A 144,179-nucleotide genomic window follows, 5' to 3' on the forward strand; every position below is an offset into this window, starting at 1 on the left:
AACTTGCAAATAGAGTGTATCTTAAATGTTCTTACCTTAAGAAAAAGGTAATGATGGGTAACTAACCTGACTCTGGTAGTCATTTTTGCAGTATATCAAATCATCATATTTTGTACTTTAACCTTAACACAATATTATGCGTTGATTATATTTCAATAAAGCTGGGGGCAAGGAGGAAGTGGAGATTCACAAATTTAAAAGGAAGTGAGCAAAACAGGAAACTCAGACCTGGAATAATAGGATTAGCAAATTAAGGTTGACACTGACACTTTGTACTAGAAATTTATTCTGTAGAATCCATAATCCTTGGGATTGTTGGAGCTCAGATGACACATAGTTCCAGGTTTAAGGATTATAGATTCAGCTGTCTTTAAAAGACTTCCTGTGCACTGCCTGACTTCAGTCCCAGCCTAATGTCATTCAATTTACAGGACTTTGGGTATTGGAACTTGAAGTGTCTGTGTTGTATAATCGTGACTATAATTAGAGGAATGGGTCAAAGTCTGGAATTAATGACCCAAGTGACTGGGACCCATTTGACCCACATTCTTTGAAATGGCCTAAGTACTGGTTCTACTTGACTAGAGTCCCCATTGAGAGCTCAGTGAGAAATCTGAGTTACAGAAGCAGTATTCATTTTTGAAATGCAAGTCTGATGACAGTACGTGATGAAAACTACATGGAAAACATCACTCAAACATGGAATCAAGGTTTACCATCTGGTTGTTAAAATATTGAAGTACTTCTTTATCCATTGGTGACAGCAGCTTTGTAAGGTCCCCAAGTGTCCCCACCATGGCCTTTAGATGCCGCAGCCCTCCCTAAGTCTCCTGGACTGCTACATGATCCCCCTAGGTGTTAATACCTGGCACCTGGCACAACAGGAGGCTTCTGGACACATTTCTATTCTGGCTGGGCAGCCATTCCCAAGGTGCAGATCTTTTAATATCACCCCTGCAAAAATGATGGTGAATTCTCTCTCTTTGGGATTCTAATCACTGTAATTCAAATAAGACTCAATGGAACTAGAATCAGGCAACAGGGAGGTTGACATGTGAAGACAGAATACAACAACTGAGAATTTTTATTGAGAAATAAAAGTCATGAAGTGGAGATTAAAGATGGCAGCATGAGAAGTGAGACAGAGGCTTCCTCCTAAAACCGCATATAATATGAAAATGTAATTAATACAACTAATCCTGAAAGAGCAATAGGAAAGATGACTGCACCAGACTGCATACACCTGGAGAAAAGAGAAGACCTCATGGAACATGGTAATGTACCAAAGCTGTGGCCCGGCGGGACCCAAGCCCTTCCCCAACCCCAGCTCACCAGCAGGAGAAAGAGAAATGGAGTGGGGAGGGAGTGGAGGCCTGGGACTGTTGAATACCTAGCTCCAGAGATCTGCTTTGGGACCAAAAACCTGCATTTCATGGTGCTTTCATGATACTCTAGTGATTAGGGGATTGGAGAGCTAAGATAGGCAGAATTCCTGGAGAGACTGAGATTCCAGCTGCTTGTGGAAAGCAGGGATCCATATCTTGCTGCTCTTGGGCAAAAGAAAGGCGGGCAGTCTGAGAGACTTCCTAACAGCAAGAGGGCTGCTAAAGGGGCAAGGACTGCACAGAGCTTACTGCTCAGAAGTAAGGACAGTACACAAAATTGTCCAGGTACACCCTGCCCAGCAGGTTGGGAGCTTTCATGATTTCTGGGTGCTCCAGCTCCCTGACTGGCTACACAGCTCCAAGGACCCCCTCCGTGATATGCAGCCTTCTGCGCCTTTCTCCCAGACATCCCCACCTGTCATAATCTGGCAAACTCTACTCTGGCGTTAGGCCAGCCAGAGGGAAGATCTGTCAACAGCAACTACAAACGCAAAGCATAGAAGCTTATACCTGTGTGCCCAGCCCACTGGTTCAGGCAGTGGAGACAGGCATAGCAGCCAGGAAGCAGGAAACAGCTCTTTCCTCCCCCCAGGCACCAGTACCGCTCCCCTGCGACCCCCGACATTACTTCAGGGGCTGAGCAGTTAAAGAGAATAGAGCTTCTGGACACTAGAGGGCGCCATATACAAACATGAAATGTCAAAGGAACCTGGTTCAAAGTAAAATTAGTATAACTCCTGAGAAAGATGACATGGACCTCAGGTATCTTCCTGAAAGGGAGTTCAAAATAAAAATCATTAACATGCTAATGGAGGTATGGAAAGATATTCAAGAACTCAGGAATAAATTGCAGTAGGAGATTCAACCATTGAAAAGCACAATGGAGGGTATTAAAGGTAAGTTTGATACAGTGGAGGAGACGATACGTGAAATAAAAACTAGAGAAGAGGAATACAAAGAAGCTGAGGCACAGAAAGAAAAAAGATTTCTAAGAATGAAAGAATATTGAGAGAACTGTGTGACCAATCCAAACAGAGCAATATTCACATTATAGGGGTACCAGAAGAAGAAAAGAGAGAAAAAGGGATAGAAAGTGTCTTTGAGGAGGTAATTGCTGAAAACTTCCCCCAATCTTGGGAAGGATATAGTCTCTCAGGCCATGGAGGTGCACAGATCTCTCAACATAAGGGACCCAAGGAAGACAACACCAAGACACATAGCAATTAAAATGGAAAAGATCAAGGATAAGGACAGACTACTAAAAGCAGGCAGAGAAAGAAATAAGATCACATAAAAAAGAAAGCCCATCAGGCTATCATCAGACTTCTCAGCAGAAACCATACAGGCTAGAAGGGAGTGGCATGATGTATTTAATGCCATGAAGCAGAAGGGCCTGGAACTAAGATTACTTTATCCAGTAAGATTATCATTTAAATTTGAAGGAGTGATTAAACAATTTCCAGATAAGGAAAAATTGAGACAATTTACCTTCCACAAACCATCTCTACAGTGTATTTTGGAGGGACTGCTATAGATGGAAGTGTTCCTAAGGTTTAATAGCTGTCACCAGAGGTAATAAAACCACAGTAAAGAAAGTAGAACAGCTAAGTACTAAGCAAATGCAAAATTAAATTAACACTCCCCAAAGTCAATCAAGGGATAGACAAAGAGTACAGAATATGATACCTAATATATAACCAATGGAAGAGGAAGAAAAAGGAGGAGAAAAAGAAAAGAACCTTTAGATTGTGCTTGTAATAGCATATTAAGTGAATTAACTTAGACTCTTAGATAATAAGGAAGTTAACACTGAACCTTTGGTGGTAACCACAAATATAAAGCCTGCAATGGCAGTGAGTACATACCTATTGATAATCGCCGTAAATGTAAATGGACTGAATGCAGCAATCAAAAGACATAGAGTCACTGAATGGATTAAAAAACAAGACCCATCTATATGCCGCCTACAAGAGACTCACTTTAAACCCAAAGACATACACAGACTAAAAGTGAAGGGATGGAAAAAGATATTTCATGCAACTAATATGGAGAAAAAAGCAGGAGTTGCAGTACTTGTATCAGACAAAATAGAATTCAAAACAAAGAAAGTCACAAAAGACAAAGAAGAAAATTACTTAATGATAAAGGGGTCAATCCAACCAGAAGACATAACCATTATAAATATCTATGCTCCCAACACAGGAGCACCTACATATCTGAAACAAATACTAACTGAAATAAAAGGGCAAATGGCATGCAATGCATTCATTCTAGGAGACTTCAACACTCCACTCAATCTGAAGGACAGATCAACCAGACAGAAAATAAGGACACAGAGGCACTGAACAACACATTAGAACAGATGGACCTAACAGACATCTACAGAACTCTACACCCAAAAGCAGCAGAATACACATTCTTCTCAAGTGCACATGGAACATTTTCAAAAACAGATCATACACTAGGCCTCAAAAAGAGCCTTGGTAAATTAGAAAAGATTGAAATTGTACCAACCAGTTTCTCAGACCACAAAGATATGAAACTAGAAATAAATTACGCAAAGAAAATTAAAAATCCCACAAACACATGGAGGCTTCCCAAGATGCTCCTAAATAACCAATGGATCAATGAACAAATAAAAACACAGATCAAGCAATATATGGAGACAAATGACAACAATAATTCAACACTGCAAAATCTGTGTGACTCAGCAAAGGCCATGCTAAGAGGAAAGTATATTGCAATACAGGCCTACCTCAGGAAAGAAGAACAATCCCATATGAGCAGTCTAAACTCACAATAAATGAAACTAGAAAAAAAAGAACAAATGAGGCCCAAAGTCAGTAAAAGGAGGGACATAAGAAAGATTAGAGCAGAAATAAATAAAATCAAAAAGAATGAAACAATAGAAAGAATCAATGAAAGCAAGAGCTGGTTCTTTGAGAAAATAAACAAAATAGATAAACCCCTAGCCAGACTTATCAAAAAAAAGGAGTCTACACACATAAACAGAATCAGAAATGAGAAAAGAAAAATCACTGTGGACACCACAGAAATACAAAGAATTATTAGAGAATACAATGAAAAATTATATGCTAAAAAACTGGATAACCTAGAAGAAATGGACACCTTTCTAGAAAAATACAACCTTCCAAGGCTGACCAAGGAAGAAACAGAAAATCTGAACAGACCAATTACCAGCAACAAAATTGAACTGGTAATCAAAAACCTACCTAAGAGCAAAATCCCTGGACCAGATGGCTTCACCCTCTGAATTTTATTAGACATTTAGTGAAGACCTAATACCCATCCCCCTTAAAGTTTTCCAAAGAGTAGGAGAAGAGGGAATACTGCCAAACTCATTCTATGAGGCCAGCATCACTCTAAATAAACCTTGCAAAGACACCACAAAAAAGGAAAATTACAGACCAATATCCATGATGAACATAGATGCAAAAATACTCACTTAGCAAACCGAATTCAAAAATACATCAAAAAGATCATCCATCATGATCAAGTAGGATTTATTCCAGGGATGCAAGGATGGTACAACAGTTGAAAATCCACCACATCAACAAAAAGAAGGAAAAACACCATGTGATCATCTCCAGAGATGCTGAAAAAGCATTAGACAAAATTCAACATCCATTCATGATAAAAACTCTCAACAAAGTGGGTATAGAGGGCAAGTACCTCAACATAATAAAGGCCATATATGACAAACCCACAGCCAATATTATACTTAACAGTGAGAAGCTGAAAGCTTCTCTCCCCACTTTTGGTACCATCTCCCCACTTTCGGCACCATCTCCCCACTTTTGGCACCATCAACAGAACAAAAAGACATCCTACAGTATGGGAGAATATATTTGTAAATGACATATCCGACAAGGGGTTAACATCCAAAATATATAAAGAACTTACAAGCCTCAACACCCATAAAGCAAATAACCCAATTAACATATGGGCGAGGATATGAAGAGACAGTTCTCCAAAGAAGAAATTCAGACAGCCAACAGACACATGAAAAGATGCTCCACATCAGTAATCAGGGAAATGCAAATTAAAACCACAATGAGATATCACCTCATACCAGTAAGGATGGCCAGCATCGAAAAAACTAAGAACAACAACAAATGCTGGCGAGGATGCAGAGAAATGGGAACCCTCCTACACTGCTGTTGGGAATGTAAGCTAGTTCAACCATTGTGGAAAGCAATTTGGAGGTTCCTCAAAAAACTAAAAATAGAAATATCACTTGACCTGGGAATACCATTCTTTGGAATTTACCCAAACAATACAACTTCTCAGATTCAAAAAGACATATGCACCCCTATGTTTATCGCAGCACTTTTTACAATAGCCAAGATATTGAAGCAACCTAAGTGTCCATTAGTAGATGAATGGATAAAGAAGATGTGATACATATACACAATGGAATACTATTCAGCCATAAGAAAGAAACAAATCCTACCATTTGCAAAACATGGATGGAGCTGGAGGACATTATGCTCAGTGAAATAAGCCAGTTGGAGAAAGACAAGTGCCAATTGTTTTCTCGCATTTGTGGAGTATAACAATGAAGCAAAACTGAAGGAAAAAAAATAGCAGCAGACTCAGAGACTCTAAGAATGAACTAGTGATTACCAAAGGGGAGGGGTGTGGGAGGGAGAAGGGGACTGAGGGATATGTTTAGTACACCTAGTGTGGGGGGTCACGGGGAGAACCGTGTAGCACAGAGAAGGCACACAGTGGATCTGTGTCATCTTGCTGCACTGATGGACAGTGACTGCATTAGGGTGTGGGTGGGGACTTGATAACATGGGTAAATGTAGTAACCACATTGTTTTTTCACGTGAAACCTGAAAAAGAGTGTATATCGATAATACCTTAATAAAAAATTAAAAAGTAAAATAAAATAAAAGCCATGAGAAGATAATGGTTGACAACTGATACATTCCAGGTGAATAAGGACTAAAGTTGGAAACCTGAAGAGCTCTGCCTGCCTAAAGTGTGAAATAAGTGAAGCCAGGACAAACCAAAATATCCTGCTTCGTACAGCCAGTCATAAGCAGGAAAGCAGCAGAGTGCCGAGGGATGCTGGAAGCTGAAGATGTAAACAGCTTAATACAAAATGCATGCTGAATTTGTTAAAGTGAGCATTTGGTAGCTTGAATGTGGATCATAAAAGGAGAACTGGAAGCTCAGCACTCTGTGGTTGTCAGAGGCTGATGTCAGGAAGGATGGCTGTGCCCCCAATGATTATCGTGGTACTTCTACTGAAAGGAATTTTGAATGGGGAATGACATGTCCACTCAGACGGCAGACTTTTCTGAGCACCACCCTGTTTTCCACTATGGGAGTCCTAGAAATTTCTAACAGAGCACCCCTTGCCTCCCGCCATTCTAACCTCTGCCAACCAGAACCCAGGGTTTGGGACTGAGGATGAAGGTGAGGCAGTGGGAAGACTGGGCAGAGAAGCCGCGAAGTGGAGTTTGAGTTCTGGTTCAGCCATTGAATGTCTATGAGAAGTTATCATTTCATTGAAAATAACTTTCCTTTTTTCTGATGAAAAATATTATTATAAAAAATAATAATCCAGAAAAATATAAAGCATAAAATAAAAGCTACCCAGTTATCTGCCACTCACAGACAGCCCACTGGGTCTAATGTTAGTATTCTCCTTGAACCTGTTTATCTCCACAGTCCATGGATAAACACATAGCAAACAGTATGCTATTGTACATCAATGGAATCTTGCTTTACATGCTATTTTATGGTTTTTTTACTTAACATATGTTGCTGATACTTAGTCTCTCTATATATATAAATAGCTCCATTTTATCTTAAGGATTGAGTTGCATTGAAATTGTTACATTGCTTTGATATGCAGGACTTCAAGTAAAATTCTGTACGTGAGTTTTGAGTTGTTCCCAATTTTTCTGCTCTATTTTCAGTCTATGATGAAAATCCTTGCACCTATATCTTTTCACAAGTATCTTCTTGGAACGGAGTCTAGAATTGGAATTTCTACATCAAATGGCATGCTCACTTTAAATTTTAACAAGCCTTGTTAAGCTGATCTCCAGAATTTGACCTAATCACACTCCCACCAACAGTGAACAGAAGTTGCCATTCGATTCTGGCACCTCAACATTGGGTAAAGCCAACATTTCATATTCACCAGCCTCATAGAATAAATGATCTCATTTTTGTTTTTATTTGCATTTCTTTCATTTTGACTCAGGTTGGACACATTTTAATAAGGTCATTGGCCCTTCTGTTGTTGCTTGTCAAATACCTGGCTCTATGTACTTGAACTACTCTTCTATTGAATTGTTTATGTTTGTTATGTTAATGTATGCAAACTATTTTAGGGATGATAATACTTTGTCATATGCACTGTAATCTTTCCTCCAGTTTGTATTTTCCCTTTAACCTTTCCATATGGGAGTTTCTGCCATTTAATGTGACCTGCTTCAATGTTTTCTTTCATGGTTTTAATTTTTCGTGTCTTCTCTTATCTCACTATTGGATCGCCTTCGGCATCTGACAACTAGTTGGATATCCAGCTTCCAAACTGAGAAATTCTATGCATGTCACAGTTTCTATTCCCATTCCTAAATTCTCCTCATGGTGCTAAGGGGATCAAAATCAACCTACCCCTCTCAGCATCCTTACAGAGGGCCCCTTCTCCACACAGACCCCTGAGATCCGTGCCAGGGCTGGGTCCACGGCGGGGGGCCTGGAGCAATTCCGACATGGTCACAGGAAGCGAACATCAGCTGTCACAGCAGCCACACTTGTGGCTGTCCTTCCAAGAAGTCCTTCTCACGTGGGTCCCCGTGTCTTGGATTGTGCCCGTGTATAAGGGCTGCCAGAGGAACCAGCCTTGTGCTTAGAGGGTTGGAGCTTTCTGCCCCACCCCAAATCTCTGGGGTGGAGAGAAGCTGGTTGGAGACTGACTTAACCACCAAAGACCAATGATTTAATCAATCTCATCTAACGAAGCCTCCGTAACATCCAAAGCACAGGATTTGGGGAGCTTCCAGGCTGGTGCGCACATGGTGGGGTTGGGAGGTGGTGTGCCTGGGGAGGGTTTAGGAGCCCTGGGGCCCTAGGTCTGCCTTCCATCTGGCTGTTCCTGAGTTGTGTCCTTTATAATAAATGGATAGACGTAAGTTAAATGTTTCCTTGAGTTCTGTGAGCCTTTCTGGCAAATTCTAGAACCCAAGGGAGGGGTCATGGGAGCCTCTGATTTATAGCCTGTTGGTCTGAAGTCAGAAGGGGGACCTAGACTTGTGACTGGCATCTGAAGTGGGGCAGTCTAGGGGGACTGACCTGTGGAATCTGAGGCTCACTACAGGGACACAGTGTCAGAACAGAACTGAATTGTGGGACACTGCATTGGTGTCCACAGAGAACTGAGAATTGTTTAATGTGCAGAAAAGCCCACACACACATTTGGCATCAGAAGTGAGGCGTGTGAGGGTATAGAGGAAAAGCAGTTTTGTTCCCTTCAGTTAGTCACCAGAGGACACACACTGTGATTCCACTTACACAGGTAGTCATGGCAGAGAGACAGAGAGAATGGTGGCTGCCAGGGCTGGGGAAGGAGTGGGCAGGCTGCTGCTTAACAGGTGCCGGGTTTGAGCCTTGAGGGAGGGAGGGTTCTGGGGATAAGTGGGTGATCGTTGCCCACAGTGTGAGGGTATTTAATGCCACTGAGCTGTCCACTCAAAATGGGTAAAACGGTAAATTTCATGTATACTTTACCACAATAAAAAAAAGTTGAGATTAAAAGAATGTGTTTACCTTGTGGTTTTTCTCCTGAACCTGTATCCTAAGTCTGGGATTTTAGGACATCTTAAAATAACTTTTGAAGAACAGTATGTGTCCTAAGGCTGTGCTTTGAGTGACTCATAAAATAATCTTGCTTTACAGTCGGTTGCACACCCTGTGCTTTTGAAATACGGCGACACTACGCTGGGTCCTGAGGAGGCCGCCTGCACCCCTTAGTGCAGACGGGGAGGGCCGCAGAAGGGGGTGAGTCAGGGGAGTGAGACTGCCTCCCACTCTTGGGCGGTCGGAGCAGAGTCAGTAAACACTTCAGTCATCTGAGGGGAATGAGGAACGCAGCTCATGTGACCAAGGAGGAAATAAGGAGCAATGATTATTTTCTTCTTTATCTGTGCCCCTGGGTCTCCACTCCCATGGCTCTGAGAGTAAGCAGACTGCAGCACACCTGCCGGTGGTGGGAGAGGGGGTGGGCTGGGGCTCCGCTGTCTTCCCCAGCTTTTCCAGCGTTCCCTTAATCCAGCTTTTCAGCGCAGCAGCCTCCGGAGGGCAGCCGCAGGCACTCAGGGCAGCAGCAAGTTTCCAGCAGCGTGGGGGGAGTTCCCCTGAACTGGGGTGCGTCCTGCTGTTGGAAGCTGCCCTCTGGCTCTCAAACGCCCGGAGCTTACAGGTCTCCTCGCTTCCACTTCTGTAGGAAGAAGACTAAACAGAATAACTGTAGGAGTAACACTGAGCAATTACCTTATGCTTCCCAAAGATTGTTTTACCATAAAAATCGTTGTGTGCTCTAGATATCCACTGAGACAAAGGGACAGACAACAGGGCATTTAGAAGCAGCTTGCAGTTAGATGTGGGTTTCAAGGCCTGCTCACCACGTGCTAGCTGTCTGCACTCTGACAGTGCCTCGTAGGTCTTAAGAGCTCAATAAATGCAGGTGTTGTTACTAAAGTATATGTGTATCTCTGTCTAGAAACACAGATATGCAAGAAACATTGCTTTATTTCCCCTAAAGCAACTTAATTAGGACTCTAGGCACCCACTCCACCAGCACAGCAGGAAATTTCCCCCTTGACATTCCTGGATCCTTCCCAACTTTCACCTTATATCTGAAGGTTTATGTGGCCCCACACAGTGGGTGCCAACTAGTCATGTCATCTAAAACAATCTCCTGGCCACTGCTCTAGCAGCAGCTCAGAGGTCCCCATCCCACTCACAACCTAAGGGCTCAGGGCTCAGGGCAGGCACAGGACTGATTCTGCTCTCTGACTGCTGCACACTCAGTCTTTCCCCTCGGCATCAGTCAGGGTGCAGACAGGAAAGAGGTGCCACACCCAGCCTAGGTAACTGGGAGTTTTAGCAAAGGACTATTTACAAAGGTGTGGGCAGCATTTAGCTGCCCAGTAAGGGGCAGTTAGGACCTTGGAGCTGGTGGCTCTGGGAAGTCACTCAGCCTGCGGTCAAGGAGAAGCACCTGTTACCGGAGACAGAGACAGGCACCAGCAGGAGCCATGGCCTTCCCCAGATGGATGCGCCGATGTACAAGGGGTGCGACCGAGTGAACAAGCGGCATCTCTGCCTCCATCCTGTGTCTGTCTCCTTCACGGCTTCATCTTTGGGTCCAAAGCTTCTGCTCAGCCCTGCAGCCCTGAGCATAGGCTTGTTAACCATCAGAAGGAATCTTGCTCAGGATTTAAGACTGATGCAACCCGCTCTTTATCCGAAACTCACCTCCCCGGAGGTGATAAAGAAGTATGTACAAAAATGATGACTGGATTGTCAAGGACTTTCAGGAACATCACAGCCAGGCCCCTGTCGACAAAATGACTGGAGCCAACTAACCATGGACAGGGCGTTTGACCACCCTTCTCCGACCCTCGCTGACATCTGGATGTATGAGGTCAGTTGTCCCCTCCTGACCCCAGCCCCCTCCTGTTCCACCACTTCCCTAATATGAAAGAAGCTTGAAATCAACCCTTAGTTAAGATGGTTCTTTAGACATGACTCCCCCACCTTCTTGGTCTGCTGGCTCTTCAAACAAAGTTCCTTTTCTTGCTCCAACACCTTGTCTCTTTACTTATTAGCATGTTGTGTGGCAAGTGGCACAAGCTTGGCCTCAGTTACAGGAGGATCTGGACCCCTAGGGGCCTCGCCTCACTCTCCTGTCTTCTGATCTCCTGCTGGTTCCTTTCACTGGCTAAACTCAACCAAAATCCAGAGAAAAAAAGAGCCTTCTGACACTTGTTCACCTGGGCACAGAGCAAGTCTGGGGTTGCAGTAGATACAGGCTTCTCCAATGCTCCTACCACGTGGGAATTGTAAATGGTTCTAGAATCATAGACTTCATGACCTCATGATAGCCATTATTACAGCAATAGATGGGGCACATCTGGGACTGGCTTCATATATAAACTAGAAGGCTAGGAAAGCATTCAGTCCCACCAAATTGTCTCTCAGATTCGAATCAAGGCTTGACATGTCACTGATTAAAATTTCACCCCCTTTATTGTGAATTTGATGCCAACTGGGGGCCAAATAACCAGGCAGAGAATCACCACACTTTTATCAGAGATGGGAATGGGTGAGGATGAAGATTCTAAGAGCAGATTTGATAGGGACTTAAGGGAGGAGAAATCAGAGTACACAGTGCCTGAGTGTGGGGAGTGATGCCAACCTGCTGGCATACTGTTGTGTGGCAGTTCTCGTGTGTTTTTGGCCTGGGACTGGAAGTACAATGATGCATTGGCTCAAGGGACCTTAACTGGGGAAAGCTTCGGCCAGTTCTCAGCACTCACATGCTTTCTTCTTACAACTGTGACAGCTAACAGGACCCTGAGATTCCTGGCATTATTGAGTTAGCTTCCTGATGCAGAAACTTGGTTTATTTCAACACCCAAATGAGCTCAGCATAAGCCAAGTTCAAAACCTGCAGTGCCTGGATCCCATCACACCAACTAATGGAGATGCTATTTTTCAGGTTAAGACTTTCCTGAGCTGTACGTAGATGTATTTATGCTATTTGACATTTATGCAGCCATCCTTGCCTGTTTATTCTGGGAAGTGCAGAAGGAATGTTTATGTAGAGATTTCAGTAACAGCAGATGGAGTATTTAGACCATAGAAGGTACTCCGCTGAAAACAAGGACACAGCTGAAAATGCTGGGCTCGTTCTCCCAGCTTCTGTGGATACATGCTGGGCAATATGTTTCATAAACCACTCACCCTGCACACTACTGGCATGCACTGTTCTTCTGAAGAGCAAGGCCCTTCTTCATTCTCCCCCTTCTTGGCCTGTAAAGGTGGACGCTGTTCCATGCCTCTTCTCCCTGAAATTCAGTTCTCCCAGGCTGCTGGCCTCAGCACCAAATGCTCCCCTCTTGTTCTCCGCTTGTCCTTCTCTGGCTCCCTGACTAGCTCCTCTTCCTCTGTCATGAAGTTTACTAATACAACAAGGGAAAACCTGTCTGGATGGCTGCCTGCAGACTCGGGGCAGGTGCATAGACCCTCTGTGCCTTTCCACCTCAGGGAGGTGAGGTGGGCATTGCTGGCCCTGGGGACATATGAGAGGCATGGACTCTGCTCCAAGATCACCAGCAGCACCCAGTGCTGTGCACAGGCAGCCAGAGGAGGCAGTACATCCCACTTAGAAAACTCAGCTGTGGTAGGCCTTTTTTTCACAGAAAGAGTAAGGTTTCCAAACCCAAGAGCAAGGAGTAATGGTGACAATGAATGCACAAAGATGATTGTGATGGCAGCCACAGGAAATGGCAACTCCAGTGACCAGGAAAGGAAGATGCTCATATTCAAGGTGAGAGACTCAGGCTCACAAGACACACAACTACAGCCACAGCAGATGGTAAGCTCCTTGGGTGAGGTTCTATTGTGTTCAGGGCTGAGGCTCCAGGATTTCACACACAGAAGCAGCTCAGTGAATATTTATTTAAAAAAGAAAGAATGAATGGTACTGATGAATGAACAAGGAGATTTTGTGAACCCATGGGCAAAAGGCCTGTAAGCATGGGCCTGGGATTCTGAGAGGCTGGCAGTGGTGGGGTTCCTCACCCAGGCTGGTGGCCAAGGATAAACTCCGGGAGCTTGCAGGCCATCTGGAGGGTCTCCATCATCTTTCTACCCTTGTGCCTACCAGCTTCTAGTTTATAGTGGAGGCTCAATATGCATTTGCTGACTTGCATCAAAATGTTTGTTCCAGGCTTACATGTCCTTTGAGTTTGGTCTGTGAGTTTTTGAAAACAGGACCAAGAAATACCTACCAGTCTTCCCTTTGTGCTACTGTGGAGGAGAGTCAAATGCGTGTCCCTGGCACACCCAGTCCCAACCACCATCCACAATCCCAGGCCACAGCCCCAAACAAGAGCTATTCCTCCCCACACACATCCGTTCCAGGGTGAATGTCAACAGAAACAGGACATCACATCCCACCTACCCCCAAGAGTGTGTGCATGCCCTGTGGGGGGTAGGATGAGTTGGCATGGAGTAAGGGAGGATGTTACTCCAGGATGCTTCCATGGACTGTTCCTGGAGTTTGAGGAACAGCCCCACAGGCTGACAAGTCCTTACACCAGCTCTGGCAGAGGCCTTGCTTCCTCCTACAGGAGCCCCCTTTCAACACTTCCCTGAACCTATCCCTCCCCCTGTTTGAGGAAACTCCACCTCTACTCACAGGTGCTGACGGGAGGCTGGAGGCACGCCTTCCCAACGACACCTGCAAGGCACATGGGCAGGTGTGAGCTGGGTGAAGTCAGGTAGGGGATTAGGGCTAACACTGGAGGGCCTTTGGGAGGACCATCCAAGAAGGGCTTTGGCACCAGAAGTTCCAAATAACGGCCCAGAGGGTTGCTCAGCCTCAGCCTCCAGGTTCTGCCCCTGATATAAAGCCCCTCTCCTGGAATAACAACTCAATACAAAAGCTTTGAAACTACCCCCATTCCATGCCTTCCACTGGATCCCATCAGAGAGGAGGCAGCCCCAGGCTCATTTCTGCTCACAGAAGAGGGGCCATTAGAGGACTTAGGGCCCTTCAGTACCAGCAGCCCTGGGAGCCCGGTGGGAGGGGACCCCTATGCCAATCACACATTCGATGAAATATGCTATCCACTACCCAGTCAGATTTGAAGGTCATTATTTAAGTCAAAAACAAAAAAAAAGGAAGTCATCTTCAGTGCACACATATCCTTTAAATAAAAGGCACATAAGTGCCTTTACTCTATGTCCCAGTCAGGGCATAAACTGGAATGTGTTAGGTCAGATTAAAGTGTCTGGTGTATATTTTCTAATCCCTCTATTACATAAACTTTCATATTTTCTACGACCTCTTCCTCTTAGTGCTGTTTTTTTTTTCCTCTCCGTCTGTTCTTGACGTACCTTGGCCTTGACAGGAGACCTGGGGCTCTGCATTGGCATTGTTAGGGCATATTGTTCGAATCGTTGACCCTACTTCGGTCCTTCCAAAGACTGGGAGGTCCCTGGGGATTCTGGGATCCTAAAATAAATGTGGGTTCTTACATGCAGAAACACAGACACCCTTCTGATTTTCAGAGACTTAGATTTTAAATGAAATGAATGTTCTTATTATAAAAGTTATGCAAGGTCACTCTAAACAATTTAGAAATTACATGTAAGCCAAGGAAGAAAATAAAATAATTCCATTATCTGGCCATAAGCACACTGCATATTTGGGGCATATCCTTTCAGGGTGTATGTGCGGGGTAATAACTGTGTGTAGGAGCTTATCGCACATACACCACTTTTCCCTTAAAGTGACCTGCTTTCTTATTACCACTGTATCATAACATCATTTCTGTTATTAAATATTCTTCTGTGACATTTCTAAAGGTTGCAATATCTTGTTCACGGCTACCCTATTTCTCACCTTACAGTCTCTGCTATTAGCCTTTTAGGTTGTTTCCAACTCTTCCCAATTATTAAAATTGCTGCAGGAGGTGCCCCTGTAGCGACATCTCTACCTACAGCTGCAGTTCTTCCCCTGGGATGCATTCCAGACCTGGAATTGCTGTGGCATGGAGACAGCTCTTGCTGAACAGCTGGCCTTGATTACCCATCCTCCACCTACCCCAGCCATGGTTGAAATGCCTTTCAGAAAAAAGAAATTTAATAAATAAAAAAGTTAAGGTTGAATCAGGAACTGTCATTCCCCCAAATAAGTCTTATTGCTCTTCTTTCAGTGTATTGTTTTAAAAGACTCTCAGATTTCTCTGTTTAAATTCTATAGAGAAAATGATCTGTGGCTCAAGAAAGCCTCATAGTTATGCATGAGCAGGGCAGATGGGGAAAGAACTTTCCGTAGAGGCATTCCACTCCTAGCTTTGCATATGCTCAGCATTTACTCCGATTCCTGCATTTTCCCTAGAATCTCTTTCACCCAAGCACATAAATGCCCCTGAAGCCAGAGAAGAGGGTCAGTGTGCTCTTTCCAGGAGGCAGCCCTGAAAATCCACACCTCGCCATGGAGGTGAAGTGTGGCCTGGGGGAAGTTTCCTCCAGCGTTTGAGCCTTAATCCCAGCCGCCTAACCTGAGGGGATTGCGGCAGGGGTGCCTCGGGCAGCCCCCTGGAGGCCCTGCCTCTCCTCCAACAAAGCGAGGTTGCTTCCTGGCTCTGGCTTTCCCCCTTGCCTGCTCTTTGGGTTGCTGGAACACATGCGAAGCCTGGGATGTCCTTGAGGCAGGCAGGACACATGGGGAGCTGATAGCCCCTACCCATCTGGGGGCTGAGGCTCCTCTATTTGGATACCTTAAAAGGCTGCAGGAGCCAGGGGATGGGTTCTTATCTCCTGCGCTCTGGACCTGCCTTATTTATAGCTCTGCTGGCAAGAGCAGGCAGTGGCCAGCAGCTACACATGGGATGGGACAATCCGACAGGCTGGTTGGCCCCACACTGCAGCTATCCTCTCTGGTCCAGCTGGAGGGCAGAAGACAGGCCAGGTAAGGGCCCCAGTTTCCTCCTCTCCCTTTCCTGCCCCTTGCCATCCTTTCTTCCCTGTCTGCAGGGGCTTAGACACCAGCTGTGCAGGCTGCATGCCCTGGCAGGGAGCTCTCTGGCCCTGTGGCCTTGCAGACCCTGAGTGGGGACCCAGGTGGCTGCTGGAAAGACCAGAACCTGCCCTCCCCAACAGGTGCCTGCAGGAGACCTTGTTCATCTCACCCTCTCTGAGCGGGAATCAGGGATTTACACTGTGTTTTGAACACCAGGAAGCTGCTTTTAAAAGAGGAAAGAAAAAGAAAAAAATTATAAAATAAACACTGGAAGGGGGGAAAGCCACAGTGCTCTTGAGTGTTTGCTCCCTGAAAGAATTTCTGGATGGCCTGGGGTGAAAAGGTAAATTACTGATGAGCCTGATTATGCTGGGAAAGTATGTTTATACATGATGACTCCTTACGGCTGATGGTTTGCAGATACAGATATCTGTTGTGCACTTTAAAAAGGAAATGCATTAATATTTGATTAATATCTAGAGCTATATATGCAAAGTTGCACAGTACTGAGAAATGCTCAGACCAGTTGCATAAGAATGTTAATACTGATAGAATGACATCTCTATGATAAGAGGTACCAAACATATAAACATCTCTAGCCAGACTCCAAGCAAGGAATCTAAATTACCAAGCTCCATCTAAAAAGAAAAATAAATTATCAGACCCATTAAAAAAAAAATGATCTTGAAGTCAAAATAATATTAACACCTGTGTTGCAGGCTAATGTTATCAAGCTTTTGGTCTGTTTAGGTTTGTTATTGTTTTCTTTGTTTCTTGAGGAATGTTATTTGCACTTTGTTTTATTGATAGGTTTAGAACCACAACAGGTGCTGTCATCAAGTCTTGGATGTTTTGAGGCTCATCCTACCTCACAAAAATGTTTGTCTTAATGGAATGGCCAACTAATCAGCTCAAATGATTACATTTTGAAGGCTTTTTCTAATATTGAGAAAATATTTTACTGTTTAACTTCTAGGAAAAGTTGCATATTTTCCCATCAAGTACTCCTTTTCTGCCAGCCCACCACCCCGCCTGTCCGCCCACACATTTTGCCCTTTGAGATTTCATCATCCTGTTTAGTGCCTCCAGAGTTCTCCAGGATTTCAGACCCCTGAGGCCAAGCATGGCAGACTTCCCTGTGCAGGCCCTAGCTCACACCGGGGCTTGCACACTTTCTCCTGATTTCTAAGTTATTTCCTATTTAAAACAGGTGACCAAGAAACACTGAGTTTAAAGCACCCTCTCTTCACAGTTAAAAGCAAAGTTCAACTGAGTAAATTTTAAAACTCTGTCTTTATTCAACAGTTTCATGAATCAGGCAAAATCCCCTCTGGCAGACAGAAACGAGCTCGTGGTGCTGTACAAAACAAAAGCCGTTTTTAGGCAGAAGGGAGCAAGAATAAGGAAGGCGGTATAGCAACAAAGCAGACAGGTTTTGCAAAGTTATTTTTCTTTAGGGGATGGCAGGGGTCTGTCAGACAGATTACCTAGCCAGCACTGATAGCGCAGTTCCTGACTGACCAGCTTAAGATGCTCTTTCTGGGAGACCCCAAACTATAATTAAGTCTCAGTTGAGTGACATGGGACTCAGCATCAGCAACTTCACATAGGGCCTGTTGTCTAATTTTTAACACTGCCAAAGGGAGAGCTGAAATTATTTTCATAGTCTTTATATTTTCTTTTGGTTTTTCTTACTATACAAATACATGTTCACCATAGAAAATACAGACCAACAGGGAGAAGAAAATGAATAATTGCATGGGTCTTACTACTCAAAGATAACTTTTAGCATTTTACTGTTTATCTTAACTATTTCTTGATTGTAAGGCCAACCATTAATTTAATAGTTTCTAGCTTTGCAAGAGAGGAAAAATATTCCAACTATATTGTTAAGATAGATGTATTTTAAGGTAAACCCAAAAATAATAAATTATGGGGGGAAGGAAATACATATATATAAAATCAGTATTTGGTTATCTACTTTTTGTCCAATGTATAGGCAATGTACCTTTACTGTACTTTCACAAACTCTAATTCTTTGAAAATTGGTTATCTCTATATGACATTATGACTTCTTTAATTTAGCCAGAATATTAAAATATCCATCATCATTGGATAAATTACAAATAAAAAAACACAAACTGAGATTTAGATAGGTAATGTACATATTATGCTGCTTCCTGATTGGTGAAAAACCTCACCCATCTTGTGCCTTACTGTGTATGCCCCTCTGAAACTTGTTTTACTAATGTGCATTATTGTTGATTATCAGCCCTTCAGCACTTAGTCTCCAATATACTAAAATAAGGATGAAAAACAGAAAGGAATTAACATAAGTGCTGAGCAAGTTCATATTTAACAGATGTATTTCACAAATATCATTAATGTTTTCAAGTGTAGGCTTATGAAAATAAAATCAATTTTAACTTGAAGGACATTTTTACAATTAGGGGCTTTGTTTTCCTTTAAAAGATACATTTTAGACAGAGAGAAGAGGAATACATATTCATTTTAACAGAATGCTCTTATTACAGTTAAAATGTCATACCGAAAATTGAGCTGAAATGAAACCATATCCAGTCAATGACACATCAAATACCCTCCATGTGTTTTTACTAAGAAGGTGTATATCATTAGATTTTAAGAAGGTGTATATCATAAGATTAGAAAACACAAGACTTTCATTTTGGTTTTTAAGAAGGGAGACTTCTGCTTTCTGGGACCTGTTTAATCAGCATGAAGGCAGTAGGGGGCATCCGAAGCAGCAGGGCGACCTGACCTCACGTCAAACAGAGGCCACTGGGACACTTTCTGCCCAGGCTGATAAATCTCGACTAATTTCAAAATGTCAGTTTTTGGTTTAGCTTGGACACAAGATAGAAAAATACATGATATTGGTTATTCTCCTGTTAATTCATATCCTTTGTAGGAAGATGAAATAGTTAACATGAAGACAAAAAGGGTTATATGATAACACATTATATGTAACAACTAAAATGATAAATAGCACCATTGCTCAAAAGTAGAGTGTGACTAAATAAATTGTAATATAGCCACAGTATGGAATATATACAACCATTAAAAATAAAGTTTGCACAGAATTTTTAATTTTTAAAAAACAGAATATAAAGCCATATTCATAATATATTATCTCAAATGTGTAACATATATAAATATGTATATGTATATATAAACACTGAAAAAATACCAAAATACATAAAATTATTGTTTCTGAGGGAGAAGATTAATGGTAATTTTGAATTTTCTCTCTATTTTAAGTAGCTCACTGAACCATCTACTCTAAAACTAATCACAAAGTTTTTATTGCGAAGTTTCATGTAAATATAAGCATTTTAATTATTGCCACCAATTATAAAAACTGTAAATACCCAACCAACATGGTCAGCCTCTTAAAAATAACAGCTAAAATTTATTGAATGATTACTATGTCAAGGGACTAGGTTTTAGCTCATTTAATACAACTACACTACAGGTAGATTTTATTAATTATTATTATTATCCCTATTTTCAGTTAAGGAAACATGCTTAGAACAGTGTTATCCATTGCAGAAGGGGCTACCAAGTTAAACATATGGTCTGATTTAAAGGACTTTCTAGTCTAACAGAAGAGCAATCTTAAGGCCATATGCAAAGAACAGTGTGATTTGAAAGGCAGACATGAATGTTGTAAGAATGGTGGGTGATATTCCTGCAGGAACAGTACTTGGAAAAGGAAGGGAGGAAGGTAAACTTTACATGGAATGAGGTATGGAACCTAAAGGAAGTAAGGAATTATAAAAAGCCAGGACAGGTGGGGAAAGATCTGAACAATATGGAGATGGAAATAAATAGATCTGTCCTGCCAAGTGCAGGCTGTGTCCTAGGGCTAAGAAGCTACTCTATGGGGACGGGTGGAGGAAGCCTGAACCACACAGGGGCAATAGCTGTTTTGCTTCTCTTCGTTCTCTTTGAGACATTTCTGAATATCAACAGGAATACTGCTTCTGGCTTCCTCGTTTATCTATGAGGACACCAAGGCTCTGAGAATGAAAGGGGCTCAGAGCACGCAGGCAGAGAAGCAGAATTTGAACCCAGGCAGTGCAGTGCTGGGGTTGACAGGAATCCCTCCAGAGACTGCTAGAAAATCTCTACCCTGGAGAAAGGACCTCACTTTAAAAATGAGTGATGCCTTTGAACCTTTATTCTTCTCTTTAAATCCTCCCTTCATTTCCAGCACCTTCTCAAGAGCATGGGAAAGGTGTTAATGCTCTTGGGCACACCCCGATAGCTAGCGCAGTGCCTTACAAAGGGCAGCTGTCTAATAAATATTTCCTGAACTAAACTGTTGTGATTAGTTCAGGCTCAGAAGTATTAACATCCAAAGGAAGGAGCCAGAAGTTTTCTTTGTAGCCTAGGATGCTTCTCTTCTGCAATACTAGCGTGGAAATAGGTTTGGTATTCACTCCCTACCCTCTGATACACCACACACAAGGACATAATTAATGATCATAACATTTTTTAATGGAATTTTTATTGGGCAATAAGCACTAATACTTGATGATAATGTATCCCTGAGGAGTAAATTCTCTGACTTGACCTCTGACTTGAAAGTTTTTATTCACCAGTCAATGTGGCGTTGGGCTTGGGGTGGTGGGGGTTAGGAGGAAGAGAGAGAGGAGGAAGGTGCTGAATAAATTCTAAATGCTGGAAATAAATAGATCTGTCCTGCCAAGTGCAGGCTGTGTCCTAGGGCGAAGAAGCTACCCTATGGGGGCAGGTGGAGGAAGCCTGAACCACCCAGGAGCAATGGCTGTTCTGCTTCTATTCGTTGAAAAGCTTAATTTTCAAAAGTTCTCCAATTTTGTGCAGAATCTCTTCATTAATCTGTTAAGAAACAACATTTTGCTCTCTTTAAATAAAATTTAGTAAACAAGATCTCAGCTTCCCAGAACATCATCTTTAAAATGGAGTAAAAACAACAACCTCATAAGGCACTTGTAAGGATTCAACAAGCCAATAATAGTAATAGTACCATTCATTAAGCAGATACATGCTCTGGAAAGTACACTGTGCTTTTAACTTGTGTCATGTTGTCCCGTCTTCACAATGAACACATGGTGTAGGTTCCATTATCATTCCCAGCTTACAGATGAGGAAACCAACTGAAATCCAGAGAAGTATCTTAAGTAAGGAGATTGAATTGCTCTATTAGTTTTGTGTTTTGATGTAACAAATTCCCATACATGTGTTGTCGGAAAGCAGCATAAACGTATTAGCTTCTCGCTCAGATGTCTGATAGGGATCCCACAGGGCTAAAATCGAGGTGTTGGCTGGGCTGTGCTCTTTCTGGGGGCTCCAGGGAAGAACCTGTTCTTCGTCTTTTCCAGCTTCTAAAAGCTGCCTGCATTCTCTGCTTGCGGCCCCTTCCTATACCATCAGTGCAGGCTTGTAACACCCTCAAAGCTCTCCCTGATTCTGACTCTCGTGCTTCCTCTTTCCCCTGTGAGGACCCGCATGATTACACTGGGCCCACGTGGATAATCCAAAAATACTTTTCCATCTTAAAAACTTTAGTTAATTAGTTAATTAGTTAATTATTTTTTTTGAAATTATTTTTTGTTTTTTATTTTTTATTGTTTTGGTAATTGATCTCCTTTTTTAAATTGAGGTACATACAATAAAATGCACAAATCTTAGTATACAGCTTGATGAGTTTTGACATGTGTATACGCATGTAACCATCACAAGATCAAGGTCTCAAACACTCACTAATTTTTTTCCCCTTCACCTACGTCCCCCCACCACTCCCCACCCCATCCCCTATGGCAATCACCAGCCTGTTCTCTGTATTTATGAATTTATTTCTGTCTTATTTGTTTGTTCATTTGTTCTGTTTTTTAGATTCCACATATAAGTGAAGTCATACAATATTTGTCTTTCTCTGTCTGATTCATTTCAATTAGCATAATACCCTCTAAGTCCATCCATGTTGTCACCAATGGCAAGATTCCATTCTTTTCTATGGCTGAGTAATATTCCATTGTGTATATGCACCACATCTTTTTTCTCCATTGATCAATTGATGGACATTTGGGTTGCCTCCATATCTTGGCTATTGTAAATAATACTACAGTAAACATAGGAATGCATATATCTTTTTGAATTAGTAATTTTGTCAAAACCCTTAATTTAATCACATCTGCGAAGTCCCTTCATGAGGACATGAACCTTTGGGGAAGCCATCCTTCTGCCTACCGGTTGCTAAAAGGCACAGCTGGGATTTGAGTCCCAGCTGATTTCTTGGCCACCACACTGCTGAAGTACACAGCAAAGCCTTGGGTGTTTCATGAACCTTTTTCCCCTTAATGAAGGGAAGATGATAAGCTTGGCTCCCAGGTCTGGGTTTTGTATATGGCATTAAACAAGACGACAATTTGGCCCCTTCTGCCTGCTCACCTGCAATATAGGATGCCAAAGATTCTCAGTTAACTCTCAAAGTCATTTTATCTTGAAAATAATCAGTCTTCCCTCATCCTCAAGCATTATTGACTTTGGAGAAACCGCAGACATTCAAAAAAGTGGAAATAAAAGTCTTCCTTAGAGACAGACCACTGCACCTCCCATGGGGCTGAGGTGCCTGGGCAGCCCAGGGCAGATGCCCCACAGTAAGAGAGCAGGAGGGGAAGAGCCCACTGACACGTGAGAGGCACCGACGGGCTGGCGTGACCTAACTCTTGGTGCTCCGACGAGGCACCCAGCCTCACAGGACCCAGCCGCACAGGTGACCCGGGATGTGGAGGTGGCCTAGGGCATGACCACAGAGGCAGAGCAGTCTGATGCATAAAGGCAAAGGGACTGGGCGAGGGAGGCCAGCGTGGGCCAAGGCAGGGGTGACCACAGGCCTGAAAGGAGGCAGGCGGCCTGTGATGACTCCAGCCTCGCAGGGGCTGCAAAGGCCCTGAGGCAGGTCTAGGACCCAACAAATGGGACAGATCAGGACAGAGAGCTGGTCCACAAGGGAGGCAAGGAGATGAGGCAGAAGGCGTTTGTGGGCAGAGAAGGAGCCAGACAGGGGGGAGCTGGGAAACAGTGGTTTGGGGAAGATGGGGTGTCCCCAGCTGGCTCCCAAATCTGCAGCAGCTGAACCATGTCCAGACTCCACCTTGAGGGGCACAGGGCTGCCCCTAAATGTACACATATTCCCTCCATCCACTTTGGGGTGGTTCAGGAGCAGCCAGGGTGGAAAGTGTTTGAAAGGGCTCCGTCCTTCCAGGTGGGTGGGGTGGGCGACAGGCCCCTGCAGGGCAGGAAGATGTCTCGGCTTTGCATTTGAGGGGAGATACCCAGTTGAATTATTCCAACCGTTCCCATCAGAGGTGAACAACCACATAGGCTGTATGTTTGTGTGGCAAATCAACAACAGCATCAGCAATAATAATAATATATATTGTATAGACATACTGCACAGAGGTGTAGACATACTCCCATCCTGTTAGCCATACTGAGGGTGACCACAGACTTCATGCTCCAAACTGAGATACTCTGAGAGGGAAAGAGAATGCTTTCAATATTTATGCCAAGTCAACATGTGTAAAGGGCAGGTCCTGGGTGCCCTACCCGGGGAGGGTCCAGTCTCTGGTCCTCACGCCACATCCACATGCACCAAGGTCACCGGTGAAACCACCATGGCCAGAAGCACAAATGTTCAGAGGGATTATTCACCCCAGACATTTTTATTCCTTTCACACAGAAAGTAAGACACCTAGAAAACCAAGTTTTATATAAGATACATCTAGGGTGTGACCCTTACACTGGCCACCGTGGTCAAGTCAGCTGTTTCTTTCCCGGAGAAATTATTGACCCTTGAGAGTTGCAGGCCCCCATCTGGAAGCTCCATTTTCTTTTGCACCATTTCCCTACATTGGAGCTTCCTTCTCTGCTGTCATTCAGCAAGATCATAGGGAAGCCTGAGCCCACGAGAAATACACCGTTGCCTGAGTCTGCTCTAAACCAAGTTGTTCAAACGAGGCTTCTGCTTCCTAGTTCTGAGTGAGCCCTGATTGAGACCTGCCTATTTTAACAATCACACGAAATTGACTGGAATAAAGAAGCAGAACAGAAACGAACAGAGTGCACCTCACACAGTAAGGATAAGAATTATTCCATGACGATTCTTTTCGTCAGCACTTCATGGGGTCGTGTGAAGTGGCTGTGATGTGCAAACACACCTCCCAGGGTGGGTTGCTGCCAGTCCAGCTTCACTGTTGTTACCCACATCGGCAGGTTTCTTTCGGCCTTTCTCCTCATGCTTCCAGTGCCACGGGCACCTCCCTCCATCTTACACACTCTCAGCATCCTTCTTTCTGCAGGAGCCTGGGCTCTGTCCTTTAGGCTGGAGCTGGTGAATGGTGTCCTACTTAATCAGTTCGATAAACATGAGTCTTCATGAAAAGGCAAAAACAAACAGACAGACCCGGTGCCTTCACTTAAGGAGTCAAAGGCCAAGTTGTAGAGATTTCTGAGAAGCTCAGAAGCAACCTGGCTAATTATCAGCAATGCCACCCTTTTCTGCAGCATCTGCAGCCCAGCACTTCCGTGCCTAAGTGTGGAAGTGCTGATTTTCCATGGGAGTGTGTTCTAATTCACCTTTTTTTCTGCCACAAAGTAAAACATTTCACAGCCTGAAGGCCCGGCCCATTCTGCATTGTTTCAGGGTCTGTGCAGCCACACTGGTCTTTTACCCTCTTCCTGTAATTGGGTAGAAGGTTACCCCACATCAAAGGCTGCTGGCTAGGGAAAGGGACACAGGGGGATCCTTAGTGCAGCACAGAAGGGAGCCACCCTGCGCAGGATGTCTGGAAGGAGAGATAAAGCAACCTGCAAGGTATCTTAATAGACATGCTGTTTCCATTCCTTACCATGCCTTTTTCATTCTGTGTTGGTTCCTTTGAATTATGGAGCTGTCTCTTGGTTGACGTAACTTAGATGCAATTGCTTTTATACTTCAAAAATGGGTATTGACTTGTTTGGGTGAGGCTGGGGATGACAGCAAGTGGCTGAGACAGAAAGCACAGTGCCTTTCAGAAAGCTGGACATTTTTTCTCTTCCCTCTTCCTTAGGGGAGCTCAGAACCTATGTTTCCAAGACCCAGAACACATTGGCAAATGTGGGTGGTAAAACATTGTGTTCACAATGGAAAGACAGCCTGATTGATAAGATGGTATGGCCATTATAGTGCCAAAGAGCAGGCCCCTTTTAACCTGAGTGGCAGGACGGAAAGCTACAGTTTTCCACTACAGAAACGCAGTGGATGCATTGGAGTCTCCAGCAAGTACCTCCTCTCTTTGTACCACAAAGCCTTCTCTGCTAAAATGCAGACAACTATATTTGTGAAGGTCATTGCAAGAGTTGATAGAAGATGCTTTTGAAATCTTCAAGCAGCTTCTGCAATCTTCAAGCAGCTTCTGCATAGTGAACATTAAGCCGCATTTCCAATCATTCAGAGCTCAGCCCCTTGCCTTTGTTGAGCCACATGGCTCTTCTGGCCTTTCATAATGTCTGGGCACTAGCCACAAGACAGCTGTGCTGCAGAAGAACACAGAAGAGTCCTTCCTCTGGGGGCAGAGATCAGACAGGAAAAGGGAAGCAGAGCCCCAGAGACCTGGCTCTTCACATCCCTGCCTGAGTCTGGACCAACGCAAATACCTTCAAGTTGACATTGTGGACTCCTGAAACCTTCATTCTGGTTCCCTAGCTATCTGAGGAACATGGTGTCTATTGAGTAGAAAAAGTCAGAGTGAGAAATAGTCATTCTACCATGATTTTGGTGTCTTGGCCAATACAACCCGTAGTATCACTGATCTAGACAATTGTTCTCAACCAATTAATCAATAAAATTAAGAGGATGCAAAAATCAACCTAAGAACATAATCTGGTGGCAATATTAAACTGCAGGCAGCATATTTTGTTGTCAAAAAATTGTTAGGCCAAAATAAAATTGACAGAAGATTTATTTTAATAATCCTAATGTTTTTAAGTGGCCAATGGTTCAGCTTATAGTTTCAGGTCTAAACTTGAGCTATAATCCTGTAAAGAAAAAATAAATCCAACCATGAGAAAATTACAAATCAAATAAGAATGTTTTTGTATGTGACCCACTGTTCTCATTACAATTTTCCTTTCTCAGTAGCTTTATCTTACCTGAGAAGCACCCAATATCTGCCTACACGGGGCCCAGGCAGCCCCTGTGCATGTGTCCCTGCACGGCTTCACCTCCTCACCCACCCTGCCACCAGCTTGGGAAAGCCAGGAATCATTGCAGTTCACAGGACTCCTGTGGTTCTCACCAAGGACACCAGAATCTTAAAAACCCAAAGCAACCAAAGCAAGCAGGTTACAAACATGAGCCAACCCACACATCTTTAAGCACAAACAGCTGTTTCTTACTATGAGTTCTCCATTTTGATCCTCCGCACGGCCTAGATCGTTGCTGGGCAGCATCGTGTCGGAGGCCCTGTGTGTGTACTGCACAGAGCAGCCCCCATGGTCCTTCTGTACCTTCTGGCAAGTCCCCCAGGATGCCAACAGAGGTGGAAAGCTGATGGAAACAAAAAGACTTAATAGTGAACCCTGGTTTAATATAAAAAGAGCGAGGTGAGGAAATAGAAAGGTCTTTTCTATTAAATCAAAGAAACACATTTGGAAAACTAGATGCTAGAATGTTGAGTCCCTGTGGGCAGGGACTGAGATTCATGAGGCCAGCACAGAGCCGCGCCTTCTGCATGGTGGACGTGCCTCGGTTTAACAGTGCGATGTCGATGAAAGATGCAGTGAATAAATTTGTCCCGCTGTTCGGAAAATCAAGCTCAGTTTCTTTTCCGCAGGCATTGGGCTCTCCGTAGAGTAGCTGTGAGTATTCTAACCTAACCCCAGCACCCAGAGACTGTGGGTGCAGATCGCAGGCCTCCTCCTCCCTGAACCCTGGCCTGAGGGCTCAGGAGAGCAGAACACCCCGCGGAGCCCCAGAGCGCTGGCACCCAGTCTGACCTGCAAGGACTCAGCCCCGGGCACTCCATGGGGAGTTGGCTGTCCTGCCAGGCTGGTGGCCAGCTGGTAACCATGGGGCAGGGGCTGCATTCACCGTATTCTCACTTGAGAGTCTGGTTTATCGAGGGGAGCCCAGACTACATGGAGTCTGACCTTTGCATCACACAAGGCCACCAGGCCACTGGGCCACACTGGCTCTGCACAACTCCAGGGCCCCCTCCTGGGTGTGGATGGAGCCCCTGCACACTGTCTTTGGGTGGCTGGGCAGCTCTGGGAGAGACATGCCTTCCCCTCCTTTTCCCCTCCTTCAGCCCCCCTGTTCCTCCTCAGCTGCCCCTCATTCTGCCCTCAATCAGGCTCTTCTCATTGCACCATTAGTTATGAGCAGTAGAGGTATTATGAGTTGAACTGTGTCCCCATAAAATTTGTGTTGGAGTCCTAACTCCCTTTACCTCAGAATGGGACCTTATTTGGAGAGAGGTTTGCTGTGATATAATTAGTTAAGTTAGAGCCGGGCCCTAATACAGTATAACAGGTATGCTTATAAAGAAGGGAATATTTGGACACATACACACACACACACACACACACACAGGGAGAATGCCACGTGGCCTTAAAGACAAAGATCAAGGTGTGTGTCTATGAGCCACGAATGTCAAAGGCTGTCACAAACTACCCGAAGCTGGGGGAGAGGCATGGAACAAAGTCTCCCTCAGAGGCCCTGGGGGACCCAAACCTACTGGCACTGTGATCATGGACACTCAACCTCTAGAACTGTGAGATAGTCAGTTCCTGTTGCCTAAGCCCCCAGCCTGCAGAGCTCCAATACAGCAGCCCCAGCAGATAGATACAAGAAGCAGACAGGGGCCTGTCACTCAGAGGACAGGCAATTCTCCTCCTGGAACTGTGGCCACTGCATCCCAGCCACCCTCCACTGGACACTCTTCGCAGGTACTGTATGTGTCCGGGGCAGTTGGACTATGCTGGCTTCTGCAGGTCTGTGCATCCTCCTTTCTGGTGTGTGATTATGGGAAAACCTACTTTATAGATAGGTCTACATTAAATAAAAGAATAAAACACCATACGCAGGTATGCCAAGGAACTGTATGTGTAAATACACTTCCTAGAGAGATGAGTCCTCAAAGAAGAAACAGAGACTTGCATCTGTAAACTTTCTCCACAGTGTATCCATAAACGTGGGAAGTGCAGGATGGAAGCTGCCTACTGGAATCATCTTAGCTAAAATGAACAGGTAATGGTAGTACCTGGTCTTACAGTCCTACCTCTCTTGATATCAGCAACTCTGACCTACCTGTTCATGAGATCAAATGGCTCTTCGGTTCTTATTGGTGCTGTTTAAACCCAGGGGTCCCTGTGGCTTATTTTCAGTAGGGAAAAAATAGGTTGTTTCTGTTGGGAAGACTATAGCCTTTGGTCCAGGCAGCTCACTCTGGTGTTCACCCATCTGACTCCACACTTTTCAAACTAGAAGGCGGAGGACAGGAAAGTCAGCTCCATCAGCCTGGAACCTTCTCTGTGATGAGCCTTGAACAGCTTTCCATAGACATTTGCAGAGTCAAAAATGAGAACAGCAATGAGACACTAGCTCTACATTCTGCATATAAATCTCCACCATTTATGCACATGATTGAAATTATTCCTCCCCTGCCGCTATTACAAAACAATGACTTCTTGAAACATAGTGGCTTATTTGGAGGTTCTCAATGTGTGGTCCCTGCACCCTGAGTTCCTTTCAAAGGGTTTGTGAAGTCAAGACTAATTCCTTCATACTTTTTCATTGTGTTGACATTTATATTGGGCACAAAAGAAGTGGTGGGAAAACTCCTGTGCCTTGGAGGGAATTGAGGAGGTGGCTCCTGTAAGGGGGCAAAACTTTGCCCCTACCCTCTTAGGGTCTCCATCTGGGCCGGCAAATTAAATTGACATAGAACAGATTAACAGGAGAAAGGCACGCAGAGTTTTACACAAACATAGGAGCTTCCACAGGAAAATGAAGCCCAAAGGAGTGGCTGGGCCTGAGTGTTCCTATACAAGGTTGAACAAAGATAGGCAATCACGGAAGAGTAACAAAAATAGATGGGGGCCTAAAGGAAGAAGGGAGGATTTTAAGAAGGTCTGTTTGTACAGACCTTAATTCCCTGTCTGACGCTTTCTTTCTCTGGTATAAGGGCATCTTTCACATGGATTTTATCTCCTGCTTTCAGGGAGGAAAACAGAGGTCACAGGCTTTTCTGGTATCTGCTATTTTTCAAGTGCCTTTGGTTCAAAACACTGTTTATGCCAAAGTGGCATTGTCCAGGAGGCCTCTCCTGCCCTCTCCACTCCAAATGCTACCAGTAGCCTCTGTGTCCTGCCACATTGAGTGCTGGCAGGAAAAACAAAGTCTAGTCTCCCTTCAGGATAACCTTAGTGAAACAGTAAAAACTACGAATTCCATTAAACCCAGATCTTTGAGCACATGCCTTTTTAATATTCTGAGTGACCAAAGGGAAAGCATAAAGCTCTTCTGTTCATCAAAGAGCATGGCTGTCTTGAAGAAAAGCGGTGTGCAAGTGTTCATGTTATGAGGTGAACTAGACACTTTTTCCATTTTTGCTTGGAAGAATAGTTAACAAACTATTTTCTTTGTCAGATTTTAGTAGCAGATGTTTTCTCAAAAATGAACAGAATGAGTCTGTCATTTGAAGGAAAGCAACTGACAAGATTTGCTTTCAAAGATAAAATTTAAGCTTTTAGGTAAAAGTAGCATTTGGAAGACTTAAGTCAGTCACAATGAGCTTCCCAACACAAAAACGCTTTTCTGATAAGGCATGTGATGATGCCAATGAATGTGATTTGTTGACATTAAATAATGAAATGTGTCCTCATTTGCAAGATCTATAGGACCAATATTTTCTCAATATTACAAAATCACATGTAGGAAAAAGATCTATTTAAAGTTCAAGACAGACCAAATGGGTTTTAATGGAGCAGAATATGAAAAGTTTATTGATGAGGTTTTCAGATTCCACATTGGAACTGATCTTTAAGAAATGACTCCTTGTCAAGTGTTAGTGTATTATCAAAAATATGTATATCAACAATTATCTGAAATGGCTATAAAAATACTGCTCTCTTTTCCAACTACATATCTGTGTGAAAGACCCCAAACAGCCAAAGCAATCTTGAGAAAGTACAAAGCTGGAAGCATCATGCTTCCTCATTTCAAACTGTATTACAAAGCTATAGTAATTAAAGTAGCATGGTATTAGCATAAAAACAGACACATAGGTCAATAGAACAAAATAGAGAGTCCAGAGGCAAACCCACATGGATATGGTCAATTAATGACAAAGGAGGCAAGAATATACAATGAGGTAAAGGATAGTCTCTTCAATAAATGATCTTGGGAAAACTGGGCAGTTACATGCAGTAAAATGAAATTGGATCCTTTTACCATACAGAAAAATTAACTCAAAATGTATAAAAGACTTGAATATAAGACCTGAAACCATAAAACTCCTAGAAGAAAACATAGGTAGTAAGCAGCTTGACATAGGTCTTAGAGATTATTTTTTGGATTTGATACCAAAAGCAAAAATAAGTGGGATGACATCAAACTAAAAAGCTTCTGCACAACAAAGGACACCATCAACAGAATGAAAAGACAACCTACTATACGGGAGAATATACTTACAAATCATAGATCTGATAAGGGGTTTGTATCCAAAATATAAGAAGAACTTATATAATTCAATAGCAAAAAGAAACAGACAATCTGATTAAAAAATGGGCAGAAGATCTGAACAGACATTTTTGCAAAGAAGACATACAGATGGCCAACAGGTAAATGAAAAGATGCTCAGCATCACTAATCATTAGGGAAATGCAAATCAAGGCCACAATGAGATATCATCCCACATCAGTCAGAGTGGCTATTATCAAAAAGACAAGAAATAACAAGTGTTGGTGAGGATGTGGAGAAAAGGCAACCTTCCTACACTGCTGGTGGGATTGTAAATTGCTGTAGCCATATAGAAAACAATTTGGAGGTTTCTCAGAAACCAAAAAATAGAAATACCATACAACCCAGTAATTTCACTTCTGGAAATTGGCTCAAAGAAAAAAAAAATCATTTATTTGAACAGATATATGCACTCTTATGTTTATCACAGCAGCATTTATAATAGCTAGAATATAGAAGCAACCTAAATATTCATCAACAAATGCAAAGACAAAGAAGATGTAGTACATATGTAAATAGAATATTACTCAGCCATAAAAGAGAATGAAATCTTGCCATTTGCAATAATGTGGATGGACCTGGAGGGTATTATGCTAAGTGAAATGTCAGACAGAGAAAGACAAATACCCTAAGTTTTCACTTACATGTGGAATCTAAAACCAAAACAAATGAATGAACAAACAAAATAGAAATAGTCTCATAAGCACAGAGAGGCTGGTGGTTGCCATAGGGGCAGGGAGACGAGTGAAATTGGTGAAGGGGGAAAAAATTAGTGAGAATGCATTTGATATCTTGATATGGGTGATGGTTGTCTGTGTATATGCATGTCAAAACTCACTGAGCTGTTCACTAAGATTTGTGCACTTTATTGCATATATGTCAATACATTTAAATATTTTATTAAAAAAATTAAAAGTATGTGTGGGGTAACCAGTATGACGGTCACTCAAAAAATTAAAAATAGAACTACCATGTGATCCAGCATATGGTTATTTATGTGAAAGTAACAAAAAACTAATTCAAAAGTTATCTGCACTCCCATGTTCATGGCAGCATTGTTTACAATAGCCAAGACACAGAAACAGCCTACATATCCGCTGATGGGTGAGTGGACAAAGAAATGTTGGTTTCTATACAATGGAATGATTTTCAGGCTAAAAAATGTGACATCTTGCCATTTGCAACAATATGGCTGGACATCCAGGGCACTGTACTAAGTGAAAGAAAGAAAAACGATTTCTCTTATATGTGGAATATAAAAGATGTGTGTGTGTGTGTGTGTGTGTGTGTGTGTGTGTGTGTGTGTGTGTGTGTGTGTGTGTGTATCAAGCTTATGGAACAGATTGGTTGCTAGAGGCAGGGGTGGAGGGTGAGACAATGGGTGAATTGTTAGTTTAAATAAGCTGAATTTTAAACATCTTTGTACATTTGTTTTTGTGTACCACAAATAAAAGCTAGTATAGCCTTCTGAGTCACAGGCTATGTAATATATGGTCGTGTCACAGAACATTCTCAGTCATGGGCTGGAAGAAGCTATACAGTCAGCAGCACTTGGCTCGCTTGCTAATAGCTAGAATAACTCCAGGGAGAGGTGGTGTTCTTTTCTTTAAAAAGAGAGTGGAAAGAAAGAAAGAGAATGGAAAGTTTTCTTCTTCTTACTAGGGAAAAAAAAACAGAATTTGGGCTTCTTGATCTGGGAGATCTTCTGTGCGGTTTTTATCAAGAAGGGTAAAGTGAGAGAGAGAGAGAATAAGAGCTTGGAGAGAAAAGAGACACCGAGAGGCTTTGCTTTCTCTTTCGAGGGCTTTTCTTGTGCTAGCTGAGGAGGAGAATCTGTAAGGAGAGGCAGAGAGTGTTCAGAAAGGCAGAGAGTGGTGCCAGGCCGATGACTTGCTCAAGAGGCAGCACAGTGGGAAGGAAGGGACAGCAGGCTTTGGAGTCAGACTCTGCTGATTTGGATCTCATGTTCATACAAGTTGGGAACGTGTTGGTCTGGCTGTCCCCAAGGTGCTTTAGTCTCAATGGGCCCAGACTGAACTGATCCCCCACCAGGAACTTGGTTCTCTCTTTCCGATGATGGTACCTGATGGTCATCCGAGGCAGAAGGCAGGCATCATATCAGACCCATCCTCAGTATCCAACCTTCTATCATAATTCCTACTGAATCTACATTTAAAAAGTTCTCGAAACCAATACCGTCTCCCCACTCCATGCTACTGTCCTCATTCAAGCTTGCCTTCCTTTAACAGGACAAGTGTGGCAGGCTCCTGTCACATGTGGGTTTCCCAGGAGCAAAGTCTGGGCTTTCTTGAGGACGTGGCCCAGTAGGAAGTGGGGACAGGGACAAGAAAAGGGGGGATGCTAAGGAAGGATGCAGTTTCAGGTCAAGTCCCAGCCTCAGCCTGACTCCCAGACATGCTTGTGGGTGTAGATTATGCCTCAAGTTTGCCCCGACTTGAGGAAGGCAGCTGGGCTCTCACACCCCAACACCTAAGGACACCCCCTTGGGAAGGCATGAAGCTGCTCCAGCAGCCCCAGGGCAGCCCCCACAGAGCAGGTAGGGGGATGCAAAGGGGCCCCAGGGGTCTGGGCAAAACACTGATGGCATCCCCTACACCTGATAAATAAATGAGCCCCGGTAGGTTTCTATCCCTCCCCTAAATGTATCTATGCAAATCAAAGAGTGGGCCAGATCACTCTCCCACTTAACCCCTCTCCCAGCAGTCTCCCAGTGACCCCCAGTCTCCCAGCAACACTCTGAGAAACTGGGATTCTTCTCCACAGTAATAGGTATAAGAACTGGAGAGGGGCAGCAAGTATATATTAAAATGCAATACTGTCTCCTGATGAGTCACACTGCGCACTGGCTCATTAGAGGCTCTCAAAAGTCCTGCAGTAACCTGTTCTCTTGTTTAGCCCAGAAACTAACCAGTCCTATCTGAATGTAATCTTGAGGGTTTCTTGTGTGTGTCATGTGGGAGGCACCTTGTATACACTGCTGTCTGCAGACCTGAGCCTGTAGGATCAAGTTCCTTAGAATGGCTCATAAGGTTCTCCACAGCCTGGCCCCACCTCCTTTCAGCTTCATCCCTGGTTCTACTAATGCTGAACTGTGTGCTAGAGCTTGACACTGTCTTTGACATGTCCCATGTGCTCCATTCATGCTGCACAGCTGGCCGTCTCTTGTCTGTCTGTCAAGGTGTCTCAGGGCAGATGACATCCCTTCCAGGAAGCCTTCCTAGGATGCTGTCTGTATCAGGGTTCTCCAGAGGAACAGAACCAGTAGGATATGATAGATAGATACAGGTACAGGTATAGATCTATAGACACAGATACAGATACAGAAAGAACTTTATTATAAGGAATTGGCTCATGTGATTATGAAGACTGCAGGGTGAGCAGGCAAGCTAGGCACCCAGGGCAACTGATGTTTCAGTCCAAGTCTGAACGCAGAAAAAAATGCTATTCCAGCTGGAAGACAGGCAGAAAGAATTCATTTGTACTCAGGGGACAGTCCACCTTTTTGTTCTGTTCAGGCCTTTAATTGATTGAATGGGGTCCACCCCCATCAGGGGGGGGCAATCTGCTCTACTCAGTCTACTGATTTGCATGTCAATCTCATCCAAAAACTCCCTCACTAAAATACCCAGAATAATGTTTGACCAAAGATCTGGGCACTCCATGGCCTGGTCACCTCGACACATTGTTGACCACCACAGACCCGCAGGTGGGCTAAGGGCTTTTCCTGTGTTCTCATCACTTCCTCTATTTCCTACACTTTCTATACATCATTTTCCCAATCCCCCCCCCTTTTTTTTTTACCATCCTCACCATTTTAAGTGCACAGCTCAGTGGTATAAAGTATATTCACATTGTTGCACAGCATATCTCCAAAAATTTTGCATCTTGCCAACTGACACCCTGAACCCATTAAATAACAACTCTTAATTCCCTCTCCGCCCCCTACACCCCGGCCCCTGGAAACCACCATTCTATTTTCTTTCTCTATGGATTTGATGACTCTCAGAACCTTGTATAAGTGGAATTACTCAGTATTTGTCTTTTGCAACTGGCTTACTTCATGTAGTATAATGTCCTCAAGGTTTATCCATGTTACGGCACGCGAAGGAATTGCTTTTAAGGCTGAATGGTATCCCATTGTTCGTACTCACCCACTGATGGCTCTTGGCTGGCGTCCACCTCTTGGCCACTGAACAGTGCTCTTATGAACACGGGTCACAAACTGTTCTTCAAGACTCAGCTTTCAGCTCTTTTGGATACATACTCAGAAATGGGACACACTTGTCATATCTTAGCTCTGAGCAGATCTTCTTGGAATTTCAGCTTTACCTGCAGGCTCCCTCCCTTCCCACCACACTGGACTTGAAGCTTCAGAATGGGCTTAGCTTTATTCATCAGGGTGGTATTGTGAGGATGAATCACTTTGCAAATAGCAAGTTCCTGACCAGCGGTTTCCCCCCACCATCCTCCTCATTCCAGTTGCTGTGGGAAGGACACATGAGCTTTTCAAGTCAAAATAGTCCTAAATTGCAGGATCAGTCACAGATTCTTCATGTCAAAGATTAGGATTCTGTGTGAGCAGGGAAAAGGATTCTAACTCAAACCAAGAATGAGAGAGAAAGGTTATTAAGACATGCTTGAAAAGAATTTATGCGGAAGACATTATACATTACATTTATTTTCTTTTAAAGTTTGCCCTAAATGGGAGAACATTGATCTTTGATAATACTATTTTTAAGTTATAATTTATATTTAGTTTTAAAAGTTACATCGTAAAACTTTTAACTTGAAGATAGCACTAGGAAATTGTGCTAATGCCCTTAATTTGCCTGCAGTTTGGATATGGTAGGGGTCAGCCTGCCTTAAATTTAAGCTTAGTTTTATTGTCTGTAATGAGAATGGATGAATCTAAATAAAATATCAAAAGTGGTCATGGCAATGTATACACCTGTGCCCACAGAGCCTCATTTGTAATTTATGATGGTTCATATTATGGGTCCTGCCTTTAAATTTCATGAGGATTTAATAAACAAGCCACAGGTTCAGGGCCAAAATGGTGGACCTTTTATGATGAAATGGAACTTGGAAACCTTAAAGAAAAAACCTTCTGTTTTACTGGAGGTGGGCTTGCTATGCAGCATGTCACTTCCTAAAATAACCAAGCTTGTTTCTACCTCATAACTTTTCTAAATGCTCACAACCACCACGGCTGCCTCCCTTATCCAGCTCTATAGCACTATTCAATTCTACCCCATGGAATTACTCGTTTCACTGCCTCTCACTGAGTCTCAGCATTTCTTTCTACCTTGTGACCCCTCTGGTTGCCAGCAGAATGCAAAGACACGCTGATACAGGAAGACATGCATACTACGAACCTCCCTCTGATTACCTGCACCAAGAAGTCCTTCAGTCCAAGTGAGACAATCCACAGTGCTGGTTTTAGACTCTAACATCAACTTGCACAGTAATATCTGCCATATTTCCCAGAGATGAGTAGTTAGAATAGACCTCAAAAGGCATGGCCCTAATAAATCTGCTGGCAGGTAGCTTAACCACATCAGAGCAATGCCTGCTGAAGGAGGGGCCCTCTCAGAGCTCCCTCCTGGGAGGCTGTAGCTCCAACCCAGACTCACGCAGGCTGATGCTCAGCTTGCCCCTCTCCACTCCATCTGCTAGGAGACCTGCCCGCTGTGGACCCCCCAAGGACAGAAAGGAGACAATGGGATTATTTACCTCATCAGGGCACATGCCAGTTACTTTAGGATGGTGAAAGGAGCAGGCAGGCTGGGCTAGAAAGTAAAGGCATTGCCAATAAAGCTACCCTGGTTTGAGGCTTCCAACATCATCTTCCAGCCAGAAAACTGCTTTCTTCTGGGAGACCAAGCCCTGGCGCTGGCCCCCTGCTTTCCTGTGTCTGACCTTGGAGTAGGCACTGAGCTCCATGCCCTGCCTTCCGAGTCATAGACTGCTTCCAGCTCTGCCGGGGTGTAGAGGGAATCCTGGGGCCCCCACCCCAGCCTGGTGACCTCACCCTCTGGAATGTCCCTTCGTGCCGGGTGACTTGGCCTCAAGCCCTGTGGTAGGAACCAGGCAGGAGCTGGCTTGTCCTCCTGGCAGAGACTCTGGGAAGGCTCCTGCCTGGTCCTACCACAGGGCTTGAGGAGCACAGCAGCTCTGCTACCTGCTCCCCTGGCGAAGTGCAGCTGGTGCTCCTGCAGCCTGACCCACACAGGCAGCTCCGGGACCCTGGGGTGGCCCGGAAGGGACCTCGGGCTGCCCTGTGGTCAATTCTGTGTCACCTCTCTGCCTCCTCTTTCTGGGACCAAGAACTTTCGTAGGCATTTAAACAATAACATGTTATTTACTACACAGCATAAACAGGACTCTGTAACAGCAGACCAGGTGGTAACGCCTGTTAGTCCTAAACACAATCACATTACCACTTCATTGAAAATGTAAACTTTCCCCATAACTTGGGGGCTGACCTAAGAAGCTGGTGATGCCTCTCACCCAGCTCGCTCTCTTGCTGGGCCTACAATATCATGATCTTATTTGGAATGGCAAGGCTAAGTGTGAAGCTCAGTCACAGAGACAGTTTTGGGGTGACTTCAGCTTCTTCTTCTGGACCCATTCCCAACTCCCTGGGGTCAGCAGGTGACTAGAACCCTGAGCCTACCTGCCTGCATTCATTGACCAGCCCTGCCGGCTGCTCGCCTGGAAGGAGTTTGCTGCCCGGAAGCGCCCTACTCCACCTGCTCTCACCACATCCTCCTCCTTGGCTCCCTGGTTCCCATGTTTCCTGCAGACAGAGTCCTTTTGGTCTCATTGGGGCCGTTCTTCCCGGGAGGCCTGGGTGCCCCTTCTCTATGTCCCAAAGCCCTGTTGCAGGGAGACACTGTCCTGGGGGCCACAGCCCTTCTCAGCCCCCCTGCCTCCACCTCCCTGCTCTCTTGGTCCCCAGGGAGGTGCTCCACACCCCTGCTGCTGCCTCGGGCCCTCCTCGCCTCCCTCTGCCTTACCCTACTCCCCTGGCACCATGTGGGATGGAGAGCCCCCTAATACCATGTCTTCTCCTAGAGTTTCAGATGGAAAGGGGAAGAAATGAATCTTCCAAGATTCTGATTCACATTCCTACATAAAAATGCCACCATATCAGCAGTCAGAAAAAGAAAAGAAATAAAATGAAACTTTTGTTTGTAATAGTAATGATTAATAATTATTCTTCCAAACTGCGTATTCCAGAATCAGGAATGTCCCATTTACATGCACTGATCACCAGCCCGGGTTAGCACACACCAAGACACCGTCCTCACTCCACCTCTGCATACCCTTGGCAAGTAAGCAAAAGGGACATATCCAAAGTAAAAGAACTCACCCAGCAAACCCTGCTGGCTATGTGAAGGTGTGCTTCTCATAAACACTGATTCTCAGGTGCAAACAGCTGCCTCCATTCTGGGTTGTGAAGTGCTCTAAGGTGGCCTGCCAATGTTTAAGGTAAAATCAGGATCCATGACTTGGAAAGCCAGGTCGTCATCTCTGTGAGTGTGGATGGCAACATCCAAGGGGAGTCCAAGCTTGTTAATTTGGTCTACCTTTGGGAATGTTTATGTTTATACATTGACTGTATGGCTGAACGCAGCTAAGTTTGGAGGAGAATGAGCAGGGCGCTCCTAGGTGGGCCCTCTCTGCAGGCTGCCTGTCAAAAGCACACTTCCAGGCTGGGAGCTCCCCTCCTCAAAGCTACAGCGGAGCCACCACAATGGCCATCAAGACATGCTCACACGGTTATAGAGGAGAGAACTTCTACAAGTTTCTGTGGGAGGTAGAACTTTTGTTTCTAATGTTCCTATTTATTTAGATAGAATATTTTTAAAGCATTTGATAGAAAATCAAAAATGACCTAAGCATAATTTGAAGACATGAGTTCTGCATTCAGTCACTAAGAATGAAGACTGGCTTCAGTTTATTACAAGAAGGTAGACTTCAAGGATATCTTTCCATGAGCAACTTTCTTAGTGGTTGGATGAGGGGTGGGATGAGGGGCTGGGCAGGTCAGGAGAAGGCCCCCTACCTCATGGAGGCTGGGCTCTGGGAGGCAGAGCACCACCCCAAGAACTTCTACATGTTGGCCCCCTGCTGCCCCGTTTTCAGTTCTCACGGGACCTGAGGAGGACACACCTGAGGGGTTCCCCCTGCTAAAGCAGAAAGAGCAGTTCCTGAGCCCACACCTCCTGCCACACGGAAGGACAGGCCCTTCTGTTTTGCTTCAATTCTAGTGTTTGCAAGTTGGATCCCAGTGTGAAGCCCAGATGACTGAACTGCCCAAATGGGCAACGGGCTTGACTTGTTTGGTTCAAGGAGGCCCACACGAGCCCTCGCACAGCTGCCCTCACTGGTTTGGGCATTTTCAGGAAACCCAAAATAAATCCATTAAATACTGACCAAGTTGCAGAGTACAAAGAATGCAGAAATGAATGTCTCAGTCTTTGCCCATAAGGGGTTCACAATCCTCTTTTCCTTCCTTGTTGTAAACAAGGGAAAGAGGAGACAGCCTGAAATGATCAAAAGGCTACTGATGGGTACCCCACCCCGCACAGCCTTCCCAGGGGAGACACTCTGTGTTTCAAAGGATAATCAGGGGTCTGCCAGGCAGAACAGAGGGAGGAGAGTAGCTCTAGGAGTTCCATGATGAGGGCATCCTCCCCCACTGGCTGCAGGTGCAGAGAGAAATTGCTGGAAGGGTTCATAAAGACCCCTTAGCTTAGGATACAGTCCTTGCTCTTGGGATTTTGGACTTGATCACTTTCCAAACATATTCTTAGAAAAGAAAAGCCTCCCAAGGGTTTACTTCACCTGCTTTTAGCATGACCTGGAAACTCAAGGAACCAACAGTGATATAGGAAAACAGATACTCCACACAAATAGACTGGATCAGAGAACTGAGTCCATAAAATGTTAACAGGATCGGGGAGTTGGGTTATGGTAAGGCCAGCTGCAAGGTGAAAATATAACTTCAAACTGCTGAAAGGAAAATGAAAGACCAAAAGAGGAAGTGGGGGAAGGAAGGGGTAGAAAAGGAAGGAAAGAGAAAGGGAAAGGAAGGAAGAAGAAAGAGAAAGTCAAAAACATCTTGAATTAAGGACAGCTAATGAACACTCAGGACATGCGATAGCAATTCGCCGCCAGAGCCCTCTCCATTCCTCTGGGGAGGCAGTGACTAATCTGGTACTCTTATAGAATAATAGCTCAGCATCTCTAACTGTGCAGAAGTTTCCAAAAATATTTGTGGAGTTAAGATGTCCCAGAATTTTTAAAGATTTTTTGGGAGGGCAAATAATCCTGCCAGGATATGCTGAAGGTTGGACATTTTAGAAAATCTTTTTCTGATATTTCAACAGTCAAGTGACATCGCAATGATGTAGAACAAAGCCTGGCTGTTCCAGAAAGCTCTGTCAGGACTCTCAGGTCCAATGTTAAAGCACTTTCTGAAATCGGTGGTGGATATTCCTTAACATGTTTTTAGAAGGACAAAAACACGATAAAACACAGCTTTCCATCACAGATAAATCTACACCCTGGTGCAGAATCATTTCTATGACAGGAGGTGTTTTAGAAACTTTTCAATTGTTGGTCAGCCATAAAAGTGACTTGAAGAAACACTAGATGGTTTTAAATAGCCCTTTACAGGAAGAAGAGCGGTTGTACATCCTCCGTTTCATAGGTAAGGTACGAGGACACACAAGGTTACAGTGTCTGTCACATTGGCACACACACATCTCCACGGGAGATGCTGCCCCGGGGCCCAACCCTTCCCTCCTAGGACCTGGCAGCCAGGCTCTCCCAGCTAGACCAGTGGATCTGTTAATGACCCCAGTCAAAGCAGAAATGGTGTAAGGGACTTTGGTGGCAGAGAAGAGAGAGTTGGGAATTTTAAAGTTGCAGTGTTGATCATAAGTTAATTCTCAAAGAATCACAGCAATTTCGGTAGGGTTGAAATCAGCATTCTGAGAAACAGTGAGGCATGAGACACTCCCATTTCAGAGATGCCAGGAAGAATGTCAGAATCTCCAGGAACAAGCGCTTCAGGTATTTCAGGGAAGCAAACACAGTTCTTCCAAAATAGGACTTTGCCATGTTTGAACAGACCTTGGACATGCACGGTTCTTTTAAATAGGTTTTGGAACTGCTGACCGAGGATGGAAAGAGTAAAACTGCTGGCAAGTGGAGACTTGATGGATTACTGCAGGAAATGATTTAAACTGGAGACAAGAGGATCACACAGGAAGCAAACATTTTCAGGGTCCACATTAGGAATAGTTTTCAGCTGACACAGTCCAGCAACATTTCCTGACCCACAGCTGCCCTCCGAGCCCGACCAGCCGCATGAACGGTTGCATTTTTTTGGTCATTAACTCACCAAATAGAAACTTTCTTAACGAGTTATCAAGCCAGAATGGAAACTTGTATCAAATGCTCCAAATAAACTTTAACCAATGATGGCAAACTCAGAATCATGGAGTTGTTAGTGGATTTGGCTCAAAATCAGACTAGTTTTGAGTCTTTAAACACCAACTATTTGCATCTATTCAATCATTTTGTGCAAAAGAGAGAACAATGAAATGGTGTATGGAAACGGCATCTTAAGAAAGAGCCAAACATTTTCCCTTCTAGGAGGAGAAGGAAGAGTTTGCCTTTGGTGGAGGGCTGAGCTTTCTTGAAAGTCTCAATGAGCACAGGAACAATGCTAGGTTCCTGAAGAACGTGGCTGTAACCTGATCAAGTTCCTTCTCTTTGCTGGGGTGGGGGGAACATTTGCACCAAGCTCAAAGGCCCACACCAGGGGAGCACCCTGTTTGCAGGGTCGTTTTTGATAGAAGTTGACCCAAGCAAATTGCTCTTTTAGAAAAAAGGAGCCCAGGGGCCTCAGTCACCCCACTGGGGTCTGGTGCTGTGTCCTGCCTCCTGACCTGCTCCCCTTCCTTCCTGGGGCTCAGTGAGAACTCACCTCCTTACTTCTCAGTGTCAGCTTTTGAGATCTTAGACACTCACCCTCCAACCATCTGAGACAATTAAGAATGATTACCTCTGAATCAAGGGCAATCATCCACCACCTTCCCACCCAGGGTTTGAGTGGGTGAAACTGCTCGAAAGAATTCATTTCTCAAGTAGGATAAAAGTGCTCTGAAATCTTTATTGAAATGGTCCTAACGAGCTTAGGGAGGCTGGCTGACCTTGGCTCTTTTTCATGCTTTCCCTTCCTTCCTGGTGGTAGTGAGGTCCATGCGCCCCAGCGGAGGCCACGGTCAGCAGGCAGCCAGGCCCGTGCCCTAGCCCACAGCCCACCCCATCACGGGTCTGCAGTGGGGAGTGGCATCCTAGAAGCTGTGCCTCCTCAGGGCCCCTCGGAGGGAGGACTTAGGTGTCAGCATTTGTATCACTGAGGTGTGGGCTGGAACTTATTGCGGTAAGTGTTCTTACCTGGTGGCTCCCTCCTATGGACGCCCAGGGAGTTGTACTGGCATCAGGGCTGGAGTGGCAGGGCCTGGTCTGTAGTTGGTCTGTTTCTGTCCCTACTGCCCCCACCCCCGTGGAAACTACTTCTGGGTTTCTGCTAAATTACTGAGTCCGGAGTGGAAGCCATAGGGAGTATTTTACCTCAAAGCACTGTTAATCATCAGACTTACCTGGAGGGAGAGTGAAAGCACAGAACAGGCCTGAATGTTTACTTCCAACAAGTTTTCCCAATCCTGCTGCTGCTGGCCCAGGACCACACTTTGAGAACCACTGGCCTGCACCACAAAGCCGTTCCTTTCTTCCTGGTTCTTATGCCTCTGTCTGAACCCCCACCCCAACCAATACCCCAACTCCCTACCCTCCCCCCAACAAAAGAGGAAGGAATTGCAGGAGAATTGAACTAAATAAGAGAAGAACTTGAATAACTGATCAGAGTTGCCATTTGATCCCTTTCTCAAGAAATATAACTTTTTTTTTTCTCCCACAAGTAGCCTTTTATCTATAGCAGAGAATTTTTCTCTCAAAGAGACTATCTTTCATCTTCAGAAAGAACCTAAACTTTAATCCTTTCTTCTGATGAGAATTAAGCCCATTTCCTTATTCCTCTTTTCTTTTTTTGGAGATATAACTGACATATAACATTATGATAGCTTCAGGTATATAACATGATTTGATACTTACATATATTGTGAAATGGTCACCACAGTAAGTCTAGTTAACATCCATTACCTCACGTAATTAATAATTTTTTTTCTTATGAGAACTTTGAAGATCTGCTGTCTTAGCAACTTTCAAATACACAATACAGCATTATTAAGTACATGAGATCCATTACATCCCCGGGACTGACTTAATTTACAACTCGAAGCTTGTACCTTTGACCCCCTTCACATTTCCTTTATATTCTGGATTTGTCTCCCCTTTACCATCAAATAAAATACCATGAAATAAAAGCTAATGTTTACTGAGGGCCTGCTATATACCCAGATCTATACTAACTCATATAAACTGCCAGCAGTTTATATGAGTCATTTCAAAAGGATCTTCCCAACAAGTTTGCAAAGCCTATGTTATCAGCCTGCTGTATATATAAGACTGAGAGTCAGGGAAATTTTGTGGCTGCCTGAGGCCACAGAACCTCGGTAGGTCATAGGTAGTACAGGGATTCAAACAGAGGCCTGATTCCAGAGATCAAGCTATATTGTCATAGATAGCATTATATTTTGTATACTCTTCTATCTGTTGTACTATAAAAATCAATTCCAAAATGAAAGACTTCTTGTCACACATTAATCTTTCTGTGATCCATCCATTCAATATCTATATTTATTAAGCATTTATATGTGCCATGCACTATAATGAGGCCCTGGGAACAAATGCTATACAAGATAGAACTTTTCAAAATACCTTTTACCAGAATGTCTTGTGAAAATTAATTTTTTAAGTTTGTGCTTTGATTAAAACTCTTCAGGAAAGTATATATGTCATTAAGCCCAGAACTGCATCCCTCCTTCCTGTTTCCAGCAAACTCCCTTTACCTTTCTATTAATTCAGTTTAACAAATTTGTTTCCCATTTTTCTTAAAGAAAGAGCATGTGTAGCTTAAATTTTTAAATATTTTTTGAATAGATAATTCATTTATATAGCTTAAATTTTATAAAGGGTACATAGTAAAAATTAATCTCCCTTCTGTTCCTGACTCCCAGCCACCCCCATCTCCCCAGAGGCAACCAGTTTTTATGTGCCTACTGTCTTCCTCTCTTCCTTTCTTTATTAACACAAATAGCTTGTTGCTATCTAAAGTGTTCTTTATTGTGCCTTCCGCTGGAGATCATAAGTCAACGAATATGACTTTTTAACAGTTGCATATAGAAAGAATTCTAAAGTGTACTGTACAATATTTAAATAGGCCCTGCTGGTGAGCATATAACATGGTCCAGTTTTTTGCTGTTACAAACAATTCTACAGTGATTACTCTTATATCACTTTACACATGATCAATTCTAACTATAAGATAATTTCCTATAAGGGGAAATGCTGGGTTAAGGGCAAATGGTATGAACATTTGTAATTTTAAAAGTTTTCATTAAAGAATTTTTCAAGCATTTCAAAAGAAAGAGACTAATAAACCCCCACATACCCATCACCCAGTTTCTATGGTTATCATTAATCCATAGGTGATACTACTTCATATATAGGCCCTGTCCATTCCCCCTACCCCAAATTGTTTTGACTCAACCCCGGACTTTATGTTATTTCATTGGTAAATATTTTGGCATTATCTCTGAAAAGTAAGAGCCCCCAAAACATGTGTATGTATGTGATTTCATTATAACATCTAAAATAATCATTTGTTAATGTCATCAAATATCTTGTTAGTGTCACATTTCCCCAGATTGTCTCATGAAAATTTATTTTTAAAATAGTTTGTTCTTTGATTAAGAATCTAATTAAGGTCCATCCATTCATTGCAGGTGGTTAAGTCATTTTTTCATCTGTTGGTTTCTTCACCTCTCTCCTTCCTTCTTCTTTTTTTCTTTTTGGAACATTATTGTAGAAACTGAGTAAATTTGCTTCCAGAATCTAGATTTTGCTGATGACATCTCCACAGGGTCATCTAATGTGTTCTTCTATCCTTTAGGTCAAAGGGGAAATACAAAACTACATTGTAGAATTTCTTTAAATAATAATAAAGAAAAAACAGTTAAAGCAGTTATTAGAAGAAAATTTAACCATCCAAATGACTATATCAATAAAAGAGAAAATTAAACGAATTAAACATACAACTCAGAAAGCTAAATAAAATAAAATCCTGTAAGGCAAAAGAAGGCAGAAAAAATATAAATGCAGAAATTAATGTTTCATATTTTGTAAACTTGTTTTTACAAACTGAAGCTTAGACTCATTTGAGAACCAGGAGATCATTTTATAATTTGCAACTATACATACAGCAGATCTAGATAACATTCAGAGGGAGAAAGGCTTTTTTCTACACACACTTTGCTAAAGATACTGGCCTGCCTTAACTCTCAGTGGGAATTCAGGTCCAAAGTCCACAGAAGCTACAGGTTCAGGGAGGAACTGGGGAGGAAAGACTGGATTCTCCACATCCAGTTCTACCTGGGCTCACTTCTGTGGCAAGTCTCAGCCTTCTGGATGGCACTGGAGTGACATATGGGATGAGGGGCATTTCCTGGCCTGTGAGATATCTGCAGTTTTGCCATCTGACCGACTCCAGTTCAAATCTCAGCTGGCATAATTATTGCTCAGTCATCCCTGGGCAGATCTCTCTTAGCTGAAATTTCCTCACTGTAAAACTGGTGTATTAATCCTTACCTTAAAGGGGTAAAGAATTGAATGAGATACCAGATGGAGCTACTGTTCAGTAAGTGGTAGCTAAGATGATGACTCTCAAGTTCTGTGATTCCATGGTGCAGATCCATGGCGTACCTCTAAAATACACCGGACATTGAGTGCCAGCCAAGAGAAAACCACATGGCTCTTCCTTCTCTGAGCCACACTGAATGTGAAACATTACAGGCCTGCAGGCAATATTCCTACTACCTCCTTGCTGTCCTCCATCAGCCGATCTATCCCTGTCTGCTTGTGAGGCTGGCCACCTACTCAAGAACAAACATGTCTACCCCATGACGCCTTCCCCCGCATGGGACTCAGCCTGGGCCTTCCATCCTGCAGGCTGAACGATGTCATCCGTCCCTGCCAAGTGTGTGCTTCAGGCCTGGACTGTGAGTGTGGGAGGCACCTTGCCCAATTCCCTTTTCTTTTCCTGCTGTGGACGGGACCACAGAATGTCTGAGCCTCCCTATCTTCCCTGGAGTGTTGGGGGCTGGGCCTTCCCTTGTCTCCTCCCCACTGGAACAAAGAACCGGGCATTATCCGTTCTTCTTGGCCCTCTGCTAGGTTCATTTCGTGAAGGAGAGGAGTCTGCAGGGCAAGGCGGGAAAAGTCCCACGTCCCGTGCAGATACATGCCGGGCGCGGGCTTCCTCTTCCTGCAAGGCCGGTAAGTGGCCAGGTCCATCCTCCCTGCAGTCCCGGTGTTCCGATTACCGGCGGAGAGTCGGAGCGTGGTCACTCCCCTGCCCCACGCCACGGCCGGGTCCTGGGAGGCAGCAGAGGCTGCCCGCGACCCTTGCCCCACACTCGCACCTGTGAGCCGACGCCTGGGGCGAAGGTCCCGGTCACCGCCGTGCGCTAAAAACCCAGAGGGAAGGAAGGAAAAGGCCAAAGCAAACAGAGTGGGGGTCCGCAAGCGCCTCGGCCTGGGGCGGTGGCGCGGCGACGAGGGGTCCGAGGGGCAGCCGTCCCCGCGCCCCACGCCGGGGTGCCGGCACGCCGAGCCCGCGCGGCGGCGCCTGGGAGGCGCGCATCTCCTTATATGGTCAAACGACACGCGGGGTGCTGGGGCGGGAGCGCCGCGCTCCGCTCCGCCCGCGGCGGAGGCGCAACCAGGAGCCGCCCGGGACCGCCGGCCCCACAGAGCCGGCCTGCCGCGCGGTGAGTGTCCTCCTGCCCGAGCCCCCGGGGGATGGGGCTCCGCGGGCCGGGCCGGGACACCGGGGAGCGGGGAGACCCCGGGAGAGGGAGCCGAGCAGTGGGGACACCGGCAGAGTGGGGACGTGGAGAGGGCAGCCGCGCAGAGGACACATCTGGAGGGGGTCCCTGGGAGAGGGCAGCTGGGGGGACACCGGGGAGAAGGGAACCGAACAATGGGGGCACCGGCAGAGGGGAGACCCGAGGAGACGGGACCTGGGCAGAGGGGGCACCCGGTGGAGGAGGGCGGAGCGGAAGGGAGACCCCAGGGGAGGGAAGCTAAGCCACGTTGGGGAGGCCTGGCACGCGCTAGGCCGGAGGGACCCTACGCCGCCCAGCCCTGGAGGGACAGTGGCAGGCAGCCCAGTCCTGGCTGGTGGGTCACCGCCGGGGGCGAGCAGGGGCTGTGCCACCACGGGCGAGCCCTGGCGCAGGCTGGCCGCCGCGCCGTGACCCGAGAGCGGGCGCGTTAGGCAGGCACGCCGGCCGCCACCGCCCCGCGGGTGTCTCGGGGCGCCGAGGCGAGGCACTTCCCTTCAGTAGAAAGACGCAGGGCTTGGCGGGTGGCCTCACGCATCACTGACGCAGAAATTTAAAAACTTAACTACCATTTGTAAAAAATGGGCTTGATGAAAAAACTTAGAATCTTATTAAGTTTTTTACTCGTGTAATGTCTTAGCATACCTGAAATTTCCGGAAGAAAGTGTTAAACGTTGTTTCCTAGTTTAAATGAAGAATCAGTCACACTTTCAAATCCCAGTTTGGGTCCCCACTGAAACCAGTCTAACCTAGGTTCAATGAAATGTATACAGCTGTCTTCCATGGCATATGCACTTATAGGGCACGCTCCCTCGCACTTACTCGCGAGGCAATAAATCACAGCTCAAGTTTATGATCTGGAGAGATGTGTTCAAAACACAAGGCCAAAAACCTCTTGTACCATTGGCACTAACTCTGCTTCACCTGTGTTTTGATACGTTACAGGGAGGAGGCTGTGGAATCCCAAAGGTGATTTAGACCAAAAAACTTTAGAATTTTAACTTCTTATAAGTACAGAATTCCTAATCTGACAATTAAATTTCCATAAAACCAAACTCAAGGAAGAACATTAAATTGTGCTTTTCTGTAAAAAATTTTTGCAGTATTTTTCAGATTTAGCCTATCCTGAATTTTTAAGGGTTATGAACTAATATATAGAATTGGGTTTCCACGGTACTTATTGTCTTGGCATACTCTAGAAATGCTTTATATGCAACATACTGAGAAGGGCTAAATCGGCTTACTGTGGACCAGGCTCTGTTCTAGGCCCTTAATGTTCAGACTCATTTAACCCTTACAGATGTGCCACAAGGCAGGTGTGATAGGCCAGTGGGCATCTCGGCTGCCTGAGATCACATCCTTCACCCAGGAGCTTGGTCAAGTCACCTAATCTCTCCATACCTGTTTCCTACACTGGAGAACAGATACGATAGTGGTTTACTCAGAGGGCTGTTATCAAGCCTGTACATCATAAGCAGGGCATACATGTTTGGTATTATCCTCATCACAGATAAACTTAAGTACAACAAGGTCAAAGTCACTTTTTCTCAAGGTTTTCCAGCCTTAGCTCCCGCTATGGTTAGTTAGTTCTCTATCGACCTGACCGGGCCACAGAGTGCCCAGACATTTGGTCAAACACTATTTCTGGGTCTATCTGTGAAGGTGTTCCTGGATGCAGTTAACATTTGATCTGTAGACAGGGTAAAACAGATTGCCCTTCCCAGTGGGTGGGCCTCATCACATCTGATGAAGACCTGAATAGACAGACACACTGAGCAAGTGGGAATTGCTTCCGCCTGACTGTTGAGCCGTGATTGGTCCTTTTCAGTCCTTGAACCCAAACTGAAACATGAGACCCTATCCCAGACAGCCTAACTGGAAAGCCTGAGTTCAGATCACTAAACTAGAGGCTGCATGTGAATATCAATAAGGCCTATGCTTCATACTTAAGCCCAAGATTGCTTGTTACACTACTTACAGTACTGACAGAAATCTGTGTCATAAAAAAAAACACCCAGTAGGGCATTGAAGAAAATCAGGCTGGGTGTCAGGAAGCCTGGGTACTGCTCCTGCCTTGCACTGTGGGCTTGATTACGCAGCCTCAGGTGCTTCGTTTGTCAACAAGGTGGCTGGAGGAGGTAAGCTTCTCTCTGACTCAGGTACTGTAGGATACAAAGTCCCTTGAGCTTGGGTGAACAAAAAGAGGTATTAGATACTTCCTGTGTTGGTTTATTATGAGAATTTCACCAAAGTCCATTTATCATGTGGAATTATACTACAGTCACTTCCTCAAGATGACCTCCTTGAACAAAATGTGGGAGCTCTTATCTAGCGACTGAGAGCTCGGCCTTCCAGAGACCCACCTGGCATGGTGACTTTGGGGCGAGTCAAGTGAATTGCCTCTAGTGTCCTGAATTGTGGAGTTTGACCTTAGCTCCCATGATGGTTAGTTAGTTCTCTATCAACCTGACCAGGCTGCAGAGTGCCCAGACATTTGGTCAAACACTATTTCTGGGTCTATCTATGAGAGTGTTCCTGGATGAAGTTAATATTTGATCTGTAAACAGGGTAAAGCAGATTGCCCTTCCCAGTGGGTGGGCCTCATCACATCTGATGAAGACCTGAACAGACAAACTGAGCAAGTGGGAATTGCTTCCGCCTGACTGTTGAGCCGGGATTGGTCCTTTTCAGCCCTTGGACCCAAACTGAAACATCAGCTCCCCTCGGGTCTTGAGGCTGCCAGCTCTTTAGCCACAGCTGCAGCATTAGCTCCTCTGGGTCTCAGGCCTTCTGCAGATCTTGGGCTTTTCACCTGCATGATAGTGTGAGTCCTTACAGTGAACCTTTGAATGTATACATATAAAGGATATAAGTCCTGTTAGTTCTGTCTCTCTAGAGAACCCTAATACAGCTCCTCAGCAACCCAGTAACGACTTAAAAATTCTTCCACCAGCTCTCAGTCTTGCTTAAGATTGCATCACTTCTTGCTAGTGGTGAACTTCATTTTCCTTTTGCTGTGGAATGTGGTTGCCCTCCTGGAGATCTAATGAGAGGTCTGGAGCAGCATCTTATACCTCCATCATTAGCCCCATTCTCATGGGTGATCCCACTCCAGTCTGAACTTGGACCTAACATGTCATCATGCCCAGCCTTAGCCTTCATAATCCACACCCTTACCACCCTGAGTTAGTCTGTGATTGACAGATCTCCCGTAGGCTTAGCTGCTAAGTGAGGCAAGTGATTTCTGTGCCAATAAGAGAAGTGGCTGCTATGTGTTTATGTGTAAATGAAACAAATGCCAAAAGAAGTCTGTAAATATTTAGGTTTTTAGTCAAAAAGAAACAGAGCTATGTTTGGTGATACAACTTCCGGAGCAAATAAGAATTAGCTGGTGAGTGAACAAAGTAGCAGGTGACACATTAGCCTATCACAACCGGCTCTGATGCAGTGTGCTACACACACAAAATGAAGGAGTAGAACTGGCAGAAGGAGGAGGCCAGGCTTTCGTGGAAGTTGGGGGCTGCCAAAGGAAGAGGCTAGGTGGGGGTCATTGCAGATGGAAGCCCAGGCAGACAGAAAGTAAACGTCACGAGCTGTCCTTTGGAGACTTGAGGAGTCTGATGAAAGGCAGTGAGTGGTTTTCATTCTGTTGGTGTAGAAACAAAGCATAAAAACTTGCTCACACATCTGCAGGAAGGCAGTGGTAGAGCAAATAGGCTGGGGTCTCCCCCCCAATACTGGGATGATTTATGAGCCCTAGGCAGCCCACCATTCTAGCCTGAATAATTATGCTTGTGTTGTCAACACAAACTGACATGTTTTGCCATTAAAGTACAAGATAGTATCTCAAAGGTGATTTAAATTCATTGGAGCCAAAACTAGACTAGAACTCTTTCAGAGATGGCACATTTTATGTGTCTCCCAGTGCCTAAGATAGCACGTGGAGAATATTGGTTACTTACTACATTCTTATTGACTGGATTAAAAAGTCCATGAACATCAAAACAAGTATTACTAGTCTTATATGTATGGAGTTAAGGTCGGAAATTTTATATTTATTATATCCCCATTTGTTTTCATTGTTCAATATTCAAAAGGTAATTGGGAAGACAGCAGTTACCTTATTCAAGCATTGTCTTCACACAAAACATTTCTTAAAACTATTAGAGACAAATTAAGATTTTTTTAAAGGTTTTTAAAAACTACTAGTTTACATTCCGAATTATAATACATCCCTGACCCCTGCCCACATATTCAGCAAAGGCTCATTAAATTAATCCATACATATGTCCTATAGCAGTAGGCATGGTCAATCTTACACCTTAAAAATCATGTGAAAATTGATTCTAAATCCATTATTATATTTCTTAAAATGGAAATGTCCCTTGAATTGGTGCCCCAGTTGATTGATAGGTGTGCTATGTTTGCAAAGAAGAGCCAGGGCCTCTCACTGAGGTCAGGGGCTGGTGTCAGGGGATGGAGCATGTTCTTTACATAGACGCTCAGAAGTGTCTCCTGGCTGGCTTTTTGCTTCTTGCCCTGACCAGACCTCATCCTGGACTCTGCAGCTGTATGTTCACACGTGTGTAGAGTCCAAACACAAAATAAGAAAACACTACCCACTGTGGAAGCAGCAGTTTATCTGGAAGGGGAGAGGAGGCCAGAGACAGAGGAGAAAGAAGGAAGCTCAGGATCTATTCAGTTGGAGATTTTAAAGCATCAGATGTCAAACCCCATTAGATTTTGGGCTTACTATGCAAAAGTGGATTGTTCACGTAAGATTCCTCATTTTCATTCTTTATTTTTTACCCACATGTTTGCACTCTGGGCTCTCTGTATCCATCCACTGTCCATCCATTTCATTCATTCCACAAGTAGCATGAGCGCCTGTTGGTCATCTACCGCTGAGGCCGTGGCAGTACGTAGAGCCAGCTCATGGTGCTGGCAAAGGGACTTGGGTGGTCTCATGTAATGTGTCGTGAAAGCATTGCATTTTAAAAAGAGCCCACAAGCAATAGGCCAATTTTCTTAATTCTCTCCAAAAAGCTCTGGTTGATTGTTGATAACCAGTGGAATTTCCCACCTGGGTCCCTGGTGCCACTTCAGATTCATGTGGCTTTGTCAGGGACTGACTTAGTGTAGCTGCGTCTCACGTGGCGAGACGTGTTAGGGAATATTGGCAGATTTCCTTAGGAATGAACTGTTAGAGGAGTCTCAGAAAGCAGGCTCGATACAGAAAAACACTTCGGCTTCAAGGGAGAGGAGGGAATCGGCACCTTTGGGGTCAGATCAGAGTAGGTAGTGTGATAAAGGGAACATTGAAAATCCTGCACAGGAGGCTTGACACAGCAGATCTGGCCTTGTCAGGCAGGGCGCGCATGGCCCACGGCCTCCGGATTGGGAAGGACAGTCCTGCACCTGGAGCTCAGAGGCCGGGCCAGCCTGCCTGGCAGACCCGCATGCCAGCCCTCTCCCTTTATTCTTGAGAAGGCTTTCTGGTTAAAAATCCGGAGAGTGAGCTTCCTGGCGCTGAATGCCTGCTTCTGTTCCCCTTTGCCCACCTCCTCTCTCCTCCCACTTACCGCCTCTCTCCCTGCCTTCAGTCTTGCCTCATTTGCCTTCTCCCGTTCTCACATGTGCCTCCTCCCTTCTCCTGCCTCTGAGGCTTCACCCTTGCAAAGTTTGTATTAATAATAGCTTTCAAATCTGAGCAGATAAAAATAGCCCACATTTATCAGCCTGTGGACTTTCTAAACAGCCAATCTTTCCCAGGTGAGCCCTGTGCTCTGTGGCTCTCTGAACTTTTATCCTCACTGCCTGAAAGCTGGGCTGATGAGGCTCCAGACCAAAGTGCTCTCCCCACCACCACAGCCTGTGGGCCACACTTGCACCCCACCCAGTACAGCCAGCCTGGCCTGGAGCCAAGCCTGCACCCAGAGATCCACCCTGTGCAAATAGCCTGGTTGTTCAGAGCCGCAGGGGGAATGACATCAGAGAATGATTTCACCCTGGCAGGAGCTGAGAACCCTGGAACACCAACGGCAGTTTGGAGTTGATTCAATGAAATAAGTCAACAGCCACACCTTGCGTTCAGGTGTCTCCTGCCTGCTGTTGCTTGATCCTTTGGGCAGCTCTGTGCACCAGGTAATGGGCAGGAATTACCTGGAACTTGCCAGGAGGGAACCAGGGGTTCAGAGGAGGTGAGTAAGTGTACAGTTAGGGTAAAATAACCAGCACAGAACCACACTGACAGTGACTGCAGTGGGGTATTGGGGGGTGACTCGATAATAAGGGTGAATGTAGTAACCACATTGTTTTTCTTGTGAAACCTTCATAAGAGTGTATATCAATGATACCTTAATTAAAAAAATTTTTAAAGCAGGAAAAAAATAAAAATTAAAAATTAAACCCAATACAGAACCAAGATGCCCCATTCTCATTTATAGGAGTGATTCAGCAGTGGGACTCCAATGCCCTGGAAACACTTTTAAAGAGTCACTGCCCATCAGTTTTGTGCCCCTTGGCCCTACGTGGCAAAGTCAGGTTTCATTCCGTCGCCTTCCAGCGGGGCTGCCCTGTTCCTCTCCAGGCTGCCGGCGGCGGGAGGTAACCTGCTGAAGTCCGCGTCCTCCCAGACACATCCAAGGACACGATCAAGGCCACAGGCCTTCCTTCCTTTGGGCTTCGCCTCCCTATTCAGCTTCATCTTTGCTTCTCTGGAAGGGATCCCAGCCACTTCTGCCCTCCTGGGGTGTCCGCTTACCACCCTGCCCCTGGTCGCCATGCCACCGCTCTCTGCTCCTTGGCTTTAGTGTCATCTGTTAACCCTTCCCCAGCACAGGTGGCATCTCCTCCAGGAAGCCTGCCTTGCCTCCCTGGGAGCATGGCTCAGAGGCTCCTTACATACTCTGGGTTCCCTGCATGTGTCTCCATTGCCACCCTGAGCATGGAGACTTGCTATCTGTATCTGTTTTCCTCACTAGACTACAGGTGCCTCAGGAAGATACAACTTATTCATTGTTGTATCTCCAGCACTTTGCACCACATCTTACATGCAATTCCAGCCCAATTGATGCTTCTTGAGTGAATGAGTAAAAAGGTATTTTATATGATTAAAATAAGCAGAGTTATGGGAGGGCTTCTAATATGGGACTGTAGGTACATTTTTTCCATTAAGAAGCAGCTTAAGATTGACAGTGTAATTTTAAATACACAATTTTTTTTTTTTACAGAATATTCCATTTGGTTGCATTTAATTAAGGGAGAATTGGAATTAACTGCTTTGTGACAGAAGGGAAGCTCTTGGTCTTCCCATTAGCTGATGGGCTACTTAGTTTGACTTTCAGGGTTTGTGCCTCGCAGGTCTCTGGAAATCTGTAAGAGGACCTTCTCAGATAAAGCACAGCCTGCTCTGTTCTTAAGTAGCAACGGGTGCTCATTGGACACCCTAACCTGTTGGTTTAAGTGCTCTCCTAATCATTAACATTGTAATGCCTCCCTAGAGAATGTAGAAATGAGGTGAAAGAGAGATTCATCATCAGAATAGATTCTGTAGAAATGGTAGACCAACCAGAGGGCCACATCCCATGTGCTCTTCCCACAGGGACCCTCAGAGCAGGTGGAAACATTTGTCTCTGGGAAGCCCGGTCATACTTTGAGTAGATGTGGATCCCTACTTGTTCTCGGAGTTTACTCCAAAAACTTATTTCTGTCCCAGCCCTGTGAAACTGGAGGAGGTAGAAAACACATACCCCAGGTACCTGAGCATCAGTGTGATCATTACCTTGGAAAAAAGGTGACTGGCTTGAGAACGTGGAAATGGTGCTCTGTAGAGATCGTGGGCACCCTCTCTGTTATTTCCGCAGCAGAGTCTGTGCTTATCCAAACCCACCTTTTGATTTAGATCTGGAGTTTGTTTTTTCTAACTGAGATGGCTGTTTGGGAAAGCTCATACGAATCCTCTTTATCACTAATATTCCTGGGCTTCAGTTTTTCTATCCCTAAAATGAGGTCGTTGTCATAGATAATCTCAGGAGTTGTTCCCAGCTTTTAAAATTTTATGATTTTAAGTTCTGTCTCCTTTTCGTTCTTAGTTCAATTTCTTAAATCATTATTCTTAAATTTGTGTGAACAGAACAGGTATAATAAGCCTGTGGTCCCACAAGTAGATGTCCCCCTTTATTGGAAAAATATGTACTTTGGAAAGACAGCTCTCAATTGTGATGAAATAAAGAATAACCACTTTCAACTGAGAAGGCCTTTGTACAAAGGATATCTGAACATTGGGTTTCAGGATAATAATTCAAATGTGTAAGAGCCTCTCCTTGTGATGTTATCACAAAAATGTCCAGACAATGTTTTCTTTAACTCCAGGAAGAGTGATTTAGAAGGACGGACCTTGGCACATGTGTCCATACTTCTGGAAAAAAATTGTTCTATAAACACAGAAATAACCAAGTATGAGTGTTTGAAAGATGTTCATTTCTTTGCTTACAGTTGTCAGGACCTTGTATACACAAGAGTGCAAAATTAATAAACACTATCAAATTTGCTGTAATCATAAACCAGGCAGCAATATCTTATTTGTATCCAGAATAAACTAAAATTTCACTCTGAAATGGCTTGAAATGACTGCAAATGAAACCAAGTTTATGAAGCACTGCTCAGAGTTCCATCCAGTCTACATATTTAACAATTTATAAAGCTTTTCACTTTTAGCACATTGAATATTACCACTTCCTGAAGAAGATCCACTGCTTTTAATGCCTTGGAGGCATTTCTGCACACGAAGTACGCACACAGTAGACCCCTTCTTTCTGGGAGAGTTCTGACATGCTTGTGGGGCACTGGAAGTAGGAGGATGTGGAGAGGCAGACCCCCCTTTGGCTCCCCCCAACCTCCCCTTGCCCCTTTTTGTTCATGCACACTCTGTGCTCACCCTGGAAAAATGGTGACTGGCACAGAAATGCATTTCTCTTCCTCCTTGAAAGGTGTAAGATGCTGCCCGGAAAGGCCATTAGTTGCATGCACTCATTTCCCACCGTGTGATAATCCACGTGCTTGGAAGTCAGCCTTTCTCCTTAACCTGTTCTTTGAATACTTGGGCAGCAGCAGGATAATCTTTTCTTCTGAGAGAAATGGCTTGCCCCGAGGGGCATGGGGCAGCTTTGATTGTGTAAGGGCAGTTGCAACTTCCCAAGCCATGTCAGTGTCAAGGGGAGCGTTTTCTGGGCATCCAATCTCGGGTTTACCAACTCCAACACTCACCCCTTTGGCCACTGTGGTTTCTTACTGTCCAAATTTATGAATCATAAAGGGGAGCTCATGGAAAACGTTTTTATAGAAATGAACATCTTGTTTCTGTCCCGGCAGGGAGACAGGGGAGATGTGAGGCTCCATCACACATTTGAGCACACACACAGCCCTTGGGGGTGGGGTACCAACACGGACTCTTCCTTTCCCAAAGGTGAGGGTGCTTTTTCGGACATACTCAGCAATAATTGGGGCTCTTAAAGCGAATGCATTCAAATACAAAACTGCCCCCAACTAATTTTTTTGTTTTTAAGTATCAATGAAAATGATGACCATTTAAAAGTGAGTTTTGATTATTCACCCAGAGAAGCCATCCGTGCCTGGCTACAGACGCAATGCTAACAGACAGCAGGGCGGCTCCTGGAGTGCCCTCATGGGGTCCTGTATTTTCTTTCTGGTAGGCTGCTGAACAGCCAAGTGCCAAAATGACTGAGCGCTTTGACTGCCACCATTGCCAAGAGTCTCTCTTTGGCAAGAAGTACATCCTGAGGGAGGAGAGCCCCTACTGCGTGCCGTGCTTTGAGGACCTGTATGCCAGCACCTGCGAGGAGTGTGGGAAGCCCATCGGCTGTGACTGCAAGGTACCCCCCGACTCTGGCCAGCAGTCCGCAGGCCCCCCAGGAACCATGGGCTCCTCAGCATGCTTTGTCCTGAACTCCTAATCCTTACTTCCTGTTGAAATTCCATCTTGTGAGCCCACTCCTAATTCCCTAGCACTTGGCCAGTGCTTTTCCAGGACGTGTGTGCTGTGTCCTAAGTACACTAACCACATTCCAGCTACTAGTAATGCCCATCTCACTGCCCACCCGCCTCCCAGGGCTGCAGCTTTCTTCAGGACTGCTCTCTTTCCTTTGACCCACCAGTAGCAGGTGCTGCCCAGTAAATATTTGATGAATGAGTGTGCATGTGAGTGAACTAAAGCTGGTTCCCAAGATAAATGGCACATAAACCACTAAGTTCATTCACACTGGGGACTCTCCTCTTGTTAGTGGGAAAAGATCAGGGTTTGTGCTGTTTCCTTTCTGGCTGGTGCTTCTCGGCATATCCCAGAGAAGAGCATCCCAGGGGTCCAGCCATATGTCCGACGTCTCTCATACCTTTACCGCAGAAACACACTGGCAAGCCCCTAAGAGACTGTTCTCCTGAGCCACAGAATTGGTACAAAGCGGGTCACCTGGGAAACTCTAAAGGAATCTGTGGTTCCATGGCTCCAGGCACTGTCATGGCATTTCACTGTCTGTTTTCTGCTCTTCTTCCTTTGCGCTCTCGCACTCTGTAGGGAGTCTTGCCCTTCTTCCCCATGGCTATAAACATCTATAGTAACTGCCAACAGATGGGTGAGGTTATGTCTGCTGTGGGACAGTTATGACAATCCAGCGCATTTCCTATACCTCCTTAGCACATCAGTCCTGGGAGAGGCAGTGAGCAGCCGCTGCACCGGCAGTTTCTGCTGCCAGGTAGCAGAAGAGAACCATGTGCCTCATGGGCATCTGGAGACCAAGCCGCAGCCTTGGGCCCTTTGGCCTCAGAACAGGAACCGTGCGCCAAGTGTAAGAGCAGCACAGTTCGGCAGAGTAAACTTTAAAAGGCCCAGAGGTTGGGCAGCCATGAGCAGAAGTGGCCACTCTTGCTAGTCCAAAAGTGGCATGCCTTCCTGTCTCGGGCTCTGACATAGGTCTCACTGTGTCTGCTGGGTGTTCAGTCCCTCTCTGCTTATTGATGAGGCCAAGTGCTCAGACACCCCCATCCTGTGCCCGTCCCGGCCGTGTGACTCACTGGCTGTGTGAACTTGGGCCAATTCCTTGACTCCTCTGTGCCTGCCTTCATGTTTATAAAATGGAGATAATACAAGGGTGCCAATTTCTTATGGTCCTATGGTGTGTACCTACAAACCCTCAGCTCTTGGAAGAGCAGCTGATGGTACTGATAACTCTAAACTTGCACTTTTCTTCTCAGCACTTCCCTATTCTTGCTGCAACAAACTCCATACATCTCTTGGGAGCTTTGCCCTGTCATTTTTTTTTTTTTTTTTGTAGATAATTATTTTTTATTGAAGGGTAGTTGAAACACAGTATTACATTACATTAGTTTCAGGTGTACAACATAGTGATTCAACATTTATATACATGACAATTCTAGGTACCAGCTATCACCATACCAAGCTGTTACAATATCTTGACTATATTCATTACATCCCGGTTACTTATTATTTTACCATTGGAAGTGCGTACTTTTTTTTTTTTTTTTGTGAGGGCATCTCTCATATTTATTGATCAAATGGTTGTTAACAACAATAAAATTCTGTATAGGGGAGTCAATGCTCAATGCACAATCATTAATCTACCCCAAGCCTAAATTTTGTCAGTCTCCAATCTTCTGAGGCATAACAAACAAGTTCTTACATGGAGAACAAATTCTTACATAGTGAATAAGTTCTTACATGGTGAACAGTACAAGGGCAGCTATCACAGAAACCTTCGGTTTTGCTCATGCATTTTGAACTATAAACAGTCAGTTCAAATATGAATACTCATTTGATTTTTATACTTGATTTATATGTGGATACCACATTTCTCTCTTTATTATTATTATTTTTAATAAAATGCTGAAGTGGTAGGTAGATACAAGATAAAGGTAGGAAACATAGTTTAGTGTTGTAAGAGAGCAAATGTAGATGATCGGGTGTGTGCCTGTAGACTATGTGTTAATCCAAGCTAGACAAGGGCAATAAAACATCCACGGATGAAGAAGATTTGTCTCAGAACGGGGGGTGAGGTTCTAAGCCTCACCTCTGTTGATCCCCAGTTTCTCACCTGATGACCCCTCTGCGACTGTGCCTGTCTTAGGTTGTTCCTCCCTTGAGGAATCTTACCCGTTTCTGGCTAACCAGTCATCTTCCGGGGCCATACAGGGAAATGTAAAGTTGGTAAGTGAGAGAGAAGCCTTATTCTTTGAAAAGGATAGCTTTTTACTTCTTTGCATATTTATGCCCTGTGGCTTCTATGCCCAGCATTTGTCTTGAGGTATCTTTACCACTTGGAAGAATTATGATACTCGGTAAATTTGATATGAGGCACGAATTCTATTTAAGGGTTGTAATTAGGAAGGAAGAAGAAAAGCTATAGAAGTAGCAGGCGGCAGTAAACATGGGAAGATTGATTATTTCTTTGACATATCTTCTTGTAGAGTAACTTCAGCATGTATAGGTTTTAAGCTACTACTTAAATTGCGCACACACATTAACATAATAGGAGTATAGTTACATAACCAAAGCATACCTGTAATTACCAACCATCTCCAGTGAAACCAAGAAAACCAGTTAGGCACCTTAGGCATTTGTGAAAACTTATCTATGATATGGTGGATATTGTCCAACTGAACTTGAACAGTCTGAGAGAAATCAGACAAATTAAAACAACCCATTCCTGGGGAATGTTCACATCCCTTATGTTCTTTTAACAGTAGTTGTAAGATTTTGGAGTGCTACAATTTGCACTTCTCCTAATTCCTGACTGAGTTCCAACAGTATAGATCCAGTCAAATTTGTTGTTTTACTGTATGCACAGGCCAGCTTAGATATCTCCTTCCTCATTCCCATGGCAAGTCCAGGAACTGGTGGGATGAGTGCATCTACAGCTGTAGCAGGGCGTGGATCTTTGTTGGGGTTTTTTGATGATCATCTTCTGGCATGAGTCTTCCAGAGAGTGCTGATGTTGGAAGTTCTTTTTCATATTGTATCTTAGTTCATTTTCGGGGTAGCCCAATTAGGCTTTGATCCTCTGTATAAACACAAACAGACCCTTTGCCTAAACTTTTATATGCCCTTTATACTCTTGTGTAGAACTCATTGAAGGTTACCACACAGGAACTGCCCTTTTTTTTTTTTTTTTTTTGGTTTCACTAATCTACACTTACATGACGAATATTATGTTTACTAGGCTCTCCCCTATACCAGGTCCCCCCTATAAACCCCTTTACAGTCACTGTCCATCAGCATAGCAAAATGTTGTAGAATCACTACTTGCCTTTTCTGTGTTGTACAGCCCTCCCCTTTCTCCCACCCCCTCATGCATGCTAATCTTAATAACCCCCTATTTCTCCCCCACCTTATCCCTCCCTACCCACCCATCCTCCCCAGTCCCTTTCCCTTTGGTACCTGTTAGTGCATTCTTGAGTTCTGTGATTCTGGTGCTGTTTTGTTCCTTCAGTTTTTCCTTTGTTCTTATATTCCACAGATAAGTGAAATCCTTTGGTATTTCTCTTTCTACGCTTGGCTTGTTTCACTGAGCATAATACCCTCCAGCTCCATCCATGTTGCTGCAAATGGTTGGATTTGCCCTTTTATTATGACTGAGTAGTATTCCATTGTGTATATGTACCACATCTTCTTTATCCATTCATCTATTGATGGACATTTAGGTTGCTTCCAATTCATGGCTATTGTAAATAGTGCTGCGATAAACATAGAGGTGCACTGATCTTTCTCATACTTGATTGCTGCATTCTTAGGGTAAATTCCTAGGAGTGCAATTCCTGGGTCAAATGGTAAGTCTGTTTTGAGCATTTTGATGTACCTCCATACTGCTTTCCACAATGGTTGAACTAACTTACATTCCCACCAGCAGTGTAGGAGGGTTCCCCTTTCTCCACAGCCTCGCCAACATTTGTTGTTGTCGTCTTTTGGATGGCAGCCATCCTTACTGCTGTGAGGTGATACCTCATTGTAGTTTTAATTTGCATTTCTCTGATAATTAGCGATGTGAAGCATCTTTTCATGTGTCTGTTGGCCATCTGTATTTCTTTTTTGGAGAACTGTCTGTTCAGTTCCTCTGCCCATTTTTTAATTGGGTTATTTGTTTTTTGTTTGTTGAGGTATGTGAGCTCTTTATATATTCTGGACGTCAAGCCTTTATCGGATGTGTCATTTTCAAATATATTCTCCCATACTGTAGGGTTCCTTTTTGTTCTATTGATGGTGTCTTTTGCTGTACAGAAGCTTTTCAGCTTAATATAGTCCCACTTATTCATTTTTGCTGTTGTTTTCCTTGCCCGGGGAGTTATGTTCAAGAAGAGGTCACTCATGTTTATGTCTAAGAGGCTTTTGCCTATGTTTTCTTCCAAGAGTTTAATGGTTTCATGACTTACATTCAGGTCTTTGATCCATTTTGAGTTTACTTTTGTATATGGGGTTAGACAATGGTACAGTTTCATTCTCCTACATGTAGCTGTCCAGTTTTGCCAGCACCATCTGTTGAAGAGACTGTCATTTTGCCATTGTATGTCCATGGCTCCTTTATCAAATTTTAATTGACCATATATGTCTGGGTTAATGTCTGGATTCTCTAGTCTGTTCCATTGGTCTGTGGCTCTGCTCTTGTGCCAGTACCAAATTGTCTTGATTACTATGGCTTTATAGTAGAGCTTGAAGTTGGGGAGTGAGATCCCTCCTACTTTATTCTTCTTTCTCAGGATTGCTTTGGCTATTCGGGGTCTTTGGTGTTTCCATATGAATTTTTGAATTATTTGTTCCAGTTCATTGAAGAATGTTGCTGGTAGTTTCATAGGGATTGCATCAAATCTGTATATTGCTTTGGGCAGGATGGCCATTTTGACGATATTAATTCTTCCTAGCCACGAGCATGGGATGAATTTCCATCTGTTAGTGTCCCCTTTAATTTCTCTTAAGAGTGACTTGTAGTTTTCAGAGTATAAGTCTTTCACTTCTTTGGTTAGGTTTGTTCCTAGGTATTTTATTTTTTTTGATGCAATTGTGAATTGAGTTGTTTTTCTGATTTCTCTTTCTGTTGGTTCATTGTTAGTGTATAGGAAAGCCACAGATTTCTGTGTGTTGATTTTGTATCCTGCAACTTTGCTGTATTCCGATATCAGTTCTAGTAGTTTTGGGGTGGAGTCTTTAGGGTTTTTTATGTACAGTATCATGTCATCTGCAAATAGTGACACTTTAACTTCTTCTTTACCAATCTGGATTCCTTGTATTTCTTTGTTTTGTCTGATTGCTTGGCTAGGACCTCTAGTACTATGTTAAATAACAGTGGAGAGAGTGGGCATCCCTGTCTAGTTCCCGATCTCAGAGGAAATGCTTTCAGCTTCTCACTGTTCAACATAATGTTGGCTGTGGGTTTATCGTAGATGGCCTTTATTATGTTGAGGTACTTGCCCTCTATTCCCATTTTGCTGAGAGTTTTTATCATGAATGGATGTTGAACTTTGTCAAATGCTTTTTCAGCATCTATGGAGATGATCATGTGGTTTTTGTCTTTCTTTTTGTTGATGTGTTGGATGATGTTGATGGACTTTCGAATGTTGTACCATCCTTGCATCCCTGGGATGAATCCCACTTGGTCATGGTGTTTGATACTTTTGATGTATTTTTGAATTCGGTTTGCTAATATTTTGTTGAGTATTTTTGCATCTACGTTCATCAGGGATATTGGTCTGTAGTTTTCTTTTTTGGTGGTGTCTTTGCCTGGTTTTGGTATTAGGGTGATGTTAGCTTCATAGAATGAGTTTGGGAGTATCCCCTCCTCCTCTATTTTTTGGAAAACTCTAAGGAGAATGGGTATTATGTCTTCCCTGTATGTCTGATAAAATTCCGAGGTAAATCCATCTGGCCCGGTGGTTTTGTTCTTTGGTAGTTTTTTGATTACCGCTTCAATTTCGTTGCTGGTAATTGGTCTGTTTAGATTTTCTGTTTCTTTCTGGGTCAGTCATGGAAGGTTGTATTTTTCTAGGAAGTTGTCCATTTCTCCTAGGTTTCCCAGCTTGTTAGTATATAGGTTTTCATAGTATTCTCTAATAATTCTTTGTATTTCTGTGGGGTCCGTTGTGATTTTTCCTTTCTCGTTTCTGATACTGTTGGTTTGTGTTGACTCTCTTTTCTTCTTAATAAGTCTGGCTAGAGGTTTATCTATTTTGTTTATTTTCTCAAAGTACCAGCTCTTGGTTTCATTGATTTTTGCTATTGTTTTATTCTTCTCAATTTTATTTATTTCTTCTCTGATTTTTATTATGTCCCTCCTTCTGCTGACCTTAGGCCTCATCTGTTCTTCTTTTTCCAATTTCAATAATTGTGACATTAGACCATTCATTTGGGATTGTTCTTCCTTTTTTAAATATGCTTGGGTTGCTATATTCTTTCCTCTTAAGACTGCTTTTGCTGCGTCCCACAGAAGTTGGGGCTTAGTGTTGTTGTTGTCATTTGTTTCCATATATTGCTGGATCTCCATTTTGATTTGGTCATTGATCCATTGATTATTTAGGAGCGTGTTGTTAAGCCTCCATGTGTTTGTGAGCCTCTTTGCTTTCTTTGTACAGTTTATTTCTAGTTTTATGCCTTTGTGGTCTGAAAAGTTGGTTGGTAGGATTTCAATCTTTTGGAATTTTCTGAGGCTCTTTTTGTGGCCTAGTATGTGGTCTATTCTGGAGAATGCTCCATGTGCACTTGAGAAGAATGTATATCCTGTTGCTTTTGGATGTAGAGTTCTGTAGATGTCTATTAGGTCCATCTGCTCTACTGTGTTGTTCAGTGCCTCTGTGTCCTTATTTATTTTCTGCCCAGTGGATCTATCCTTTGGGGTGAGTGGTGTGTTGAAGTCTCCTAGAATGAATGCATTGCAGTCTATTTCCCCCTTTAGTTTTGTTAGTATTTGTTTCACATATGCTGGTGCTCCTGTGTTGGGTGCATATATATTTAGAATGGTTATATCCTCTTGTTGGACTGAGCCCTTTATCATTATGTAGTGTCCTTCTTTATCTCTTGTTACTTTCTTTGTTTTGAAGTCTATTTTGTCTGATATTAGTACTGCAACCCCTGCTTTCTTCTCGCTGTTGTTTGCTTGAAATATGTTTTTCCATCCCTTGACTTTTAGTCTGTACATGTCTTTGGGTTTGAGGTGAGTTTCTTGTAAGCAGCATATAGATGGGTCTTGCTTTTTTATCCATTCTATTACTCTATGTCTTTTGATTGGTGCATTCAGCCCATTAACATTTAGGGTGACTATTGAAAGATATGTACTTATTGCCATTGCAGGCTTTTAATTCGTGGTTACCAAAGGTAGAAGGTTAGCCTCCTTAGTATCTTACTGCCTAACTTAGCTCACTTATTGAGCTGTTACATACATTGTCTGGAGATTCTTTTCTTCTCTCCCTTCTTATTCCTCCTTCTCGATTCTTCATATATTGGGTGTTTTGTGCTGTGCTCTTTCTAGGAGTGCTCCCATCTAGAGCAGTCCCTGTAAGATGTTCTTTAGAGGTGGTTTGTGGGAAGCAAATTCCCTCAGCTTTTGTTTGTCTGGGAATTGTTTAATCCCACCATCATATTTGAATGATAGTCGTGCTGGATACAGTATCCTTGGTTCAAGGCCCTTCTGTTTCATTGTATTAAATATATCATGCCATTCTCTTCTGGCCTGTAGGGTTTCTGTCGAGAAGTCTGATGTTAGCCTGATGGGTTTTCCTTTATAGGTGACCTTTTTCTCTCTAGCTGCCTTTAAAACTCTTTCTTTGTCCTTGATCTTTGCCATTTTAATTATTATGTGTCTTGGTGTTGTCCTCCTTGGATCCTTTCTGTTGGGGGATCTGTGTATTTCTGTGGTCTGTTCGATTATTTCCTCCCCCAGTTTGGGGAAGTTTTCAGCAATTATTTCTTCTAAGATACTTTCCATCTCTTTTCCTCTCTCTTCTTCTTCTGGAACCCCTATAATACGGATATTGTTCCTTTTGGATTGTTCACACAGTTCTCTTAACATTGTTTTATTCCTGGAGATCCTTTTATCTCTCTCTATGTCAGCTTCTATGCGTTCCTGTTCTCTGGTTTCAATTCCATCAATGGCCTCTTGCATCCTATCCATTCTGCTCATAAACCCTTCCAGAGTTTGTTTCATTTCTGCGATCTCCTTTCTGGCATCTGTGATCTCCCTCCGGACTTCATCCCATTTTTCTTGTGTATTTCTCTGCATCTCTGTCAGCATGTTTATGATTCTTATTTTGAATTCTTTGTCAGGAAGACTGGTTAGGTCTGTCTCCTTCTCTGGTGTTGTCTCTGTGATCGTTGTCTGCCTGTAACTTTGCCTTTTCATGGTGATAGGAATAGTTTGCAGAGCTGGGACGAGTGACGGCTGGAAGAACTTCCCTTCCTGTTGGTTTGTGGCCCTCCTCTCCTGGGAGAACAGCGACCTCTAGTGGCTTGTGCTGCGCAGCTGCCTGCAGACAGGGTTTCTGCTTCCTGCCCGGCTGCTATGGAGTTTATCTCCGCTGTTGCTGTGGGCGTGGCCTGGCTCAGGCAGCTGCTCCAAAGTGGTGGAGTCGCATTGGAGGGGGAGCGGCCTGGAGGCTATTTATCTCCGTAAGGGGCCTCCCTGCTCCCTGCAGCCCAGGGGTTAGGGTGCCCAGCGATCCCCGGATTCCCTACCTCTGGATTAAGTGTCCTGCCCTGCCCCTTTAAGACTTCCAAAAAGCACTCGCCAAAACAAAACAGCAAAAAAAAAAAAAAAAAAAAAATGGTCGCTCGCCTTTCTGGTGTCCTCTGGCACCAGGCTACTGGTGCCCGCTCACTGTTCTTGGTGCCCTGTTTCCCTAGTACTGGGGTCCTATCCCTTTAAGACTTCCAAAAAGCGCTCGCCAAAACAGAACAGCAAAAAAAAAAAAAAAAAAAATTGGTCGCGCGCTTTTCTTATGTCCTCTGTCGCCCAGCCTCCAGTGCCTGCTCACTGTTCTTGCTGCCCTGTTTTCCTAGTATCGAGGGCCCTGCACTCTTGGCCGGATGGCTGGGGCTGGGTGTTCGGCAGTCCTGGGCTCCGTCTCCCTCCCGCTCTGCCTGCTCTTCTCCTGCCGGGAGTTGGGGGGATGGGTGCTTGGCTCCCGCCAGGCCGGAGCTTGTATTTTACCCCCTTCGCGAGGCGCTGGGTTCTCTCAGGTGCGGATGTGGTCTGGATATTGTCCTGTGTCCTCTGGTCTTTTTTCTAGGAAGGGTTGTCTTTGTTATATTTTCATAGATATATGTGGTTTTGGGAGGAGATTTCTGCTGCTCTACTCATGCTGCCATCTTCCGCCCCCTGCCCTGTCATTTTATCAGTTTTAATTAGAGAAACAGCAGTGGAAGTATCCAGCATGAGGGACAACTAACAGGCAGAGAAGAAATTTATTTTACGGTAATAATGTAAAAGCTTTATCTGGGAAAGACTTAAACAGGTGAGAGGCTCAGATGTAATTCTGATAAAGATCAACTCTCATTTAGAGGAAACATTCTGGATATTTGGGGCTAGTTGTCCTTGAGTGGTGGCTAACCTAATAGCAGAACAAAAATCACTTATTTCTCTAATAAATGATTTAGTGGAAAGACCCATAAAGCTCGTTATCCCCGGGCACATACTTCATGAGCAAATAAACAAGAATCCCCTGAATGGGGCCCAGACCAACAAGACTGCCACAAGGTCAGGAGTTAATCATGCTGAACTTCTCAACCCAGATTAATGGTTTCGCTGCGTGTGGAGCTGGGCCATGTGATTTTCTACATTTCAGAAGAAAAAGATGTGGACTTGTTAGACCTTTTGCCATTTGGAGCTTTTGAATATTTGGAATGTTTTTCTTGACTCTCAGAAGTAATTATGCAGTCAACTTGGTGGAGTAAGCAGCAACAGAAAAAAAGTTCTGTTATTTCAGGATGTAAAGCCAGAAGTCCCAGCAGGCAGGGCGCTCGATAGAGCCACTGAGCTCACGGGCCCAGTGGCCATTCTGTTTTCTTAAAATAGCTTAGGCACCATGGACCCCTCTGAAGGACGTGTGTATGTGTAAAATTTTTAAATATTGGCAAGCCTATGAAATTAGGCCATTTCTGTGGGTATTGGCTGACTTTAAAATGAGACTGACAAAACTTGAGGAGCTGTTTCCATAGTTAGGTTACCTGTGTTTGAGTATCATCTCTACGCAGTCTCTCAATTACAGATTTTATTTCTTTTTAGCTACTGTGAGGAAACACTGATCTCAAAGGGTAAATATCACTCACTCTTATGGTCAGTGGCGTATTCAAGAACAGATAATATAATAAGATTTCATGATCCACTGTTGCTGAAATTTTTCTTGGACACCTCTGGGTATTAGCAAAATACTTTTTTAGCCTGATTATAGATTTTTCTTGGATAGATCTGTCTAAGTTCAGGACTTCAAAGATTTGAGAAACTAAGGAAAACACGGGATGGGCCAGTAACTCCATAGCCGGCTGCTAGTACCATGTGTTTAACAAAACCGTGACTTCCAACAGATCCCAGCCATATGTTTAGTGCTGACTGAATTTTCCATGTCTCTGTGAGCAGTGCCCTGAGTCCGATAAGCTACCACACCCAGCCATGTGCCCTAGAGGGCACTGCAAAGAGGAAGAAATAGTGACGGCCTAAGAACTATCCGTAGATCTAAACACGCCGAGTCGTCCTCATGAAAGCTGCCACACACTGAGCCATCACTTTGCCCCAGGCACTGAAAAATGCCTTAACTGCTTGATCTAAAGTCTTCATAACACCCCACAGAGAGGAACTTCGTTCCATATTATGGAGAAGCCACTGAGGCTTGGAGAGACTGGGGATGCTACCCAGGGTTGCAGGGTTAGGAGAGACAGAGGTAGGTGAACCCAGATGAGCTGATTTCTAACTGTTGTGCGAAGCTGCCTGCCCAGTGCGGCCCTGGGTGGGACACTGTATCCGTGACCTTCAGGTCAGATGTGGATTTGTCCAGTGGTCATTATCAGTAAGAGCCACCTGCCTGACTGCTATCCAGTGAGCTCAACGAAAGGTTCCTGCCTTTCTCCTGGACCCCTGCAGATGGCAATGACCTGCCACAGTAACGACATTCAGTTTGTTTCTACAACACTCTATCTAGCTTCTTAGTTAAGCAGGAAATACTGAATCGATTATCAGTTTGGCCTAAGTCTACCCATCAGATTGTGAAAGGTTCTTAGTTAATTTTGGAAAGTTCTTAAAGGACAGAAAACTTCTGGGGTCTTTTGATCTGAAGTAGGAAACTAAGGTTTTTACATATCCAGCTTCTCCTGTTGTACTTATAGCAGGTTCCCGACCAAGGCTACTTCAGGGGGCCAGGTTGGAAAACCTCAGGGGTCAGATTGGAAAAAACACGTTCTTCCTTCCCTCGAGCAAGACACGGGCCTCTCCTGCTGGTCTTTCTGGGCCATTTTTCTGGGAAGAGGCACTATTGGGGGCACATTCTCATGGTCCAACTCTTCACAGCACCTTTTTGTTTGTTGAGGTGATTTTTATGTGCTTATTAACCTTTTTTAGAGTTTCCTTGTAACTTGTCCACAGACTTCGTAATGAGCACTGAAAATATGTGTCTTTATTTGGACTTTCTCCTTTAAAAGAAAGATCTGTTTCTGAAGGAAATTGAGTAAAGCAGGTTCCTCAGAAGTGGGAACAGCGCCAACCAGACAGGTAACACAGGAAAGCCCTCTCAGTCCATGAAAGCCAAGGGGTCCCCTGCAGGGCACACCAGCAGAGGCACACAACATACAGCTATCCCCTGCGCCCACCTGGGTCAGCTCAGGCCAGGCTTGCCCGTGTCCACCCTCAATCAGCTGTGCGACGTGGCAAGTTACTCTGCCTACGAAGATGAGGCAGCCTATCCGCAGGACTGTCGGAGAACGGAACTGTTGACATGGCAGACACCTGCAGCCCTGACCTGCAGCGGGGCTGCGCACAGTGAGTGCTGTCATTTCTGTTGCTGTCTGTTCTTCAGGACTTGTTTTTAAGGATTTGAAAGAATGCACAGTGGGAGACATGACCCCAAACAACCTCAAAGCACAGAGCGTCTTTTCAGAGAGCTGAACGTGAATGACACTGAATCCATTTACAAAGCGAAGTCTCTTCGATTTGGTCGGTTTGAGATGTCAGCAGCTGAACTTCCCCCGGGCCAGGTGGAATGGAGGGGTGTGCGCCAGCCCTAGCTTCGGGCTGGAGGGAGCCTGCTGCCTGGAGCCACCTGCAGTTAACTGAGGGCCTGGGGCCCCTCTGGCCACTTCCTTGGCGTAAGTCATGGAGGTCTCCATGAGGGCACATTTGGAGCAGAACAACAGGCATTTCCCATATTAGGAATGTTTCTGAAACAGAAAAATAATAAAATCTGAAAGGAAGTGTTCGGTCCTAATCTTAAACTGTTTATCAACATTTTGCTGTAGTTTATGACATTTCTGTGAGTGCAAGATTAGCCTTGGTATTTTTTTCCAGGGACATGTAAACATTTTTTTTTTCTTCACTGCCTCTCAAGAGGACTTTAAAACCAGGGTATTTCTAGGACATTTTAAAGTTCTTGAAAGCTGGTCAGTGAGTCCACACCACTTAACCCTGTACCTCCAGCATCTAAATGGTATCTTTTGAGGAACTACATGGTAAACTTGTCACCCATCAGAATTAAGCTGAATGAGACCAGCTGGGCACTAAGAGCTGAAACTAAAAGTTTCTTTGGAGCTTAGAGCACTGGAGATGAAAAGGCCACAAGGCACCTGGCCTTTACAGGTAAATATTCGGAGCACGTTGTGGAGCTCAGGCTCAGGTCTGATCATTATAATCCAGCTTCTTGGCCTTTTGGTGGCATTTTCCAGTCTACCTCTAAGGAATTACCCAGAGAAGTCTGTGCCTAAAACCCTGCCTCACAGTGAGACTCAGCAGGGAGTGTCATCTTGGCCCGAAGCCTCTGAGAGTCCTAAAAAGCAAAGCTGGCAGGATTGAGTTACCTTCCTCTTGCCATAAAACCTTCTCACTTCCTATGTATTGTGGGCTTTCTTAAGAAGTGTGTCCAGGAGGAAGCTGTGACCTGAATTTATTAACTTCACTTGGACTTCTAAAGAGAACACACACTGGGCTCCTGCGAAAAAGAATTATGGAAAGAGTTTCCATATAGGTTTATGAGAAAGATGTATGATATAGGCCCTTAATGTGCTGCATTAGCTGGGGTGGCATATGGCTGCCCTACAGCCAGTGTCACCTATGGCCGGGGAAGCGTCACAGAGCAGTGGTACTGAGCAGGACCTTCAGCTGAGCGGGTCTCATCTGCTAGAGAGAAACGGGGGGCCCGCCAAGGTGAGGGACAGCATGGGCCAGGGTGTGCATGTGGGGTGGGGGCCCTGGAGTTTCAGGTAGAGCTGGCAAGTGTGTTGGGACCAACCTGTAAAGAAGCTGCTGTGCCAGGTAAAGTATGTGAGCAAAGTAGGCCTGTGTGTTCCATGCAGTCATAGGAGGCTGAAAGGCCACGGGGATGCTAAAGGAAACGGAGGTCAGAGCTTAGGTTAAGCTTGATCGTCTATAAAAGAATAAAACCTTATTTCATAGGGTTGTTATCTGGCTCAAAATAGGTAATAAGGGATTTTAAAAAAGCATTTTAGATGTAAAGGCAGGGAGGAAATTAGAAACACTACAAAGTCGAGTGGTAGAGTTATTAGCATGGGAGCTTTTGGGTGAGGGAAATGCCAACAATATTACTGTCTTCACAAGTAAATGTAATTTCAGCAAGTGATGCTTTGAGGCAACTCTTTTCTTCCTTAGTAATGATGTGAATAATAACTAATAGTAACATTAATTGAGGGGTTACAGTATACCAAGGACTGTTGTAAATTGTTGCATGTAGTAACTTATTCAGTATTCAGAGGTAATGGTAGGCACTATTATTCCTCTTTTACAAGAGAGGAGTCCAAGGCTGAGAGAGGTGAAATAGCTTGCTCACAGTCTGTAGCTAGTAAATGACACAGCCACGATTTGAACCTACAGCCCTTGAGTTTCACCACTAGGATTAAGTATTTCAGGTGATTCAGACCCATGCCTCCCCCAGAGAGGCACTCGTGGAGACCCGTCTCCCTTGCTGCCTGCATGCACCCTGGACATTCACCACAGTCTGCAGCTGTGGGAGTGGCCCATTATATCCCCACCGAGCCACCCTACAGGGTGGTACAAGCTTGTTTCATGATGTGGATTGATTGCACATCATGAAACAAGCTTTCATTATTGATTGCACATCATCAAATCTAAGCGCATATTTGTAGGTTGATATTTATCTTCAGGTAAAATATGTTTTTTGAGAGTTATCAAACGACTTTGGATAAACAATTCAGAAACTTGCATATTGACGCAAAGAAATGTGTGGCACATGTGCATGCAAGGCAAGGATAGATGGAGAGAGAAACTGTACAGGTGGTTTACGGTGACCCCAAGAGAGGAATGCTAAGTAACTCAACCCTGGTGGCTGACAAGGCGTCTTGTGCAAGGGCCCCTGCCCATCTCCCCTGAAGGAGGGCAGGAGGAGAAGCATCTGCAGGCTCCTGCTCCACTGCAGCCTGGAGGGTCAAGTCATCTCTTCAGGCAGAAACCGAGGTGGAGTGGCTGTCCTCCACGCAGGTGGAGTAGGTTAGATCATGCTGAGGAACGCAGCAGCCCCTGGAAGGCAGGATACCGGGTGACCACAGGAGGGTGGCGGCGGGAGCTGGACCTTTGAAGGTCTTGACATTTCTGTTGATACTTACAGTCTAGTAACGATGTGTTAACAGTACCCAAATTTAGAGGAACATTTTCTAGAGTCAGCAACTGTCAATATCAGTCTTAAACTGTGGCTATTAAACTCTCGTGCCAGAAATGTTGACTGTAGGAAAAATGTATTTCTAGAGGGCTTTTGATCCCCGCGATCATTTTAAAGGAGCTTTTCTGTGAGTGTCAAGCCATGTTAACCTCTCCTCTGGGAAATCTCTAACCAGGGTAGAGACCGTGGTGAACATTTGGTGGCTTTGCTCCCATAGTGTCGTCTGAGGAGCTTGCTTTCTGTTTTCTTGAAGATCAGCCCCAAAGGCCAGTTTCCTTGACCTCACATTTCCTTTCCTCCTTGTTCACTAGCAACCTGTGCAAGCCCCTGTCCGTGCAATCAATGCTGACTCCTGGGCAGAGAGGCCCCCATGCGGCACTAGCCCACCTTCTGGGGAGCAGGCCACTGACCTTCTTCCTGGGGTGCTCATCTCAGCCAGGCAGTGATTCATGAGTGTGGAAAACGTTTTGCAGCACAGAGTGAACACACCTACTTCTGCGAAAGTGTTTCCCCTGTTTGAAAATAATCAAAACTTATATTTTTAATTGTGGTAAAATACACATAAACTGTTCCATCTTAAGCCTTTTTCAGTGGGAAGTTCAGTAGAGCTATATACATTCACATTGTGCAACAAGCTCCAGAAGTCTTCATCTTGCAAAACTGAACCTTGGTCCCCATAAAATTCCCTACCCACTCAGCCCCTACAAACTGCCATCCTACTTGCCATTTCTACAAATCTGACTACTCTAGGGAACTCATGTGAGTGGAATTGCACAGTATTTGTCTTTTTGTAACTGACTTATTTCATCTAGCCTAACATCCTCAGAGTTTGTCCGTGTTGTAGCATGCATCAGAATTTCCTCCCTTTTTAAGACTGAATATTATTCCAGTGTGTGGATGGACTACATTTTGCTAGTCCACTCATCTGTCAATGGACACTTGGGTTGCTTCCACCTCTTGGCCAGTATGACTAATGGAACCATGAATGTAGGTCTACAAATTCCTGCTTTCGATTTTTGGGGGCATATGCCAAGCAGTGGACTTGCTGAATCATAGGGTCATTGTATATTCGATTTTTTAAGGAACTGCCATAGTGTTTTCCATACAAAAAATTCTAAATGCATTTATCCTATAGTCAGTGTTACAGCAGTGATAGCATCCTCAAAAACCCACCTTTTCTTGAATTAGGCTGATTACTCTTCTTACTGGACAAGACTTTAAATGGTTTGTGTGATTTTATTCACAGTTTAAACAAAGGCAATGCTGAATTGCATTCAATGGTACAAAGTTCAGCATTGTTTCTGAATTTCTTCAATGGATATACACAGATCTCATCAAAGGTACAGCTTTTGGAAGCAAAGAGTAACACAAACCCTACCAGGATTGTACCTGGTATGGTTCACTGCAAATAGTTTTTGAATCAGAAGGACTTGAGCTTGAACCCTGGCTCATCTGCATACCAGCTCTGTGACCATGGGCAAGTTCAGAACCTCTCTGAGCTTCAGGAATAGTATTTACATTGCAGGGCTGCGCACTGCCTCGAACTCACATCACTGGTATCCCAGAAAGACTAATGATTTCTTCAAGAAGAAGGGGAGTGTGCAGAGTATGGGCATTGCAGTTTATAAAATTTGCCTGTGTAGTCATTAGCTCAAATTAAAGCAGTCTGTATTTTCTTTCAATTGTCAAAATAACCAGTAAAGCACAGGTGATTTTTTCCCCAAAATTTCTGAACATACTTGAGACTTGAACGCAAGGGACAGTAGAGTTGTCTGCCCTTGGGACACACAGTCCTTAGGTTGGGCCCACAAAGGATAGAGGGACCAGCATTTCCATGAGCTGCCTCTGTGGTTCCAGGCAAGACAGTGGGCAGCCCAGAACACCCACAGCTCCCCGGGGTGCTGGGGCGCAGAGACAAGTCCATTCAGTCCCGCACCGGGAAAATTCCATGCTCTTCTCCCCTTCCTTCCTTATCCTCTTGCATCAGCTATAATTCTTTTCCCAGGCGTCCTAGGGAGCCAGCTTCTAAGCGGGATGGCGGGAGAGGTCACAGCAAGAGGCATGCCCTTCAGTTTCATGCAGCTGCTTCCCATGGGATTCTACACCAATTCTTGTTTTAATTCCCTGGACTAAAACAATGTGCAGATATATCACCAAATTAAGTAACTTTAGCTGGGCTCAAGGTTCTGGGAAACACACCTACCACAGTATGTCAGCAAAAGGGAACTGTTTGCTATCATTTGGGTTCTGAACTTAGTGTTTAGGACTTGCTGATCAAGTCCAAGATGTGCACGTTCATTACTGACGCTCAGCATCACTCCAGCTGTGACCTGGGTGTCGGCAAAGGGACATTTTGGGAGGCCATTCTGAGAGCCATCTACACAGCAGCCAGCTCAGAATACCTAAGATCTGGAAGCCGGCACAGGAAGCTGTGTGGGGCCCCAAATTCTGTTTCTGCCTCATTAATAAATGGGTGATGGTTTCAGGTCAGAGCTGGGAATACAAAGAGCAATAGAAAAATAATTCCATCTAAGATAAAACTGGATATAAAGAAGTCATTTTAAGTTGGAATTGGCACTTTCAAACTGCCATGTGCTATTTAAAAAGGCAAGTGTAGAAAGATTGCTCGTTAATCCTCAGGCGGTGTCAAGGGTAGCTTATTGTCAGCAGTTTTCTCTCCAGAGTTTGTTTCTCTTTTTCACCCTTTGCTAAAAAGTGTGGGTTTTGCCTTAATGCCTCTCCCATCTGTTGGTGTGTCCAGCAGACGGCCCCCACCATGTGCTTAGCCATTTGTCACACACAGTCTTAGCATTTTGCTCCCCATAAATAGACCATCTGCCTCCACTGCCTTTAGATTAAACTTAAACTCCATGCAGACGTGGAAGAACCCTCCTGGTGTGGCCTCCAGCCCTGACTGGTCCCTTGAGCCCAACACCCCATCTGTTTCACACTTTGTCTGTGCTCATGCTCTTTCTCTGCCCAGAATTCCCCCTCCAACCCCCTGCCCAGCCCACTGCTGTCCACGCGTCTTCGACACGCTGCTGGTACCTCCAGGAGCAGTTCTCCCAATCCACTCACCATCCACCAGGTTAAACCAAGGCCTGGCCTCTGGGCTCCTCTGAATTTCCCCATACCCAGGGCTTCTGCCTCTGGCCAGTGAGCCCTGTGGTCCTGCTGCCCTGCAGGATTGTGTTGCTAAGCAGCCCATAACCTAGGCACTGTGCAGTCTGTTGTCTCTTACCGTATGCCAAAGACCTATTGAGGAATTTCAGGTTTTTGTTTCCTGTTCTTTCTTGCAGACAATACCTAATGGAAATAAATCCATTTGTTTTTCACATCATGTTTCTCATACACGCACACATATCTCTCACCAAACAGTTGCTCCAACATGCAGCAAGAGAAAAGTAGCCTCCCCTTATTGCTCCTGCCAGGTGGCCCTGGCACAAGATGCTTGCTGGCCTCAGCCACCTTGCTCCCTGTCTGCCACCCAGATCTGCACCACGCCCCTTCTGCTGCAACTCAGGCAGAGCCCCGCGGCCCCTCCCACCCTCCTCTCACTGTCTAATGTGATCTGGGTCTGCAGGACTTGTCCTACAAGGACCGACACTGGCATGAGGCCTGTTTCCACTGCTCGCAGTGCAAGAGCTCGCTGGTGGACAAGCCCTTCGCCGCCAAGGAGGACCAGCTGCTCTGCACGGACTGCTACTCCCATGAGTACTCATCCAAGTGCCAGGAATGCATGAAGACCATCATGCCAGGTTAGGAATGCATGGTCTCCTGCCTTCTGCTTTCTTCCCTTTTACTTGCTGAATTTGTGCTCATTCGGGTTTTTCAGCAAACAATGCCTATGCCCTCCCGCGGACCAGGTGCTGGGCTAGGACCCTGCTGCTCCTAGAGAGCCGTGGGCCCAGAGGCAGCCCAGTCTGCTGCCCTCGTGGAGGTTATGTCCCAAACAAACCAACATCATGTTCTAAACAGACCCAGATGGGACCACCATGGCTCAACAGCTAAGGAGAGTAATAAGGCAACATATCTGTTGGTGGGGGTGCAGGGGACTGTGTCCCTCATTTTTGGGGGAGATTACTTTGGTTTGGTTTTTTTTTTCTGAGAAAGAAGAGTCTTTTATTTTAAAAAATCAGTGAACAAAAGCATGTGGAATTTTGAAATACAGGACACAGAAATGGGAGCAAGAGCCTAATATTTGAACCCTATCCAGCTGAGAAAGGCATAGACATGACCTGTGGCTCGTTCACAAGCATCTTGTCAGCTGTTATCCTCCACACCAGTAAAGGGGGACGGGTTTGCCAGATTTAGCAAATAAACATGTGGAGCCCCAGTTAAATCTGAGTTCCAGGTAATGTTTTAGGGTCAGTCCCACTGGAGACTGTATCTGGCATCCCTACGAGAAATGCACGTTAACAGGAGAGAACTCTGTCCAAGGAGCATCTTTAGCGAGCAGCATCCTTCATCCCACGGACAGAATGATGGGATGAAGCAGTAACCAGACTCTGGAAGCCAGTCAGTGGGTCAGCTAACCAGCTGGCTACACAGACTGCCTTACCAGGGGGTGGACAGGGGGCTCAAGAAATGTAACAGGAAACTAGGGCCCAGGACTCAGGCCTCCCACCAGAGGCACTGGAAGCCAGGCAGGCCACAGGAGGAGCAGGCCAGGTGGGGCTTCTAGCCACCAAGAAAACGAGACAGCTGGGTGGGAGCCCTCAGACTGCTTGGGAGATGGCTCTGTTAGGTGGGCCCCCTTCCATCCCAGGAAGGTTCAGAACCAAGGGCAGCAAGAGTAAAGGGATCTAACCCATAGTGACAATGCTGTGTTAAATGATCTGATGAAGTATGTGTGAACCTTAAAAAGAATTGGTCTGTAGAGAAAATTAATCTTATGATTCTTACTGAAAGCGTGCAACTAAATATGTGATTTACACTTGGGATTTTAAATTGAAATGCTTTTAATTCACAAAATGTTTTGACATTTATGATATCTAATGATTCTTCATATTTATAACTTTAACTCACTTCAGCAACAGTCACTTAACTTGAGCTTTGGTTAGTTGACGAAAGGTATGCCAAAGGTATAAAATTTTCAACTGTAGTTCCAAAGGAGGTCAGGCCACTGTAAACGGAGCCAAACACAAAGGCCCCTTAAAAGTGATTTTTAAAATTCACTATAGTCATGAATGCCATAGTATTTATGGGTGAGATGAACTTAAGTTGAGGGTTTTGAGTTTGTTACAATAGATGGAATGTTAATTTTTAAAAGCTAGTGTTGCCTGCTGGACTTGTTGTGCAGTAGCTGGATTCACATTGACATGTAAAAAGAATGAAATCTACAGAGATAATTCCGAGTCACATTCTTGGCTATTTAGTGGAAGACTGATTGCCAGGCTCTAGAGTTTTTGTATTATTTTTGGGTTTCTTTGTTTTAAGCAATGGAGAGATACTTTGGAGTTTTGAGCAAGAAACTGACATGTGGGAAGTGTTATTTTAGGAGGATATTTTGGATCAGAAATAATTTTTAAGAAGGCAAGGGGATAGTTAGGCCTTCAGTAAGATGGTTTCTTATTGCTGCTACATTTCTCTGATTAGTACATCTTAAAAGTAACTTTTACACCCTATGACGCGGGACAGATGCCCAAGCCCATGTCACCACAGCTCTGCTGGGACGGGTTAAGGCAGGAGGAGCTGCTGCACTGTGGGGACCACAGGGTGGAAACCTCAGGCAGGGAGCCTCCTACACCACTAGGTGAAGGCTGCTGACACCTGGTGAGGTCCCCAGAGGTGGAGACAGTGGGGCTGAACACTAAAGCCTGGGGAAGCTGGGCTGAGCCGCAGGCCTCTCCCCCCAGAAGTCACACGCAGATACACGTCAGCAGCCCTGGAACCATGAGAACCACAAATTAACTGAAAGACACACGTGACATCTTTAGTATGTTTCCATGACAAGAGCCCAAGGCAGGGTCCATTCCAGACTCTCAGCAGACTTCCTCAAGTCCTCTTGCTGGACTTTCAGGTTCACCCCAGCTTCTCCTGCAGCCCAGGGGGCCTCGGGACCTTCTTTCTGTCCTCTGTGGTCACCTGTTGGCGGTTTGTTGGCTGGCTGGCTCTTTCTCAGCAGGGCTCGGCCCTCGTGTTAGCAAACCCTGCAGCCCTGCCACTTCTCCTGGGATTGGGTCCCTGCTGGTGCTCTTCCTGCAGGGCCTGGAACTGCCGTCTCGGCTGGACAGAGAGAAAAGTGGATGGGATGGAAAGTAAACGATCCCTGCCTCCCCTCCACCTCAGTAATGGCGGTTGGTTCTGAAGATGGACAGCAGGGAACCCTGGGGATAACCTTTGTGATCCTGGGCATTCACAACCTCACGGGTAGGCGTGCAAACTAGCGGTGTGGGAGCAGCTCCAGTTAAATGGCGTGGTGAAGGGCAAGTGCTGGGTGCAGGGCCAGGCCTGGGGCGGCCTTGCTGCGTGACTGTGGCCACTCTGATTTGCCCCACCTCCCCCTGCCAGTCTGTCCTGCCCTCCTTCCCTGAACTCCATGTTCTCAGGGAAAGTTAGAGACGCAGGTGTTCGTTTATGGCCTTGCTGTTTGTGCTCTGACTTTCCTTTGGCCGTTGCCCCTTGTGAGACTTCATTTCCACCCCCACCCCCACCCCCACCAACGAGGTCGAGGACAAGACCCAAGTCTCTGAAGCTTGTCTGGCAGCGATTCTGGGATATCGTTCTGCAGTCTCAGTCCAGGGCTGGTTCAAGGCTTTAATCCTAAGCACCAACCATGATAAAGGATACAGACATGTTTCCTGGGCCTTGAATTTTCCATCTGGCTTGACCTTCTGTGTTAATCAGGGTTCTCCAGGAAAAAAATCAATAGGATATACATATAGGGTGGAGATTTATTTTACAGAATTGGCTCTGGTGACTGGGCTGGGGGAGCAGTCCCGCCAGTCTGAAACCCACAGGCAGATCTGCAGGCTGGAGACTCAGGGCAGAGTTTATATCATCTGGAGTCTGAAGTCCACAGGGCAGCAGGCTGGAAACTGGATGGATTTCGGTTGTAGTCAGAAGAATTCCTTCCACCTGGGGAAACTTCAGTCTTTGCCCTTAAGACCTTCAGCCAATTACACGGGACCTCCATACTGTGGAGGATAATCTGCTATACTACGTCTACAGGTTGAACTGTGAATCATATCTACAAAATACCTTCACAGCAACGTTAGACTGACAGCCAGACAGACAGCTGGGCGCCACTGCCTAGACAAACTGACACATAAACTTTAACCAGCACACCGTCCGTTTCTCATGTTGTTCACTGGGAAGAGAAAGAAACTTGTAATTAGATAACAAATAACAATTGAACACGTCAGCTGAGCTGTGCTGAGCATTTGAGCAGTCACTGTTCACCAGTCTCATCCGTCAGACCATAGGGGCAGTGGTGGTACAATGTTTTAGATTTCGTGCTCCATGGTGAAAAGTGTTGCATAATAATCTGAACAACACAACCACAATCACTGCCCTCTAAGCAGATGCATGTGCAGGCCCTCTGCTGCCTACAGGACCCTGTTTATCCTGCACACCCCCAAGCTTGAGGGCCTGACACGTGTTTTGCAGATGCCAAAACTGCAGCCAATAGTGGCCATGTGCACACTGAGCCCCTGGCAGGGCCTGAGGTGGACTCTGACGGGGGCAGTGACCACCCCTTCCTCTGTGGCCTCTGTGGAGTTGGGGGACACAGGCAGGGAGTGGTGAGGGTCTTCCCTGCACTGAGGAAGTCTCACTTGCTATTGTCCATGGGTTCAGGAAACAGCGTGGCTCAACGTTTACTTCCACTCCACAAGCTGGCAGGTATTTGCTTCATTCCTTGTTCCCCGCCACCAGTGGGGACGACATGCGCTGGGAAGCTCCCACAAGAGGACAGCAGCCAGAGCCACACTGGCGAACAGAGGAGCAAGGTGCAGGGACCGAGGATGCAGGGGGCCACTTCAGACTGGCCTTTCTGGGGCAGTGGCTTCTGACAGTGATGCGCAAGCTAGGGAGGTACTGAGCATGTGAAGAGGCAGCGGAGAGTCAGGCTCCACACCCAAGGTCTGGAGCAATGAGCATATTTGGACCCAGCCCTCCAGGAACCCATCAGCCACAGGAACACCCAGCTGATGCTGTCCTGCCAGCAAGTAGTGGGCCAGGTACATGGGAAACAAGGAGAAGCAGGACTGGGAAGCAAAATGTTAAATACCTGGCATTTAGGTGGAGACAATAGATCTTAGACCAGGATGTGAAATTTTCTCAAAATATTTGAGATTTCCAGAACACTCCATGATTTTAATGAGCTGGGGAGGTGGGCATGGAGCAGTCTCTGAAAGTGCACCTTCCTCTGCCTCTCTGATGTGCAACTCCCTGCCATCTGTTGTTAGGGTTTTTAGAACCTGGCTGATACCTGCTTTGAGGGAGGTAGGAGCCCAGAGCAGAGGACTCAGGAAAGGGACTTTGGGGGTATCACACCTGAGCAGTCTTGAAGGAGGAGCTGAGTTTCAGTGGACAGGGAAGTCAGGAGAGGGCACTTCCGTGGAGGAGATAGACTGGGCACCAGAGGCAAAGCGTCTGGAGAAAGTTTGGCGTGTGCAAAAGAAGATGGTGAACACCGATCATGGATGGCACCTACTGCTCTGCTTTGCTGGTTTTTAAAGTGCTACAACCAAATCAGCTGAAGAGGAGTACAGATCAGCAGTGACTTTAGCTATATAGGACAAGAGACATACACTAAATGGAAACTCAGCCATTGGCTCCTACCCTACAAATGTCAGTTTCTCCAGGCAGCCAGGGAACTAGAGCTACCACAAACCATCAGCTAGGTTCACTGGATCTCACCTACCGGATGCCGAGCCCTGTCTGCAGACGTTCCTGCAGACACACTGCATCCTCTTCACAGCCTCACGCTGTCACTAATCCTTCACCAGGGTTCTGGTCCCTCCTTTATTATTTGAATCAGGAAAAGTACCCTCACGTAGTTCCCGTCTGGGGGAGAATTGCTCTAGGCAGCGGATTGTTAGAAGGGACTTGGCTGCCACCTGCTGGCAATGTTTCACAATGACTGCAGCACACAGGGCTGTGGGGACCCCACTGCAGTACCTGGTGCTTCTCAAGATGTGTACCCACCACCCACCTTGGTCTGGAAGTGCCAGGGGATTCCTGTAGGAATCCTGAGCACTGGGTTTGATATAAGACTTACTTCAGAACACTAGGAATGCACTTCTGTGATCTTCACTGATCATCACAATTGCCCTATTTTCATTGACAAAACCGTTTGGTGTCTGGGCTGCTTGATCAGCAGGAAGGTCAGATATTTAAAAAGCCACTGACAAAGGTATACATGGGAAAATAAACCCCTGGAGACCAAGAAAACCATTTAGAACTACACCAAAATGCTTCCCCATTTTCACCCGAAATTCAGTTGCTTAGTGGTATTGTCTTTGTTTTAGGGCTCATCACCCCGAGGTTGAGTTCCACAACCTTGAAGGTCACTGTGTGCCTACCCATGAATCACCCCTCACACACCCTACATCTACACACACCTCACAAGTACACACACACCCTGAGGACTTTATACACGCTACGGGAGGGGGTGCCCCAGTGTCCCATCTTGGAGTACAGCAGAAAGTAACCCCCAAATGGCATCTAGTAAGATAATCATGTAATGATTCTGTACACGTATCCTAATTTCTTGAGAGGGTCATGTCCCTACCAATCTTCCAACCAGCTAAGCTGGTCACTTAGCCTGTCACTTCGACCGTATTATTGGACTCACAGCTGAGGAAAAGTCGGTAGATGCCGACAGTATGCTGCCTACATCACTTCAGCTGCCACCGCGGCCCCTGCCCTCCCCCTAATTCACCTTCATACCCTGTGTGTCCATCCTCAGTGCCCATCCTTTGAGTGAGCCCAGGGGTTGGCAAAATATTTCCAGAAAGAGCCAGATAAACGTTTTGGTCTTTGCAGCCCTCAAGCTTCTCTCACCACTCCCCAGTTTGGCTGTTGGAGTGCAAAAGAGGTCACAGGTAATGGAAGCCAAAGAAAGGGTGTGGCTGCGCTCCAATAAAACTTAAGCCATGAAACAGGCAGCAGTCCCAATTTGGCCTGGGGGGTCGTACGTACACGCTGCCTCTGGGCTGGCCCTGCGTTTGGAAACGCTTTCTATCTCTTCAACCATTGACCCCCTTTCCCCCCACATCCTTTACTTCTGCTGCATACAGAGGGTACCTGCATAATACCCATCTGGAACCGTCTTTCTATAAATACACACAATTTTTTTTTTTGGTAAAGTATGGAAAACACCAATCAACACATATTGAACATTTGCTATGAATCAAGCTTGGTGGTGGTGGTTCAGGGGTGAACCCAAAAGTGTTTCATTTTTCCAGGACCTCTCACTCTATTTGAAGAAATGGTGTAAATATTGCAAATGATAATAGTTATTTAAGAGGAAACGGGAAACTTACTAAATGGGGTGTACTGGTAACATGGATTTTAACAATAGCGCTCAGTGCAGTGCAGAAAACCTGTAAGGGTGTGGCGGCTTGGTTTACAGCCAGTTCATAGAGAGAGTGATGAATCAGGCTTTAGACTCTAGGTTCACTTACACCAGGCCCATTTCTCTCCCACTGAGCACAGGTCCCCATACCCCCAGATTTACACTCCATAAAGATCAGTCTGAGCTATGCCAGATTTCTCTGGAATTTTTGGAAGGCTGAGGAAGAAAATCAAATGCATTTTCACTTAATATTCAAAACCCCCTGTTCAATGAATAAATACTGAATATATAAATTGTTCTCAGAGCTGGGTGTATAGCAGTGAACCAAAAGACAACTCTGTCCTCTCCAAAATAAAAATGCTCCCATTTAGAGGTGAGCCTCTCAGGACTAACGTGACCTGGTCCGGCCACAACACTAGACAGCAGCAAGTTCTCAGTGCAGATTGCTGGGAGCCCAAGCCAGGCTTTTGCAACACTCTGTTCTTTTCTTCTTTTCCTCCTCAACCCTCACGACAGGCACCCGCAAGATGGAGTATAAAGGCAGCAGCTGGCATGAGACCTGCTTCGTCTGCCATCGCTGCCAGCAGCCAATCGGGACCAAGAGCTTCATCCCTAAGGACAACCAGAATTTCTGTGTGCCCTGCTATGAGAAACAGTACGCCCTGCAGTGCGTCCAGTGTAAAAAGGTACCTCCCTGCCCTGTGGGCCCGCACATCCCGGTGGGTCACCTCCGTGGCCATGAATGCCAGCTCTCCCTCGCATTCCATAACCTCATGTTCTTCTTCATCCACCGGATCTGTGCTCCCGTCTTCAGCAGAGCACAGCTGTGATCTGAGATAAAACTCCATTATCCTAACCGTTTCCAAGTACCTGTCATGTTGATGACTCCACATTAAAGAGGAGGAGGAAGCACTACTCCAGAGCTGCCTCTGTTACGCTGCTCTCCTCAAGGGGGCAAAAAACCTGCACTAACCTAAAGCCACGGGGGGCAGATGGGAAAGACGAGGGAGGGAGAAGAGTAAAGGGAAAAGTCTGCCCGTGCGGAGGGGACAGATCATTTGTTACACCTGTCCAGAGGGTGATGTGCGTCTCTCAGGTTAGAGAAAGGAGAGGCCCCCAGCCCTGTGGAAGCTCTCACCTACCCGGCCACCCCGGCAGTGCGGGCCCTCTCACTCACAGGTCTCGGTGCCACTGGGCCTGTGCCAGCCTCTTGGACAGCACCTTTCCTGGCTCACTTTGGGCAGTGCCAGCGGACTAGCTCACTTCAGGCTGTCCTCTGCCTCATGCTGGCTCCCGTGTCACCTGTGGGAGCCTGCTGCTGCTCCCTGGACCTGGGGCCTTGGCTAGAATGCCCTGCTTTGCCTATACCCTTCCAAAGGGCAGAGTATCGCTAATTCCCCATCAGCCCTTCTCTCCTTTCCTTCTACCTTGTTTTCATTACTTTTTTTTACTATTTTAAATTCCATGTCTTCCTATTTCCCCTTATGATTATGCCGTTTACCTATGATGTGTCCCTTGGTACTCAGAGCTCTCAGTCCTGGGTTTATATCAGGATCCTTCTTTGTTCACTCTGTTTTTCTTATCAAGATACAAGATTCTTCTGTCTCCTTCCCCTTCTTCTGGTCCTATTCAGTTGCAGCAGTGAAGGCATCCTACTAGGAAGCACATCTTTGTGGGTGTGTTCATTCATACCCATGAAAGCATTCATGCCAGAAACTTCCATTCCTCCCACCGTGATTAGACACCCCAGGGTGCCATGGTGGAAAAGACACTCCAGTGCCAAACATTCAAGTGCTTATCTACAAGTGTGCTTTGGAGAGCAGAGCCTTAACAGCGTCCACCGCAAGGCCCTGAGCCGGTCTGGGGTGTGGGAGAGGGGGGTGGTAGGGGAGGATTCTCTTAGAAAGGAGCATACATGCAGACACACAACTGAGTTAGCCGGGTGATGTGGGGTGGGGTGGGGGACGGAGGGAGGACCAAGGAGTACATTCCAGAGGAAGCAGCCTTCATATACACACCTGCTACGTCCACGAGGATACCTTGTGACCCAACGTATTTTGCATAATTCCGTTCCTAGGGGAGGGAATCTATAGGAACATCATTCGTGGTTTATAGTTTAATGAAAAGAACACAGGCCTGGAGGAAGTGCTGAACTCCAGTCTTGCTTTGTCATTTACTGGGTACGACCTCTCAGGCAGCTCACTTCATTTCCCTGGGTCTCAGCTTACTCACCTGTAAAATGGAAACTATGTAAGGGTTGAAGGGGACACTGGATGATACAGCAGCTAAGACACAATAACAGGAATAGTGGTGCTGCCCCTCCATCCTCCACAGCCACAGTCAGGCTGGGACCCCACCAGACTCCTCTGACAGCTTGCTCACTTCTGCCCCTTATTCATTTATTTAAATGACTATAAAAAGCAACAGCTGGAGAAGAAAAATGCTAGGTAAAACAATACTGATGGCCAGCTCTCCATCTGGCTGCTCACCAATGCTCTAGGACTGCAAGGCTCGGTGAGAGGGCAGGCTGTGGGCCCGCTCTCCCCACACCACCCTGCTGCACAGCAGCTCAGCAGGCCCAGCCTCTGAGGGTGTCCTTAAACCTCTTCCTTCTATGCCACAGGAAACTGCATGGCAGTTATAGGCGGTGCAGGGTTACCACCAGATGTATGGAGAGATCTTTACATGTGACCTGCCCACAGGCACAGGATTGGAAAGAAGTGAGGTTAGGATTCAAACCTGAGCCTCCGATCTTTGCCCTCATCCTCCCTGCCTCAGAAAGCTGACGCTGCCAGAAGTGCTTCCACTTAAGATGTACCTAGGGCAGAGGGCAGGCATCCTAGGACCTGACATGAACCAGACACCAGGTCACCGCTAGGGACTGAAAGCATGTGGAAGGGTAATAAAGAGGTGACTACAGCCTAGGAAGCAGTTTCCCAGTGACTTTTAACAAAAAGTGGGTGTTTTCTGGATGAGCATTTTGCAGCATTCCAGTGACAATAGCTGAGCCTGAGGGCGTGTTCCGGGCAGGTGGCTCTGCCTCAGGACCTGACCCTGCTCCTCTCACCTCCTGCAGCCCATCACCGCTGGGGGGGTCACCTACCGGGAGCAGCCCTGGCACCGGGAGTGCTTCGTGTGCACGGCCTGCAAACAACCACTGTCCGGGCAGCGATTCACGTCCCGAGAGGAGCTAGCCTACTGCCTGAACTGCTTCTGCAACCTGTACGCCAAAAGGTGTGCTGGGTGCACACACCCCATCAGTGGTGAGTGCCTCGTGGAACTCCCCGGGGAGTGGGCGCCGCTACCCGCCGGCGTATAAGCTGGCTTGCTTTCCCACCCACAGTCCCCACCTGCCAGCGGCCTCGCTGAGCCTCTCTCAGCCAATTCTCAGCACCTGTAGCCTCTGTACCTAATCCTGATGTTCTCTCTGCAGGAATACCCATCCCCTCCTCCCCCACCTGTGTCTCATTTTATTTGTGATGCTTTTCCTGGCCAGTCCAGAGAACATTAGCATTTCCATCTTCTAAGCCCCCTTTGGTGCTTCCTTAACTAAATCACAGAAAATCTGAGCCCCAGACATGAGGAATAAGAAAAATCAGCTCCCTGTCTCACAGAGTTCAGTTCTAGTGGGGGAAACAGATGCACATGTAGGCTCTACAGCCTTTGTCATCCGGGGTTGGAGCCAGCTTGGTCTGTTCTGCGGCCCCGTGAGCTCCGCGAGGCCCTGCACAGTGTCCGATGGGGACGGGTGATGGGCGCGGGGCTCTGCACAGGGTGCGATGGGGGCGGGGCTCTGTCTGGTGTTGGATCGGGCCTGGGCCCCACCACCTGCAGCCAAGGCCACACCCCGCCCGGGGGACACATCCCCCAACACTCTGGACCAGAACCTTGCAGGGTGCCTGCCCCACCCAGTCCCACCGCGCTCTCCTCACTTCTTGCCACTCCTGTTGACAGGCCTCGGCGGCACCAAGTATATCTCTTTCGAGGAGCGTCAGTGGCACAAGCACTGCTTCAACTGCACCAAGTGCTCGCTGTCGCTGGTGGGGCGCGGTTTCCTCACGGAGCGGGGTGACATCCTGTGCCCTGACTGCAGCGAGGACATCTGAGGGCCCTGCGGCTGCTAGATTCGCTTCCTCAGCGAGGCCTCAGCCTCCCCACGCCCTGGTGGAGGCTCCCCAGGGCTTCTCGAGGCGGGCTGGTTAGTGAATGCACCCTTCCAGTCCCCTGCGCGAGTGCAGCCCTAGGGAAGGAGAAAACCCTCATGTAACCCCAGCGGGGAAGGTAGTTTTGAATTTTTGTAATCAAGGCAGGCAAATCCAAGGGTAAAAGCCCTTTTGAATGATATCTTCATAAATATACTTTCCCTCACAGCCTATTTAATTGTTCAAGGGAGTTAGCATGTCACGAACTTCAAAGTGTTCCGAGCCACATAAAGTAATGAAGAGTTGGTATTTACAGCTTTGTAACTTCCAGTCATGTAAGGCCTCAAGCAAGATTATATGGCTTATAATAAAGTTATCCAGAACAAGCCCTCTGAGAAGTGCAGTGTGTGATGTAATGGTTAATGGTTAAACATTACCACATAAAAAACACGCTGTTGCATGGGCCACGGGTCATGGTGTGAAGAGCAGGCTCTGACTGGTCAGAATGGTAACTGAGACTGCATCAGGCCTTTTATTCCAAAGGGAGCCTCAGTCAGCACCTGCTCTTTGTTGCCCTGTCCCAGACTCTTTCTCTTGGAATTTAATGCTCTGCACTTGATGCCGTCACATAAGCTGCAGGACATAAGCGCATGAGAGTGGAGGGTCTTGGGGAGCCTTCCTTGCCAGAGCTCAGGGCTTCTCTGTGGTCAGTGGATCTGTGTCTTACACTAACCTACCTTCTCGCCCACAAAGTGAAGGGTTGCAGGACAGATGCATCTCAAGGCCAGAGATGACATCTGTCCATTTGTATATTCATAACACCCCAGCAATTTAGGGTTTACAGGAAGCCTTCAGTGAGCATTTCCGAAAAGTAAAGAAAGAAAGTAAAGAGACATGCAGTGCTATGAGGTGACCCTCTGAGCTGCCAGTCGACAGCGGCCTGGGAATCATCTCTGAGAAGAGTTTACAGCTGGAAGGCACTGAGTGACGGATTAGATAGGGCTCTGCAATTTTCTCTTTTTAGAATGAACAAAGGATAATTGTCCTTAGTTTTCTAAGACAATGTAATATGATAAAATGATACTCTAGGCAACAGAAAAAGCTGGCAGAAATCAAGTCCCATGTATGCTAAGCATATGTGAAGTCAGGTTCGTAATATGAGTGTTAGTGTCTGTGAGAAACATTTGATAGTGTCTGAAACAGGCCTTGTGGCCTTAAAGTCAGCTTGAGGCTTTACTTAAAAAGAGTAATTCCACCCCTTCTTAGTGGTTCTACTGCCTTCCACTTACTTCATAATATAAAAGTGAGAGCATTCTTGCAAATGTGCTTTTTGAAATAAAAATTGCAAAATTCCTCCCTACCCAAAATAGGAAAAAGTTTTTTCAATTTCATTGTGGAACATCTTACCTGTTCCTCATTAAAACTATAGATTCACTAGCTGTTTCCAACTGTAAGTTACCCAACTTAAAAATTTATGGTTAGGGTAGTTTCACTTCTAGTAAATACCTATTTTAGACTAGTCCTCCCTCAAATAACAGCCACTCTGGAAAAAATATTTTTTTTTACTTTGAAAATACTGGAACATGACCCAAAGCAGGAAGACTTTGGAGGGGAGTGGAAGCCTGAAGAGAGAACAGGGTACATGTCCCATTTTTATGGCTTTTATCCAAGGACAGGCCAACAGAGTAACTAAAACTGTTGAGAAACCTGCAGTCCTACTGAAGAACCAGAGGCCATAGTTTGGGATTAAAGAGCCTGTGGAAAGAGAGAATTCTAGAAAAGAGAAACCCAAGCTCTTTGTATGAAATCCCTACCAATCTCAGTGGCCAAGAACTGAACCACAGATGTGTGGACCAGACTCCAAGCAGCCCAGCTAAGGCCCAAAGAATTGATTGCATGAGACTTTTGGAAGGCGGAGTGCAGAGCTCCACTGAGTCTCTTCCCAGTGAAACGTGTGTGTGTATGTGTAACGTGTGTGTGTGTGTGTGTGTGTGTGTGTGTGTGTGTGTGTCTAAGACATACAGCAAATAGAGAAACATTCATTCAATAAAGTCAACTACATGTTAAAAATAGAGAGAGTCTGTGGCATTTGAGCCCCAGCCTAATCCCATCTCACCCCTGCTCCCGCTTCATGGGACAGCAGCTCTACTCCTACTGACCTACCTGGGCAAGCACAACCCAAAAGGCAAGGGCCCTCACCGGTCTAGGGTTCTGCCCCAGGTGTGACGGTTCGAGAATCCTGGGGCTTCGGTTGCTCCTGCTCCAGCCTGCTCATAGGGTGGAAGTTTAAAATTGGCATCTGAGAGGGGCAGGGGCTCTCAGTCCTTTTCTCCCAGCACCTACCTGTAGAGGAGTGTTACTCCTGGAGAAGCTGGACACTGTCCGGCCCCCATGGGGAAGAGGCAGGCTCTGAACAGTTCAACAGCTCTGCACGAGGATCTGACTTTATTTGAGATCAAGGATAGAGAAATCTGCCTAAGAGGATTGTCAAAAGCAATAGAGATCTTGGTGGTGAGCAGCTCAGAGGGGGTGGGTAGCTCCATACTAGCAGCGTAAACCAAAATGGCAGACCAGCCAGAAGTTTAACAGAACCAGGAAAGAGATGGCTGAGAAGAGACCTCCTGGAAGCCTACTTACCCTCCAGGGGCCGGTGAGCTGCGGGCATGGGCTGGGTTGCCGCTGCTCAGGAGCAATCAGTGGGATGTGGACCAGACTTGAGAATACTCCCCAAGTCACACCCAGGTCATCAGCAAAGAGCACAATTCTTACTAGCTTAAGGTGCTTAAGTAGAACCTCTGACCAAACTCTGGCCAGATGTGTATTATGAACATGTTCCAAGAACTAAAGGAACCATGTTTAAATTAAAGGAACATGTATTTTAACAATTACTCATCAAACACTGATACCAATAATTACCAGAATACCAACACTATAAAAAAGGAATCAAATAGAAATTCTGGAGTTGAAAAGTACAGTAACTAAAATGAAAAATTCATTGGAGGGTCTCTAGTAGATTCAAGTTGGGAGAAGAAAACAAATCGGTAAACTTGAAGATAGATCAGTAGAAATTATGAAATTTGCAAAAACAGAACAAAAGAATGAAGAAAAATTATAACAGAGCCTCAGAGAAATGTGAGATGTCATTCACACCAACACACACATAGTGGTAGCCCCAGGAGAGAAGAGAGGAAAGAGACAGAAAAGCCATTTTAAGAATTAATGGCTGAAAACTTCCCCAAATTTGATGTAATACATTGGTCTAAAAACACACATCCAAGAAGCTCAGCAAAGTCAAAGGACTAAAAATGCAAACAGGTCCATATTCCAAATGTTGAATTACAGTTGAGACATAGCATAGTTCACATGCTGAAAGCCAGAGATTATGGGAAAATCTTGAAAGAACTGAACTGGGATTTGAGCAGCCACACCCATCTCAAGGGAAAGAGTCTGTGAAGTCTGAGCTCAGCCACCTACAAAACTTGCCTTTTCCTCTACCAATTCTTCCATTCCCTCCGTCTACTGGGGGACATGACACTGAATGATATTTCTGACTGGCTGTAAGATACAGTTCTACTATAATTGTTTCTATTAAACAGGAGTTTACATTGTGAAATAAAACACATACATAAAAGAGAACAAATGTTAGCAGGTAAAAGTAAACTACAGTAAGTCAGGAAAGTGGTTACTTCTCTGACCAGAAGGGGATGTGACAGAAACTTGAAGGTGATGGGAATGTTATTACGGTCAGCCAACTATGGCACATGGGCTTAAATCCTGCCCACTACCTATTTTCTTAAAAACAGTTTTATTGGAACACAGCCTTGCCCTCAAGTCATGAATCAGCCTAATAAATAAACCCTACTTCCTTTTAAAAAATTAGCTATACTAAAGCAGAATAAAAATGATACTTATATCAATTAATCATTATATTTTAGAAATATAAACTATACAGTCATCATTCAAAATTCTTAATCATCATCAGTGATGCTCAGTCAGACTTGAGTGCACCTCTCATCTGCTGCCTGGCCATCAAATAACAGACTGAGGGCTAAGTATAAGGCAGAAATACAGAGATGTAAGATCTGGAGGAGACATAAGGATCAGAGGGAAATCTGCCTGCTTGACAGAGAAGGAAAAAGAAGCCCAGAGAGAACAGAACTTACTCAAGACTACACAGAAGGCCAGCACACTAGGACCTGGGCCCTGCCTCGTAGCCCACCCTGAGGAAGGTTTGCTGATGACAGTGAAAAACTACTACTGTAAATTTTTGTATCACTTACATCTCTTTCCTCATTAGCGAAGCTGACTGTCCCTATGAATACTTTTTCCAAAAGCTGGCACTGTTATACTCTTTATTGGGAGTGCGGGGAGGAGAAGGCGTGAAAGGAACCTGTCTGGTTTAATAGAGAGCAATTAGTCTAGTTTGTAGTCACTCTTCTGGAACCCCTTGAATGCCTCTAGAGAAGTCACTTTCTCTCTGGGCATCATTTTCTCTTTCATAAAATCTGAGTGTTTACAGTCTGGATAACCTGGAAAAGAAAAGTCAAGTCCATAATTTGCATTAAACAATAAATGTAAGGGAGGGCATTCTATTTAAAATAAAACCCACATTACTTTCTTACCTGTAGAGACAACAAGGGGGCAGTGCCACCTCTGAGGGCATGAAGTTTTTGAAGCAGTGACATGGAAGTTAACGCACATGCCAAAATACATGCAAACTGAGAAACTGACGTTCGGAAGAGTTACCAAAAGGAACTAGGAGAACAAATAAAACTGCTACAAAAATAGGAGCTCTGGAAGGGTACCCCCAGACACCTATGAGAAGCTACACAATTAGAAGCCTATGAATAAAAACCAGTAGGGGAGTCTAGATTCAAGATGGCGGCGTGAGAGGTGAGACAGAAAATTCCTCCCCAAACCACAAATAGCATGAGAATGTAGTTAATTGATACAACTAACCCTAAAACAGCAACAGGAAAGAGGGCTGCACCAGACTGCACGCAGACTTCATGAACAGAGCTGTCTCACCCAAAAGGGAAACAAACGAAGGCCTTGATCTGGGGGACCCGAGCCCTTCCCCTGCCCCAGCTTACCGGCAGGGGGGGAAGAGAAACAGGGCGAGGGACGGGGTGGAGGCCTGGGACTGCTGAACACCCGGCCCCGGGGCTCTGCTTTACGAGCAGAAACCTACCTTGTGCGGTGCTCTGGAGGATGGGCAGCTCTGACAGGCGGAGTCCTTGAGAGACTTGACATTCCGGCCGTTTGTGGAGGATGGGGTCCCCACCCGGCCGCTCTGGGTCATGGAAAGGCAGGCGGTCCGACAGGCTGCTTTGCAGCGAGGGTGTTGAAGGGGCGGGGTTTGCACGGAGCTTGCTGCGCGGGGGAGGGGTGAGCTGGACGAGCTTGTCTGCGCGCTTTCCAGTAGGTTGCGAACTTTGGGGAGCTTCAGCCGCTCCATCCCCTTGGCTGCCTGCTCAGCCCCAAGGACCCCACTGTGACACGCAGCCTGCTGGCGCCAGTTCGCAAACCGGCAGTCACTGTGCTGGCGGCAGGCCAGCCAGAGGGAGGCCCCGCCCACCACAGCTAGAGACGCCCAGCACAGAGGCTTACACCTGTGTGCTCCGCCCACTGGCTCTGACACGGGAGACAGGCAGTGCAGACGGAATCAGCAAACAGATCTCTTCTCCCCGCAGGCACCAGCTCTGCTCCCCTACTGCCCCCAACCCCACTCTACGGGCTGAGCAGCTCCAGAGACTGGAGCTTCTGGGCACTAGTGGGCACCTCACAGAAATATGACATGTCAAAACAACATGGTTCATACCAAAATCTCACAAACCCCAGAAAAAGGCCCAAATGAAACTGAACTCACCAACCTGCCTGAAAGAGTTCAAAATAAAAAAGACAGATGCACCCTTATGTTGATCGCAGCACTATCTACAATAGCCAAGGAATGGAAGCAACCTAAGTGTCCATCAGTTGATGAATGGATAAAGAAGATGTGGTACATATACACAATGGAATATTATTCAGCCATAAGAAGTACACAAATCCTACCATTTGCAACAATGTGGATGGAACTAGAAGGTATTTGCTCAGTGAAATAAGCCAGGCCGGAAAAGACAAGTATCAAATGATTCCACTCATCTGTGGAGTATAAAACAAAGAAAAAACTGAAGGAACAAAACAGCAGCAGACTCACAGAACCCAAGAATGGACTAGCAGTTACCAAAGGGAAAGGGACTGGGGAGGGTGGGTGGGAAGGGAGGGATAAGGGGGGAAAAGGGGCATTATGATTAGCACACATAATGTGTGTGGGAGGGCAAGGGGAAGGCAGTACCACACAGAGAAGACAAGTGGTGATTCTTCAGCATCTTACTATGCTGATGGACAGTGACTATAATGGGGTATGTGGAGGGGACTTGATAATGGGGGAGTCTAGTAAGCACAGTGTTGCTCATGTAATTGTACATTAATGATACAAAAAAAAAGACTCATTTTAGACATCTGACCTTGAGAACTGGAAAAGAATACATCTGTGCTGTTGGAACCACTAAGTTTGTAGCAATTTGTTCCAGCAGCCATGAGAAATTAATATACATCAAGGCTCAACTCAAATATTCCATCCAATCGCTGATAAATATGTAGCCCCATTCAATGTTCAAGGCCCTGTGCTAGTTGCCGGGGCTGGTAGAGACCCAGAACACAGCCCAGCTCACCCAGAGCATGCCCTCTGGCAGGAGAGGCAGACAGCTGGCTATACCCTTAGTATTCATTTGATCATATGACATGGAAACCTGTCTGTGTTCTGAGGGCCATGGAAGGCTGAAATCTGGAAATTAGTGGAGTTAAAATAAAGAGGCAGCAGAGAAAGCATGCCAGACAGACAGAACAACAAGGGCTAGGGTCCCCAGGCAGGGAAAAAACAAAGATGGCTGGAATCAGGACACAGGCAGGAAGACTGGAGCCACTCAGGGGTGAACCATGGAGGTCTCACTGGCCACGTTAGGACTGTTAAATTTCATCCTAAGAGCAATGGGAAAGCATTGGAGAGTTTAAGCAGGGCAGTGGAATGAGGAGATGTGCATTTTGCAAAGAGACCTCTGGCTTTGGGATGGAGAGTGGGTGGGGAAGGGGCACGCAGGGACCCAGGGAGACACAGGTGAGCAAGCATGGGGGACAGGGCCACCACACTGGGGCCAGGTGGTAGAGAGAAGCAAGCAGGAGAGAGGTGTCAGCTGGGGAAAGTTTGGGAGGAAGACAAGTTGAAGCTTGCTGCCTGGTGGTGTAAGAGGGTGTAGGAGGCAACGGTGCTACCCAAGGGTCTGCTCCTAAAGGCCCAGGAAAGGAAGCTCTCTGGGGAGGGGAGAGGCTGAGCCCAGGTGTCCTTGAGATGTCCAAGAGGAGATGTCTAGGAAGCAGCCAGAGTTCGGGTCTGAAGCTCAGATGAGAGGTTCCAGCTGGCTCTGTACAGTTTTGGGGCCCCTGGCATGCGTAGGTGGTATCTGGAGGTGGGTGGGACAGCAGCAGGGAGAGCACGCAGGGTGAGGAGGGGCACAGGATCATTCGTGAGAGTCTCTCTCTCCCCACCATCCATCTCCAGGCCAATGTCTTCTAGGGGGTTAGGATGCTCTGCTTCTTTCAGGAATATTTCCATGGGTCTCACATCCTTCTCCTCCTCTCAAAGCTGGATGCCACTGTCTTTCATCCTTATCCGGGCAGTGCTGAGTATAGTTCATTGCATAGTAGTTGCTCAGTAAATAAATACCTGTTGAAGTGAGTGTTTTACTGCAACAGCTTGTCCGTATGTATTTAATAAAGTTCCACGTGTTGCCTCTATTGCAGTGCTACTCAAATGATGGAGATTATACTCAAACAACTTAAGACACCTTAAAATACTTCTGAACTTTGTAGGTGTGACTGCTTCTGCACCAGTTCTTCACAAAAGGCTGGGGGGACATTCCCACCTGACACTATGTGTTGGGGAGGCAGGGAGTGCAGGGGTGAAGATGGGCTGAGCCCCATTCAAAGGTGAACTGTGGGTCCTTATGCAAGTTCCTCGTGTCCCCTGTGTCTCAGTTTCCTCACCTGCAGAAAGGGGCTAGCAATGGTACGCCTCTCCTGAGACGCTTGTAGGGGTCACGTGGGCTATTTACATCACTTGCTTAGAGTGCTGCCTGGCCCAGAACCATGTTAGAGAAATGATTGCTGCCATACTTATGAGGTACACAGCGTACACAGGAGGTCACCAGTTTCTACCTTCCTTTCCTGTCTCCGCCACCCCCAATTCTGCAAAGAGGGCACAACTGCCAATGACAATCATCACCATTGTTGATACTGACCATGTGCTGGAAACTTTATCCACACGGCCATATTTCATTCATTCCCACGCACGCTTGTGAGTACCGTCAGTCCCATTTTAGGGATAAAGAAACTGAGGCTCAGGCAGATTAAGCAAGTTGCTAAAGGCCAGGCTGGTATTACCTGGTGGGTTTAGGATTAAAGTCAATCAACCACAAATCAGAGCTCTTTCTTCTAATGTAGTTCCCAAATTATGTATGATTTTAGAATTCCCAGTGTTCCTTAATCATACAAATTCTAAAACTCCCATCTTCAGAGACTGTTAGAGCCCAGGAGTCTGATTTTACAAGCAAATCTGGTGGTGCTGCTGGTCTCGGGCTGCTCCCTGGACGTGGCTTAGTTACCCCCCAGCCCACCAGAGGGTTCAGGAGTCAAACCTGGTCATGTTCCCAGGCTTGGAGCTAGCAGCCGGATTGGGGCTCAGGGGCTGTCGGGTTGTTCTAGAGGCCCTGCTGCTTCCCAGTGCCCGCAATCCGGTGATCTGGTGATCCAGGTGGGGGTGGGCTGGGGGCTGGGCCTCCCTGCAGCGCCTCACCTGCAGCACTGGCCTCTGATGGGCTGCTTCCCTGGAGCCACATGCAAGCTCCCTCTGCCACCCCTCTGGACCTGCCTGGGTGGCCAGGGCTTGCTGCTCTGACTGACGCTATGCCTCTTAGGGCCACATGGCCCACCCTGCCTCCGCCTGGATGATACTCATCAGAAATAGGACAGCCGCTCCCTGCAGAGGCATACGTCCACCGAAGCGTGCTTTGCCCTTCCCTTCCTGCTGCGTCGATGGGTCTGGGAGTTGCTGCTCTACTCCACTATATAACACATCATTCTCTGACGGAATCCTTTCTTCATTACATTGTGTATTTGGGTGTCCCTTCCAAACTCCTGTTGTGTATCTTGCTTAGAGATGTGCATCAAACAGAAAATTTAAAAAGGGAAGCTACCTGTGCTCCAATGCTTCACTAACTTGGAAGGCAAGAAGGTGGCTACAGGGAGAGCAGCAGCGAGAGGGAGCAGGGCTGAGTTGGGAGAGGCGCCGTGTGCAGTGGGGAGCGTGTGGGTGTGAGACTTAATTTATCTGCCTTCCAGTTCCCACCCCCTCGGTTTCCTAATCTGCAAAATGGAAGGCGGCACGGACTGCCAAGGCCCTTCCAGGCTATAAGCACACTGAAGTCTTGCTGCATCTTACCGAGAAAGCTCTGCTGCCTCTTGGATCACATGTGCCTGCTGCCCAGTTAGCCTCAGCTCTGGCTCCGTGTGCTCTGTACAGACCTCTGAGAAAAGGGCAGAAAGGAAGTGGCGCATGAACCAGATCAGCAAGTGGGGAAGCATGCAGACACCTCATGTCCTGGCAGACCAGGTGGGACAAGTGGGCCTCTCAGGGGCAGGGGCATGGGACAGGGCAGTCCCAAGGGTCTGAGACCTAGGCTGTCCTCATGAATGAAAAGAAACAGTCAGGCAGAAAATGAAATGCTTCCTGGGGAACAAATTGGTAATTACTAGGACTAGAAAATTTTAACACAGCTCTAAGATAGGAAGAAAGGTAAAGAAAGGAAGGAACTCTCAGAGGTCAGTGTCTTGTTTTGAAGGACAGGTCAGGGTGCGCTGGATGAGATGGAAGAGAGGATGTCAGGATGGTGGAAATCAGCTGCAGTGTGGAATTTTGCGCATCTCTGACTGTGGAGATGCATGGTTTTAACACTTGGGGGCCCTTCACATACATGGGGATGGTTGGATCTCACTGTCTTGGTTCAAATGACTGGTAACAAATAAGTGGAGAAGAGCCTATTCTTTAAGTCTGATTATGCTTGCCTGGCATGTAGTGAGTGCTCAATAAATACCATTTGAAGGGAAATTAATTCTTCTTTTCATTACAATATTTAGTATGTTCCTTTGCACACAGTATGCTTAATTCAACTAATGTTTAATCAAATTATGATTATCTCTCCACCTTGTCTTTACATTATTAGAATAAGATCCCCCCCCCTGCCCAAATTCCTTTGCAGTCCAATTAATTAAAAAATCTTTTTTCTTGGTCAGACATTTGCTTACCATTTCTACACACTAGATAATTTAGGTACACTTCTGTGTCATCTCAGGAAAGTTACTTCACTTATGTGCTTTTCAGATGGTGAAGGGCCAGGTTAGAAAAGCAGGACACTGACCAAGAATGTATACAACTGGGATGCTACTACTAAATCCTTAGTTTTTCTGTTTTCTCCAATGACAACAAAAGGAAATTAGATAAACATGCATTAGGAAAATATTTACAAATTATATATCTGATAAGGATCATATCCAGAATATATAAAGAACTCTGGGAACTCAGTGACAAAAGGAGAAACAACCCAATTAAAAATGGGTTAAGGAGAGGGAGCCAAGATGGCGGCGTGAGTAGAGCAGCGGAAATCTCCTCCCAAAACCACATATATCTATGAAAATATAACAAAGACAACATTTCCTAGAATAAAGACCAGAGGACACAGGACAATATCCAGACCACATCCGCACCTGAGAGAACCCAGCGCCTCGTGAAGGGGGTAAGATACAAGCCCCGGCCCCGCGGGAGCCGAGCGCCCCTCCCCACAGCTCCCGGCGGGAGAAGAGCAGGCAGAGCGGGAGGGAGACGGAGCCCAGGACTGCCGAACACCCAGCCCCAGCCATCCGGGCCAGAGTGCAGGGCCCTGGATACTAGGGAAACAGGGCAGCAAGAACAGTGAGCGGGCACCGGAGGCCTGGCGCCGGACACCAGAAAAGCGAGTGACCTTTTTTTTTTTTTTTTTTTTTGCTGTTTTGTTTTGGCGAGCGCTTTTTGGAAGTCTTAAAGGGATAGGGACCCCAATACTAGGGAAACGGCAGCAAGACCAGTGAGCAGATGTCTGAGGCTGGCGCCAGAGAATAAAGAAAAACGAGCGGCCACTTTTTTTTTTTAATTTAAATTTTTTTTTTTCTTGCGGTCGTTCTTTTGTTTTGGCGGGTGCTTTTTGGAAGGCTTAAAGGGGCAGGGCAGGACACTTAATCCAGAGGTAGAGAATCCGGGGATCTCTGGGCACCCTAACCCCTGGGCTACAGGGGGCACGGAGGCCCCTTACGGAGATAAATAGCCTCCAGGCCGCTCCCCCTCCAACGCGACTCCAACACTTTGGAGCAGAGGCCTGAACCAGGCCACACCCACAGCAACAGCGGAGATTAACTCCATAGCAGCCGGGCAGGAAGCAGAAGCCCTGTCTGCGCACAGCTGCCCAGCACAAGCCACTAGAGGCCGCTGTTCTCCCAGGAGAGGAGGGCCACAAACCAACAAGAAGGGAAGTTCTTCCAGCCGTCACTCGTTCCAGCTCTGCAAACTATTCCTATCACCATGAAAAGGCAAAGCTACAGGCAGACAAAGATCACAGAGACAACACCAGAGAAGGAGACAGACCTAACCAGTCTTCCTGACAAAGAATTCAAAATAAGAATCATAAACATGCTGACAGAGATGCAGAGAAATACACAAGAAAAATGGGATGAAGTCCGGAGGGAGATCACAGATGCCAGAAAGGAGATCGCAGAAATGAAACAAACTCTGGAAGGGTTTATGAGCAGAATGGATAGGATGCAAGAGGCCATTGATGGAATTGAAACCAGAGAACAGGAACGCATAGAAGCTGACATAGAGAGAGATAAAAGGATCTCCAGGAATAAAACAATGTTAAGAGAACTGTGTGAACAATCCAAAAGGAACAATATCCGTATTATAGGGGTTCCAGAAGAAGAAGAGAGAGGAAAAGAGATGGAAAGTATCTTAGAAGAAATAATTGCTGAAAACTTCCCCAAACTGGGGGAGGAAATAATCGAACAGACCACAGAAATACACAGATCCCCCAACAGAAAGGATCCAAGGAGGACAACACCAAGACACATAATAATTAAAATGGCAAAGATCAAGGACAAAGAAAGAGTTTTAAAGGCAGCTAGAGAGAAAAAGGTCACCTATAAAGGAAAACCCATCAGGCTAACATCAGACTTCTCGACAGAAACCCTACAGGCCAGAAGAGAATGGCATGATATATTTAATACAATGAAACAGAAGGGCCTTGAACCAAGGATACTGTATCCAGCACGACTATCATTCAAATATGATGGTGGGATTAAACAATTCCCAGACAAACAAAAGCTGAGGGAATTTGCTTCCCACAAACCACCTCTAAAGAACATCTTACAGGGACTGCTCTAGATGGGAGCACTCCTAGAAAGAGCACAGCAAAAAACACCCAATATATGAAGAATCGAGAAGGAGGAATAAGAAGGGAGAGAAGAAAAGAATCTCCAGACAGTGTATGTAACAGCTCAATAAGTGAGCTAAGTTAGGCAGTAAGATACTAAGGAGGCTAACCTTCTACCTTTGGTAACCACGAATTTAAAGCCTGCCATGGCAATAAGTACATATCTTTCAATAGTCACCCTAAATGTTAATGGGCTGAATGCACCAATCAAAAGACATAGAGTAATAGAATGGATAAAAAAGCAAGACCCATCTATATGCTGCTTACAAGAAACTCACCTCAAACCCAAAGACATGTACAGACTAAAAGTCAAGGGATGGAAAAACATATTTCAAGCAAACAACAGCGAGAAGAAAGCAGGGGTTGCAGTACTAATATCAGACAAAATAGACTTCAAAACAAAGAAAGTAACAAAATATAAAGAAGGACACTACATAATGATAAAGGGCTCAGTCCAACAAGAGGATATAACCATTCTAAATATATATGCACCCAACACAGGAGCACCAGCATATGTGAAACAAATACTAACAGAACTAAAGGGGGAAATAGACTGCAATGCATTCATTCTAGGAGACTTCAACACACCACTCACCCCAAAGGATAGATCCACTGGGCAGAAAATAAATAAGGACACAGAGGCACTGAACAACACAGTAGAGCAGATGGACCTAATAGACATCTATAGAACTCTACATCCAAAAGCAACAGGATATACATTCTTCTCAAGTGCACATGGAGCATTCTCCAGAATAGACCACATACTAGGCCACAAAAAGAGCCTCAGAAAATTCCAAAAGATTGAAATCCTACCAACCAACTTTTCAGACCACAAAGGCATAAAATTAGAAATAAACTGTACAAAGAAAGCAAAGAGGCTCACGAACACATTGAGGCTTAACAACACGCTCCTAAATAATCAATGGATCAATGACCAAATCAAAATGGAGATCCAGCAATATATGGAAACAAATGACAACAACAACACTAAGCCCCAACTTCTGTGGGACACAGCAAAAGCAGTCTTAAGAGGAAAGTATATAGCAATCCAAGCATATTTAAAAAAGGAAGAGCAATCCCAAATGAATGGTCTAATGTCACAATTATCGAAATTGGAAAAAGAAGAACAGATGAGGCCTAAGGTCACCAGAAGGAGGGACATAATAAAGATCAGAGAAGAAATAAATAAAATTGAGAAGAATAAAACAATAGCAAAAATCAATGAAACCAAGAGCTGGTTCTTCGAGAAAATAAACAAAATAGATCAGCCTCTAGCCAGACTTATTAAGAAGAAAAGAGAGTCAACACAAATCAACAGTATCAGAAACGAGAAAGGAAAAATCACGACGGACCCCACAGAAATGCAAAGAATTATTGGAGAATACTATGAAAACCTATATGCTAACAAGCTGGGAAACCTAGGAGAAATGGACAACTTCCTAGAAAAATACAACCTTCCACGATTGACCCAGAAAGAAACAGAAAATCTAAACAGACCAATTACCAGCAACGAAATTGAAGCGGTAATCAAAAAACTACCAAAGAACAAAACCCCCGGGCGAGATGGATTTACCTCGGAATTTTATCAGACATACAGGGAAGACATAATACCCATTCTCTTTAGAGTTTTCCAAAAAACAGAGGAGGAGGGGATACTCCCAAACTCATTCTATGAAGCAAACATCACCCTAATACCAAAACCAGGCAAAGACCCCACCAAAAAAGAAAACTACAGACCAATATCCCTGATGAACGTAGATGCAAAAATACTCAACAAAATATTAGCAAACCGAATTCAAAAATACATCAAAAGGATCATACACCATGACCAAGTGGGATTCATCCCAGGGATGCAAGGATGGTACAACATTCGAAAGTCCATCAACATCATCCACCACATCAACAAAAAGAAAGACAAAAACCACATGATCATCTCCATAGATGCTGAAAAAGCATTTGACAAAGTTCAACATCCATTCATGATAAAAACTCTCAGCAAAATGGGAATAGAGGGCAAGTACCTCAACATAATAAAGGCCATCTATGATAAACCCACAGCCAACATTATATTGAACAGTGAGAAGCTGAAAGCATTTCCTCTGAGATCGGGAACTAGACAGGGATGCCCACTCTCTCCACTGTTATTTAACATAGTACTGAAGGTCCTAGCCACGGCAATCAGACAAAAAAAGGAATACAAGGAATCCAGATTGGTAAAGAAGAAGTTAAACTGTCACTATTTGCAGATGACATGATACTGTACATAAAAAACCCTAAAGACTCCACCCCAAAACTACTAGAACTGATATCGGAATACAGCAAAGTTGCAGGATACAAAATCAACACACAGAAATCTGTGGCTTTCCTATACACTAACAATGAACCAACAGAAAGAGAAATCAGGAAAACAACTCCATTCACAATTGCATCAAAAAAAATAAAATACCTAGGAATAAACCTAACCAAAGAAGTGAAAGACTTATACTCTGAAAACTACAAGTCACTCTTAAGAGAAATTAAAGGGGACACTAACAGATGGAAACTCATCCCATGCTCGTGGCTAGGAAGAATTAATATCGTCAAAATGGCCATCCTGCCCAAAGCAATATACAGATTTGATGCAATCCCTATGAAACTACCAGCAACATTCTTCAATGAACTGGAACAAATAATTCAAAAATTCATATGGAAATGCCAAAGACCCCGAATAGCCAAAGCAATCCTGAGAAAGAAGATTAAAGTAGGGGGGATCTCACTCCCCAACTTCAAGCTCTAGTATAAAGCCATAGAAATCAAGACAATTTGGTACTGGTACAAGAACAGAGCCACAGACCAGTGGAACAGACTAGAGACTCCAGACATTAACCCAAACATATATGGTCAATTAATATTTGACAAAGGAGCCATGGACATACAATGGCGAAATGACAGTCTCTTCAACAGATGGTGCTGGCAAAACTGGACAGCTACTTTAGGAGAATGAAACTGGACCATTGTCCAGCCCCATATACAAAAGTAAACTCAAAATGGATCAAAGACCTGAATGTAAGTCATGAAACCATTAAACTCTTGGAAGAAAACATAGGCAAAAGCCTCTTAGACATAAACATGAGTGACCTCTTCTTGAACATAACTCCCCGGGCAAGGAAAACAACAGCAAAAATGAATAAGTGGGACTATATTAAGCTGAAAAGCTTCTGTACAGCAAAAGACACCATCAATAGAACAAAAAGGAACCCTACTTGGGAGAATATCTTTGAAAATGACACATCCGATAAAGGCTTGACGTCCAGAATATATAAAGAGCTCACACGCCTCAACAAACAAAAAACAAATAACCCAATTAAAAAATGGGCAGAGGAACTGAACAGACAGTTCTCCAAAAAAGAAAGACAGATGGCCAACAGACACATGAAAAGATGCTCCACATCGCTAATTATCAGAGAAATGCAAATTAAAACTACAATGAGGTATCACCTCACACCAGTAAGGATGGCTGCCATCCAAAAGACGACAACAACAAATGTTGGCGAGGCTGTGGAGAAAGGGGAACCCTCCTACACTGCTGGTGGGAATGTAAGTTAGTTCAACCATTGTGGAAAGCAGTATGGAGGTACATCAAAATGCTCAAAACAGGCTTACCATTTGACCCAGGTATTGCACTCGTAGGAATTTACCCTAAGAATGCAGCAATCAAGTATAAGAAAGATCAGTGCACCCCTATGTTTATCGCAGCACTATTTACAATAGCCAAGAATTGGAAGCAACCTAAATGTCCATCGATAGATGAATGGATAAAGAAGATGTGGTACATATACACAATGGAATACTACTCAGCCATAAGAAAAGGGCAAATCCTACCATTTGCAGCAACATGGATGGAGCTGGAGGGTATTATGCTCAGTGAAACAAGCCAAGCAGAGAAAGAGAAATACCAAATGATTTCACTCATCTGTGGAATATAAGAACAAAGGAAAAACTGAAGGAACAAAACAGCAGCAGAATCACAGAACTCAAGAATGGACTAACAGGTACCAAAGGGAAAGGGATTGGGGAGGATGGGTGGGTAGGGAGGGATAAGAGGGGGGAGAAGTAGGGGGTTATTAAGATTAGCATGCATGAGGGGGTGGGAGAAAGGGGAGGGCTGTACAACACAGAGAAGGCAAGTAGTGATTCTACAACATTTTGCTATGCTGATGGACAGTGACTGTAAAGGGGTTTATAGGGGGGACCTGGTATAGGGGAGAGCCTAGTAAACATAATATTCGTCATGTAAGCATAGATTAGTGATACCAAAAAAATAAGGCAGTTCCTGTGTGGTAACCTCCAATGAGTTCTACACAAGGGTATAAAGGGCATATAAAAGTGTAGGCAAAGGGTCTGTTTGTGTTTATACAGAGGATCAAACCCTAATTGGGCTACCCCGAAAATGAACTAAGATACGATATGAAAAAGAACTTCCAACATCAGCACTCTCTGGAAGACTCATGCCAGAAGATGATCATCAAAAAACCCCAACAAAGATCCACGCCCTGCTACAGCTGTAGATGCACTCATCCCACCAGTTCCTGGACTTGCCATGGGAATGAGGAAGGAGATATCTAAGCTGGCCTGTGCATGCAGTAGAACAACAAATTTGACTGGATTTATACTGTTGGAACTCAACCAAGAATTAGGAGAAGTGCAAATTGTAGTGCTCCAAAATCTTACAACTACAGACTATTTACTGTTAAAAGAACATGAGGGGTGTGAACATTCCCCAGTAGTGGGTTGTTTTAATTTGTCTGATTTCTCTCAGACTGTTCAAGCTCAGTTGGACAATATCCACCATATGATAGATAAATTTTCACAAATGCCTAAGGTGCCTAACTGGTTTTCTTGGTTTCACTGGAGATGGCTGGTAATTACAGGTATGCTTTGGTTATGTAACTATACTCCTATTATGTTAATGTGTGTGTGCAATTTAAGTAGTAGCTTAAAACCTATACATGCTGAAGTTACTCTACAAGAAGATATGTCAAAGAAATAATCAATCTTCCCATGTTTTCTGCCGCCTGCTACTTCTATAGCTTTTCTTCTTCCTTCCTAATTACAACCCTTAAATAGAATTTGTGCCTCATATCAAATTTACCGAGTATCATAATTCTTCCAAGTGGTAAAGATACCTCAAGACAAATGCTGGGCATAGAAGCCACAGGGCATAAATATGCAAAGAAGTAAAAAGCTAACCATTTCAAACAATAAGGCTTCTCTCTCACTTATCAACTTCACATTTCCCTGTATGGCCCCGGAAGATGACTGGTTAGCCAGAGACGGGTAAGATTCCTCAAGGGAGGAACAACCTAAGACAGGCACAGTCACAGGGGGGCCATCAGGTGAGAAATTGGGGATCAACAGAGGTGAGGCTTAGAACCTCACCCCCCCTGTTCTGAGAGAAATCTTCTGCATACGTGGATGTTTTATTGCCCTTGTCTAGCTTGGATTAACACATAGTCTACAGGCACACACCTGATCATCTACATTTGCTCTCTTACAACACTAAACTATGTTTTCTACCTTTATCTTGTATCTACCTACCACTTCAGCATTTTATTAAAAATAATAATAATAAAGAGAGAAATGTGATATCCACATATAAATCAAGTATAAAAACCAAATGAGTATTCATATTTGAACTGACTGTTTATAGTTCATAATGCATGAGCAAAACCCAAAGTTTCTGTGATGACTGCCCTTGTACTGTTCACTATGTAACTTATTCATTATGTAAGAATTTGTTCTACATGTAAGAACTTGTTTGTTATGCCTCAGAAGATTGGAGACTGACGAAAATTAGGCTTGGGGTGGATTAATGATTGTGCATTGAGCATTGACTCCCCTATACAGAATTTTATTGTCATTAACAACCATTTGATCAATAAATATGAGAGATCCCCTCACAAAAAAAAAAAAAAAAAAAAAGGACAGACTTCCAATGGTAAAATAAATAAGTAACCGGGATGTAATGTATAGCATAAGGAATATAGTCAAGATATTGTAACAGCTTGGTAGGGTGATAGCTGGAACCTAGTATTATGTATATAAATGTTCTACCACTGTGTTGTACACTTGAAACTAATGTCATATAATACTGTGCGTCAACTACCCTTCAATAAAAAATAATTATTTAAAAATAATAATAATAATAATAATAATAATAATAAAGGGAGAAATGTGGTATCCACATATAAATCAAGTATAAAAATCAAATGAGTATTCATATTTGAACTGACTGTTTATAGTTCATAATGCATGAGCAAAACCGAAGGTTTCTGTGATGACTGCCCTTGTACTGTTCACCATGTAAGAACTTATTCACTATGTAAGAATTTGTTCTCCGTGTAAGAACTTGTTTGTTATGCCTCAGAAGATTGGAGACTGACGAAAATTAGGCTTGGGGTGGAGTAATGATTGTGCATTGAGCATTGACTCCCCTTTACAGAATTTTATTGTTGTTAACAACCATTTGATCAATAAATATGAGAGATGCCCTCACAAAAAAAAAAAAAGTACACACTTCCAATTAAAAAATAAATAAGTAACCGGGATGTAATGTATAGCATAAGGAATATAGTCAAAATATTGTAACAACTTGGTATGGTGATAGCTGGTACCTAGAATTATCATGTATATAAATGTTGAATCACTGTGTTGTACACCTGAAACTAATGTAATGTAATACTGTGTGTCAACTACCCTTCAATAAAAAATAATTATCTACAAAAAAATAAAAAAAATAAAAATAAAAATGGGTTAAGGCATTGAGGAGATAGCTCTTCAAAGAAGGTATACAGGCAACCATTAACCATATGAAAGATGCTCAACATCATTAGTCATTAGGGAAATGCATAGCAAGACCACAAGGCGATACTACTTCATATGCACTAGGACAGCTATAATAAAAAAGGCAGACTGTAACCAATGTGGGTGAGGATGTGGAAGAACTGCAACCCTCATACACTGCTGATGGGAATGTACAATGGTGCAGCCACTGAAGAAAACAGATAGGTCCTCAAAAAGTTAAACATGTAGTACCATATGACCCAGCAAGACCTTTCCCACGTTTATACCAAAAAGAATTGAAAAACATATCCATACAAAGACTCATACACAAATATCCACAGCAGCACTATTCATAGTAACAAAATCATGGAAGCAAATGTCCATCAACTGATGAATGGATCAATAAAAATGGATAAATAAAATGTGGTATATTTATACAATGGAAGAGTATTTGGCCATAAAAAGGAATGAAAAGTATTGACACATGATACAACATAAAGAACCCTGAAAACACCGCTAAATGAAGGAAACCAGTCACAAAAGCAACATATTGTACAATTCCATTTATAGGAAATGTCCAGAAGAGTTAAATCCACTAACACATAAGACAGATTAGTGATTGCTAGAGGCTAAGGGCCTTGTAATAAAACCCTTACCTGTATCTTAACACCCTAAAAGCTTGCTGGAAGGTGTGTATTTATGAGAATTATATCTTTATCACTAATTCATGTCACATCAGCTCAAGATGGAATCATGCCAACGGGTAAATAAATCATCTGTGAATTGGATGGAGAGAGGCAGGCGAAAGAAGCCACATACGGACAGAACTGGGATCACCTGTGGATTCATAGCACAGCTCCCCTGGGAACCATGGGGACTAACTCCATGGAGCTCAAACAAAACCAGGGAGACAGAAGTGTCTGCAACATGCTGTGAGAGCTGCCATAGAAATGAGTGGAAGACAGGAGAGAATTTTCTAACATCTGCTTATTGAGCTTTCTCTCTGCAGAGTTCTCTGACTCTTCTCAGGCAGGTCTTTTAAAAGCTACTGAGGTTAATGTTAGCTTCAGAGTTACAGGAATGTGCAGGCAAAGGAGAAAAGTTAACATGAATCTGGACAGGGAGCAATTTTTTAAGAAGATTTATATGTTGCTTTCAATGGGAAGGAACAAAATTCAGTGAAGAGAAATTAAATTGGCTTCTTTATCTGATTAGAGCTGGACCCTGTACTTTGACATGCACATCATGTCTTAGGTGGACAGACTGCAGACAGAGATACATCCTGGCTATTAGTAAGCAAGCTGCTGCAAGCACATGCCTATTCCATGTGCTCACTTGACTAAGCTCATCTAGAGATGGTTGCATGGCATGCCTTCCACACACAGTTCTGGGGGAGCAAATCCCAGAGCCTGTGCTGGGAATTAGGCCAGGCTGAGGTTTTCCGCTACCATTCAATATCATCTTTTCTTCTTACAAGAAAAGTTCCGAAGATGGAGATGGGGAGATGAATGGCAAAGGGGCACTCGTATTTCTGAATCTCTTTTATTTTCCACAGAGATGCAGTGATTAAACTCAGCACATACTAATGTAGTTGCTCGTGTCCAAGAAGCACTTATCCTATACTCCTGGCATCAAGGCAAACCAACTCCCCCACCCTCCCCTTAGCTATCTTGTTTCACCAAGGGAGTTTCTCTTCCTGTCAATGTGCTTGTAAAATTGAGGGGCTGCTCCCAGGATAGGGCAGGCCTCTAGGTCCAAGTCCATTGTCCCAAATCTCTAGTGTGAGCAATAGTTTTTTGGTGTGTTATCTTCGGTGTTGAATTGTCTCTGTACTAGGTACCCTCTAAGCAGCTCATTCTGAGGAAGCATTATTCTACACACCCACTGCGCTTCAGCCCATTCTGGTGTGGCACCTCCCTTCAGAAACTAGCTTTCTTTGCAAACCAGAATCTTAGCATCTCCTTTGGTGCCCAACTGCATGGAGGCCTCGTCAGTTAAAGGGCTCTAACAAGAGCAGCTGTCCACTGTTTGAACAGGGGGCCTTCAGCCTGGGGGAAAGGGGCTGGGACCCATGGCAATGGCCGGGGAAATCTTTCATTAAAAGCCTTTTGGGGAAGAGAGAAAAAATATTTTCGGATCCTCCTTTCTTCAGAATCAACTCAATCTATCTAGAAACCTAGCATTTGTCCAAGCTTTGGGTTGAAATTTGTTCATTTCAGGGAAAGCACACGATAAAACGCTTTTGGTTTCATATATTTCCAGACCTTCAAAAGGGAAGTTAATCTAATGCCAATGAGCAGAATGTCATTCCTCAGAAGAGCCCTCGTGGGTCCAGAGGCCTTGCTTTGCTGGCTCGCCACAAAGATCCAAAACCTAAACCCCACTGTGTTCAAGCCTGCAGGCACGCAAAGAAAACGGTTTCAGAGGAGAAGAGATGTCTCAGTGGGTTTTCTCTGTCAATCAATATTTGCTGTATTTCCATACAAGTGCGTCTCTGGTATGAACATAAATTCACTTAGTTACAGAAGCATCTGTCCGTTTCTGTGGGTGGAAGGGCAAGGGACCGCTGATTGCTAGGGAGTCTTGTAAACAGGAATCTTATTCTCGATTTGTCATCTTAACCTGAGCTAGGAAACAGACTTGTATCCTTAATTCATCTAATTAGTGAAGAAAACACTGCACCAAGGAGTAAACAGAACAATTGAATAAAACAGACTTTAACACACGAACAGTAATTAGGCAAGATGCATTTGCAGGTTTGGATGGATGTAATGTCTGACGGTGAAAAAACCACATCCTTTTCCAGGGTTCTCAGACTGTACTCTTGACTTCATTTTACAGATGGCAGGAGTCATCCTGGGCCTAGATGACAGTTCTCAGCAGGCTCTTATCAGAAACCCAGGAAATGCATGTAAGACCCACTCAATGTCTTATTTATCCTAAAGTAGTGGCAGAATCACCCTGGAGCTTCTTGAGACCATGAACCATTGTCCCCTAGCAGGTTGTCAACCTTGTGCTGCAGGAGGGGCCTGGCTGTGCAGGTCACTATGACGCGTCCTTCTCACTCTGCTGCTCCCGATGTGTGGGAGCTTGCGCCTTATGACCTTGCTTAGCAGTCCAGGTGTGCTGTTCTCACCTGTTCTGTCTTCACCACTCTTGGCGTGTCCCACCTCCTCTTAACCTCGGAGCCAGAGGCCCTTAGGTGGCCCTCAGAGGTGCCAGCTGGATAAGACACTTCATTCTACTCCAGAAACTTTTCTTGGCTACTCTGTCCCATGGAAACCACCAATCTAGCCTTTTTTCAGGACTGAAAGTCACTTTCTACTTATTATCTGCTCAGATTCGTCTTCCAAATGATCTCCTCCAGGAAAAAGGGTAGGGTAATAGCACCCAGTCCAATATGCCCTGGGGTGGGAGGCAAGACAACTGTGTCCAATCAAGTCTAGTAACTCTGCTGTGACGTTTTAGGGAAAGTTCAGGCACAAGAAGATCAGGGTGATGAAAAGTTTGGGAAAAATCCATTACAAGATGAGATGGAGTATCACAGGCTGATTCATCTAAAAATTCTTTAAGGTCCCTATAAGCCTATAAGATAGGAAGAAATATTTGCTCCTTCCATTACTGTCAAGATATCGGCCTCTCCCCACTTCAGCTGAGGAAATAACATCTGCTGTGTATTTTCTTCACCATTAAAGTTCCTGCAATTTTTGGTTATTCAATGTCATTTGCCCATATTAGTTCAGACCTAATTTCACTTTTAATACACAGGCCAGTTCATTGACCTAAGAATAATTTTTGGGAAGCATGATATGTGCCAGCACACATTTGAGGGCTACTGAGCAAAAAGCATTTCTTATGTATACCATGGAATATTATATAGCCCTGAGAAAGAAGGACATCCTGCCATTTGTGACAACATAGATGGGCCTAGAGGGCATTATGTTAAGTGAGATAAGTAAGAGAAAGACAAACACTGTGTGAGCTCCCTTATATGTGGAATCTAAAAAAGCCAAACTCATAGAAATAAAGAGTAGGATGGTGACCACCAGAGCCTGGGGGCAGGGGAATTGGGAAGGTGCTGGTTAGAGGGTACAAACCTGTGGTTACAAGATGAGTAAGTTCTAGAGATTTAATGTGTGGCATAATGATTATAGTCAACAATGCTGTATTATATATGTCAAAACTGTTTAGAGACTAGATCTTAAATGTTCTCACCATATAAGGAATGATAATTACATGACATGACAGGAGTGTTGCCTAACACTATGGTGGTAATCACATTGCAATATATAAATGAATCAAATCCACAAGTTGACCCTCAGATTTATATATTGTTATATGTCAATTATATAGCAACCAAAAGAGAGCATTTCTTAGCTACATGCCAAACACATACATCAGCCTTTGATCATGTAAGCTTTCAGCTTAAACCTCTCCACTTAATAAAACTAGGGTATAAGTCAAATATTAAGTCAATTAGCAAATGATCAGGCACTATTATCTATTCTGAGAGGGAGGCGGGTGCCCAGTTGTGGAGGGTCTCCTAGGTCATATTAAGGATTTCATTCTTTTTCCTTATGAAAGAGTTTAGGCAGGGGGGGTCTCAGAATCTAATTTGGGTTTGAAAGATTACCAGCTGCTGGATTGAGGATGAATTCAAGGTGTTGGAGAGTGGACTAGGGAGACCACTTGTTCTCAGAATAGATATTAATTGAATATGTGGAAGTATACACACACACACATATATAACTATCAGACTATAAACTACCTATTAAATACGTGCACATTATACATGCAGTTGTCTTGTACCCCAAAGGAGCTCTAGCAGCACAGAGGGCCAGCTCAGCCTGCCCTCGTGGTACAGTCAGACTTACCTTCTTCCCACCCTCAGGCAGGAATTGTGTTTGGCCCTTGTGGTGGACAGCTTCCTTCTCGGGCTGTGTCCTTCTGGTGGGTAAGCTGCTCACTAGCCTGTCCCACTCCAAACCCTGCAGGGATCAGGCTAACCCTGATGAGGGCACAAGCGGACTAGTAGCTGAAGTGCCCGTGGCCACACGGGAAACAGCTGGGAAGGCACCCCCTTTGCTTCTCTCCAGCATCAGCGGCAACGCAGCTTCTCCCTGTCTGACCTTGGTTTATGGTGCAGTTTCTGAGGGCTCCTCTGCCCTGACCTGGCCTGCGAGGCCCACAGGAGCCTGGGAAGCATCAGCAGAAAGCACTAGTTCTGGCTCTGTCTTCCCAAGTAGGATGAAACAGGGCAAATCCACACCTTCCCAATTTGCATAGACCAGCAGAGGAATTAAAGCACACACAATCCACCAAATGTGACAGTAAAATGCTGTCACAGGTTTTCGATTTGCGAGGATACCTGCTTCATAGAATGAAGGCAATTTTCATTTTCCTGAGTATGTGTTGCCTTCCAAAGGTGAAAGAAGCAGATGGCCTTGTTTGTCATCATCATCATGAAACATGGGCATTTTTCTGAGTCCCCCTGCTCTGCAGACCATGCTTTGAAGTGCTTGACAATATGCCCTGGTCTCTCTGCCCATCTCTCCAGGGCTCAGCTTGTTGTTGCCTGGCCAGGCTGTCCTTGAACTTCACACAGGTGCTTGTCCAGGTGGTTCTTAGCCACAGGCATTTCCATCTGATGCCTTGCTGGGCTCCGATGGCCCAAGGAGCTCCTGCCTGGCTTGTTCAGGGCTCTGGTGTTTGCCTATCTTTGACAAGTCTCTGTGCTCAACATTACCAAGATTCTGGAGGCAAAACTTAAAATGTAATGCTGAACCTGACACAGATGAATCACCTGGGCTTAAGCTGCTCCTGGGAACTAGTAACCCGTGGGGAGGAAACAAGCCCCGTCACCTTTAGCTACCTTCAGCGACTGGTAATCTTTGTGCTTTGATGCTTACTAAGGCTAACTTTAATTTTGTAGGTATTTAAGTTATATTTTAATGCTTTGGAAGTTTAAACACGTGAGGGAGAGCAGTTCTGAGCGGCAGAGTCTCACGTGAGGAGTTGGACATGGGTGTACCAGTGGGCAGTGGCCCATTCCTCCTCTTCCAGGTGTGCCTCTACAGGTGTGCCAAGATACCCATGCTCTCAGCCCTGGGGTGGCGTGTGGGGCCTGGGGTCACCTTTGGCCAAAATCTGCCTCATCAACTCACCCTGGTACGCTGCCCAGAGAGTTGCACCTCCTCCATGTGGCCTGCCATGAAGACAGGTCACACACAGGGCTCCAGACTGAGCAGGTAAGCATGGCCAGTTCCCATGATCAGGACCTCCCCATGCCCCTAGCCAAGTGATGACCCTCTAAGCTGGATTTCCCATCCCTCCCTCCGAGCTTTCAGCTCCTGCTGGCATCTGCCTGGGACCTTCCAGTAGGCAATTCCCTCCACATGCTGAGTGCTGAGCAGCTTGGATCACTGCCCACCATTCTGTCTGTGTCTCCAAGAACAGGTGTGCTCTGAGTTCTGGGATCCACATGCTTCGGCACAACAACTGCTTTTCAGATGCTAGAATTCGGAACACCTCAGACGTTTAGAAAGGTAACTTGGGAACATGTTTCTAGTAACAGCAAGCTTGACTGGCCCAGACTATTCCATGAAAAAGGAAACATTCCTTTTCCTGGCTTCTTGCCATACCTGATAGGGAACTGGGTCAGCTGGACTGTCTCCAGCCCAGTGGAACCTCTCACTGTCAGCATCCTAAGGGTAACTAACAGAATCTTACCCAGGTTGCATTTACAGCAAATTCTTGCTTTGATTATCACCACACCACCCCTCCAAAATACCAATAAATTTGTTTGCTTAATATGTTTTTAATGCTTTGTATAAAGAACAATATAAGTTTGGAACCAGGATAAATCTTAGCCAAGTTCCTAAAGCACCACTGAGTGAATTGAGCCAGTCCCTGGGGGTTAGGGACTCACCCCAAGCCACCTATGCATTTGCTGTTCCCCGGGAGGTGTCCCTCTCATGCAGCCCCACACAAGCTTGGCGCAAACATCTCCCTGGCAGGATTTGTAAATTCAAGCTTTATATTTTAAATTCAGACAAAAGTGATGGATCAATGTCCCATTTGTGTTTAAGTATCTTTTCTTTAGAGAGTTTTTGCGACAGTGTATTCAAGGATTCTGGATCTTTACTGCAAACATCTCTGTAGGGGTGGGGGAAGAAATCAATTTGAAAAACAAACTGCTGGCTCTTCCTTCACCAGCCTCCACTCCACCCCCGTCCTTTCCCATAACAGGAACTGCGATTTGTCCACCCCATATTGTACAAGACACTACAAATATTTCCCTCTCCCAGTAACCATATGAGGTAGCAATTATTAATCCCATTTTACAGATGAGGAAACTGAGGCTCTCAATGGTTAAGTAACTTTCCCCAAATCACAGAGCTTTGTGAATGGTGGAATTCTGTCTATCTGTTTCCACTTCAGGTTGGTGAAGACGTCCCTTTGCACCTCAGCACCCTGTTAAAGTCACAGGCCCAGGGATCCCCCATCCCATCGCCTCTCTGCTTTACACAGAGGACCTAAGTGGGTCACACCAAACCCTTGCCTACCTGCAGAACTCTCCTTCCGATTCTGGCAGCAGGAGTGAGGCCATGGGGTTCTTCATGAGGTCAGCCACTGCAGGGTCTTTGGGTGTGACGTAGAAGAAAGGAATCCCCGTGTTGTTGTTCAAGGGGCCATCACTAATGGGCAGGCAGTTCCCAAATGGCAGCCTGGGGATCTAACAAACAACAAAAAGGCTTTTTCAATACTGTGGATTGACCTGAGCTGCAGCTGAGCTTGTGTTTCTGGCCAGGAAATACAGAAATGAAGGAAGCATGGCGTTACCATGGTTTTGAGAGGTAGTAAATCAAGGCACAGTGGTCCCCAACTGACCCCATTCATCCATGGTTGGCTCTGGAATTTCTATAGAGGAACTTAGCAGTGGCATTTTACTTGGAAGGGATGGTTGGGGAATTACTCTTGAAGCTGCATTTACACAGAAAACATCCATTTTGTTAAATTTAACATTATTTTGGCGAGAGATGCTAAAATATTTCCTACACACTGCTTCTGGGAGTCCTTCTGCCTTTACTGACTCTCCCAGGTTTTTAGAAACCTTGGGAATAGACTTTAAGTCTTAAACATCTTCATGGTCTTGGGATTCCAGAAACTTTCTATTACTGTTTCTTTTAGAGCCACACTACTTTCTCAATCATTAGTCACATTTTTAATTGCAATCAATATTTCATTATATATAATTCAGAAACTTATGGGAAACTGGCTTTTTTACCCTCTTTTAGCTTAAAGGAAGTCATAGAGACATGCTATACTAATTTTTGCTCATGATTATCTGGAAGAGCAGACGGAATTCTCAGACATTTACACAAATATTTCTTGGGTTTTCCCAAGCCCTGCTGGGTCCAGCCCCAGCCTCTATGAGCTTTACCCTTCACACTTTCTGCATTATTAATGAACTCAGAACTCTGCGTGTCTTTTAAGTATTGCATGACAATGGTGTGTAGAATGGTAATAAGGGAAGGCTTTAATCTTTTAAGAAAACACGATGCTAAGGGGTACTCCAAAAGGCAATATAAGTTCAGTTGCAGATTGTCAGCTTGTCATAAATGGCCCCGAGTCATGCTCTGCACACATGATGTGCATGTGATAAATGTTCTCTGAATTTATTGAATTTGGATTGTTAATATTGGAAGGGAGAACTCCTGACAGAGAGATATTAAAAGTCAAAATATCTTTAGTACACTAGCACTAGACTTTCAATTGCTTGGGATGACCTGTGTTTTATGCCAAGATTGGCCTCATATTTAAGCTTCACATCTTAAGATGTGTCTTAGGAAGATAATATATAACTGAGAAACCATTTGGATGCTGTGAAAGAGGTTAAGATCATTGCCATAATCAGAGTAAAGTTGTCATGTAGATCTTTTTTAAGCAAAAAAAAAAAGAAGACCTTCAGAACTACCTAGTCAACCGTTTAATTTCATAGTTGAGGAAAACAAGTGGAGAACCCAGTGAGGGCCAGTCTTGGAGCCACTGAGACTCACAACTGGGGTGTGAAGCTGCCCCCTGGCCAATGACCTATACATTCCATAAAATATTATAATTATTTTGCATGAATTAAAGAAATTCAAATGATTGCCTTGTAACAAAACTCTCACATTCATCTTAACAGCCTTAAAGTCTCGCTAGTGTGCATATACTTATGGATGTTCCATCCTCCCAATTACTTATGTCATTTCGGCTTAAGGTGGAATCATGTCTAACAGGTGTGAAACATTTGTGAACTGAACAATAAAAACTGCAGCTGGTAACAGCTCGTTCCACACTTTGCACAGTAAGCCTCTTTTGCAGAAAAACTCCTGAGTTCCATTTTCTTAAATGTAGATTTCCACCAAAGTCCCGGCGGCATCTTTCTCCGGTCCTGGCCTGAACTCAGCGTCAATAGGTGCCCGGGAAGTTCCGGTCTCTGGGCAGTGGGGGGGCCGGAAGGGGCTGCTCGCACCCACTCTATGATGCCAAAGGTGGCTTGGGCTTTGGTCCAGATCTCTGGAAAGGCGCAGGTTATCCGAACGTCCCTTTGATCATCTGAAGACTGCACTCCGGTACTCATGTATCTACCTGTCAGGAAGCCTGGTTGTCAGCCCCCACGCTCCAACACTTTGCCAGCTAACCCAGGCACAATCTGGCTCCGTTATTACCTGGTGTCCACAGCCCAATCCAGCCCACCGCGCACGTCTGTGAGACCTGGATCCGAGTACGAGTGGGTGGTCGCTAGCCTCTCCCTGTCCTCGGGGCGCGTCAGGCCACCGCGAGGCCACCGCCAGGCGTGCACCTGCGCCCGGCTCCCAGATGGGGCGCTTACCTTCTCGTGGACGGACATGGAGGCCAAACAGCCCCAGGCGCTGGCGTGGGCCAGGAAGCGGGCGGTGCCGGGGCGCAGCCTCGGGCCGCTCTCGCACGGGTGGGAGAACATCCCGGCGGCGTGGGACGCGGCCTGGCGCGGGCAGCGCCCGCTGGGGGCGGCAGGTGCGCGGCCTCCTTGTGCGCCGAGGCCGGGAAGCTCTGCTGCCAGATGCCGCCCGCGTCCTCCAGCAGCGCGGGCAGCGCCCCCTCGGCAGAGGCGCTGTCCAGGTCCTCGTCCACCTCGTTGGTGACGGCCCAGGACACGGACCTCACGATCACGTAGCACGCGGCCGGGGATAGCAGCCAGGAGAGGCGGGCCCCGGGTCGCGGCGGCCGCCGGCCACGGCGCACAAGCATCTTGCAGGCGGCTCGCGCGGCCCCGGGGACTACCAGCCGAGCGCGGCGGCCGATGAGGCGGCAGCGCCCCCCTGCGGCCGACGCTTAGAAGGGCCCACGTTTCCGACCGCTTGGGTGCTGTCCCTATCCCGGGGACGTCCTGGCAGCGCACGCCGCGAGAAGCCGAGGCTCCTGAAAGACCCGGTTCTACTCAAACGCGGCACGTCCTGCAGCCGCTGTGTGTACAGTCCTCACCGCCGTGTGTCAGGTCCTGGTGGGCTTGTGTCCAGATGGTGGGGCAGGTTCTGCCGCCGTAAGGTGGGCGTTCAGATCCCGGCTCAATATGTGCCTCCACTCACCAGCTATGTGACCCCACCAAATTACTTAACCTCTCTGTGTGCCAGTACCTTCATTGGGAAACGAAGAAAACAGTGTCTAACTCATAGGAGTGGTGGATGGGAGGACTGAATTAGTTAATATTTGGAGAAGCTTAGAACAGCGCATGGCATGGAGTAAGACAAAGCCTTCTATTTTGATAACAGACAAAGGTGGGATTATTAATCATTATTTTAGAGGAGGAAACTGAGGAAATGGTGAAGATAAGGTTAGCACCAGGTCCGTCTGATGGCAAAGCCCATTCTCTTGCTCTGTAAAGACAGGGAGCGTCTTACACTTTGCTAGGACAGGAGGACATTGCAGCCATTTCATCTGAAAGTAGAATTAAGTTTTTATGTATAAACTCTTGTAAACAGGGAATATGGCCCCAGGATGCAGCGGCAGAGAATTGTGAGAATGTACTTCAGTTTTAAAGCATTCTTTTATTGATGGGAGTTTGGGTTGTTTCCAATAGTAGAGTTTTATAGCTATCAACATAATTTAGGTTACTTACACATTTAAACTTCTGCATATGGTATCCATAGCTGGCCTACTAGACTAGGGGACATTTTAGGCACCATATTTTCTACCTAGAAAGTAACAGTCCTGCTTCAGATCAGTTATGGATGAAAGTAAAGTGAACTAGCCCAAAGATTTTTAAAGATATTTTAGCAAATGTTAACTTTTGCAGTAACCAGAGGATCCATTGGTACCCCCACTCCACCCACCTCCTCCCTTGCCTTCCAGTCAAAGCCATTTTTCCTAAGAAAATCTACTTCATCTCAACGCACTCCTAGCCGGCCTCCATCCCACCCCAACCGCCTTTCCAGGATGAGCTCTCTCTAGCCTTTTTCTTACTGGAGCCCCCTGCAGCCTTCAACGTAGCGGCCCCCTCCAGGATTCTTGCCTTACTATCTACACGCTTTCTATCTTCCGCAATGGTCCCTGTGCGAGAAAGCTGGAGAACTGAAACCAGATTCCACAATAGCAACAGAGGATATCTGAGGGGATATGCTAAGCACCCACCTGTAGCTCTGCCTGTACCTCAGCAGGTGACAAATATTAAGCAGTATAAATTGCCAGGGGGGCACAAGAAAATTGGAGGAACTCTACAAGAGTTGGAGAGGGTGGGCATCATAAAGCCCACTCATAGTCCTTTTAATTCCCCAGTGTGGCCAGTGAGAAAGCCAGACAGCTCCTGGCGTATGACTGTAGACTACAGGGAACTGAATAAAGCCACACCCCCTTTGCATGCTGCAGTCCCCTCTATAGCAGACGTTCTGGACACCCTCAGCCATGAACTGGGAACGTATCATTATGTAGTGGACCTTGCTAATGCTTTCTTCTCTGTTGACATAGCGGAGGAAAGTCAGGAACAGTTTGCCTTCATGTGGGAAGGCCAGCAGTGGACATTCACTGTCCTTCCACAGGGATACCTCCACAGTCCCACCATTTGTGAAGTTACCAATTTCTTACCTTTTAATAATGCTGTATTTCAGCTTTGGTCCTCCAACTTATATTTAGCCTTAGGTTTTTAGGATTGGCACCCACTAGGAACCAAAGATTTTAAGTAACAAACCTGAACCTCTTTTTTTCCCCCATTTGCTTATTTAACTTTATAAATTTCTCAGAAAATAAAGAATAAAAATGAAGCGTATGTATTAGACAGAAGTCACCTGTGTTTCCCTTCATATCAGTTTGAAGAAGCTCTTTGTGTATTACAAATATCATTTCATATTTTTCAGGTATCCTATATATTTAAATTTTTTATTTTACTATTCTTATTAATTCACAGAAATTTACATCTTATTTTGCATATTTTCAAGAAAAACTGCAATAATAAAATAATCAATCTTCCCATGTTTTCTTCCGTCTGCTACTTCTATAGCTTTTCTTCTTCCTTCCTAATTACAACCCTTTAGTAGAATTCGTGCCTCAAATCGAAAATTACTGAGTATCATAATTCTTCCAAGTGGTAAAGATACCTCAAGACAAATGCTGGGCATAGAAGCCACAGGGCATAAATCTGCAAAGAAGTAAAAAGCTAACCTTTTCAAAGAATACTGCTTCTCTCTCACTTACCAACTTTACATTTCCCTGTATGGCCCCAGAAGATGACTGGTTAGCCAGAAACGGGTAAGATTCCTCAAGGGAGGAACAACCTAAGACAGGCACAGTCGCAGGGGGGCCATCAGGTGAGAAACTGGGGATCAACAGAGGTGAGGCTTAGAACCTCACCCCCCGTTTTGAGAGAAATCTTCTGCATCCGTGAATGTTTTGTTGCCTTTGTCTAGCTTGGATTAATACTTAGTCTATAGGCACAGACTTGATCATCTACATTTGCCCTCTTAAAGCACTAAATTATGTTTTCTACCTTTATCTTGCATCTACCTACCACTTCAGCGTTTTATTTAAAATAATAATAATAATAAGGGAGAAATGTGGGATTCACATATAAATCAAGTATAAAAATCAAACGAATAATCATATCTGACTCGATTGTTTATAGTTCATGATGCGTGATCAAAACCGAAAGTCTCTGTGATATGACTGCCCTTGCACTTTTCACCAGGTAAGAACTTGTTCATTATGCTTCAGAAGATTGGAGACTGTTGAGAATTAGGCATGGGGTTGATTAATGATTGTGCATTGAGTCCCCTATACAGAATTTTATTGTTGTTAACAACCTTTTGATCAATAAATATGAGAGATGCCCTCTCAAAAAGAAAAATATGATACCAGGAGAAAAAACACTGTTGATGATAAAAGCCTTTCAAATTCTAATCCTTTTATCTATTTTCACCATAGTAGGTTTTGAAGAAATTATTTGATTTTTATCAAATATGTTGCTGAAGGTAAGAAGATAATACAGTAAGACCAGTATTGGTTTGTAGAAGTTTTCAAGTAGGCTTATGTTCTGTGATCTTTGCTGTATTTGTAAAAATCTGGTATATGGGTAGAGAAAAATGTTTTGAAAGAACAGTAAAATGACTCATTATAGCAATTTTATATCCTGATGTGGAAAAGGCCGTTTTGCCCTATTATAGGGATGTTGTCAGTGGAATCTGAGAACTCTTCAGTGAAGTAGTGTGATAAAATACACTGACAGTCTTGTAAATATCCAATTATGTCTCCTAGGCCTTTGTTAAAGGTTCCCACGTCTCAACGGACTCCTGAATATAACAAACCCTATACCTTATCAGTGGATGTGAAGAGGGAGATTCCTCCTGATGCCCAAAGACAGGAGAGCCTGAAAGGGACCCTTGTGCACCCAGGCCCACCGGGGCAGCCAGAAGGGTACCTGCAGGAGCTGAGATGATTACTAGTGAAGTAGGGAGAGCATGTTTATTGAGTGCTGGGCATTGTGCAAGTCATCATTTAGAATTGTTACATTATTTCTATGGAGATACCTTGCATGAAGGACTTTACAGTGTATTTTATAAGAAAGGCTTATGATTTCTTGGGTAACTAAAATTTTTGTTCCTTTTTGTATTTACTAATTTGATATTGATGTCATTTAAGGTCTCCTTCAACGCTTGGACACTCCAGATACCCCTGGAGCCAAAGTCCAAGCCCCCAGACTAGTCGGCCACAGGAGCCAAGCACCCGCAGCAGGGCTTCCACTGCGATGCAGCGTTTCAGGCCGAATCCAGCAGAGGTTGTGGACCTCACTGCTGACGATGATGACGATGGTAAGCTGGAGTAGCAGCAGTGCACAACTATGAGGAGAATTTGATAAAATGAAATATCTTAATATTTTACAAACTCCTACTCTTGCTTACTGGTAGTATATTATTAGACTACAAGGAAGTTGTCAAATATCCTAATCTCATTTTTTAATTGATACCATAAATTGATACATAAACTGAGGTTTGCAAATTGTGCCTAAAATGCTTTCTGGTTTTTGTTTCATTACGTGGCCATTATCTTCTTGGACAAAAAATATTTTGACAAGGCGTAGTTTAATCAATCCTCATACTTCCCTGTTAATTTTATTTGTAATATTATTGTCATACTTTAACTTTGCTATAAAGAACTAAAATGGCATTTTTTAAGTACAGACAACAGAAAGCCAGTATGACTGACTTAAATGGTAAATATTGTTTTTTTGAAATAACTAATTTATTTTTTTAAAGTTATCATTGATACACACTCTTACAAAGGTTCCACAAAACAATGTGGTTATTACATTCACCCTTATTATCGAGTCCCCTCCCATACCCCATTGCAGTCACTGTCCATCAGTGTAGTAAGATGCCACAGAGTCCGTATTTGTCTTCTCTGAGCTGCACTGTCTTCCCTGTGACCCCATACACACCAAGTGCACTAATCATGATTCCCTAAAATCCCCTTCTTCCTTCCTCCCCACCCGCCCTCCCACACCCCTTCCCTTTGGTAACCACTAGTCCCTTCTTGGATTCTCTCAGTCTGCTGCTATTTTGTTCCTTCAGTTTTGCTTCATTGTTATACTCCAGAAATGAGAGAAATCATTTGCTTTGTCTTTCTCTGGCTGACTTATTTCACTAAGCATAATACCCTCTAGTTCCATCCATGTTGTTGTAAATGGTAGGACTGATTTCTTTCTTATGGCTGAGTAGTATTCCATTGTGTATATGTACCACATCTTCTGTATCCGTTCATCTACTGATGGACACTTAGGTTGTTTCCACATCTTGGCTATTGTAAATAGTGCTGCAATAAACATAGGGGTGCGTATGTCTGAGAAGTTGTTTTCTTTGGGTAAATTCCATTGTGAGTATATACCATATTTTAAAACATCATTTATCCATTGAAGGGTATTTGGGTTGCTCTGAGCTCTTGGCCAAGAGCATGGGTGTGGAAATATCTCTATAAGACAAAAAAAAAAGTGAAATTTAAAGTAGAAAGTTACACCTCAGAAAAGCTATGTAAAAAAAAAGAATCATCCTGACACATTCTACATCGGAGGAGATGAATAGATGGCTTCCAAATGTAATCTAAAACATGTAAGAATATTTAAGGGGAGGTACCAAAACCTAATGAGGGAAAATAAAGGGTTTTCAGTAAGTGGTTTGGTGATAGCCAGTTAACCATGGAGGGACAAGACTGGATTCTATTTATAATCTTATCTGATACCATAAAACAAAAATTAGTTCTAGATGAAGTAAATAATTGAGGAAACATACTGAACCAAACATAATATGTATCCATCGTCCAAATAAGGAAACACTCTCCAAACTTACAATGATTTGGAAAAGAATACATCCCCCAGATATTACAGATTTCATAGCATAAAACTGAAAGGCTCTTGTGTATTTCTTAGAAGAATTACATCTCATTTTGTAAAAAATAACTTTGGAGAAAATACAGAACAAATGTTAATATCTTTATTTTAGAACTAAAGGGTAAATATCTTAAAGAATATGAATGTATACGATCTTAACACCTTTAGAAATTGCAGGATTGATATCAGTATACAGGTTCATACAAATTCTTATGGAAACAACTTTGTAAACAAAAATCATACAAGATGAAATATGTGAAGAAGTACAGATTAAGAGAGTAAGTATTGCTTTCACTATGTGCGTTGAGCTCTGTTTTTTAGAAATTTTCATTTAGACAGATAGGATTTTTATGTTTGTAATGAATTTCATAGCCTTCAAAGTGAGTAAAACATTTTGTCTATCAATTAGTTGACAAGCAGACACTTTAAAAGTTTTTTCCTTTTGTTTCTAGGACATATCGCTGAAATCAAGGAAGATGTGGTTTCAGAAGCGTCCTCCACTCCCCAGGTCACTGCCTATGCAGAAATTGTTGTTACCTTGACCGACAGTGACTATGCAGAAACTGATGTCACCTTGAGTGACAGTGAAGTGGACACTGTGACCGATGGAGAAAGCAATCAGTAAGACTGAAAGAATTTAACATTTGAACTTTTAAATGTAAACTTAAACATCTTTATGCTGCAGAAATTTCCTTTATTTTATTTTATTGAGATCTAGTTTGTGTATTTATAAACCAGATAAGCAACTTTAGTGGTTTTCAAACCAGGTTACTGTAGACTCCCCCGGAAAGATTATAAAATAAAGATACATTGTTGCCTGGATTGTATTCCCCACCAGTTGTGCCAGAATCTTAGGGGTCACTATTTTTAAAAAGAGTGTACAGTCAGAGTTAAGAGTCTTTGCTCTAGATAAATGGTAATTTTACTTAGTGTTTTAGAAAATTCAATTTGCTTTCTGATTAAGGGAATTCATGAGCTCCTTTGAAGTTTAGATGTTCATAATGCATGAATATGGGGTATGGGCTAAAATTAAAAGTGAAGAAAACTTTAAAGGAGTATTGATGCTGAAGTATTACTTTTTGTTCTGATTTGTTTCATCCCAAGATCACAGTGCTACCAGGGTAGTCTGTGCTATTATGTTAGGGCAGCATAGCATAAAACATTTTTTTGCCCTTCACTGAGTAATTTCATCGAACCCCTGTGCCAAAAAAAATGAATGAAAACCTCATTTGCTTTGATAAATAACTGGAAATGACATTGCCCTTTGGGAATCATTTTGACACCCCCGTCAAGAAACTAAACTAAACCCTAACACTGCATTCATCTTGTGCTTTAGATGATTACAGATACTGGTAAGAGTCCCACTGTTCCATTGTCCTTCTGTTCCATTTCATTCATCATACTAAGCTCTGGATTAATCTCAATTTTTGTGTTGGAATGAACTTAGAAATGCATTTGCTGATGATGTTTTAAGTTGTGTTGTTATAGACTGTAAAAACAGACCTTATTTTGGAATATGTCAAAACACACCTAGAGTGTGTGCTTCTCCACTTGCCACTGTCCCACTGAAGTGCTGCTTCTCAAGGCCTGGAAGAGAGCGCTCTAGGACATATCCCCGGTTTAAATTTTAAAGGATTTTCCCAGACTAAGAAAAACTGATACTCCCCAGTTTGTGCCCCATTATCCTGTGACTTTGCATAGTGCTTGGTACAATAGTGACTCCGTTTTTATGAGCTACAAGAACTGCTGAAATTAAGGATCTCCTTTTCTTTGTGGAACTGGGTATCTTTCTTGCCATGGAGCTGCTTACTATTTAAGCAGATACATTTACCATAGTAAATGGATAGTGCCCTTGACCCATATTTTGCCTTATTGTTACTGGGGGTACTAACTTTGTCGCTGTTTAGCTGGCCCTTGGAGAGACTGCATCTGCATTTCAGATTCTTTGATGTCAGGACTTGACAGATGTCACTAAATTGGAGTTAGGACTTCCTATGAAGCTTTCACAAAAGTACTACAAAATGGACCTGGAACTTTGGGCAGCTATTAACAGCTTTTCATGAATGATAGACTTCTCATCACAGACTCTTGGTTTCTCAAGGATTTTACACGGTGACCTCTGTCCTCATTCAAAGCCATTGTGATCCTGAGACATTTGTTTACTCTCATGCCTCAGCCTGTACTGTCCTTGCCGGGATGGGCTGTCCTTTCTTTACTGTCTCAGGAATCAATCTTCTTCACTCCTGATACTCGAGAATTTCATTTTAGAGTTTGAACTCCTTTATAAACTCTTAGGCTTTACACTTGCTGAGGCCCTCTACAGCCCAGTTTGAACATTGGGGTTCTTTCCTGACTGGTGGAGCTTGTGCCCCCCATGACTGCATGTCAACGGGTCTGGCTCGCCCTTTCCACACAAGCTGACGATAAACTCACAGTCAGTTTCACATTCAGTTTCGATAAGAGAGAAAAAGACATTTTCATAAGCCGCACCTTTCTAAAACATTTATTTTTCTCTGGGAGCTTTAGGACTGTGTATTGTACATGCTCTTCCTCCATACCCTCAGTCTACATCATTATAATCCCTTAAAAAAAAAAACTTGCAGTAAGTAACAATACAATACAATGCATACGCATCATAAAAAGATGATAAAAATGTTCAACGTAAGCAAGTTTTGTTATGGCTGCCAAACCGGTCAACGAGCTGCAGCTCTCCTCACCTCTGCTGATCCCAGGAAATTTCTCTGTGCCTTGACTCTCTTTTAGGGCAGCACCAGAAACATAGCTTGGTTTAGAACTCCCAAAGCTGTGTTTCACAAATCCAATTTGGACTAAATATACAAGATCATGCAGATGTTATTAAATGTTTAGGGTGTTGATAGTTTTGTTACTTTACGTGTGGTGCATACTTTCAGGTACTAACATAAAATCTGAACATTTGATTATAACCCCAGATGTATACTCAAAATAACCATTGAAAAGAGAGCAGCATTCTTGAACCAGAATCCTGTATTTTACACCAGTGATTGGTCTGGCATATCATTTCTCATATCCTTAGAACATTTCATTCAGCATGTTTATTGAGTGCTGGGCATTGTGCTAGTCATAATTTTATTACATTATTTCTATGGAGATACCTTGCATGAAGGACTTCACAGTGTATTTTGAAAGAAAGGCTTATGATTTCTTCGGTAACTAAAATTTTTGTTGTTTTTTATATTTACTAATTTAATATCGATGTCATTTAAGGTGTCCTTCAACGCTTGGACACTCCAGATACCTGGAGCCAAAGTCCAAGCCCCCATACTCGTCGGCCACAGGAGCCAAGCACCTGCAGCAGGGCTTCCACTGCGACGCAGCGTTTCAGGCCGAATCCAGCAGAGGTTGTGGACCTCACTGCTGACGATGATGACGATGGTAAGCTGGAGTAGCAGCAGTGCACAACTATGAGGAGAATTTGGTAAAATGAAATATCTTAATATTTTACAAACTCCTACTCTTGCTTACTGGTAGTATATTATTAGACTACAAGGAAGTTGTCAAATATCCTAATCTCATTTTTTAATTGATACCATAAATTGATACATAAACTGAGGTTTGCAAATTGTGCCTAAAATGCTTTCTGGTTATTGTTTTATTACTTGGCCGTTACCTTCTTGGACAAAAACTATTTTGACAAGTGGTAGTTTAATCGATCCTCATACTTTCCTGTTAATTTTATTTGTAACATTATTGTCATACTTTAACTTTGCTATGAAGAACTGAAATGGCACTTTTTAAATACAGACAACAGAAAGCTAGTATGACTGACTTAAATGGTTGATACTGTTTATTTGAAATAACTAATTATTTTCTTTTAAAGTTATCATTGATATACACTCTTATGAAGGTTTCACAAGAAAAACAATGTGGTTATTACATTCACCCTTATTATCGAGTCTCCCCCAATACCTCCTTGCAGTCACTGGCCGTCAGCATAGTAAGATGCCACAGAGTCCCTATTTGTCTTCTCTGAGCTGTACTGTCTTCCCCGTGACCCCATACACACCATGTGCACCAGTCATGATACCCCACAATGCCCTTCTCCCTCCCTCTCCACGTGCCCTCCCCAACCCCTCCCTTTTGGTTACCACTAGTCCCTTCTTGGAATAAGGAAGCAGAACTGAAGGAACAAAATAGCAGCAAACTAATTTACTTTTAAAAGTTGCTACCCTTTAGTGTAATATTGCTCTGCCCTTCTGTGCTGCTCAGCTTTACTGTTTTGTTTTGGCTGAGAACTGCCCTCCAGTAACTGAGGAAACAAATTAGAATTGGAAACAGGTGAGGGAAAGTGGTGGCACGTATGACTACGTGAATACATCCGTAAGATTTCCCACATATTGATAATTATCTTCAGGAATTATTAGTTACATCTTAGAAGGAAATGGTCAGTCAGTCATAATTTTCTTAAAGGCTGAAGGCAAGTCCTATATGAATTTGTTAGCTTTGGGAGTTAGCTATCTGTTGGGGAAATGATCCATTAGGGAGGGAGGAAGCGTCAGAGGCCGTGTGCACTCGGCTCCCGCGGACGCTCTGCAGTCTGGGTGACCATGACTCTCAGAGCACCAGAGATCTGGGATTATGTGTATGAAAAGATCGTTTATTTCCACCATCTGCATTTCACTCAACAGTGTCTTGCTTTTTATTCTGAAGCACCACAAATTATCTGTAAGAGAGTGGTTAATATAATAGGAATTAATTCAAGATTGCTCAGTTAATTAAATATATGACAACTGTTTTGGAAACTTCTTGTGTGCTTTCCCATGTGACACCTACCAGCAAGTAGGAGAAGGTGACAGAATAGCCTTCTAACCCACTGGAATTAGTTCAGGCAGAATACTTTTACTAGGTTAAAAGAATGCCAGTGAAAAATAGATGCCCGCTTCTCCCCACTGATTTCTCTCAGTGGAAAGCTTCTAACCTATTAAAAATAAATCCAAAGCTTAAGTGTCTGGGTCCCTGCTTCCTCACTGGCAGCCATTTAGTCTCCTGGAGGCATCTGGCAATGTCTGCAGACACTTACAGGTCTCACTTTTGGGGTAGAGGGCTGCTATCCACCTAAGAGGTAGAGGCCAGGGATGCTATGAATCACCCCACAATCCACAGGATGGCCCACCCTGTATCCCCACTCCTTCCCCAACACACAATTATACAGCCAAAAGTGTGGATACTGCCAAGGTTGAGAAACTGAGATAAGCCATTTGCAAATAAACAGAGGTTCCTCCCTGCCCTTTTTATATGTAGCAAATATGTTTAAGCATCCAGAGTAGTTTCCCGTCTAGGACAACAGGTACTGTTCGCATTTCAGAAATCAGCCTACCACTGTGCACTGTATAGAATAGACTGTATTCTCGATCTGTAACATGTTAAGATAATCCCTTCTTTTTAAACCAAATCGTTGTGACTATGCTTTGGACAGATTTATTTCTATTATTCTCAATTTTGAAACAGCCATTTTATAATCAGAGTCTAAAATATAGCTCATTGGTAAGTTAACGTCTGCCTCAAATTTACTTCCTAATACAGAAATTTTAACTTTTATTATAAAACACGGATGGAATTAATATTTGCATTTTTAAAAAAATAAACTAAAAGCCATGTAAAAAAGTGAGAGTGCTTTGATAACTTATCCATGACCATATACTGTCAGTGGTGAAATTAAAATTCCTTTTCAAGCAGTCTGACTCTAGAATCCACGCTGTACCAAAGAAAGGACAGTTCCTAACCCTGTTACAGCCTGTGACAATTATATGAACATATCATTTCTCATATCCTTAGGTCACTTTTTCTTTCCTTTTTCTCTTTTCTGCTTGGTAGTAGATCACAAAACTTCCATAGTGGTTACCCAAAAACCTATTTTAATAACCTGAATTATTGGCATATGTATATGGGTTGGATTTTTAAAACGCAGTAATCACATTTTAGTGACGTCATTTTAATGTTGCAGTTTAGCTTTATGAAAGCTTTTTTTAAAACTATATATTGTACTTATTAGAGAGTTAATAGTTTTAAAGTTTGTTTTGATTAATTACCATAAAAATGTTAGCTTTGATTAAAATATAGCCCATTACCTAATTTGTTTTGAAATGCTAAATAACTATTTTACATTCTGCAGAACCTACTGTAGTACCACTCACTAGCTCAAGAATGGAATCTCCAACCACAAGCCCTTGGATTCACAACTACTCAGTCATCTGCCTCGAAGCAGGCCTCTGATGGTGATGCAACTGTCCATAGCAGCGAAACCTCCACAGCGTCAGAGATGTCAGCTCCTTGTACAAGGAATAGAATGACCAGTACTTCTACAGGAGGTACGTTTAAAAAAACGGGCTGGGGAGAGGGAATTTTTCATTACTTTTGCCAGAAAAAGTATTTTAAGGATTTTAGCTATGTTAGCAAAAGTGTAATCTTAGAGTGAACATCGTATGTGAGCAAAGTCGTCTCTATTAGACTAAGATTTCACATTTGAGGTGCTGTATGTTACCAAAGTATCATAGCACAACCGAAAGAGATCAGGGTCTGTCACCAAAAATATGGGCAGCAACAAAAGAAAACATAGGTCAACTGAACTTCAGCAAAATCTTAAACTTTTGTACATCAAAGGACATTATTGAGAAAGTGAAAAGATAGCCTACAGAATGGGAGAAAATCATGTGAAAATCATTTATTTGATATGGGTCTAGTACAGAGAATATATAAAGAACTTGCACAACTTAACAGTAAAAAGAGAACCCAGTTCAAAAATGGGCAAAGGACTTGCATATTTTCCCAAAGAAGATATGCAAATAATGGGAAGCACATGGAAACAACCTCATTAATTATGAGGGAAATACAAATGAAAACCACTTTACACCCATCATAATTAGAAACAAAACAAAACCAAAACACTAGAAATAGAAAATGACCAATGTTGACAAGAATGTGGAGAACCTGGAACCCTTACAAATATTTGGTGGGAATGTAAATCACTGCAGCTCCTGTGGAAACCACTTTGGAGGTTCCTCAAAAAGTTAAACCTGGAATTATGTGACCCACAATTCCAGGCCTGGATATATATCCAAAAGAATTGAAAACCGTGACAAAAGTTTTAAAAGGTTTGATGATGTCCCATCATCTTAATTTTTGTTGTTGTTTGTTCTTTTGGTGTCATATGTAATAAACCATTGTCTAACCCCGGGTCACAAAGATTTACTCTGGTGTTTTCCTTTAAAGTTTTATAGTTTTAACTCTTACTTCAGAATTAATCTTGTGTTTCTATCACCAGTGATATCCCTGGTTCTTTCTCTTTCTCAGTTGTTGAAAGGAGCCTTAAACTAGTTTTCTCTTCTGGACAATGGCACTGAGATAGGAACTTGCTGTTTACCAGCAGGGATACCATAGACCTATGGCTTGTAGACTGACCAGTAGTACTGTTCGTTAATAATGAAATCATCTTATATTTTCTATCATTTGTTTGCCTTTAATCGTATCTCATTTAATTCTTACTCTTGGGAATCATACTCTTCCCATTTGAGAAAATAAGAAATCTGGAAGTTAAATACTTTGAAGGTCAATAGTTCTCTGAGGCCAACACCTGAACACTTTTCATTTCACTCCTCGCCCCTGGCAGCCTTATGCCCTCTGCCTCTCAGCTAGATTTCATGTGACCCTGTCCCAACTTCATTTCAAGGCAGTCTCAAAGCTTTTATTAACTTATTTATTCGTTAATACCCTAATCAGTCAGGATTCACATTTAATCTCTTAGGCAGCAACTTTACTACTTGAATGGCCTTCTCAGGGTGTTACTCTATGTTGATGACGACCTTTTGGACAGACAGACTTGCTTATGTTGTATTTCCCTAGATTAGGAGGAGAACATTGTTCTGGGCCAGATTGTTCCTGTATATAATAAACCTGAGAGAACCACTTATAGATATTCAGACTGCATTAGGAACACTCAGTTCTGCTGGCTTCATTTCTTTTAAATGCTTTGTAGAATATCCTTCACCTATTTTGTTCACATCCTGTCCTTACTTAGCACATTGCATATTTCCAACCTTGAAGCACTCAAGCCATCTAGCTTCAACCAGGTTCCTAAATGGGGCTGCACAGGGCTGGTAAGAATCATAGAAGCAAGCAGGTGGGTGCCTCATGAATTCAGGGTACCTAACGTGGGTTTTGGTAGTAAGATGCCAAACTGTAATGTATCTCCATCAGTTCCCTTTCCTTCCTTTCAGTGGTGGTTCCAAAATCCTGTCGTTTTCCTCAAGACTTTCAGTCCCCCAGAGGGAAATAAATACAAAATAAATGAAGTGGCTCAAGCATAAACCCCCGTAACTTCCAGCCTCTCCATGAGAAGTCGTGTGCATCTGTACCTACCCCTTTCTCTCCTCCCTCCTGGTCTCTTCATTCCTTCCTGCCTCCTCCAGTCCCTCTATCTTGGCTGCACCTCCCGCCCCTCTTGGGCCCTTGGCTTTCCTTGAACAATCATCTTTCCGCATGTCCAGCATCAGGGTTGGTCCCATTCCCTAAGTACATGCATACACACATTTATGTGAAGTCTGGGTGCACTTCCCTGGACTGTCCTCATCTTAAACTCCTTCCAACTTGCTTCTGATGCCTTTCAAAACAAACATGGTGTTAAAAAAATCTGGCCATAAGCTTCTCATCTCTGTTTTCTCCTCAAACTCTGTTTTCATCCCTTCTCACTGGCCCATCTCAGAACCACAGGTGTCTCCCTCAGCACCAGTACACTCACGACCTCCCCCTGTTGTTTCCAGAGCCCTCTCCTTGTTAAACGTCCACGCCCAGCTCACACTCAGACATCCGTTCTGGGCCATGTTGCAGTTGCCCGGCTCCGCATGCCCCAGTCCATTCATCTGACTTCTCCATGTGCTCCTTGTTTTATGCATACATGGTATCTTATATATTCATTTATTTAACAGATATTTATGGACTAATTGACTGCATACTAGGTATCAGGGACTTAGGTAGGCACTGGGAACAGAACATAAATTTTCTGCCCTAAGAAAGCTAATATTCTAATGGATAATAACCAACATCTTTTGCACTCATAATATTGGTCAATGATGTATCTTTATTAACTCTGATTTTCATAGTAACCTATGAAGCAGATTTTATTACTCTCCTCATTGTGCAGATGAAGTAACTTGCCCAAGCGTATGTGACAGTGGAGCAAGAATTCAAACCTAGGAAGTCTGGCTTGGAGACAGTACTCTTCCTTTATGCCAAGATTTCACGCCCTTGGCACTGTTCTCTCCGGGCTGGACAGTTTTTTGTGTGGGGGACGGTCCTGTGCTTTGTCGGCTACATACCAGCATGCTTGGCCTCTGCCCACTGAAGTCAACCATCAGCACCTCCCCTCCAGTGTGACAACCACAAATGTACCCAGGTGTTGCTAGATGTCCCCCAGGGACAACATTGCTTGATATTTTACTAGAACCCAGTGCTTCTAATACTGGTGGATTAATATTTTAAATCATCTCTACACTTGATGATGAGCTCCTCAAGGACCAAAGATCAAATCTTTCTCTTCTTAGCACTTAACTGCATGCACTCATGCCTCTTTAAACTTGGGGGGTTAACTTAAATTTAAAAGTGCTTATTGAGCCACCTTACATTGTGCAGGCATGTTGCTAGTTGAGATAAGACAGCAAAGGCAGACTGTATCATAATTATTTTAAAGGTCAGGACTTTTATTTTTCACTGTTGCATTTTCCAGTGCCTTTTTTAGATCCTTTACCATGCATGCCACTACTATTTGCAAGACTTGCCAAATGAATGAACAAATGCATTGGTCTATCTCAGTAATCCTCCTAAGGAACTGGAAGTACTTTAACCAGCTTCATGTCACTGAGCTGTGAAGTTAATTTCTCTGGCGCAGGTTTGTTATTGTCTCATTTTTAGTGGACACTGGGGGCTAAATATTAATTCAAGGGAACTGTTGTATTTACTTTATCAGATATCTTTGTATTTCACCTCTAATTTATGGCAGTGAACAACAGGAGATTCAGCTGTCTGTGCATTGGGTTGCTACCCTGTTTGAGCAACAGAGAGGTTCTGGACTATAGGAAAATAGGCTTAATGTAACTGGGAGTGAAAACTGTACCCTAAGTAGATCTCCAAGTCCAGTCTTCTTTTTGAGATCACGAGTGATCTCACCATTAATGATTTGACTCCTTAAATATGTGTTTGGCCTTGTATGTATTACAGTCACTGTGCTTCCTATTCTATCACTCTTAGTTCTGTATTTGAGATATTTGAAGACAATGAGGGCAAGTTCTCTCTGAACAGATAAGGGTCATCTCTCTCACTTCCGTCATGGCCGCGGCAGTCCGCAGCGCTCTGGCTGTGCTTACAAATTCATCTCCTGAGTCTTAGGGTTGCCCAGAATCCTCAAATACCTGGATCTGTAAATTAAAGCATCCAAGTTGGAAGCAACCATATAGGTCGTTTAGTCCACCCACTGACTGGATTTCATCCCAAAGGTTTCCATCTTTTCTCTGAAGTAATTTCACCCTAAATGACATACACTTGTACAACATGTTGACTTGGGCGCTGAGATAAAGTCCTGCAAATGTTGCAAGAAATAAAGCTACTGTAGTAATGAATTATTGTACATATATCACAGCATATAGAAAATAGTTCCTTACAGGCTGTTGGTGATGGTCATTTCCTCATATGCTGGTTGTAACTTTGCTCGGGTGATGGTCATTTCCTCATATGCTAGTCGTAACTTTGCTCAAGTTATTAAAAAGATTTGGAATGCAAGTGAATGAAAATGATAGAATTATATACTGAGTTATAGAATTATACATGACTTTGAATCTGCTATAATTTATGTTTTAAAAGTAAACAACTTATTTTCCTTTCTTTTTGATACAAATCACTTGTAATATTTAACCTCTCAACTGATGCTTACAAGGTGGTATGAATGACAGGAGGCAATTAGAGATGAGAAAAAATTGGTAATTTTTTTAATCCAAGTCCGCAGACTCCTAAATCTAGTTCACGGGTTACCTTTATTTGGGTTCATGAGATTAGCCCAAATAGGCCAGACCCAGAAGCTTGGAGAAAACCAATATACAGAGATTTAGAATAGAGACACTCTGTAGCAGAAATTAGATCACAGACCTTCCCCCGGAGAGAATCAGCAAAGACAAGAGAGGACGGGTATGGGAAGGCAGCCCAGGAGAATGACAGGGAGGTTTGCCGCCTGCCATCAGACCTCTCAACCAGAGCCCTAAGCACCTCCACCCAGATTCTTTTATGTGACCCCATTATCCCCCTTCACTGTTTGGGCCAGTTTTGATTGGATTTTTCTATTATTTGTAAGTAACCATGAGATTCCTGATTGGTACCTTGGCCCAGAAGAGATTAGGTGGGTCCTATGAGCCAAACAGAAGCAGGTTAACTCTGGTATTGGCTAGTCTAGAGATCAGACCGGAGCAGTGGTGCTCCAGAACCCTGCGGGCTCTGCAGGGACGCCTCAGGAGGCACACGGAGGGTGGGGAGGAGAGGCCTGTGGGCGCTCCACTCTTCCTATGTTTATTTTTTAAGTAAAAAATTTCATCTACATTTTTACCTGGTTTCTGCATAATAGTTTGAGGAAAGGATGCTGTCTTTTAGGTGAGTTTGAAACACTGTGCTAGGCCTTCTGGGGGCACTTTTGCATGTCTTCTGGCAGGGAAGGGCATACCTCCAAAATAACTATGGGCATGGGGCAGAGAGCATAATCAGGACTCATGTATTTCATACCTAGCAGATTATCATCTTCCTAACAACAGCTATGCAGGGCAGTGACTGCTCCACTAAATAGGTGAGAAAGCTTAAATGACTTCCCTAAGGTCACACTGCTCGGGATTAGACAGGCTCACGATTCACACTCGGGCCCATTTGACTCCATGCTTTCTTCCCACTGCTCAGCACTAATTCACTAGTTCAGACATATTATATGTAATAAATAAGTTCTTCCTGCCCTTGCAAAGATGGTCTAATTTAATGGCCTGTGATTTTTTTTTTCATTAAGTCTCTAGGATTGTCTGAACGTTCCAAATTATTACTGATCGAGGGAATTTGGGAAATCAAAAATCAGGTTATTATAACACCATTAATTCTACACACATTAGAATTTTACTTCTTACATTCTGTTGGGTCTGAGTTTAGAGACCATAGGAAGGGAAGAGACGTTGGAGGTTAGAGTGGCAGCCAGACAGGCTCTGATTTAGTGGTTATGTCTTCAGAAGGTAAGATTTTTAACAGATAGTCTGCACTATGTAGGAATGATTTGTGGTATTAGGGGTTCCTGGAGTTCAGGAGAATTTCGCTTTATTGCATATAATAGAAGGACTCATTTGATATTAAAAATTTTTTTAATGCAATTAAAATAAAATCATTTGTTACGGCCCAGGAGAAGATGATCTACTGCCATATTTAAATGTCATGGTAAATATGAGCCTCCTAACAGGCTTTCAGGAAAATCTCAATGAAGACTGCTGCCTGAAATTATATGATATATATGTTAAGAATGTGGCACTATCACATTCTTATTTACAGAGATTTGAATTTACTGAACATTTCTTGTTTATTTACTTATTTATGGAAAACTATTTTTTACACAGCAATATTTTGTTCATTATACCTCAATAAAACTGAAAAAAGTGAAATGACTGTTGAAGAGTTAAATAAATTGATTCATCCTGAAATAAAACTTTAAAATTTTATACTTGGGAATATTACTTCTTGCATAATGATTATACAAATAGAAAAATTTTAAGTGAAACTGAGAAAAATGCTGTGAATTTGAGGAAGGATAGTTAACTGTGGTAGAACAGAGACACTTCCTTTTTTGTGATCATTTTTACTCCCAAGAAATACTGAGCTTTGTGATATCTTGGTTGGAGTAAAGCACTGATTTGAAAACATAACTTTTAGAAAATAAGTTTAAAACTTTTCTCACAACTTATTGAGCTTAGTGAAAGTTTCTTTAAGATACTTGATAGCAAGGTTTCCTTTGAAAATATGGCTGAATGTTTTCACGGTTACCTACCTTTTGCCCCAGCTGAATGAATCAAAGAATTACAAATTGAAGGAAATCCTCCTGTAATGAAACTAGTGACTACCCGTAGCCTACACCAGACTACCAAGAAATTCTTCCAAATCAAATGAAATTCAGACTGAAATTTATAAACATATTTCTTACCTCAAATAGATGCATGTTTTTTATAGTAAGAGGGATGCATATTCCGCAGAAGGATCTTCCAACAGTTACTTTGAAACATAAAGATTTAGAATGAAGAAATGGGGGGAAGGCATCTGTGTGAAGGGCTGATGTCCACGGCCGGTTCCTGGCAGACATGCTCCTGTCATCCTATTAATGAAGTGTGGGGAAAACGGCCTGGCGGGGGCGGAGAGGAGCAGCAAGAAAAGGAGGTCTCCACAGTCTTGCCCAGAAGGACTACAAAGTTCCTTTCTTCTCTATACTGCTCTTAACTGGGAAATTATAAAGGAAAGCAAGGTTTATATGTTTATAAATGTATCATTAATACAGCTGACTATACAGAAGCCAACAAACCTGTGTATGGCAAAAGAAAATTAACAAAAGACAGTTTGGAAACATGTTTACACTTATTATGACAAAAGCTTCCATTGTATATGAACTACTTATAAATCAGCAAGAAAAAGGTGAATAGGCTACAAAGGTGAATAGGTAATTCTGGGAAGAAATGTAAGTGGCTAATAAATAAAGATTCTTCTCAGATTGGCATGTGAGGACTGAGTGATAGAGGGGGTCCTCAGGGACCCCTGTGTACTGCTGACAGGTCTATTAATTATGGTAACCTTTTGGGCAGGGTCTTTTGTCAACTGGTATCTGAGTTTACATTATTTTTTGAGACTCAGAACTACTTACAGGAAATTGATGCTACAAACACTGTCCATGAATGATGTGTATGTGTGTGTGTGTGTGTGTGCACTCATGCACGTGCATGTACAAAAGAAGACTAGCATGAGAGGGATCATACAGATAGATATTTATTGGAGCATTCGGGTTGTTTCCAATTTTTGTCAATGGAAATTTCTTTGATAAATTTTGGTACACTCCTATAGTAGAGTGCTGTGAAGCTGAGAATGAAGTAAAACTGTACACTGACATGTGAAGGTATCTAAGATTATTCAAAGAAGAAAATAGGTTGCAAATAGAACAGAGAAGACTCAAGCATTGCTAAAGTATACATAAAAAATTAAACATACGCTAATACGTTTCTAAAATACAGTAGGAAACTATACTAGCAATGTACGCTCAACTGCATGGTGCCTCTGTTTCCCTTACAGATGCTGCTTTGACAAAACCACATCATGAAGCCTCTGCCGGCCCAAACTCCTACAGAAACCCGCCTGCTCAGGCTCAGTCTCCACCTGTTATTCCTCACCCTGTGCATGCGTCCCATTCTAACATGTCTTGTCATGCACCCCCACTTCACCCCGTGGCACCCCCACCCCCTACTAATTTAGATGGCACAGCTGCACCAATCCCGCAGCATCTTCATGCCACAAACCAGCCAATTCCTTATTACATTCCAGGCACTGCACCTCCAGGACAGAGACTGCATCGTCGCCAAGTTATGCAGAGGAGGAAGATCGAAGGATGATGGTGCACCATCCAATGTATGTTTCATGTTTTTAAAAAGAGAATCACACATTATTCCTTTTCCTTCTATTCCCATTGGTTTATAACACTATAAAATCAGTAGAAGCAATTTAAGTATACTAAATCACCCACCAGTTCACTAGGTTATTCTTTACTAACCAAAATCTTCCTCTGTCTTACCCTGAGTTGTAGGTGTTGACAAAACAAGTTGACAAAACAAATTTATTTAACGAAACCAAACCATTTTCAGGATGCAACAAAGGGTCATTTATTTTTGCAAACCAGTCTCTTGTTTCTTTTTTCAGTTTCCATAGTAAAGGTTAATGTTAAAATTGATGATCTTGAGAAACAAGATACAGTGCTCAAATATTTACTTCGACTTATTAGATGTTACCAGCCAGACGGAAGAAGAGTATTAGCATTTTTCAGCTGTTCTTTTTTCAATGTCTTTTTAACTTAGTTTATTTATTAATTTAAATATTATTGTATTACCTTAACATGGGAAGACTAACTGAACTTCTTGCTTTTTCTTTGAAAATTAAGTATCTGGTTTTCTACTTTAGGGCAGCAAATTTTGTTCTTCATATTCTGCCTGCTTGTTTTTGTAAATACAATTTTACAGGAAAACAGCTACCCTCGTTCGTTTATGTGTTTAGCCAGTACAGCTGCACCAATCCCGCAGCATCTTCATGTGGTTCATTTCATCTGTGGCGTCTGTGGCTTCTTTCACATTACAAAGACTAACTTGAGTACTACAAAGACTTAGTAACTACTTAGTAAGACCTAGTTGAGTATGGCCTATAGAGAAGTATTTGGCCCTTACAGAAATGTTTGCAAATCTGTTGAAATAATTAATGATCTACCACTTCTGTGACTTCTTCCTTTAGTTGTATAATTTATGATGATATCCAGAATCTCTGGTTGTTGTTGTCATTGTAATATAGTAACCCTTTATATAGAAAGTTGCCAATGTAACATTAACATTTTCCAGTATCTACAAGATTACCTGTTCTAAATTGTTAAGATTAAACATGCAGTAGTAACCACAGTGGTGCTCATGTGAAACCTGAGCATAAGACTGTCTATTAATGATACCTTAATTAAAAAAAAAGTTTAAACATGCAAAATCTGAAAATGTGTTAGAAGCTAACAGGAAATAAGATTTGGAGTATAAAGATACATAACTGGAACTCTTTCTTGAAGTACTCTGTTCAGAACTGTGCTTATATTTGTAAATTTGACTGACTCCAGAAAGAGAAAATATATTAAGCTGGAATACAGAATAAAGAGTGTGAATGGAGCTAATATCAGTTTCCAGATGTGGAACCTCTTCTTGCATGTGTTTGAAATAAATGCACAAGGTTAACTAACATCTTTTTCTCTTAAAAGATTTACCTTTTAAAATGGCTGAATGTTACAATATAAAGTAAAGCAAAATAAGATACTTCCATTTTCCTGCCTTACGGGTTTATAGATATATCTTACTTGCTCCTATAGCGTTTGCTGAGGTGTTTAATTTTAAAACTTTTATTTCCATTCAAATTCCTATTATTTTACTTAAAATATCTCCTGTAAAGAAGGTATATAACAAAACATTCAAATTGTCTTTTTCCTTGGATAAATCTGAATTGGAGGTATTGTAAGAAATGAGCAGTGAGAATTGTGGGGTTATGATTTCTTGATTTATTAATCATTAAATCTGTTATTTTTATAATTTGTTATTAGATAATGAATTTCAAGACTAATCTATAGACATCTGAATATTAATACTAGGCTATTTTTTCTACATTAAGAAATAACCAATTACTCAATTATTTCCGGTGGTCTTTCTGTGTTCTGTTTCCAGGCTGGCCCCTGAGCGCCCCCGACCTCATCCACATAGGATGCACCCCTACGGTGGACATGGACATCCTGTGCCTGGGACTATGTCCTCACATCCTCCGTAGGCTCCAGAGACATCTGCCCCATCAGTACCTTGTCTGTTTCAGCGATATGCTCAGTAGCTTGTGGTCAGACGGCCAGAATCAATGCTTTAGAGTGGAATGCCATCCAGGGCGGTGCTGTGGAGAAACTGAATTCAGTTTAGCTGTGAGGCACCGCCTCTGGGCAAGTTAGAGACCTGGAGAAGCAACAGGAGGAACATGAGTTCGGGGCAGGGGGCCGTGTCACACAGGAGTGAGCTGTTCTGTTGTCCTTCAGGGGTGTCTACCATTAAAGCCAGCTCCCTAAATACATCCTGCTTCTCACAACTTCTTTATACACCGTCCCCGTTCTTAGTACTCACATCTACTTGACTGCCTCTAACCCTGGCTACTGACAAGAGAACACCAGCTTGTGCCTCCCTAGTCTTACGGTGTTCACTAGAGAGGTGGAAGTAGATGTGCATTAACTTTCTAGGAAATTCATTTTCTTTAGGAAGTCATTGAGATCTTGGTCTACAGTAGCTTTTGAGGCACAACATAAAGTGAGAATAAATAAATGGAGATTTGGCATTTACCAGTTTTACTCTTTATAAAATTTTGTTTACCCTTGTATTGTAAGGTACAGATGTGTTTGTTGTTGTAATTATCTTTGAAGCCAGCAACCCAGAGACACTATTCAACAAACAAAAGTCTTGGGAGCATCTGTAACATTCACATAAACAAACAAAAACACCTAATTTGTGTGCTCCTCAAGTAGAATCAGACTTTTAGATTGGAAGGAACCTATGCATTTTGTTTCCTTTGTAGGATGTGAATGAAACTCAGTACAGTGTTTTGCTCCTTGTAATTACAAAATGGAATTTTTGAGTTTTACTTTCTGAATTGAATTTGAGATTTTTTTTAGTTATATCTTAGGGGCTAAATTTGTCTCAGCTGTGTAAGTTAAGAAGCTTTAGGTAACTTTAAAAAATGTAAACATACTCCCCCATTCCTACTGATTATCCTAAGACACCACAGAGATGGTTAAAAGCTAAAGCGCTCCCATCCTTTGTCAGGGGCCTGGGACCTGAAGCCGGAGGGGCTGCAGCTGCTGAGGCACCTGGAGCATCGCGTCCCCACCTGGACCATCACCATATATCACCTCGACTTCACTTCGTATTTGTACGAGTTCTTCCTTTACTGGTAAAATAAAAACTTTTCAAAATGCTGAAATATTCTTCTTCTTAAGAATATTCTTTTTCTAAATTATTTTATTGTACATATTCTCAAAGTATTAGTTATAGGTGTTTTAACAGAATTTGAGAATTAGTAGTTAGAAATTGTGCTATAGAAAGGTATTCGATATATTAAAATCTGTAATTGTATTTGCACTGTAAAATATACTGTATTTTTCTCTCCTTATAGAAGTTTTTTCTTTTGTACGAAGACACCAGTCTTGATCCACTGTCAGTGGGACATGAGCTTGATTTTCTCACAAGTGGTAATTGGTCTGTTCCTATGCATTTTTACTTTACTCATCTGCCAAAGGACTATACTCATTCTCTGTCTCTGACTTGAACAGATTCACATTTTGTAGATACCAATTTAGGATGTAAATTTATTGAGTTTGCAATTCATAACACATGCTAGTTATAAGAGTAGGACAGAGAAGGGACTGGCTTCATCTTGGGGAGGTAGATGTACTGTAGGAAAGGCTTCCAAGATGCTTGATCATGCAGGTGACTTCTCAGCAGGTTTTGGAATTGAGAATGTTGCTCTTGCAGTGATTACAGCATGTTAAGAGATCTCAAACAACATAAACACAAGCAACTCCAAATAGGTTGGTATTTCTGGATCTTAGGAATGGGGATCACTCAGCAATAAGAAATAAAGCTGCCCTGCCAAGAAACTGGGACTCAGGAACCATTGAAAGCGAAATGACTTGGTCTTATTTATGCTCTTGGAGTGATTGACTAAGATGGTAGTTAGAAAGACCACCTCCTCACTTGTTTGGAAAAATAGATTTGAAGGTGAGAGGATGGAATCTAGTTAAGACATAGTAGAAGAGGTAAAAGTTGACTAACACCTGAACAAGGACAATAGCAGTTGGCATGATAATGATGAGACACATTTGAATGACATTTAGGATGACTCCTAGATGCTAGCTTGGTGCCTTTCACTGAGTTGCAGAGTATTAGATTATGGTTTAGGCAAGAGGTTGAGTTAGGTTTTAGACATACTGAATCTGTGATAAGTGGGTATCAAGGTGAAATGTCCAATAGGGATTTAAGTTTATAGTCTGCACCTCGAAGCCATACAGTGATACCTGAGTTAAAGATATGTTGTGATTTGTCAACATATATGAGCCACATACTGTCATAAAATACAAATCTACGAAGAGGATTAGATTGCCAGAAAAAAATGTATAGACTGACAAATTGAAAAAACCTTGGAGAGTGATAATACTATATCTAAAAGGTAATCCTGTTCTTCAAAGAAAGGATTCTGAGCACTGGCTAGAGAAGTTGAGAAGAAACAAAATGAGAATAATGTCAAAATAATATGGTCATTAGTGTCTCACCACAAAAATACAAAGTTGGGAAAATGTTGAATGCATTATAGAGTGGTTATTGGTGAGGATGGGGATGGTGTCCTTCTTAGATTACAGGGAAGGTAAAAATGTGGGAACAGTGAATATAAACTGCTTGCCTTATAAGCCTGGCTGTGAAGGGAAAGTAGGAAATAGGGCTGCAGTTATACCAGGATTAAGGAGATGACACTTTGGGATAAACCTGAAGCTATGTGTAGGCTTAAGAGAACGTGAGGAGAGGACACAGAAGCAAGAGGTGGGCAGTAAGAGTCACTGAAGAATGTAAGGGTGACTTTGTCGCACCACTTAACTGGGCTGAGAAAAGAAGTACAGACAACCATTTGCCTTAACATATTGTAAACACTGTATTTATATTGCAGGTATATAAATATGGAGCTTTATTGCTTTTACAGTATTGACAGTGCTATTCAAGGAATAGTCATCCTGGCTTTTAATACTAGTTATTCTTCACCTTCAGATACTGGAACCTTTACAAGAAAGAGAAAATGTCAACAGTGGAGCATCTCAGGAGACGATCGAGAGATGCACATACCCACATAAATACAAAAAAGAATTTATTCTGTGTGATGTCTACATTATTGAAATTCATAAGATTTAGTATTATGGACCTTTGAATTCAACTAGATTATTACTAAAGCAACACATGCATATGATTTTTAAAAATTTGAAAGTTCTTAAGTTGCTTACCCTGATGACCCAAGTTTTTCTTCCCAGAAGAAAAATCATAGTTAAGGGTTTCTTATGTAATCTAGGTATTTTTAGGCATTAATAATGTACATATGTACATATTTTCCCTTCCACTTTTAAAAATGACACAAAGAGGATGATAAGCTCACCGTTTTCGTGCATTATGTTTTCATTCTGGATCAGCACCCACATGCCGCTCATATTCTTTTTAATAACTTATACTGTAATTTAACTGGCCACTTATTTTGACATTTAGTTAACCTACATTTCTTACATTGTAGCCTCAATTTATAGTATTATTTATAGAAGTTCTGCAATAGATATGTTATATAGAGTTCTTTCAACAAACAACTATGCTATGCAGACTAATAATAAAAAAGTGAAAACTCTTGTGGTTTCAAATAAAGCAGTGGATTATTAGAAAATATTTTTCATCGGTTCTCTAAGAATATTAAAGAGGTATTACCACTAAATTTAAGTCCTTTCAGTTGTCTAAGCTAAGGACTATGTCATCGGATTAATTTATTTGGAGATTATTTGAAAATTCCTTAGTAAAGGCTATGTGTTATGATGGGACAAAAATAGAGTTTATAATCATCCTAACAGTGTATTAAAAATAGTAGTCTTCCCAGTAATTAATTAGTTACATTTAATTTTCCTTTTGATGCTGCTTATTTAAGTCTTAAAATAACTTAGTTGAAGAACAGTCACTTAACTCATCCATTAACTCATCACAGTAATACCTGGGAGATAAGTTGTGGCTGAATGTGTAGTTTTGTTTTGCATTGACTTTCAAATAAACACAGACTTTACTCAGTCGTTCAATAATGTCATCCTACTAACACGGTGACACCTGATCGGCTCTCACAGAGGGACCTGCCCCGCCAACAAGCCGGCGAAGCACCAACTCAGGAAGCCACGGAGGAACGATGCACCGTCTGCCTGTGTACTTTAGAGGAAGGGGAAGATGTTTTATCTAAAATACATTGTCAAAACTGTACACAAGATTTTATGTGAAAGTAGACTAGAAACCACAAAAAGATCACTCCTGGCATATCCTGTTACCAATCTCTGATGTGTAGAGAATTGCCTTCCCATAGTAAGTGAAAGAAAAAGATTTAAGTCTCTGTATTGCTACCAGTGGTTGGGATGGGAAATATACTTGGGCAGGGAAATTTTGTGGTCAAATTGTCTTCTCTAAATCTTGCAGAAAGGAGAACTTGACAGGCTGTGGAGGCAGAGACTGTTAAATCAATGTATTCTCCAAAGCTTAAAGAGGGGGATCTCGAAGAACTCCACACAGTGTTTGACAGCATCTTTTCATAAATTGATTTTGTTCTAAAATGTCCTCTTACTTCTTGGGACTATTCAGTTCTTACAACTTTGCAACTTAGAAAATGTTATGCTAACCCAGTATTAATTTTAGGTATTTTCTTTTTATAATCTCTTCATTATTTTGCACCTGTTCTGTTTTTATCCAAAGTAACATAATCCCATGTGAAAAAGGTTCTATAACATATGTAACAGAACCGTATGCTAACTCTGTTGCCCTAATTGATAAGGGTAACTTTATCATATGTCTTCACTTGGCTGAGAGAGAAAAAAATTATAAACATTTGTCTGCCATACCACATATAGGTTATCTGAACACTATATTGCCAGTGAAATTTATAAATATGGAAGCTAACTTTTCTTACAGTAGTGGTAATACTGTTCAAAGAGTAATTGGAGCATCTCTTTTCAGCAAGAACTAGGAAGTCTAAAAATGTGTGACAGTTCTTAGCAGTGGATTAGGAAATGGATACTTCTATCACACTCCTCACTTAGATTTACCCTGTATTGCCTCGATGCTTTCTTTATTTCTCAATTGCTAAGTGATGATTTAGTGTAGAATACCAAAGTAAATATCTCCTTTTAAGCTACTTTCTTTCCCATTAATTACTTTTCATTGAGATATAATTGGCACATATTAGTTTCAAGTGTACAAGATTCGATATTGCAAATATATTACAAAATGGATTATGCTGTTTTTGAAAGAGTGCCATAGTTTTCAGTGGCTATAACAATTACCCATAAAACCCTTATTAACCTTCAATCAATCTGTACGTTATAAAGACCCTCTAGATAGAAAATAGTATTACATATAAGATTTCTTAATTAGTGTGACTAGAACTCATGCTAGAATGAGTTCTGATATTTTTGAGAGAGAGATACATTTTTCAAAGTGTTTCACAAATTCATTTGATAGGGAAAAAATTAATTTTTGTAATTTTAGGTAACAGGGACATACTGCCAA

At 43.8% G+C, this 144,179-nt stretch overlaps 1 protein-coding gene, 2 long non-coding RNA genes and 1 pseudogene across 8 annotated transcripts; 1 reads left to right on the forward strand and 3 right to left on the reverse strand.

The window, feature by feature from the left end:
* Positions 1–16,015: 16,015 nt before the first annotated feature.
* Positions 16,016–87,061, forward strand: FHL2 (four and a half LIM domains 2). 6 transcript variants are annotated; one of them, XM_036921024.2, is made up of 7 exons: positions 16,038–16,140; positions 54,093–54,208; positions 56,823–57,002; positions 75,590–75,764; positions 83,048–83,217; positions 85,608–85,794; positions 86,486–87,061. In XM_036921024.2, the coding sequence occupies exons 2-7, from the start codon at positions 54,197–54,199 to the stop codon at positions 86,635–86,637; spliced, it is 876 nt and encodes a 291-aa protein (XP_036776919.2). In that variant the 5' UTR covers positions 16,038–16,140; positions 54,093–54,196; the 3' UTR covers positions 86,638–87,061. The 6 variants fall into 6 exon arrangements, with proteins under 6 accessions (XP_036776967.2, XP_036776919.2, XP_036776948.2 ...); XM_036921014.2 differs by lacking the exon at positions 16,038–16,140 and adding an exon at positions 46,902–47,034; XM_036921072.2 differs by lacking the exon at positions 54,093–54,208 and having other exon boundaries at positions 16,016–16,140.
* LOC130682531 (uncharacterized) lies at positions 35,372–38,071 on the reverse strand. Its single transcript, XR_008995715.1, has 3 exons — positions 36,737–38,071; positions 36,393–36,474; positions 35,372–35,596 (listed from the first exon to the last, which is right to left on the reverse strand). It is a non-coding gene; the product is annotated as an uncharacterized LOC130682531 (long non-coding RNA).
* On the reverse strand, positions 44,104–46,825 carry LOC130682530 (uncharacterized). The gene is made up of 2 exons (XR_008995714.1): positions 46,687–46,825; positions 44,104–45,152 (listed from the first exon to the last, which is right to left on the reverse strand). It is a non-coding gene; the product is annotated as an uncharacterized LOC130682530 (long non-coding RNA).
* On the reverse strand, positions 84,683–116,384 carry LOC118930166 (protein CREG2-like; annotated as a pseudogene).
* Between the last annotated feature and the right edge of the window lie 27,795 nt (positions 116,385–144,179).

Source organism: Manis pentadactyla, chromosome 2, assembly GCF_030020395.1.
Source record: "Manis pentadactyla isolate mManPen7 chromosome 2, mManPen7.hap1, whole genome shotgun sequence".
NCBI classification, from domain to species: domain Eukaryota; kingdom Metazoa; phylum Chordata; class Mammalia; order Pholidota; family Manidae; genus Manis; species Manis pentadactyla.

Coding starts and splice junctions, on each gene's coding strand:
- FHL2 (XM_036921024.2), top strand. Junction 57,003..75,589: donor CCATCGGCTGTGACTGCAAG/GTACCCCCCGAC, acceptor CTGGGTCTGCAG/GACTTGTCCTACAAGGACCG. Junction 85,795..86,485: donor GTGCACACACCCCATCAGTG/GTGAGTGCCTCG, acceptor TCCTGTTGACAG/GCCTCGGCGGCACCAAGTAT.